Below are 144179 nucleotides of genomic sequence, written 5' to 3' on the forward strand. Positions count from 1 at the left end.
CTTTGATTATTCTCTCAAGCCCTTGATCCTTAAAAGCCCTCCATCATAATATCTTGAGAGGCACAATGAATTCTTCACTCTAGTTGTTTGCTTCAAGACTTGATCAACCTAAACCCAACACATGAGCTCACCATGATCTTGTCTTGAAACCATAACTTGAATTCTTCTCTTTGATTACTCTCTCAAGCCTTGATCCTTAGAAGCCCAAATATATCAATCTTTGAGATCCTCCAATGAACTCCATCATAAACATAATTAGATTAGGCATTGAAACCAATCTTGATGGCTTCAATAGAAGTACCTGAATACCAACTTGAAACCTCACTGGATATGGGATCTCGAGAGCAACACCTAGGCCCCGTGAGCATGGGGTATCCAGAGAGTTGACACTCGACCCCGTGCACACGGTACAAGCCCGTGTGCACGGGGTATCCAGAGAAGGATACCATGAGGACTTCTTCGGATGCTTTGATGGCAGACTTCACAAAACAACCCAATACACTTCAAGCATCACTATGGAACATATCTTCATATAAGATTCAATGCACTTGATTCTCCATAGGAATTGTCATTTAATACCAAAGCATAGGGCAAATATATCTTCATATATATGGACTTCATCCTTGATTCCATCCAATATCCTTGTGGCACCATCTATGGAAAAAACCTTCAAATATATCTCACTGAAAACATTAGTACATAGAGATTGTCATTTAATTACCAAAACCACACTTAGGGGCTACATGCCCTTTCAGAGGTCATTAGCCCACCTCCACAACCAGAGGACCCTGGCCGGGCCCCCGATCCCAGACTCGAAGAGGATCCGGACATATTCGTGGAGCTGATAGACAGGCAATTCTACCAATTGAGCTGTGATGACGCCATGGTGGCCATAACGACTGACTATCCCGGACTACTCCCTGCATCGCACGTAAGAAAAACCAAAAGTCCCAACTCCCAAAAAGGATCCCCTTTTATGCACTTCACTTACCATAAACATATGGTGTTTTATAGGGAAGGCATTCGGGACACCGTGCCGAGCCCGTAGCAACTCGCCAACAAGAGGCACCGAAGCCGGGCAGGCCAAAAAGGAAGGCAGTCAGGACGGAGATGCCGGCACAGAGGTATGACGCAAAACCTCACTCCATGGTTGTCGTCTTACTTAAAACATATGACGTCCGTGTTTCTTAGAAGAAAGAACGCTCGCCGGACTATATCCGGAGAGGCTGCCGATCACGCCTCGACCAGTCGGGCTCCAGGGCCGGACATGGAGGCGGAAGCCAATGCGGGGCAGACGACGGATGCTCCTCCTACAGAGGATGCGGACAGACTATTCGCTACAAATTCCGAAGTGGAGAGCGCCATGAATCACAGGCGTCGCCGGGCCGTACTCCGTGATGCTTGTCTCTCATCAGAGGCATTTGATGCCTTCAATTCCGGAGACGCATACATCCGTGCTGCTCAAAATGGTCTAGCCAGAGCCACAGGCCAGTATGTAAGGGATATACGGGTAAGCAAATCTGATGATTATATGTATCAGTAGCCCCTGAGACTTGAAACAGTTGACGCAACTGATTTAAGGATCATTATTTGTGCGGGTTCTTACTGAGAAGAATTCCCAATTGTCTCAAGAGCTGGATGAGTGCAAGGCCCAGCTAGGGGCCGCTGTTGCCGCGTTGAAGGAGTCCAAGAAGGGTCCCCCTAGTAACACTTGTATCTATTGCAAAGAATAGGGGTACGAGGTAGTATGCGACATGTATGCAAACATAACAATAGATGTTGCAGGTGGCCCCGGAGTGAATCCGGAGGCCATGGAGGCGGATACGGCATGTGATGATCGATAGCGAAATGCTGGCGAGCGCGTGCTGACACGAGTCAGGCAGGAGAAAAATGATCTCCAAGACGCCAATATCCGGCTGGGCGTGGAACTAAAAGATGTCCGATCCTAGCTTGTGGACTCCGTGAAGGAGAATAAACTACTTCGGCGCAGCATTTTTAGTAAGTTCTTGAACGAACTCTTAAAGGAGTTCGGCGAAGAAGCCGGCTAACAGAGTTATGTCTGCAGGTATGCTGACGGGTCATCCCACGGAGGAGATGCCCGGGTCTTCGGGTGATCTTCTACCAGAGCTCTCGCAACTGCACGAGCAAGTTCGGCGGGTGATGCATGGTATTTCCCAAGCCTTGTGGCCATCTGTGTCCCCGCCAGGAGGCATGGGGGAGCTTATAGAGAAGCTTAAGGGAGCGCGGCGGTGCTTCCGATTATGGAAGATATCAGCTTGCCGACAAGGTGCAAGGGAAGCATTGGCTATGGTGAAGACACGATATACCAAAGCGGACCCAAACCACATGGTCAAAGTCGGACCTGTGGGGACCGATGGGAAAGAGATCCCCGTCAGTTTAGTGTATGATCAAGTAGAATTAGCTGCAAAGTATTCCCAACAGGATTGTAGGCTAGACAGCCAGTTGGATGGTATAGAAGAAGAATTGAATCAGTCTTAGCGACTGTGTAATTCAAGTGACATATGTAATGTCCCTAGCCAGATTGTAAATCATTTGTCATGGTGGGCCTTTTTGCTTCAACCTCTGGACCCGACAGTCCGGAGTGTATCCGAATACCCGCTCGGTTATGTAAAAACCAGGGCATGCATGGAGACCAGGCGTAGGGGTCATAAGTGCTTGAACAGAAAAGTACCCAACTAGTTATATTATATTACATGGGTAGTAAGAAACATCTTCCAGGGAGAATAGTTCCGTTAAGGGTTCCTTTCCCTGGGTACGCATGCCCTAATGTGCATGTCCGAACTGCAAAAAGAGACGCGGGATATAAACATCTGGGGGCATGTTTGGAATTAGATAAAAGTCATGTTTTATTCACTGACTGAATATTCCCTTAAGAACGCTAGCTTTCGGCGTCACCCAGTCTGAGGTACACATCCGGCTGACCCGGTAGTAACAATTGCAGAGGTGCTCCCCTTATGCCCTAGCCGAATTAACGGGAACGTAGGGCATAAATACAAGAGCCAGGCAACCCAGCTTGGCCAAAACTTAAGTCATATCGATGCATATAATGGCGAAAAAGGTACATGCGGAAGAATAACACATGTATGGGACATAAAGCCCAGGAAAATAGTTAGATTAAGCTTCTGTATAGGAAGCCCCCAGGTATAATGAGCGTGGTTAGCGCGTCAAGATTGTGTAACCAGGACACAAGTATAGCCTTGAAGGGCCTTGAAGAGAGTAAAAGAGGGAGAAAGAGAGAAAAGACAGATATGCAAAAAATTGACAAAGGTGAGTGGACAAGCATAGAGTCCGGCGCTAGGCGTAGAATCTTCGGAGTCTGGCTGCATTCCATGGGTTTGGCTCAAGTTGATTATCCGATGCATCCCGCAGACGGTATGCTCCACCGGTGAGAACCTGGTCAATAATGAAGGGACCCTCTCATTTGGGATTGAGCTTGTTCTTTTTCTTCTTCGGCAGGCATAGAACTAGTTCGTCAACGTTATAGGTTTTGGCCCGTACTTCTCTACTTTGATACCTTCGAGCCTGTTGCTGATAGAATGCGAAACGGGCCTTTGCCACATCGCGCTCCTCCTCCAAGGCGTCCAAACTGTCCTGTCGATCGAGCTCGGCCTCTTTTTTCGTACATGCGCACTCGAGGTGAGTCATGAATTATGTCGCAAGGCAGAACCGCCTCTGCGCCATACACCATGAAGAATGGTGTGTGTCCGGTAGTGCAATTCGGCATGGTCCGCAACCCCCATAGTACGAAGTCGAGCTCCTCTACCCAGTGCGTGTTTGGCTCCTTTAAGGACCGCACTAATCTGGGTTTAATGCCGCTCATGATAAGACCATTCGCTCGCTCGACTTGACCGTTAGTTTGCGGGTGATAGACAGAAGCATAATCGAGCTTGATGCCCATGTTGCTGCACCAAAGTTTCACCTCGTTGGCTGTAAAGTTCGTGCCGTTGTCAGTGATGATGCTGTGGGGGACGCCATAACGGTGTATGACCCCGGATATGAAGTCTATCGCCGGTCTGGATTCAGCCGTTTTGATAGGTTTGGCTTCTATCCATTTGGTGAATTTATCCACCATGACCAGTAAGTATTTTTTCTTATGGGCTCCCCCTTTAAGGGGTCCAACCATATCAATCCCCCAGATCGCAAAGGGCCAAGTAGTGGGGATTGTTTAGAGGGCGGTGGGCGGCATATGGCTTTGGTTTGCAAATAGCTGGCAACCGATGCAATGTTGGACCAGATGCTGCGCATCTACCCGGACCGTCGGCCAATAGAAACCTGTACGGAAGGCCTTTCTTACAAGGGCCCGGGCTGCGACGTGATGGCCGCCGAGTCCAGCATGGATTTCTGCCAAAAGCTTCCGCCCTTCCTCTTCGGAGATATACCTTTGTAGGACTCCGGTAGTGCTTTTCTTATAAAGCTCTCCCTCGTGGACCTTGTAGGCTTTAGATTGCCGCACTATGCAGCATGCCTCATTTGGTCCTCGGGTAGTTCCTGCCTAGTTAGGTAGGCCAGGAATGGTTCTGTCCACGGGGCGATGACGGCCATTATTACGTGGGCTGAATGTGTTATTTCGATGGCAGAGCCTCCAATTGTGTCAGAGTGTTCGGTATCTGGGGTTGTGGCCGGGTCCGGACTATTGTTGCCAGTGTCCCCTTCCCATACCACGGATGGTTTAAACAGTTTTTCTAGGAAGATGTTCGGTGGGACAGGGTCGCGTTTAGCGCTGATACGGGCAAGGCCGCTTGGTTGTTTTCCCGAGCCACATGGTGGAATTCAAGCCCCTCGAACCGAGCTGGCATTTTGAGGACGGCGTTGCGATATGCCACCATTTTCGGATCCTTGGCATCGAAGTCTCCATTTATTTGGGATATTGCGAGGTTCGAGTCCCCACGCACCTCCAGGCATTGAATGCCCATGGAGACTGCCATCCGGAGACCGTGTAATAGGGCCTCGTATTCGGCTGCGTTATTGGAGTCTGTATATAGTATTTGGAGTACGTATTGCACTGTATCTCCGATGGGGGGCGTCAGGACGATGCCAGCCCCCAGACCAGCCAGCATTTTAGAGCCGTCGAAGTGCATGATCCAATTGGAGTATGCGTCGTACTCTTTAGGGAGTTCGGCTTCTGTCCATTCGGCTACGAAATCGGCCAGTACTTGCGACTTAATGGCTCGCCGTGGTTTATATGTTATGTCGAACGGGAGGAGCTCGATAGCCCATTTGGCAATCCGGCCTGTGGCATCGCGGTTGTTTATTATGTCGTTGAGTGGTACTTCGGAGGCCACCGTAATTGAACACTCTCAATGAAAGCACCAATGTCGGTGTCAAAACCGGCGGATCTCGGGTAGGGGGTCCCGAACTGTGTGTCTAAGGCGGATGGTAACAGGAGGCAGGGGACACGATGTTTACCTAGGTTTGGGCCCTCTTGATGGAGGTAATACCCTACGTCCTGCTTGATTGTTCTTGATGATATGAGTATTACAAGAGTTGATCTACCATGAGATCAGAGAGGCTAAACCCTAGAAGCTAGCCTATGGTATGATTGTATGTTGTCCTACGGACTAAACCCTCCGATTTATATAGACACCGGAGGGGGCTAGGGTTACACAAGGTCGGTTACAAGGGAGGAGATATACATATCCGTATTGCCTAGCTCGCCTTCCACGCCAAGTAGAGTCCTATCCGGACACGGGACGAAGTCTTCAATCTTGTATCTTCATAGTCCAACAATCCGGCCAAAGGATATAGTCCGGCTGTCCAGAGACCCCCTAATCCAGGACTCCCTCATCCACCGTCGACCCCCTCCATCCTCCACGGGCTACTGTTCATCCACCGTCGACCTCCTCCTGCCTCCACCTGCGACTGTTCATCCACGGGCTCCTGTTCATCCAGCCTCCACCGCGCGCTACTCCACCGGGTACTGTTCAACCAGCCCTCTCCGCGGGCTCCTGTTCAACCACCCCTCCACGGGCTACTGTTCATCCAGCCCTCCACCAACTACTGTTCATCATGCCCTCCACGGGGTGGTCCTGTTCATCCAGCCCTCCACGGGGTCCTGTTCATCCAGCCCCAACGGCTCGATCGATCGGGGTCCTGTTCATCCAGAGGCAACACCACGGGGTCCTGTTCATCCACCCCCACCGGGAACTGTTCATCCAACCCCCCCCCCCCAGCAACGCTCACTATTCATCCAAAGGCAGCATCGATCGGCTTTAGTTAGCAGCAGTAGCGAAGGAATCGCTCGTCGGGTTCAGTTCGCTCGAGTTTAGTAATGCATAGCCTGCAGTGCAATCGCTCGGGTTCAGTTAGAGCCCAACGCCTCGCACCCACATGTGTGCGTGTACGAGATAAATGTGCATCGCTCGGCCCCGAACACCCACCGTAACCAGGAACACCCCGATATTTTCCTCGCCCTCGCTTCTACCACGGTTTTTTCCATCATGGACGACCCAAAGAATTTCATGCAGCTATGTCTCCGGCCCGCCCAGGATGAAAAGCCCATTTTTTGTCATGATTTTTTGTCATAGAAGTAGGACCCCACCACATCTACGATGATACCGTGTTTTGTCACAATTATTGTCATAGAAGTGTCATAAGTATGACAAAAAAATCGTTCGGCCCAAAATGTCACAGATGTGTCTTTTTTTGTAGTGTTGCTGCTCCTTGGTGTGGAATCTGTAATCCACAACAGTCCTTCTCCTCACAACATATGGGTCAGATTGTCTCCATAGTCTGAGACCTGCATCCTTTCTGATCTTCATGTTTTCTGCCACTTAATGGCTATCATCATGGTCAGGGATCTAGGGCTTGAGCTTCCTAAGCACTTGGGCTTCAGCGTCTTCTTCAAATTCAGTTTCAGGCACTAGAGCCTTATTCTTCTCAGCGGCTGGAATATCTCTTGTGCTCCTCTTGGGTGCAGACTTGGGAGCTGGAGTAGAAGCTTTGGGGGTTGTCTTGGGCTTAGAAGGGGCAGCCCCAGACTTGATGGCATCTCCCATCAGCTTTTGAGACTTGGGTGCTGGTGCAGCATCCTCTTCCTCTTCTTCCTCATCCTCAGCTGCGTCTTCCATCATAGAGGATCTTCCAATGACTTTTGCTATGGTCTTCTTGACCCTTTCTTTCCTCTTCTTGCCTTCACCAGCAGCCTCTTCAACATTTGACTTGGAATTTTCAATAGTTGAGGCCCTGGCTTTTAAGGTTGGCACTCTCTTTGCAATGGCCTTCTTGTGCATACCAGGCTTGGTAGATGCAACTGTGCCAAACTCTTTCTTGACAACCTTTTTCTTGGAGCTCACTTCCTCCTCAGCAGCCACATAATCCTCATCTTCTGAGTCAGAATTTCTCTTCCTCCTTGTCCTTGTAGCTGCTTTGGGTAGGTTGCTTGGGGTGCTCCTACTACCCTCATCATAACTGTCAGAGGGACCAGTGCCCTCACTCAGGTTCATCTGCTCTTCTGACTTGTTCTGGCTATCACTCTGATCAGACATTCTAGCAAAGCAAACTGACAGCTGACCCTGTGAATAGTTATAGATGAGATAGAGTGGATGAGCATCACAAAGTGCAGAGATTTTGCAAAATAAATGAGTTAAAAACTTAGTCTTAGTTTTCCACAAAAAGCATTTCGGAGCTACCGATTTGTTAAACTCGGTGACACCGAAGCAACTTTTGGAGTCTGAACTAGTGAAATCGGTCAGACCGAGACACAGTTCGGTGACTCCGAGATTGCTAGGGTTTCACTGAGAGTTGAACTCGGTCACACCGATTTGCAAGTTTCGGTCAGACCGAAACAGACAAGTGCAATGGCCTGAGCCAAATCGGTGAGACCGATTTCCACAACTCGGTCGACCTGAGATGAGTTCGGCGGAAACCTAACCCTAAATTTTCAAATCAAATCTAAACTAAAGGATGTTTTTGCTGGACAGGATGATTTCATACGTCGTAAGAAACATGGCATTGACCTTGTGCTCAGAATCGGAGGTAAAAAGAATGCACAAGGGGTCAAACTCATACCCTAACTCGGCGGTGAGTTCACTACGGTGGCAACGACGGTGTTGAAATCCGTTGACGGCGACGGAGACCAACGGTGGGAGGTCACTGGCGGCGAGAGGACGATCTAGAGACACGAGTCAACGACTATCACTACTGCTTAGTGATAAAGTAAAGCATTTACATGGTGATTGCATTTCATACAATAAAATGACAACCATAAGGCTCCTGCCACTTGCCGATAATGGTTACAAAACATGTTCATCTCATACAACAATTTATATCTCATCACGTCTTGACCATATCACATTGCAACATGCCCTGCAAAAACAAGTTAGACGTCCTCTACTTTGTTGTTGCAAGTTTTACGTGGCTGCTACGGGCTTCTAGTAAGAACCGTTCTTACCTACGCATCAAAATCACAACAATTTTTCGTCAAGTGTGCTGTTTTAACCTTCAACAAGGACCGGGCGTAGTCAAACTTGATTCAACTAAAGTTGGAGAAACAGACACCCGCCAGCCACCTATGTGTGAAGCACGTCGGTAGAACCAGTCTCATGAACGTGGTCATGTAATGTCGGTCCGGGCCGCTTCATCCAACAATACCGCCGAATCAAAGTAAGATGTTGCTGGTAAGCAGTATGACTATTATCGCCCACAACTCATTGTGTTCTACTCGTGCATATAACATCTACGCATAGACCTGGCTCGGATGCCACTGTTGGGGAACGCAACATGCAATTTCAAATTTTTTCCTATGATCACGCAAGATCTATCTAGGAGATGCATAGCAATGAGAGGGGAGAGTGTGTCTACGTACCCTTATAGACCTAAAGCGGAAGCGTTAATCAACGCGGTTGATGTAGTTGTACACCTTCACGATCCGTCCTGATCAAGTACCGAACGTACGGCACCTCCGCGTTCAGCACACGTTCAGCTCGATGATGTCGTCACCTTCTTGATCCAGCAAGAGGGGCGAAGTAGTAGATGAGTTCCGGCAGCACGATGACATGGTGACGGTGTTGGTGAAAAACAATCTCCGCAGGGCTTCGCTTAAGCACTACGAAAACTATGACGGAGGATAAACTAGAGGGGACGAGGTTGCCAGCACACGGCTTGGTGTTTCTTGATGTGTCTTGGGTGCTAGCCCTGCCCCTCTATTTATATGTTGAGCGTTGGGGTCGAAATTTGGAGTAAAAGCCTCCACAAAGTCGGTTTCTCCCGAAAGGCAAGAGTCCTTCTTAGATGCCAAGGCCAGACGCCAGGGTTCCCAGTGTTTGGACCCAGACGCCAGGGACCCTGGCGTCTGGCCCCTGGACTCCGCAAAACTTCCTTTTGTGCTTTAGAAAAACCTTGTGGGATTTCCCCTTTGGCCCAAATAAAGTGTTCTCGTACCCAAACATTTCGGGAAACATCCTGAATCCCTTCCGGTGAATTCCGGAACCCTTCCGGAGACCAAACACTATTATCCCATATATCGATCTTTATCTCCGGACCATTCCGGAGTTCCTCGTAATGTCTGTGATCTTATCCGGAACTCCGACCAACATACATAACTCATATAATACTATATCGTCAATGAACGTTAAGCATGCGGACCCTACGGGTTCGAGAACTATGTAGACATGACCGAGACATTTCTCTGGTTAATAACCAATAGAGGAACCTGGATGCCCATATTGGTTCCTACATATTCTACGAAGATCTTTATCGGTCAAACCTTAATGACAACATACGTTGTTCCCTTTGTCATCAGTATGTTACTTGCCCGAGATTCGGTCGTCAGTATCTTCATACCTAGTTCAATCTCGTTACCGGCAAGTCTATTTACTCGTTCCGTAATGCATCATCCCGTAACTAACTCATTAGTCACATTGCTTGCGAGGCTTATAGTGATGTGCATTAGCGAGAGGGACCAGAGATACCTCTCTGATACACAGAGTGACAAATCCTAATCTCGATCTATGCCAACCCAACAAACACCTTCGGAGACACCTGTAGAGCATCTTTATAATCACCCAGTTACGTTGTGACGTTTGATAGCACACAAGGTGTTCCTCCGGCATTCGGGAGTTGCATAATCTCATAGTCAGAGGAACATGTATAAGTCATGAAGAAAGCAATAGCAATAAAACTTAACGATCACTATGCTAAGCTAATGGATGGGTCTTTTCCATCACATCATTCTCTAATGATGTGATCCCGTTCATCAAATGACAACACATGTCTATGGTCAGGAAACTTAACCATCTTTAATTAATGAGCTAGTCTAGTAGAGGCATACTAGGGACACTCTGTTTGTCTATGTATTCACACATGGACTAAGTTTTCGGTTAATACAATTCTAGCATGAATAATAAACATTTATCATGATATAAGGAAATATAAATAACAACTTTATTATTGCCTCTAGGGCATATTTCCTTCATCAATACCTACATGGGTTAGTCCCACAAGTAACAAACAAGGATATCGATAGACTTAGAGTGTAGTTCACACAAGATGATGTCCATGAAAGCATTAGGTTACCTTGTCCCTTCTCTTACCAACAAGAGGGTTTGTGACTCCTTGAACTAGTGCAAGATGTGGAAGTTGTTTGCACTTGTTCTCGCCAAAATGATATGAGTGAAGTATGTTGGCAGAGTCACCCTCAAAGTCAAGAACTCTCTAGTTCTTCTTCTTCAGGATCCACATCATCTTGATGGGAATCCTTGGAGTTGTAGTAGTACTTGATGAAGTAGAACTTGATGTAGTATTGGGAACCCACTTGACCAAGGCCTTGGGAGCTTCTTCAAATGCATCAATCTCCTCTTGAAGCTTTTCCTTGCCTTTTTGCTTGTGGTCTTGTGGTGGAAGATCATCTTGAGCTTGTGTCCCCTTGAAGGAAATAGGATCATACTTCTCTTGTTGAGGAACAAACTTCGTCTTTGGGTATTGATATTCTTCCCACTCAACTCCATTGGCATTGAACTTTCATTCAAAACCAACACCTTGATTCTTCCAGTGCCTTCCTTGATTGCGTACAATTTCCTCGAATTGCTCTTCCGGCAAGGCTCTTGTAAACACATTTTTCTATAATTCCCTTCAATAAGCTATTTATTGCTCAAGTGTAACTTGGCTAAGAGAATCGTTAATGGAATCAAGAGTACTACTAGAAGCAACAACATTGGATTTAACATGATTATTGTTACTACTAGAAGAAGAATCTTTCTTGTTCTTGTTGCTAGATTTTACTTATGGCATGTAAGTAGACAAGAGTAAATGCTTGGCAATGTAAGAAGAACTTTTCTTACGAAGATCATCATTGATTGCTTTTAAGAACCCATGCTCTTGCTCAAGGTTGAGTTTTTCAAAGCGTAGCTTCTCATGGGTCTTTAAAAGCTCTTGATGATCTTCCAATGTAGTTTCATGAGCTAACTTAAGAGTGTTTACTTCTTTAGTTAGACGCTCAATCTCCTTCTTATCATAAACATTCGTTTTATCTTGATTAGCATGATTAATAGCAATTTCATCATAGTTATCATCACTAGAGTTGTCAACAAGTAAATCATCATCACCTAGCAAATCATCTTCATCACTATTGAAATCAACATACTCGGGGTGTGATACCTTTGGGCCTTTAGCCATGAAGCATCTTCCAATTCCTTCATTTGGTGAGTCAAATATGTCGTAGGAGTTGGTTGACACAAGTGCTAGACCGGCAACACCTTCATCTTGAGTATATTCGGAGTCGGAGTGATAACTTCTCTCGGTGTGATGGTCGGAGTTGGAGCCGGATGCCCATTCACCAGCGTGAGCTTGATGTCTTCGTTTTGTGTAGCTCCTTGATGACTTGTCCTTCCTTTCCGAATCCTTGCTTCCGCGAGAGGTTCTTCGTTCATAACGATCATCTCTACTCCTTCTCTCTCTTGGAGGTGATTCTTCTCTTCTACTTCTCCTTTTGGGTGAATCTTCTCTCCTTTTGGAGGGAGCCATACACTTATTTGAGTAGTGTCCGGGTCTTCCACAATTGTAGCAGTTACGCTCACGACTAGAAGATCTTTTGTCATTGTAGGACCTTGACTTGGAACTTCTTTCTTTGCTTCTACTCTTGTAGAACTTGTTGAAGTTCTTCACCATTAGGCTCAATTCCTCTTTTAAGGCTTGTTTCTCACTTGATGATGTAGGAGCATCACATGAGGCTTTGTAAGCACCACTTGACTTGTTGTGAAGCTCTTCTTTATCCTTGAGTGACATCTCATGAGCAACAATTCTACCAATGACTTCAGTTGGCTTGAGATCTTTGTAATTGGGCATCATTTGGATCAATGTGCACACGGTATCATATTTTCCATCCAAGTCTCTTAGGATCTTCTTGATGATGAATCTGTCGGTCATCTCTTCACTTCCTAAGCCGGCAATATTATTTGTGATGAGAGCAAGCCTAGAGTACATTTCGGCGACACCTTCACCATCCTTCATTTTGAACTTGTCAAGCTGACTTTGAAGCACATCCAATTTGGATTCCTTGACGGAGTCGGTACCTTCATGCATATCAATCAAAGTATCCCAAATTTCCTTTGCATTCTCAAGACGGCTAATTTTGTTGAATTCTTCGGGGCACAATCCGTTGAAGAGGATATCACAAGCTTGAGCATTGTATTGCAACATTTTCAATTCTTTTACGGTAGCTTCATGGTTTGGTTCTCTCCCATCAAAGAATTCACCTTGCAAGCCAATACACACAATAGCCCAAACGACGGGGTTATGTCCAAGAATATTCATTTTCATCTTATGCTTCCAACTAGCAAAATTAGTACCATCAAAGTAAGGACCTCTACTGTGGTAATTTCCCTCGCTAGACGCCATACACTCCTAGGTTGTGAAACCAAGGCTATGATCACCAGAGCTATGGAAATCAAGGCAAATGGAGACCAAAGCTCTGATACCACTTGTAGGATCGAAAGTATGTCTAGAGGGGGGTGATTAGACTAGTTGACCAAATAAAAATCTAGCCTTTTCCAAATTTTAAGTCTTGGCAGATTTTTAGCAACTTAGCAGAAGTCAAGCAATCAACCTACACATGCAATTATATAGAGCATAGTAGCGGAATGTAAATCATTGCACATGAAGGTAAAGGGAGGAGTTTAGAGGGAGCAAACGCAATGTATACACGGAGATTTTTGGCGTGGTTCCGATAGGTGATGCTATCGTACATCCACGTTGATGGAGACTTTAACCCACGAAGGGTAACGGTTGCGCGAGTCCACAGAGGGCTCCACCCAGGAAGGGTCCACGAAGAAGCAACCTTGTTTATCCCACCATGGCCATCGCCCACGAAGGACTTGCCTCACTTGGGTAGATCTTCACGAAGTAGGCGATCTCCTTGCCCTTACAAACTCCTTGGTTCAACTCCACAATCTTGTCGGAGGCTCCCAAGTGACACCTAACCAATCTAGGAGACACCACTCTCCAAAAGGTAATAGATGGTGTGTTGATGATGAACTCCTTGCTCTTGTGCTTCAAATGATAGTCTTCCCAACACTCAACTCTCTCTCACTGATTTGGATTTGGTGGAAAGATGATTTGAGTGGAAAGCAACTTGGGGAAGGCTAGAGATCAAGATTCTTGTGGTTGGAATGAAATATCTTGGTCTCGACACATGAGTAGGTGGTTCTCTCTCAGAAAATGAATGGTGGAAGTGTATGCACGTTTTGATGGCTCTCTCCACGAATGAAGAGTGGGTGGAGGGGTATATATAGCCTCCACACAAAATCTAACCGTTACACACAATTTACCAAACTCGGTGGGACCGAATCATGAAACCCGGTCAGACCGATTTAGTTCAAAATGTGAATGCTAGGATTTTCGGTGGGACCGACATGTCAACTCGGTGGAACTGATTTCATTAGGGTTAGGGCATAACGTAATCTCGGTGAGACCGATCACATGAACTCGGTGAGACCGATTTTTGTATTAGGCAAACAGAGAGTTGGTCGGGCAAACTCGGTGGGACCGATCGCTCATTTCGGTGAAACCAAAACGTTACGAAAAGGAAACAAAGAGTTTGCATTGCAAACTCGGTGGGACCGATCGCTCATCTCGGTTAGACCGAAACGTTACGAAGGGAAACAGAGAGTTTGCAATCCCATCTCGGTGAGACCGAGATCCCTATCGGTGAGACCGAATTGATTAGGGTTTCTGGCTATGGCTATGTCAAATGAACTCGGTGGCGCCAGATAGATCAAATCGGTGGGGTCGAGTTTGACTTTTGGTTTGGGACATATGTGGATATGAGAAAGTGGTTGAGGGCTTTTGGAGCAAATCACTAAGCATTTTGAGCAAGCAAGCCATTAAGCAACACATCATCCCCTTTTAATAGCATTGGCTTTTCCTGTGGACTCAATGTGATCTTGGATCACTAAAATGAAAAGGTAGAGTCTTGAGCTTGAGCCAATATGTGTCCTTAGCATTTTGAGGGGTCCACATTCCTAGTCCATGCCATGCCAATCATTGAACTTTCTAAAATGATCATCTTGAAAAAGCATTAGTTCAATGAGCTATATGTTGTTAGGAATTATCAAAACCACCCAGGGATAGTTGCACTTTCAGGAGGTTACTTTTTCTCAATAAAATAAACATGTTTCATAGTGTCCACAATTCTTTTTCATGTAGTTCAAATAAAGATTCACGCAAACATAAGAAAATTTAAATTTTGTATGGGTTTTTAATCTTGTCACACGTATCCACTAAAAAGAGTTACATGCACACCATTTATGAAAAAGAATGTTTCAAAAAATGTATTAGAGATTCACACACATCCCAAAAATGGTTCTGCATGGAAGAACATGTGTAATGACATATGATCCACTGTATATGAAAATATGCTCATGTCTTTAGGGGTATACTTAGTAGCATGGTTAGTGAAATGTTAGTCAGAGTGTGTACAACGGTCTTATAACGAAGTCCATCGTACAACAACGACACAAAAATATTTTTAAATAGGTTCAGTTGCCTCGTTGGAGTGTGACCTACATCCCATGAGGGGAATCGTTGACAATGGTTCTTGGCGCACTCAACATTTAGAACATTGCTGCTTCCGAAGTTCCACTACCCTGGGCGGTCTGATCCTTACTAGATCCCCCAGACTCCGATTCCCACCATGCAAACCTTGGTCCTATGGAGGGGTGGTGGATCTCCCCTTGAGTTTTTTTAGGTGGGGGTTAATGAGTTACATGCCCATGCATAACCTAGGGGTCCTTGAAAAATGGCGAAAGCTACCCTTAAAATGAGGAGGTTGGAGGGTAGGCAATCTTTAGTTCATGTGTATATGGGCTCCTAGTTGGGCTAGGAGGAGGATTGTGGCCCATACGAGGGGGGATTCCCTACACTACATGAAGGTTTTCTCCTTAGGCTTAGGTTTCTTTACTCTCTTGCCTCTATCTTTTGACTTGTTCTTTTGTTTGCTCTTCTTCATTTGACCCGTTGACCGTGAAAACTTGTTTGGACTTTTGTTGACTGGGGCCGCTTGCTTACTTGGACCTGTGTTGATATCTTTGGTTTGTGTTCACTTTTGTTGACCGACCATGCGAATTTCTATGTGGGTCCCAAGGTATAATTTTAGCTATTTTCTCAACGCATGCACGACACATTATGAACTCATTTTTATTAATTTTATCGATACATATCAATCTTCATGAATTTGTGGAGGATAAATAGTAATGAGATCCAGCAAAACATGTCAAATGTGATAGTCTTCAGGAACAAACTCAATATAACAGATGTTTTATAATAGTATTCCACTACATGAATTTGTGGAGGATAAATAGTAATGAGATCCGGCAAAACATGTCAAATGTGATAGTCTTCAGGAACAAACTCAATATAACACAAGGAGAAAATATAACTATGTTGGGGGATCCATCTCCTCGAGAGGAGGCATTGTATATATCCACGTAGAGGGAGCCTTGGATACATCTCCCAAAAAGAGAGGGGGTGTATGCTCAACAATTATTTTCATATAAACCGACCAATAATTGAACCTAAAAGGAGACCAATATACATATATAAAGAATTCATGCAACTATAACAACAACACCAGAAATTATTTATCAATCACATATTTAAGGGTCCACCACAATAATTATATATAATTGTTACAGTCATGCATGTAGGACCTATTGTGTGGTCTAAATACGATCTTGCTACACAACTAGCACTATGAGCTTTCAGACCATCCCTAGTTACAACATATCATCCAAAGCTTTGAATCCTTCACCAATGGCAGGAGAGCTTGCTAATCAACCTCGCTTAGTTTCTCCTTAACATAATTTTATGAAAATATTGAAAAATTAGACATCAGATTTTTAAGCATGACAAATCTAATGCTTGGGATGACAAATTATGTTGTCGCGTTGCGAGCATGACATTTTTTTCAGCAAACATGAGAAATACTGGCCATCCCGAGCGTCAGATTCTCCATGCTTAAAATCCTGACGTCAGATTAGCGAATACCCAATTTTAAGATCTTGTTTCAAGTGATAGCAATTCAGCATTCAGTTTCAGTTCAGGGACATTATAGACATTTCAACACACAACTTATCCTATAATCTTACACCATAATCTCAGAAAAGAACTCAACGGCTGATTCTGGCTGATTCTGTGGGAAGTTTCTCAAAAGCTTTTCTTTTTTGACAAGTAAGGGCGTGTTCGGCAACCATCTAGCTTCACAAAACTTCACATATCTAGCTTTTCTTCTCAGCTTCCCACTCCACGCGGCGAGAGAAATCTGTTCGGTAGCTTCGCTGGCTTCTTGCATCTCTAGGGCCTATTTTAGCGCCATAATGGGCTGGCTGGGCCGGCTGGAACCAGCCCAGGTCGGCCAGTCTGTGTACGAGAGAGGGGAAACTGTACCGATTCAAGGGGAAGACGGTCGTGTTGTTCTGTTTTGAATGAAACATTTTCTTTGGCGATGGAAACTCTCTGTAAATATGGCGAACTCCACGACGAATGGATGGATGAACCGATGAATGGATGCCATGGTAACTAGTTATTCTCTGTACATGTTCGTCTTGTTTCAAGTGATAGCAATTCAGCATTCAGTTTCAGTTCAGGGACATTATAGACATTTCAACACACAACTTATCCTATAATCTTACACCATAATCTTAGAAAAGAACTCAACGGCTGATTCTGGCTGATTTTGTGGGAAGTTTCTCAAAAGCTTTTCTTTTTTGACAACTAAGAGCATGTTCGGCAACCATCTAGCTTCACAAAACTTCACGTATTTAGCTTTTCTTCCCAGCTTCCCACTCCACGCGGCGAGAGAAATCTGTTCGGTAGCTTCGCTGGCTTCTTGCATCGCTAGGGGCCTATTTTAGCGCCATAATGGGCTAGCTGGCCCGGCTGGAACCAGCCCAGGTCGGCCAGTCTGTGTATGAGAGAGGGAAAACTGTACCGATTCGAGGGAGAGACGGTCGTGTAGTTCTATTTCGAACGAAACATTTTCTTTGGCGGTGGCAACTCTCTGAAAATATGGCGAACTCCACGCTTCTTGGTTTGGTGGAGCTGGGCTTTTCCAGCTTCGCTTTTTTGCACTACCGGCTACTCCAGCCTCGCATATTCCACTTCTGACAGATAAAACATTCGGCTCGCCTCCACTCCAGCAATTTGTGAAGCGTAGAGCAGGAGGAGATCAGAACACGCCCTAAGTTTCTCAAAAGCTGATTCTGGAGAATCAAAAAGCTGAAAAGAGCTCGACCAGAGCTGTTTCTAAAATGGGCGTGTCTACCAAGCGGCTGGGGGCTCGATAGGAGTCCGTGGCGGCCTCTCCATTTTTAGTATGTTTTTGTCTTAATCAAACAAATTAGGAATTATTTTGTCCTCCTAGCCAGAAAAAGACAAAGACTACACGACATGTTTAACCAGAATTGCAAAAGCACACACACGAACATGTGTGAACGCATTTAATTCAGATTTAAAAAATTTAGAAAAGCCATAACTTTTGAACGAAAAGTCGAAATTAAGATCCGCTTTCACTGCTGAAATCCTCGCGATGTGCTCTTCGAAACTAGATCCCACATGGATATGTTTCGATAAACTTTTTTTTGTGCAATTTTGTCCCTGTTTTGTGCAACTGGCTAGTTGTTGATGTGCAACTACCTAATAGTCGATGTGCAACTTTTTCTTTATCCATGGATGTGCAGTTTTCAATGATGACACCTCACCTCAAACTACCCACTATCAAGTGAGATGTGCAACTATGTCTGCTGCCCCCAGCCAACCGCTTAGTAGTTGATGTGCAACTTTTCTCCTCTAGTTGGAAGTGCAATTTTCACTGTTTGCTACCTCGGCCAACTGCCAAGCAGTGGATGTGCAACTTCGAAAACTGTCCTCCCAGCCAACTACCTAACGGTTGATGTGCATGTGTAACTTTCCTCATACCCGTGGATGTGTAGTTTTCATTGCTAGCACCCCTTTCCATCCAACCCAGCTAGTGAGATGTGCATCTTGAGGGTCTCACATGTAAACATTAATGTGTGTGTAACTAGACTACATTACCACGCCAACTGAGTATATGTGTGTAACTAGTCCTGCCAACTAAATACCAATGTGTGTGCAACAAGACTACATTGTCACGCCAACTAAGCATATGTGTGTGCTAATAGTTTTGCCAACTAAACATCAATGTGTGTGCAACTAGACTACATTGCCGCGCCAACTGAGTATATGTGTGTGTAACTAGTCCTGCCAACTAAACATCAATGTGTGTGCAACTAGACTACATTACAAGTCAACCGAGCATTTGTGTGTGCAACTAGTTTTCCTGCCAACTAAACATTATTGTGTGTGCAAGTAGACTGCATTACAAGCCAACAAACATCATCGTGTGTGCAATTAGTTCTCCTGCCAACTGAACATCAATGTGTGTGTAACTAAACTAAATTATAAACCAACTAAACATCAATGTGTGTGTAACTAGTCTTCCTGCCAACTAATAAACTACTCCTAGTAATTTGTACTAGTGCAAATTATTGGAATCATTATCGGGGCTTTCGGCTGTTGTTAACACATATACTTGGACGAACGGGTATTCGTTTGACGAATTCGAGCCTGCAGCGCTGTTGCTCTGGCTCCACGGCCGTCGTCTCCCGAGCGACCTACTAGCCACGCTGCTCCGGCTCCATGGCCGGTGTCTCCATTCTCTAGCAGCCGTCGTCTTGCTCCAGATCGAGGACAAGCTCATTTCCCCCTCCTGTATCCGTGCCTCCTCCGGCCACTCCTGCTACATCCAAGCCCATTCTTCCTCCTCTCCCAACCGCTGCAGCACGCCTAGAACTCACGACGCCCGCTGCTCCCTTCCCCCTTCCTTCGTCCAGAGCAACCTTTGCCCTCCACCCAGCCTCAACAAATCTGATATGAGTGGGTACGCGGCCACCAGATCCCGTGTGTACGCGAGCGGCGGCGCTCGTCCCCTAGTTGCGGCGGCCGGCGCGAGAGGATTGGAAGGCTTATATGGGAGTTGGGAAGAAAGTTTTTCAGGATGTTGTACAAGTACGGCTTATATGGGAGTGCTTTAGGCTTATACTCCCCGGAGACCTCAATTCTATTTCCTCAAGCTGAGCAGCGAGAGTGCTTTAGGCATATGTGGCATAATTTTCAGAAATATTTTCATGGTGATGTGTTTGGAAGGTTGTGGCCTACTGCTAGGGCAGATAGCGACAATACTCCACGGGTTTGTCGCTATCTATCCCTTCCGCAACCTTCGTCCCCGTCCCCCTTGCGTCGGCCGCCACCACACGGGAGAATCGATTTTAACCCCCCCAGCTCATGCGCCTTTGATCTTAAGCCCCTCTGTTCGTTTGCCTTTCTCTCAAGCCCCCGACGTGGCCTAATTTTGGCTCGCTTGCCCCTCGAGCGCTGTTATCTATTCATTTAGCGCATAAGGAAAGAATCTGGACTTAACAAATTTGGAAATGCCAAATCTGCCCTCGTCCAGTTTTCCTCAAACGCACGAGACAAAGGCCCGAGGCCTGGCCCGTTCTTCATTCTATCTCCCCTCCCCGACTTGACCTAGCCGCCAGCCGCCAGTCGCTAGAGTCCCTACGCCCGCCGTCCGCCGCCCTGCTCCGCCGTGTTCCCCCCCCCCATCCGCCGCCTCCCATCGCTGGCCCAAGGTAAGGCAACCTCTTCCCCTTTGTATTTTTCACAGATTTTGTGCTCTTCTTCTGGTACAGTTTCTAAATCGTGGAACCCTAGGTTTTGTGTGTGATTTGCATGGGATTTGAGTGGGAGGGGCTGGATTGACTAAGGGGTGTGATGGATCTGAAAAGGTAACATCATATTCCCCTGTTCTAATTGATGTATGCATGAGTTTTGGTGTGTGCATTTTCTGATTTTTTCTGTCTATATTGAATAGGATCGATGCAATGTCTGTGCATGATTCTAACCAATCCAGTGTGATAAACCTAACCACGGGGGCGACCTCAGGCAATGAAGTAGAAAATGGTAGTGCTACTATTGATTGGTCAAGCTTTGTGATTGAACCAGAAAACGATGGGGATGAAAAACCGCCGGACGAGAAAGCCATGTTTGCTCTGTTTGGTTTAAAAACAGAGCCGGATGAGAGAGCAACTGAGCTTCCTACTCCTGATGTGGAGTCTGACTTACATGATATCAAAGATGCAGATATTGTTGTTGATGATAAGGCTCCAGAGGAGCCACTTATTGCCTGGGATGAACGAAACCCAGCCATGGATATAGGGACACCTTATCCAAACATGGTTGAATTTAGAAAGGCTTTAAAATAGTGGGTTGTCAATGGAGAGTTTGAATATGGCACCAAAAAAAATGAGCCGGGGAGGTTTTGGGCTTTTTGCAAAGGTCAATCCATAATAGGTGAACCTTGCAAATGGGCTATAACTGCTAGTTGGCGAAGGGATCTGGGAGTCGTCCTAGCCACTCAGTTCTGCCCCGAGCCAAGTCTATTTAGTGTCAGCGGCTTTTGAGCTCCATTATGTGGACTTCACCAATTTGTGAATTATGGACTTGGCGGCTCAGAGCTCCACGGAGAAAGCGGAGGTTGTGGTGGCGCCACGCAATACGGGGAGGCGGTGGCAATCTCGCCAGGAAGGCGGTGGAAGAGGGAGCGCGGCGTGGCTGAGATCTCAGCAGGGAGGGAGGCAGCAGCCGGCGAGAGGCTTCTCTCTCACACGGACTGAGGTTGTGTTTGGTTGAGCTGCAAATTCTGAAAAAGCTGCTATGAGATCTGAGCTTTGAGAAAGCTACTGTGAACTTCTAGCTGTGGAAAAGCAGGAAGCTGTTTGGTTGAAACAACTGTGAAATTGTAGATTTGGCTATGGATTGTCTGTAATGCCCCTGGGCCATGAGTGAATATGGTTATATGCTAATTGACTGTAAAGCAGTGATCTGTACATTGGTAGGCGGAACGACCCTTTTGCAAAGAAAATTTGTGACAATGAAAATGATTCATAGCTAACACATATGCAATTCAAAGACTATACTTTGATGTTGCATATTACATATAAATAGATATTGACCCCATAATAATATTACAAAAGGCATGCACCATCGAAAATACATATTGTTCACATGATGATGACCTCCATCAACATAGCTAACCTATGTTGCTATCGCAAGACAAGCATCTGCTATCCTACTATGAATAGTGTTCATGGTATCTTCGTTCTCTTCCTCTTCAGCTTTCCATGACGTCTCATTCTGTGTGTTTTTGTTTAATTTCTCTTCTTCCATGACACGGCCAAGACATTCACTTAAGCTGAAACCCAGGCAATTTTGGAAATGTTTTCGGCAAGAAATCTATCCAGCGGGATAAACCACTGATGCACCATACTGTCATTTATCAAGCAATTGTTCAAACCTATCTAAAAATAAAAAATGTACGACTCCCTTCAGCTGGGCTTGAGGATGTTAATCAAAGGTTAGCTTGACAATTGATGAAACATGTCAATTACGCTGCAGTTTATAGTCAGGAAAAATATGACATGATTTTGCTTTTGCTTGTTCATTCAGGAGAGGAAAATGGGGTCTTCCAAAGATTGGATGACATAACGAAACAAGCATACAGATTAGCAAAGGCTTTGCTTGCAAGTTGCCAGGCAGCGACTCATGGCTTTGCTAAATCTACAAGCCGAAAGATAATCAATCTCGGTAGAAATGCAACAAGCAAGTGATATCAATAGAAAGAAGCTGCCCAGAACCGTTACTGACAAAGTCACCAGTGAATAATGAACACTGGTGACAAAATACAGCAAATGCAATGTTTCACAATAACACCAATACGTTCAGTACAGAGGGCTGCAAGGAATTTCAGATACTTCAGTTGCAGTAGTTGTCAAACAAAACTATCAGTCCACTAGCCTTCAAAGTATACTACTCCCTCCGTTCCTAAATATAAGTCTTTGTAGAGATTTCACTATGTGGACTACATACGGAGCAAAATGAGTGAATCTACACTCTAAAATGCATCTATATACATCCGAATGTGATCCATAGTGGAATCTCTACAAAAACTTATATTTAGGAACGGAGGGAGTAGTTGTGACATTAGCGTGACAGGGGAGCAACCGAGGCATGATATTAGATGAAACAGACTGAATTTTTGGTTGGGACTTTGAGCTTAAATTCCAAGGAAATACTGAGCAACACCATGGATGAAGAAAAGAAACCATTCGTTGGTTTTTGAGGTTCACAAACAATAACAGCACAAAATGGAGACCTAATAGCATTGCTGATGGCAACAAGATGGTGACATCAGACACTGCACTGGTAGGAACGTAACACAACCAACATAGCACGAACGAGGACCGCCGTGATGAGGGGAGGAACGGGCAAGAGGGAAGATGGAGGAGGAAGGAAGTACTAGGAGGGAGGAGGTCCGGTGCGCCGGAGCCGGAGCCGGCGGCCGGCCGGCCGGCCGGACCAGGGCCGCCGGGAACAGGAGAAGCAAGAGGAAGAGGGAGGAAGCTGTACCTGGGTGGAGGGTGGAGGTTCGCTGGCGCGGGCGGCGGCGGCCAACCCTAGCCTGCGTTTCCTGCCTTCCTGGGAGGCTCGATTCCTGTCGGTCGTGCGCGAGGGCGAAGCAGCTCGTTCGTTTCTAGTGAAAAGACGGCGAACGGGTATTCACTTGCTAGTGGCATCCGGGGTAAATACTTCTCAATTTTAGAACCTGAAATCTAAAAAGCGCCCGGCCACTAAATAGACAGAACGAGCGGCCGGCTCCTGGCCGCTCGATCCTGACCCGAATCGCCACACGCGTGGACCAGGTGCTACCTGGTCGGGCGCTCTCAACCGCACAATGACTAGGGTTTGTCGGGAGAATCGATTTTAACCCCCCAGCTCACGCGCCTTTGATCTTAAGCCCCTCTGTTCGTTTGCCTTTCTCTGAACCCCCCCCCCCCTAGTTCTGTCTACTTGTTGCTGGTACCCCCCTTTGGCACTGTTAACAACTTTGTTAGTATATAACTAACATATAGAAATAGGAATAGACAAAAGTACCCCTCTGTTTGAAAGGCACATCTCTGTACCTTGTCCGAATTTTCAAACATGCTCCACAAAATATTTTGGCCAAATAAGAAATGACATGATTTTCTAAAGCTGTGTGCTATGTTTCAGAAAAAAAAGTGACATGATTTTGCTGTAATCAATAGGCTTCCACACAAACAGACTGGAAATAATATAGGGTCACAATGATTCAATGATAGCATAGAGAATAATTCAGCCATGTTCTATAGGACTTCATGACAGCAAAATAAGTGAGTCTTTACCTCACATACATAGGAAATAAAAGTGAGTCTCTACCTCACTTACAGAGCAAATAAAAGTGAGTTTGCATCTCACATACACAACAATAAAAGTGAGTCTCCACTAACAGCCAAGTTCATCACAGCCACAAACAAGCTCAGAGGTCGCTTAATTTCTTCCTCTTAGGTGTCATTTTCTTCTTCTTTCCTTTTGCTGGAGGTTTTGGTGGTGGGGTAGCAGCTTGGCTCCTTGTGACAGGTCCAGGACTAGCTTGAGCTGCAGCTTGGCTTCTTGTGACAGCTCCAGGACTGCTACAAGTGGCATCATTCTTGCTCTTGGTTGGTGTAGATGGAACGGCATTGCTAACGGAAACATCAAACCATGGAGATGGATTCTTTTTCCCCCTACTTTTCCTACAAAAAGAAGCAATTAGAACTATTTTCATGTAAAAGAACCATGGTATTATAGATAGAAAACAGCAACAAGTACTACTATGTACCTTTTCTTTGTTCCATTTTGAGGACAACCAGCTTCTCTATGTCCTATCTCCCCACATTTTTTGCATTTGTTCAAGGATCCTTTCCTTGATCCACCTTCCCACCAACTCTTTATCCTCTGTTTTCTTGTTCTTCCAGCACCTTTCTTCTTGCCTATTGGAATTGGTGGACGCAACACAAAGCCTGTGTCCACGTGTGGCCATTGATTCTTGTCCGTAAGGGGCTCAATTACACCTTCATATGCTGCCCTAAATCTGCTAACTGAGTAGTACTCATGTACATAGTCCTCCATGTTAACAAAGTTGCGAGCTTGCAAGACATTTATGAAGGCTAGTGCATGGTCGCAAGGCTTGCCCGTGTGCTGCCATTGCAAACATGTACACTCATGTGTGAGAGTTTTGACCACATGTCTTTCATCCTCTTTGTTAGCATTTTTCACTTCCCCACTCCAATCAGCTGATGCTTTAGCCTTGAGATGACCTAGTCCTCGAGTCTTTGCATTTAGTTGGTGTATGACAAATGGAAGTATTATCCAAGTTAGACGTCCTCTACTTTGCTCTTGCAAGTTTTATGTGGCTGCTACGGGCTTCTAGTAAGAACCGTTCTTACCTACGCATGAAAACCACAACGTTGTTTCGTCAAGTTTGTTGTTTTAACCTTCAACAAGGACCGGCCCTAGTCAAATTCGATTCAACTAAAGTTGGAGAAACAGACACCCGCCAGCCACCTTTATGCAAAACAAGTTGCATGTCTGTCGGTGGAACCAGTCTCATGAACGTGGTCATGTAAGGTTGGTCTGGGCCGCTTCATCCAACAATACCGCTGAATCAAAGTAAGACGTTGGTGGTAAGCAGTATTACTATCATCGTCCACAACTCTTTGTGTTCTACTTGTGCATATCATCTACGCATAGACCTGGCTCGGATGCCATTGTTGGGGAATGTAGCATGCAATTTCAAAAAAATTCCTACGATCATGCAAGATCTATCTAGGAGATGCATAGCAACGAGAGGGGGAGAGTGTGTCCACGTACCATCGTAGATCGAAAGCGGAAGCATTAGCTTAACGTGGTTGATGTAGTCGAACGTCTTCTCGATCCAACCGATCATGCACCGAACGTACGGCACCTCCGAGTTTAGCACACGTTCAACTCGATGACGTCCCTCGAACTCTTGATCCAACAAAGTGTCAAGGGAGAGTTTCGTCAGCATGACGGCGTGGTGACGGTGATGATGAAGTGATCCGCGCAGGGCTTCGCCTAAGCACTACGACAATATGACCGGAGGAGTAAACGGTGGAGGGGGCGCCGCACACGGCTAAGAACAATTTGTGTGTCTTAGAGGCTCCCCCCATCCCCGTATATAAAGGAGGGAGAGGGGAGGAGGCCGCCCTAGGGGCGCCCCAAGTGGGAGGAGTTCCACTTGGGCTCCTAGTCCAATTCGCCCCCCTCCTTTTATCGGAGGGGGAAAGGGGGAAGGAGAGGGAGAAGGAGAAGGAAGGGGGGGCGCCGCCCCCTCCCCTAGTCCAATTCAGACTCCTCCCTTGGGGGGGGCACCCCTTGCGGGCTGCCTTGCCTCCCTCCTATGGCCCATATCTTCCCCCGGGGGGTTCCGGTAATCCCCCCGGTACTCCGATACGTACCCGATACATTCCGAAACACTTCCGGTGTCCGAATACTATCATCCAATATATCAATCTTTACCTCTCGACCATTTCGAGACTCCTCGTCATGTCCGTGATCTCATCCAGGACTCCGAACAATCTTCCGTTACCAAAACACATAACTCATAATATAAATCGTCATCGAACGTTACACATGCGGATCCTACGGGTTTGAGAACTATGTAGACATGACCGAGACACATCTTCGGTCAATAACCAACAGCGGAACTTGGATGCTCATATTGGTTCCTACATATTCTATGAAGATCTTTGTCGGTCAAACCGTAATGACAACATACGTCATTCCCTTTGTCATCGTTATGTTACTTGACCGAGATTCGATCATCGGTATCTTCATACCTAGTTAAATATCGTTACCGGCAAGTCTCTTTACTCATTCCGTAATGCATCATCCCGTAACTAACTCATTAGTCACATTGCTTGCAAGGCTTATCATGATGTGCATTACCGAGAGGGCCCAAAGATACCTCTCCGATACTCTGAGTGACAAATCCTAATCTCGATCTATGCCAACCCAACAAACACCTTCAGTGACACCTGTAGAGCATCTTTATAATCACCCGGTTACGTTGTGACGTTTGATAGCACACAAGGTGTTCCTCCGGTATTCGGGAGTTGCATAATCTCATAGTCAAAGGAATATGTATAAGTCATCAAGAAAGCAATAGCAGTAAAACTTAACGATCATTATGCTAAGTTAGCGGATGGGTCTTGTCCATCACATCATTCTCCTAATGACGTGATCCCGTTCATCAAATGACAACACATGTCTATGGTTAGGAAACTTAACCATCTTTTATTAACGAGCTAGTCTAGTAGAGGCATACTAGGGACAGAGTGTTTTGTCTATGTATTCACACATGTATCAAGTTTCCATTTAATACAATTCTAGCATGAATAATGAACATTTATCATGATATAAGGAAATATAAAATAACAACTTTATTATTGCCTCTAGGGCATATTTCCTTCACACATGATTGCAACATCAAACCACCGCCGAACAAAAAGAATATAATAAAATACTAAAAAAGATTACCGAACAAAGAAACTGTAATCTAGATTATACATAAAGAAAGATAAAATAATAATGATGATGATGATGATGATGATGGTGATGATATATTTTAACATAAGGAAGGAATAATTCTAGATGTGGTTTTTCCTCATATGAGAAATGAAAAAGTTGGAAACATACAAGATCAAGTTTCTTATACAATGAAAATAAATCATTGGATTTGTGTTGTCCAAAAGCAGAAAAAGGACAGACCCAAGCCTCTGTATAATCCTTCCCTAGTCCCCATATGACATGGGATCTTCTAGCATTGTTGCAGAAAGAAGAAATGCACAAAATATAAATATAAATGACAACAAAATTGAATGCAAGGAAGAAAAAAGAATCTAGGAGCAGGGTAACCATAAGAAAGAATGAAGAAAAATAGAAGAGAGAAGAAAAATCCCTTCCAAGAAAGAAATATTCTAGTAGTGGAGTTACCTGATAGAAGAAATAAAAAAATCATAGAAGGATACAATTAGTTTTAAGAAAGAGAGTAGTTTGGCCTAAAAGAAAGAACAAGGACTTTAGGGAGGGAAAAGAGCAAACAAACTTTAGAAGTGGCAGTTGATATTATACAACTATGCCTCACAGTTGAACTATCTGGAAGATTAGAAACGGGTTAAGAAGGGCATTTGAGTGGAATTTGTGGATCCCAAGCAAACCCCAAGTGTTCTTCCAGCAAACCCCAAGTGTTTATCATCTGAGTGGAATTTGTGGATCCAATTGTCAAGAAGGGCATCAATATTATCATGGATATCAAGGATATCAAAGGCACATTTGAGATGATGTTCTAAAGCATTCTAGCTAGAGAGCATTTCATAAGCAAATGATCAATGGACTCATCCATTCCATAAAAGGGGCGATGAAGTCAAATCCAGCAGATCTCAGGAAGGGGGCCCTGAGCTGGTAGCCTTGGCACGATTATATCAATGACACATGATTTACCCAGGTTCGGGCTCACTCGAAGAGATAATACGCTACGTCCTGCTTTGATTGTATTGATTTGAAGGGTGTACAAGTTACTAGTTAATCTACCAAGAGACCGTGTATGTATAAATATTGTCATCTACGTTCCTCACCCATCGGCTTATATAGATACCGGGGGTGCCTGAGGTTTACACATATATATGTCAGTTACATCTAGACATGACGAAGACAAACCTCTAAGTCTTGGAGTACACGCCAAGTCTTTGGAATCTTCCATCTTGGCTCTCCTTGGCCTGACGAATGTAGCCCACTGGTTGATAATCTTAGGGGTCCTCGGCCTGGCCCACATGGTCGGGAGCTGACGTGGCCAATATTTCAAATTCCCCACCGTCGGCTTGTTCTTCGGTCCCACCTATCGGTCTCTTTAGCTTGTTGGTTCAATCCTCACCGTCCGTCCGGGTGGTCCCAAGAAACGGTTTTATGTGAATACATCTTCACGTTGGGTGGGAGATGATGAGGTGGTCGCTAGGTTTTATGGGCAGTTGTGGTCGGTTCCTCCCACTCCCCGTCGTTGTCTTCGTCCCACCTATTTCTCTTGCGCCATCTACCATAGTCTGGATTGGGAAGGTTCTCTTTCGTATGTTGCAACGTCACAAGGAGTGTTACAGGATTCCGGAGTAAACAATGAGTCACCACACATGTCACACGATCTGCATTACCTGTTGAACATAACATCTACATTGATCTTCATCGTGCCCCACGATGGCTTATACAATCGATATCTGCTAGCTATCGAGGATCTTCCCTCGGCTCCGAGTTTGCCGATGATGCTCTTTCTTGATCTTGTTTTACACAGAGGGACATGCATAGGTTTGATATGAATTGGCCTATTACTTTTCACCATAGGTGCCAACTCCCAGCAATGCACATCTCTGATAACAAACACGGTCAACTAAGAAAGTTATATGAGCATTTCCCACCAGATTCAACGCTTGCCATATTCGAACACACACTAGACAATGTGATAGGAGTCCACATATTTATTTTCGTTGTCTTTCAATAATATACCGTGCACAGCTCGCGATGCAATGGCCTCTGCCGTTCGAGAAATTCTCGTATTCCATACACATTTCCAAACCGGGTTGACACACGATCTACCTTCCCATTCGGTCTTTTATATATCATTTTTCCTAACTGATAGTTTCAGTCCGTATGGCACGCGGATTTCACCGAAAACACATCCATTCTGCGCCAAGTGCCATGCCAAGCAATCGGGCCCTCTGGCAAAAAAAGGGGCAGAACAGTTTTCAATACCCGATTGATTGGCAAATTATCAGCCATTGCAGCAACTCACCTCGAATTAAAATCATTCCCCAAGCCACGGGTCAACTAAGACCCCAACTCCATTCAACACCAAGCTCCCCGGACGAGGGAGTAGCCTTGCAGTTCGCAGTTGAAAGGCAGAGGGGATCCAGCAGAGATCCCGGCAGGCACGCCGCGCCGATCGCTCGGCGGTTGCCGCTTTGCCAGTGAGTGAAACCGGAGACTCCAATTCAGTTCTAGCTTCGCTTTCCTTCCAGTTTTCAGTGCTGTGTGTGCTAAAGACTGACCGTCTCGTGGTCGTACTTACTCCGACGTACACGGGGCGTCGCAACGTTCGACTGAGGGTGGACTTGTCCTCTGCCCCTTCAAGTGTGCCAGTGCTGGGTGCGGAGCCGAGAAAAAAAAATACTCCTAGAAGAGAGAAGCATCGTCCATCTCTTTCCCTTGCCTTTGTTCCCTCTTCCTCCCTCCTCCTGCTGACCCGACCCGACCTACCAACCCGCCTTCCCCACCGCAGCAGCTCGGAATCTCCCCTCGCCGTCCGCCCGCCCCACGGCCGCCGCCGCGCCGTGCCTCGCCGCCGACGCCCCCGTCCCGTGCCGCCTCCTCCAAGCACCCCCGGCCCGGCCCCTCACGGCGCGTCCCCGCCGTCCCCCCCTTTCGCTCGTCGGGGCGCCGCGTTCCTGCTGCCTCCGCCCCGTCAGCGGTCCCCGGCCGCCGGTTTCCGAGGTACGAGCTTGTTTCCGCCCAGTGATTAGCTGAGCCCCGCCGAGCCTCCGCGATTTCCGGGCGTGCCGGTGCGCGCCATCTAGATCCGCCCCTAAACTGTCAGTTGTCGCCCCGACAGCCTCTCCACCTAAACGAGGTGGGAACCCGTGTTTCCCCCGCTTTCCATATAGCATTCTGCCGATCGATCGATCGAAGCGTGCGCACTCAGTCTCGTTCCACTTCGAGCGGGGTATTCATGGCAAATGAGGTCACATGCTTGAGCAAGTGTCCGTCCGATGATGGCAACTAATTAAGAATTTGGTTGGTTCCAAGTAAATGAAAACCAAGCGCACGTGATGCCGTAGCTCATCGTATTCTTGTTCTGCTGTTGAATCACGCAAGCCAACCTAGGAGAACCTGAATGAAATACAACATATTTTTTATCTTGACACTTTGTTTTTCATCCTTCTTTTGCCCGTGAGAATCGATTTTAACCCCCCCAGCTCACGCGCCTTTGATCTTAAGCCCCTCTGTTCGTTTGCCTTTCTCTGACCCCCCCCCCCCCCCCCCCCCCCCCAGTTCTGTCTACTTGTTGCTGGTACCCCCCTTTGGCATTGTTAACAACTTTGTTAGTATATAACTAACATATAGAAATAGGAATAGACAAAAGTACCCCTCTGTTTGAAAGGCACATCTCTGTACCTTGTCCGAATTTTCAAACATGCTCCACAAAATATTTTGGCCAAATAAGAAATGACATGATTTTCTAAAGCTGTGTGCTATGTTTCAGAAAAAAAAGTGACATGATTTTGCTGTAATCAATAGGCTTCCACACAAACAGACTGGAAATAATATAGGGTCACAATGATTCAATGATAGCATAGAGAATAATTCAGCCATGTTCTATAGGACTTCATGACAGCAAAATAAGTGAGTCTTTACCTCACATACATAGGAAATAAAAGTGAGTCTCTACCTCACTTACAGAGCAAATAAAAGTGAGTTTGCATCTCACATACACAACAATAAAAGTGAGTCTCCACTAACAGCCAAGTTCATCACAGCCACAAACAAGCTCAGAGGTCGCTTAATTTCTTCCTCTTAGGTGTCATTTTCTTCTTCTTTCCTTTTGCTGGAGGTTTTGGTGGTGGGGTAGCAGCTTGGCTCCTTGTGACAGGTCCAGGACTAGCTTGAGCTGCAGCTTGGCTTCTTGTGACAGCTCCAGGACTGCTACAAGTGGCATCATTCTTGCTCTTGGTTGGTGTAGATGGAACGGCATTGCTAACGGAAACATCAAACCATGGAGATGGATTCTTTTTCCCCCTACTTTTCCTACAAAAAGAAGCAATTAGAACTATTTTCATGTAAAAGAACCATGGTATTATAGATAGAAAACAGCAACAAGTACTACTATGTACCTTTTCTTTGTTCCATTTTGAGGACAACCAGTTTCTCTATGTCCTATCTCCCCACATTTTTTGCATTTGTTCAAGGATCCTTTCCTTGATCCACCTTCCCACCAACTCTTTATCCTCTGTTTTCTTGTTCTTCCAGCACCTTTCTTCTTGCCTATTGGAATTGGTGGACGCAACACAAAGCCTGTGTCCACGTGTGGCCATTGATTCTTGTCCGTAAGGGGCTCAATTACACCTTCATATGCTGCCCTAAATCTGCTAACTGAGTAGTACTCATGTACATAGTCCTCCATGTTAACAAAGTTGCGAGCTTGCAAGACATTTATGAAGGCTAGTGCATGGTCGCAAGGCTTGCCCGTGTGCTGCCATTGCAGACATGTACACTCATGTGTGAGAGTTTTGACCACATGTCTTTCATCCTCTTTGTTAGCATTTTTCACTTCCCCACTCCAATCAGCTGATGCTTTAGCCTTGAGATGACCTAGTCCTCGAGTCTTTGCATTTAGTTGGTGTATGACAAATGGAAGTATTATCCCTGTAAATCTTTCTCCAATCATTCTTCTTTTTCTAAATAGTTCCATAATCATCTCTCTAATCTTGTCAGCTAGCTGAACAATCGGCAAGTCCTTGATATCTCGCACCCAAGCGTTGAAGCACTCGGCGAGATTGTTATTTATGTAGTCACACTTGATGGCAGGGTTGAACATACACCTCATCCATAACAGATTATGGTAATCCCTAAGGTAAGGATATACTTTCTCAGATGCATCAAATACCTTTGACATGTGATGTTGATATTCTTCCGGCCTATATGCCCTAGCAGCAGGCCACAACCTTCCAAACACATCACCATGAAAATATTTCTGAAAATTATGCCACATATGCCTAAAGCACTCTCGCTGCTCAGCTTGAGGAAAAACCTTCTTAACAGCATTTTCAAGACCCTTGCAAGCATCAGTACAAACAGCCAATACCGGAGGGTCCCCTATTGCCTTCTTCACTTGATTCATGAACCAAGCCCAATTATCTCCATTTTCAGACTCAATAAAGCCATACGCCACCAGGAACATCCAATTGTGACCATCCAATGCAGTGACTACAGCTAGCTGACCATTCCACTTTCCATTTAAATGAGTTGAATCTATGCTAATATATGGCCTACATCCATTCACAAAACCATCTATGCAAGGCTTGAAAGCGATAAATAGCTTTCTGAAATGCACTTCACCTTCATGTGTGGTCGTATCAATCTCAACAATACTCCCCGGAGACCTCAATTCTATTTCAGCCTTGTACTTGTACAACATCCTGAAACTTTCTTCCCAACTCCCATATAAGCCGTCTGCTGCCTTTTGTTTGCCTTTCCACACTGTGTGATAGTTAAGTGTGACATGATGCTCATCTTGCAAGTCTTTAAGTATCTTCACAGCACCAACGGTTGGATCCTTCTTCAACATAGCTACTGCCTTGTCGGCAACCCATGATTGAGATGTCATTCTTGTCACTTTTCCACTCGTTGAACTACAAATATGCTCCATTTGGTGCTTCACAACCTACAACAAAAAATGGTACAGATCTGAAGGTTATTACTATGACAAAAAAATGAAGCAAGAAACATATGAAGCAAGAAACATATAAAGCACAAAAAGGCAGTTACCATCACACAATTTTCATCCCTTCGCCAACTAGCAGTTATAGCCCATTTGCAAGGTTCACCTATTATGGATTGACCTTTGCAAAAAGCCCGAAACCTCCCCGGCTCATTTTTTTTGGTGCCATATTCAAACTCTCCATTGACAGCCCACTGTTTTAAAGCCTTTCTAAATTCAACCATGTTAGGATAAGGTGTCCCTATATCCATGGCTGGGTTTCGTTCATCCCAGGCAATAAGTGGCTCCTCTGGAGCCTTATCATCAACAACAATATCTGCATCTTTGATATCATGTAAGTCAGACTCCACATCAGGAGTAGGAAGCTCAGTTGCTCTCTCATCCGGCTCTGTTTTTAAACCAAACAGAGCAAACATGGCTTTCTCGTCCGGCGGTTTTTCATCCCCATCGTTTTCTGGTTCAATCACAAAGCTTGACCAATCAATAGTAGCACTACCATTTTCTACTTCATTGCCTGAGATCGCCCCCGTGGTTAGGTTTATCACACTGGATTGGTTAGAATCATGCACAGACATTGCATCGATCCTATTCAATATAGACAGAAAAAATCAGAAAATGCACACACAAAACCTAGGGTTCCACGATTTAGAAACTGTACCAGAAGAAGAGCACAAAATCTGTGAAAAATACAAAGGGGAAGAGGTTGCCTTACCTTGGGCCAGCGATGGGAGGCGGCGGATGGGGGGGGGGGGGGGGGGGGGGGGAACACGGCGGAGCAGGGCGGCGGACGGCGGGCGCAGGGACTCTGGTGACTGGCGGCTGGCGGCTAGGTCAAGTCGGGGAGGGGAGATAGAATGAAGAACGGGCCAGGCCTCGGGCCTTTGTCTCGTGCGTTTGAGGAAAACTGGACGAGGGCAGATTTTGCATTTCCAAATTTGTTAAGTCCAGATTCTTTCCTTGTGCGCTAAATGAATAGATAACAGTGCTCGAGGGGCAAGCGAGCCAAAATTAGGCCACGTCGGGGGCTTGAGAGAAAGGCAAACGAACAGAGGGGCTTAAGATCAAAGGCGCGTGAGCTGGGGGGGTTAAAATCGATTCTCCCCTTTTGCCCTAAGGAGTGCTGTTGGCGCATGGTTAATACTGTTTCGAACTGAATTGCTGGTTTCTTAATACCTGGATATGTGTTAGACTTTAATGTGTATGGAACTGGAAAAAAGTGCTAGCTGGAATCTTACTCCATCTTGGGTTCTTGGTTTTGCAGATATTGTTCCATTGTCGGTCCGTCGTGAAAGCCGAGGGTGTTGCATGCCATAACGAGAAAAGCCCGTGCTTATGCTCTTCTGACTGGCAGAATATGGTAATTGATCAGTTTTGGTAACATTGTGGTGACTGCACAGCCGGTTAGATATACCACAGATCCTTTCATATTCGATATGCCATCATGGTGGGGGAAGTCTTCCTCAAAAGATGCAAAGAAAACCACCAAAGAGAACCTCATGGATACATTTCATCGGTTTATAAGTCCAAATGAGCAAAAAGGAAGCACAAAATCAAAACGGAGGTACAGACGTGGCGATGATACAACTGTTGAAAAGGTCTGCCAGTCTACCACAGTATCGCGCGCAACTTCACCCTCAAAAGAAGTTTCTCGCTGTCAAAGCTTTTCAGCTGATAGGGTACATTCCCAACCGCTTCCTGTTCCTGGATCACGTCCTGCAGTGACACGCACTGCTTCTGATGTCACCGAATCAAGGCCCATATTAGAAAAACGTGGCAAACCACCACTGCTTCTGCCACTTCCTAAACCTAACAGGCCTCAGAGAAGGTCAGAAATAGTGATTGCTTCACTTTCTAGCAACTGCTCTGTTGATAGTGATGACCATGGAGATTCTCAGCTTCCGAGCCCTGTTGGAAATGATGCTGAAAACACAACAAATACTACTTCCAAGAGCAAGTCAAGGTATGCTCCTTATTGTAGTGCATTAATTTTGTGCCTCTTCGTTCAAACTTGCTCTTACATATATTTTTATTCTGCTTGAACCCTGAAGTAATGTGCGCAAAGAGCGTCCTGGTGCTATCACCACCAAGAATACGAAGGAGATGGCAAAGACAGCTAATCAATTCCTCAGTAACCATACATTGTCCACATCACCGAGAGGTATTGCAGCTGACAATCACCAACCTAATCCACAAAATCCTCGGCCGGTAGTCTTGGAGAGTGCTCCGAATAGTTTGATGTCAAGTCCTTCTAGAAGTCCGAGAAGAATATGTCCAGACCATATTCCAACTTCAGCCTTTTGGGCAGTGAAGCCTCATACAGATGTTACTTTCCTTGGCTCTGGTCAGTGCTCCAGTCCAGGTTCAGGGCAAACATCTGGCCATAACTCTGTGGGTGGTGATATGCTAGCCCAGCTTTTCTGGCAGCCCAGCAGAGGTAGTCCAGAGTGTTCACCGATTCCTAGCCCAAGAATGACAAGTCCTGGCCCTAGTTCCAGGGTGCACAGTGGAAGTGTTTCTCCATTGCATCCGAGGTCTGGAGGGATGGCACCTGAATCTCCAACAGGTCGGAATGATGGTGGGAAGAAGAAGCAAACCCACAGATTGCCTCTTCCACCACTGAGCATCTCTAATAGTTCATTTTTTCCAAACAAGTCCACGCCAGCTAGTCCTATTTCAGCGCCTCGTAGTCCTGGCCGAACAGAGAATCCACCAAGTCCTGGATCACGATGGAAGAAGGGGAAGCTGATTGGTCGTGGGACATTTGGCCATGTATATGTTGGCTTTAACAGGTATATGTTTTCCTACATATGGAACTTCAAAATTTCATTGTATGACTTACTGTACATATACTTTAAGCATGCTTAAGAGTTTTCCTGAGGTGCTTGTGTAACTTGTTCTATTCTGGTTATCTTGATTTTCAGCAAGTTTTTCGTGTGTATGGACTCTCATAATATCTTGTTTTATTTCATATTGTCTCGTACAACTTTATTGTTATTTCAGAGGTATAGTCATATTTTATGTGACAGTCACTGTAGCAGCTTGCTATCTTTTCACTTTTAAGACTAGATGTCTAGGGCGTTTACATATATGGTGTGACATGCACTGTTTCTAGCGAGGAGCTAAAAACTACTACTTCTGTTTGTCAAAGGAGGGCATGACATTTGTTCCGCTAAGACCAAGGAGGGCTTGGGAGAAGCAGTTTTGGACCCTTTTACCCCTGGTAAAGCACACGTTTGAGCAGTTATTAGCCCACAACACGAACACCCTTAATCGTCTCTCTAGCCATGCCACAGTTACTCGGTTCCCTCACGCCCTTGAACTGGCTGCTCCGCGCATGCTCACCCACCCACGCGCTTTGCAAACAGAATGTGTCAGCCAATGTGAGCGCATTTGCTTCGTTTGGCACATGCAAGGCCATGGAATTTTCCATTTATGCATGCATGCGGGATTTACTATGAGAGAAACAAACCGCAATAAAGGCTGGCACAGAAGCCGGAGAATTCAGCCGCAGCTTATTTAATTTGGCGTGTCAATGCATGGGCGTGTGACTTGGGGGTATTTTTGGCAGGTTTAACGCAAAATTAGTCCACTTCTTTCAGGGAATTTTGGCAAATAAAACTCAATGCCCACCTTAAAGGAACGGAGGTAGTAGTAAATAAAATTCATTCAAATCATGACCATATCTAACTTGCATAAAGTCCGCGCCTAGTGGATATGATTCTTACTTTCTTAGGATTGGACATCCCTAGCACTGAAAGTTACCGTTTGCAGAAGAGCAGATGATATTGCTATCTTATGTTAATGGTAGACTTGCTTGTATTCAGACTCATAAGTCACTGAATTCTAGTTACCATATTGGCGTGTTAAAGCATGATATGGTAAGGATAAGAGAAGTTAATATCCTTTTTGGGTTACTGAACACAATTGTGACAATTATATAGTTTATGCGGCTTAAATCTTCATCTCTACTGCTATAAAGAAACCAGTTGGTGGGCGATGGTCCTTTCAACTTAGGGTTGTACCAAGTACCAACGGTCCAATTTGCTACCAACGCCTAAGATTAAAATGGAATCGCTCACCACCCACTTAAGTCTGTTTTGCAGAAACACCTCGATCTACAATGAATTTCATAGATACTCCAAGCAACGCCCCACCTTAATAAATCAACTAGCCTCAGAAACATGTTGTATGTCTTTTTTTATTCAGTGGCATCACATAGTTCCCTTGCTAGTACTATATGATGACCGTTTGATTATTTTCAAATCATGTCTTGATTCCTCACAGTCCTTTCCCCCTGTTTTGGTTTCACTATCTATACCAGTGATAGCGGTGAAATGTGTGCTATGAAAGAGGTGACCCTATTCTCGGATGATCCTAAATCAAAGGAAAGTGCAAAGCAGTTGGGGCAGGTATGGTTTTTAAAATGTGCTTCCACCTATACTATGTCACTACCACAGCAGCAAAAGGATCAGTTTATTTATTATTATTTTCCATTCAGTGTATCATTTATTCTTTTCTTTCTCAGGAAATATCGCTCTTGAGCCGCTTACAACACCCAAATATCGTACGATACTATGGCACAGAAACGGTATAAACTGTTGCCTTCAATTGTTATTTACTTGGTATTCTTTGATTTCTGGTTGGGCTGCTATCTTTCCCTGTAAGTTCAGAGGATTATACCTATAACTGTGTTGTTATCATGTTTGTACCTTTCTCCCTTTTTCATGGGTGGCAAGAGAGTTTATGATAGCTTCTTGGGATTTCATTGAAGGCTACTTTATGCGACACGTTTCATTTTTGGGCATGACTTTATACATTATTTATGCCCCAAAACAGGTTGATGACAAACTGTATATATACTTGGAGTTTGTGTCTGGTGGATCTATCCATAAACTTCTACAAGAGTATGGACAGCTTGGTGAACCAGCAATACGCAGCTACACTCAGCAGATACTCTCAGGCTTAGCTTATTTGCATGCGAAGAATACAGTCCATAGGTAGCATTTGGTTTGTTTTGGTTGCATATATATGGAATTCTGGTGTACTGAAGTCATGCTTACACAACATGCAGGGATATCAAAGGTGCAAACATACTAGTAGATCCTAGCGGTCGTGTTAAGCTTGCAGACTTTGGAATGGCTAAACATGTAAGTTTTCTGGTCACTAATGGCCTCTCTTATACGGTAATAAATGTATTTTACTAATTATGTTGTATTAACTGTGTCTTATTGTTCACCTTTTGGGGTACCTTCTGTCAGATCAATGGGCAGCAATGTCCTTTCTCATTTAAGGGTAGTCCATATTGGATGGCTCCAGAGGTACTCTTGAAAATATTATGCTCCTACATTACTTTGTATATTTTCTTTTATTTTGGTTACAAATTTATACTTAACGCACATGCAGGTTATAAAGAGTTCGAATGGTGGTTGCAATCTTGCGGTTGACATATGGAGTTTAGGATGCACTGTCCTGGAGATGGCTACCGCAAAACCCCCATGGAGCCAGTACGAAGGGGTCAGTATTCTACCACAAAGATGCACTTTATATTTGTTCTATAATATCAGATGGCCAATGTGTGTCGCTAGCTGCATTTCTTACTTCATCTGTGTTCCACACATGCTGTTAAACTTCAAAAATACCTTTCAAGTCGATTAAACTTTGAGTTCAGCTTCAGATTGACTTTCTGCTTCCTGCTATTTGTTTCGGATGACTGCTATTTTGGATTTTTTGAATTTGACCGTGTCCTTGAAGCATATTTTCAATTTACCTTAGAATGAGCAAGCTGTCTGGAGTGATGTGCATACATGTCAGTGAAATAACCTTCCTCAAATAAACTACCAAATACTAGTACTGTGACAGGTGTAGTATGTTAACCATTTCCTGCACATATTGTCTGGTTTTCGCACCTTCTGCCAGATAACAAGCCGTTTCTGTAAAATTATATATAAAACATGGAAAATTGCTGCAGACTGCTTCCTTCCTGAAACTCTGCCAGTTACCAACACAAGTGAACCAGCTACCCGTTTCTGTTACACTGATACTAGGAGATAGGCAAAGAGCTCAGCCTTCAGAGTTTTACCCAACATAACTAATCCTTTAAACTGGGAACATATGACAAAAGATGCTGAAAAAGAAAATAAACTGGGCAGATAAATATAATTTTGTCCACAACAGATGAATGGATATGACACCTTTATTTTCCTTGGTTGTTTAAGAACTTATGACTATCTTGATGTGGAAACTCCAAAAACACATTTACTTGCATGCAATTTTATGGAACATTGAGATGGTAAGGCTTCCATTTTTGGTTGGTCATGATAAGTAAGTAATCATCAAATATTTCCCCGCTTTTCTCACCAACAGATTGCTGCAATGTTCAAGATTGGAAATAGCAAGGAACTTCCACCAATACCAGATCACCTATCAGAGCAGTGCAAGGACTTCATCAGAAAGTGTCTGCAGCGTGATCCTTCTCAACGGCCGACAGCAATGGAGCTTTTGCAACACCCGTTCATACAATATAAAGTCCGACTTGAGAAATCCGTTATGTCTGATCCTTTGGAACATTTGCCCGTGATATCTTGTAGACCGAATTCTAAGGTAACAGTACTTCTTTGTAACTGACATATCGGGGATGACTCGGTGTCTACTTTTGTCATTCTCGTGGTCTTCTCACTTTGCTAGGCTTCTACTGATCTTTTAGGTGGCTGGACATACAACAAATATCTCGTCATTGGGATTGGAGGGTCAGACAATTTACCAGAGGAGGGGTGCAAAATATTCTTCGAAGCATAGGTACAACATTTCCCAAGTTCTGCTTATTTACTTCAGAAACACACACTGTCGTCCAAACATTTTTGCAGTAAGCCAGTAACCCATAACTAAAGCGTTAGCTATGCAAATTAAAGCCATCCTACCTGGAACTTCTTTGTACCACCAGACATCATACAGTTTTCTACTGCCTATATCCTAAAAGGTTATAGGTGGCAGGGTCGCACCCTAAATGTCAAAAAACCACTTTGGTGCACGTGCTCCAGTGAGCGCTATATTTTGAATAGTTCCAAAATGGTATTTTGATTAAAAAAACCTGGAAAAAGTTTTACATGTTCATATGGATGTACACATGTGCAAATTTATGTGTTGAAATAAGTAACCATGCTAGCCACACAAAAATGACAATTGCGACTTTGGAAAGATGAACAGGGCATATACTGTTCACTATTTAGAAATCACCATTTTGACATTCTGTGTACATGCTTACTTATTTCATCACCAAAATTTACACATATGTAGTATACATCCATATGAACATGTAGATTGTTTTCGGAAAATTTTGTAACTTTAAAATGTAATTTTTGAACTATTCAAAATAAAGTGCTCCAATGCACCCGTCCTCCAAAAATCCGCTTTCCCTACATGTGGACTATTCATTAAGCAGGCGCCTAGGTGTGCTGGACAGACAGGAGGGGAGTGCCTAGTGCCTAGGTGCCCTCCTTTTAGTGCAGTTTTCTACAGCTAACCTCATGCTTACTAGGAAATTGATTTCTGGTGAACTTTGTTTATCTTTTGCATGGAACCTCATATTGTTGTTTACTTTGCAGCGATATCCATATACGGAGCAATATATCCTGTCCAGTTTCTCCATGTGGAAGTCCTCTGCTAAGGTCAAGGTCTCCCCAACATACAAATGGCCGAATGTCACCATCTCCAATTTCAAGCCCCAGAACCCTTTCAGGCGCTTCTACTCCCCTGTCTGGTGGTAATGGTGCTATTCCCTTTAATCATTCAAAGCAACCAACCTACAACAATGAAGGATTTGCAATCGCATCAAGAGGCCCAGATGATCACTTCCCCAACCGGCCTACAGATCGTAACCTTGGGCAGTTTGGTCGAGTGCATCAAGTCTCACAGGGGAATCAGGAGAGGATAGTATCTGAAGCTAACATTCTGAGCCCTCAATTTGGAAAGAGGCTTGGAAACGTTTTTGATTTGCGTGATAGACTGTCCCCTTCTGAACATTTCACTCGTCCTGCCTTGGTGGATCATGTGAAGCCAAATCCTTCACTAGACTTAACAACTGGTTCTCCCCACCATGGACTCAAGCGTGATAACTAACTATCAAGGATAGGCCAAGCGAATTTTTTTGGAGCTTGGCAGGGTAACTAAGTGGTTTTCAGCTGCTTTGGCCAGTCAGTGGCTTGAATTGTATCATAATATAATATGACTATGGGAAATATCATTGATTTATTTTGAAGCTAACAACTGTAGATGGATGGAGTCTTTGTTGTCATCCCCACAGATAGACAAAGGTATGTCACGATCTTACAGTTTTTAGTTGACCGCCTGCGTTCAATTACATGAAGCCAGGATCTTTTGCACCTTCAATGTTGTGTGCCGCATTTTCTAGCACTCACAACTAAATGCACAACTGGTTTATTACCATGCTAGCGGCTAACTGAACATGGCTCAAAATGTTCTCCTGAGCTTGTGGAACTATAGAGTTAGGATGCACGATGAAGACATAAATACACAATTTCCTCTCTAATATTCTTACTTATGAGATGCCAGCCCCTAATGATTAATGACTTGTTTTAGTGCCCCGTCATTTCCCAGCGTTATGTGGTAAGTCATGAGCATCCGTAAATATATGAACTGGAAAATCCACACTTGAGCCTTTACTTCTTCAAGCATCGCACTTACTTTCGGGACACTGAAGCTTGTCTTGATTCTTACTAATTTTGCTCTTTATATCGCAGGCCATCCATCCATCCCTGTTAGGCGGAACAACTGGGTGTTTGCATACTACTACTACTGGCGTGCTAACAACATGCGTCGAAATGACAAGACTGTATACTAGGAGACTGAAGAAGCCAGAGCAGTTGGCCACCTCCCTGCCTCTACATGTTAATTGCCCTTCTTGGCGTCCTGATGCCATTTGTACAGAAGTAATCTCAAGTAAAAGCCAACCAATATTTTGCACAGGAGAAACAGTTGAGCCAAATTCTTTTAACAGCTACCCGAGGTTGTGAAGCGACGGCTGCAAGTTACCATGGAAACTCGTACAAAGAGCATGGTCCCTAATTAAATTAGCTCTCCCGATATGTATAATTTCTCATTCAGATGTACCATGCCCGTCCAGTTGTTCATATTGAATCGGTATATATACAACTTGTCTGCGTTACTGCCGGTAGCCGTATGTATTCCTCCAAGTTCCATATGCATTCTGCCTGCATGTTGCCATGTAGTGAGCCACACCAACCGCATCAATTCACCCGTATGCCGTGCGAAAGGTGGTGCGCTGGGTTGGGTGCTTGCATCGTTGCGTCTGCTTGTCGCCAGGATTCGGTGTGCTCCTAGTCAGCTCAGTTTGGCAGTATGCAACTATGCATTATTATGTCTTGGCATGCCATCCGTCCATGTCCAGTTGCCTCCCTCGCACGGTAACAAAGGCCACCGTCTGTCCTGGCGATCTACCGTTGCTCAGATCGGCCCGACAACGTCAGCACCTTTCGAGCTGGCGTGGTGTCCATCAGGGCTCATAGAGGTGAGCGCCGAGTTTTCACCATCGCCAGTCTGTCTGGTGTTTCTAAAAAAAAGTACAGACCGGTAAACTTGCTGTTTTGACCTTTTTGGTTTTTGCGAAGGGTCTATCTAGGACACATCAGATGTAACATAGTTATGTCATATCTAACCTGATCTTCACTATGTTTGTGGTCTATTTTTTTGTCTTAGCTTTTTTTTTTGTTCCTTCTTGCTGCCTTATTTGTGAGAGGTTAGATGTGACATCCTTAAAAAACATCTAGATGTGAATTAGACAAACTATTTTGCGAAAGTTGAGCAAGATATGGCCCTGGTTTGATAAAATTTGGAGATCTAACCCCTTTTCCTACCGTCGGGGTCGATGGCGGTAGAGTGTAACAACCTACCGTTAGGGACCCTGGCGCTAGGAATTGTATCCACGCCTGTGCAGCTAAACGCCTGCCGTCTATGCCGTCACCCCCGCCGCAGACGCGGTAGGGTTTGAACCAGATCCTGTAATTTTTATATTAAACATGGTCAGATCCCGCTAAAATTTTCAAAAAGGGTCAAAACAACACTGAATTTGGCCACAATTCACCACCCTTTCCCGTACGTTTTCCTTTGCTTCGTGTACCCGCATCTTCCACTTGGTTGCACCGGCTGGCAACCCCTGTGTACCGTTCGCGGCTAGACAGCAGAGAAACAAACGGCCAGAGCACGGCAACTGCCACGGTGTAGAGCTTGTCTGTTTGCAGTGTAGCGTTACCAGTACGTACTTATACTACAGGACCAGAGCGGCAGCCACGCCACGCCCCACGCCGCTAGTTGCCAACCGGCGGTGGCTCCGCTCATCATTGTCCTTTGCCCCCATCACTCTAGCCTGTGACCAAAGCCGTAGCTTCAGCCACGGCCTGACAGGTAGCATATGCTGCATCTGCATGCACAGCGTAGCACGCAGCAGCAGCCAGCTGAGCAACGGCTCGGACAGCAAACTCCTCATCTTGTACTACTGAATTGCAGAAAGATAGCAGCTGAGCTGAGCTCTAACAAGAGGGCACGTAAACAACTTGGCTCGATTTGACAATAACGGGCAGCACACACAACTGAGTACTGATGAGATTACATACAAGTCTTGGTCCAGGTTCAGGTGAATACAGAGTACATCAAACTTGGAAGACAAATTGGAATTCCACAGTAACACGGATGACGGGAAGAGATATATAGCCGCCTCATCAGAAATTCAGAACACGCAGCTTGCTCTTCGGGTTGGGTTGGCATCTTCTTTGTAGCAGGAAGAACAGCTGCTTAGGACTTGGTCTTGAACGGGATCGCTCTGATGACCACCTGGTGGTAGACGGCGGCCAGCGCGGCGCCGATGAAGGGGCCGACCCAGAAGATCCACTGCAAACGCGAAAATTTGATGGATATGTCAGCCCTTATTACTACTATAAGCACAGCAATGCCAAACAATTTCCCAGATAATAATCTATAATGGACACTCAAGTCACTGTCCTACTACCAGAAGGCAGCGGTTGCGTGCTACACCGAGGCAAGTCTCTCGGCATTTCCCTTGAGATCAGGGTAGGCTTTCCACATTTGAATAACTAGCAGATGATACACTACTATCATCAGCTATAACTGCTCAATTATTGCAGCTACTGCCACATCAGTTCACCAGATTAATAAGCTTTCCAATTTCACATCGGTTAATTAGGTGTGCAATAGAGAGTAGCTATGCGTCTGCATCAGCTTTAAGTTACTGAATACTACTGCTACCACATGCCTGCAGGCTGCAGTTACTACTGCTGCAGAAAACAAGCATGCAAGTGCCCATGCTTTCAAGTTCAGACAAAGGAAAGGAGGGGTGTTAGGTTTCAGTTTGGGTTCACTCACGTGGTCTGACCAGGCGTGCTCCCTGTTGTAGATGATGGCCGCGCCGAGGCTCCTCGCCGGGTTGATGCCGGTGCCGGTGATGGGGATGGTGGCCAGGTGCACCAGGAACACGGCGAACCCGATGGGCAGCGGGGCGAGGATCTGTCGACGTTGCACACACCATTAAGTTTTAAGTAAGCACGGTAAGGAAATTCAACAGGGGGAAGAACAGAGCGGCGGTGATGGTAGGCACTCACGGGAACGTGGGAGTCCCTGGCGTTCCTCTTGGCGTCGGTGGCGGAGAAGACGGTGTAGACGAGGACGAAGGTGCCGATGATCTCGGCGCCGAGGCCGGAGCCCTTGGTGTAGCCGGGCGCCACCACGTTGGCGCCGCCGCCGTTGCCCATGTACAGGCCCTGCTGGAACCCCTTCACCACGCCGGCGCCGCAGATGGCGCCCAGGCACTGCATGATGATGTAGAACACCGCCCGGGTCAGCGACAGCTTCCTCGCCAGGAACAGCCCGAAGGTCACCGCCGGGTTGATGTGCCCGCCTGCACCCATCCATCCCTTACCAGTTAGCACCACATACCGTAGGAAGCTACAAGAACGAAGCGGAGAGCAAGGAAGAAGCGGTACCGGAGATGCCGGCGGTGCAGTAGACGAGGGCGAAGATCATGCCGCCGAAGGACCAGGCGATGCCCTGGATGCCGACGCTGGCGCACTTGGAGGTGGCGCCGCTGTAGCCCATCACGGTGAGGATGGTGACGTAGAGGAAGAGGAAGGTGGCCATGAACTCGGCGATGCCGGCGCGGTAGAAGGACCAGGACTTGAGCTCGCCGGGCTCGAACAGCGGCGCCGGCGGGGGCTCCTTGTAGTCCTTGTCCTCGGACCCCTGCGCCGCCGTGCCGATGGGCTGCCGCTCCGAGTACTTGTTCGCCCCGAGCCGCACGTCCTCCTCCTTGCCCTCCATCGCTGCTGCCCTCGCCGGAAGGTGGTCGCTGCTCGCCTGAGCTGGAACTGAGCAAGATGGGCGGCTTCTGTGAGCTTGTGGTGAGGGCCGCACTGGGAGTGAAGAGTCTTATAGGGCCAACCGGCGGTTCTGGAAGGACGACGGGTGACGAGGACGGCGGGTGGTGGCCCGGCGTGACAGCGAGGAGGAGCGGGCTGGCTTGCTGTTTAGCCTGTTTGTTGTCTAGCTTGCCGCTGGTGTTTGTTTGTTTATCCGCTTGTGTTTAACGTTTGAATAAAGAAATGGATCTGTTTAGGACACATCTCTGATTCTGGTTTATTTATTTTTGTCCTAAATTGTTTTGTTTTCTGTTGCTCATTATATATTTGTAGAAGGTTAGATGTGATATTTTTAAAAAACATCTAGATGTGAATTAGACAAATTGTAAAGAAATATTCTTTTTGATGCTATAAGAAACAAATAATTATTTTTTCAAGCGCAGAGAATTGGTGCGACTGCTGCGTGATCAATCAGTGGCCTGCACATTGCTATTGCTATTGCATCAACTCTCTGAGAACAGCAATTCGGCATCACGTAGACAAATGCTTCTCATATAATTCGCAAGACCTTACAAACACATTCATAAAAATCTAAATAAAACCAAAATCAAAGCTTTGGGGGTGCTGAAGCCTTCTTCCTCCTGCACCCGTCGACAATGTGCCATGAACATACCTCGATGCCCTCCCTCCCCCGAGCATCGGAACCCAAAAGGCTAGAAAGTCATTGATGCAGATCGGGAGACGGCGGCGACCGCAACTTGTCGTAAAAGAGAACCGCTGGTGCTAAAAAGAAATCATCTTGCTCCCGGGATGCACCCCGTGCTCTCGTCACGGTAGCCCTTGCTTCGCCGCCAACCCTCAACTCCTCCTCGCCGTCGCCGGAGGGCGCCCGTTGGGCGAAGCCAGTGCGGCACTGGCGGGGGCAGGGCTTTGGTCTCCCTCCCCTGCTTGAGATTTAGGCGGCGCGAGAAAGCTGCTCAGGGGAGGGGGGGGGGTGATGGGGCTCCTGGTGGCGGGGGTGCGTGGATCCGGCGGCTACAGGGCTGGGAGGCGACAATGGCTAGGATGGGCTCGCTAGGATATGGAACCCGGCGTGCTGCGGGTGGCGCATGCGAAGGTGCTCGGCGACGAGGCATTCCTGCGGCACATTGCTTCATGTCTTTCATAAATAAATGCAAAGCGGCTCCTGTCAGGAGTTCCAAAAATCACATCTTACATAGTATAAGAGCCAAAAGGTTTTAAGTTCAAGACCGACTGGCGTAATTTAAAAAAAAATTGCAGTCCACTTTTGATCAAGTTTAGGTCTGAGAGAGCCATACGTGAGGGGGGAGGGGGAGGGGGTGTTAAAGTATGAATGCATAGCCCACCTTTCTCCATCAACCAGAGCTTTTGTGTGAAAGGTAGGCTATGCTTTTATACTTCAACACGGTGTAGGGTCGTGGTAGCAATCCTTCTTCTCCTAGGTCCGGGCATCGGCTGGCGGTAGCTTGGATATAAGGCTTGTGCCTGGGCAGACCAGATATGGGTCTGTGACCGGTCGAGGTTGTTGCTCCGAGTAGGAGTGATTGGGCGTGGTTCGGGTGGTAAGTTCCTCTCAGTGCTCGATGGTGGAGGTTGAGACAACGCTATCCCGGTAGAAGGATCAACACCATAGGCCAAGCACGTGGCGTCGAGTGAGCTCGTCTTGGCCAAGGCTTACCCGACGGTGGTTATCGCAAGTTACTAGGTCATGCCCCTCCGATCCATCGGGACTGGTTGGGGATGCAGGTATGGGCGCCTCCTACCATGGAGGTGCTGACCTGGACCTAGTAGCTGATGCCAGCCTAGGAGTAGTTGGTGATGCCATTGCTCTTCCTACCGTGGTTTGGAAGATGTGAAGTGGGCGAGAGGCAATGTCTCGGACCATAGACACTAGGGCGTGGCCCCGGATGGCAGTCTACATGGTCGGCTCTCGGGGAGCGCCTTTGTTGTGGCGGTGGCTATGCCTCTTGGTTGCATGGATGGCGAGAGGTGTACTAGTGGGTGGCCTAAGCTCGTTCGTTGCCGCTGGCGGTGGCGATGCTCAGATCCGGATCTAGAGGCTTGTGCTTGTTGCGATTGTCCTAGATGCCTCGTGGTGACACGTGTGAGCTGTCAAGTGAAAACTCCGTGCCTTGGCACGCGACGACGATGATGTTTGCGGGTGCCAGTCTCCTCTTGAAGACGTCGTTGTGGTTCTTCTCTCTAGGTGAGGGTTCCGAGCGAAGACTCTTGTCCATCTTGGACTCGGCAGTATCGACGCTTAGCGTCATTTTCCTTCCCAAAGGCGCTGTCATGTAACTTAGGTGTCTTAGGGCGTGTAGTGATGATGTATTCAAGTTGTGTGCATTTATATTGCTTGATTGTCCTGGGATCTTCTTTGTGAGAGGGTTTTTTTACTACCTTGTGTCGTTCGGCTGTATTATGTTATGTGCTTTATATATAAAGCGAGGCAAGAGTCTGTTTGAGAGACCCGCTGGTGGCCTAGCGTCGTTGTTTCACCGAGGATCCTAACGGTGAAAACAGTTTTGTTACAAGACCGTTTACGACAGTGAAGTAGACGGATGATTAGGCATGTGAACTGAGCGGGTGATTCTTGTGTTGTTGCTGAAAGGCAAGTGAAAGCCTCATCTTTGTCTGTTGACAGACTTCGTGATCCTCCCGCTCGCCCACTTTCTCGTCCTTGGTCCCGACGATTGCCGTCTCTCACTGTTCTCTTGTTGATGGACGCATGATTCCCTTGTGTGATTTCACTCGTGTTGTTTTCAACCCAGGGGTGGTGAGGTGAGGTGATGCGATGTGATGTGGCTGCGCACGCCGCGGCACGGCATCTCCATCCCTGTCGCCAACGGTCGGCCAAACTGGCCGTATCTTCTCGTATCTCCCGCCACCACCGGCCATCTCATCCGTGCCACAAGTTGCGGGATTTTCACAAAATAATTCACAAACCTGTCCCTCCTCCATGCCGCCCTCGTCCTCCCTCACACCAGAAATTCCAACGCCATGATGGTTCACGTACTACTAGACGCACCTGCCAACCTTTCCAGGGACGGCGCGCGCGTCCTGCGTGTGTGGCGGGGGTCGTCCGGGCTGCCGCCGTTCTGCGCCCCGGCCGTTCCCAGCGTCACGAGCTAATCAATCAATAGTTGTCGCAGTATTTGATTAAGCTCGTGGTTTGAAGGTACCTCGAGCTTAATGATTAGTTGAACTGAACTGGTGGTTCCAGGGACAGGGAGGACCTGACGTGATTAAGACTGGAGACCGTAAATAAACAAATTTAAGCCATGACGAGCATCGCTCAACCACCGCCTGTTGGGAACCTCGAGCCTGCCTTGCTTTCGGTGTACTCGTCGTGGCAGATGATTATTTTGCTGGAGAGGGCAACGTACTCCTACTTCAGCATGCGGGTTCAAATGACGCACTGTGGCTCATCTGCATGCAGACTAGCAGCGTGAGGTCAAACTCCTATCGCATGACCTCAAACGGATGTCCGTTTTATTCGGATTTTGTTCATTTGAGGTGGTAATGGGTGCAAAAATGGACATGTGTGTCCGGCATTCGTTGGAGGCGCCCAACGCGACAGACGACTCCAAATTGTCTATCTGCACCACGCTTGCAACGCCCCGCCCCCCAGCCCCGCGCCTGCCGCTCCCAGAGCCTGCGCCGCCTCGCCGCTCGCTACCGCTAGCCGCCGCCTCGCCGGCAGCAGCAGCAGCCAACCCTCGCCGCGGCCCGGCCACCCTCGCCCACACCATCCCCGCCCCGCCGCGGCGCGCCCCGAGCCCGGCCGGGCCCTGCTCCGGGCGCGCCCCGGCCGCCGTGAGCTCGGCCGCGCGCCCGTTCACTTCGTAGTCTTAAAGATCATTGATAACACTTTATAGCTGGCGTTACCAGTAATGCCCTATCTTAATGTACATTGATCCCCTGCAACGGAGGGCGGCTGGGGTCCTGGCGCACTCTATATAAACCACCCCCTCCTCTGGGACAAGGATTCACACCCCTTGTAACACACAACCATATTCTAGTCGACCGCCTCAGGGCACCGAGACGTAGGGCTTTTACCTCCTCCGAGAGGGGCCTGAACTCGTAAACTCGTGTGTACAACCTCGCCGTAGCTAGGGCCTCGCCTCCTTATACGTACCCCCTGCTCTTAGTGTCAGACTTAGTACCACGACAGTTGGCGCCCACCGTGGGGCAAAGCGTCTTAGCAACTTCCGGCGAGGTTGCATTTTTTCCGATCTTCATCAACATGGTTTCCGGCGGCGGTTTAGTCATGGGCCGCGAGTTCCGACTCGGTGCGCTCACTTTCATCGCCGACGACTCCGCCTGGCTCCAAGAAGCCCCCCTCGATGTCGAGGCTCTCCCGATCCGCAGATCGTCGCACTTCCGCATGAGTGCATGCGGCGTCCTCCTACGGCAGCCATCGACTCCGTATCGGTCGGTCCTCGCATCGCCTTCTCACTCCGCTGGACGCCGCCGCAAGCGATCCGGTCGGTCGCGGCTCCAGCGGTGGGTGAAGCATGCGGTGGCTCGCCAGACGACCACCCCCAAGTCGCGGCAATCGAGCCCGACGAATTTCTCTGCGGTCCAGTCGACCTGTCGACTGGTTCTGCAGGTACGCTTTCCGAGAGCGGGAGCCGTGACCCCGCGACAGAAGTTCTCATGGTCGACTCCTGTCGCAACCCACTTGGGTTTCACCGCAGCGGCGAAAACGGTGGCGGCTATGGCCCGTCATTCGGCCACGAGGAGTATGAGCCTCAACCTCTCAACTCGCAGCAGAGGGAAGAGCTGCACCACCGCAATGTGGAGGCCCTCCAGACCCCCACCATAGGGGAAACCACCGAGGCTCAGGCCTTGGAGGCTGTGCGCCTGGCCACGCTGGCTGCGCGCACTCGTTTGGAGAATCTCCAACATTCTCTCGACGAACGTGCCCGTCGACTGATCCCCGAATCCAGTCTGCGTTAGTTGTTTCCGCCTGAACCTCAGGTATTCCGCACTCCGATCCAGAATCTTGTAGCGGCTGCGCCTATAGCAGAGTCTATTTAGCCATCCCGTTCAGAGGCTGGAAGGGGCTTGGAACAGATCAGAATGCTTCTCCGAGCAGCAGGAGAGCTGAACTCCATTGTTTCTCAGTCGCGGAATAGGATCCACAGCAGGCCAGTAAGGGCAGATACAGTTTAGTCGGCACACAGTCCTGGGTCGCCTTTGCGATGTGAAGATCATGATCACCGCCGAGATCGGCACCTGGGAAGAGCTCATGGAGAGTTTGATCGTGAGTACGTCCGTGACAACCACCGTCGAGTGCCTTCGCCCCTTTTGAGGAACGGGTCGTACGCGCCCCGGCGGTATGACGACAGGCGCTCGTATGGTAATGACCGCAGAGTCCCAGTCAACCCAAGATAACCTGGGTTCGACGCAAGGCCAGTCCTTGTCCAAGGCTTGGTTGACCGGAACAGAGCATACAGAGAGGGGTTGGATAGAGACAGACCAGGTGGAAGCAGGGTCCACGTTTCTGGCCCCGAGTGTTTCGGAAGGGCCATCCGAGCCACTGAGATCCCTCACAACTTCAGATTGGCGACTGACATCAGTAAGTTCACAAGAGAGTCGAAGCCTGACACTTGGTTGGAAGACTACCAAGTGGCTATGCATATTGGTGGCGGCTGTGATGAGGTGGCCATGAAGCACCTCCCTTTGATGCTTGAAGGTTCTGCCAGAGCTTGGTTGAATCAGTTGGCCCCTGGAAGCATTTTCAGTTGGGATGAGCTGGCCCAAGTGTTTACCAAAACATTTGAGGGCACCTGCAAGAGACCTGTTGGTTTGTCGGAATTGCAGCATTGCGTGCAGAAACAGAATGAGACCTTGAGAGATTATATCCAGAGATGGATCACTCTTCACCACACGGTGGAGAACGTATCGGATCACCAAGCAGTTTGTACCTTTAAAGAAGGCATTCGCTATAGAGAGCTCAATCTGAAGTTCGGTCGGACCGAAGACATGTCTCTGGCTCGGATGATGGAGATTGCCACCAAGTACACTAACGGCGAAGAAGAGGACCGACTCCGGAGCGGTAAGAACAAACCAGTCGCCCAGGACACCGGAGGAGGAAACTCCAGTCGGAAGCATAAGCGAAAGGCTGAAGCAGCGGGCCCTGTCGAAGCATCAGTTTTGAACCAAGGAAAGTTCAAAGGGAAGCCCAAGGGGCCTTGGACCCCTAAAAAAGTGAAAGATCAAGCAAGAAATGATGTACTTGATTTGCAGTGTCATATACACATCAAAAAGGATGAAGAGGGGAATCTGATTCTCCCCAAGCATACCACTCGACAATGTCGACTCCTGATCCAGAGCTTTCGAGAAAGCCAACCAAGTGAAAAGGAAAAAGAGTCCGATAAGGAGGAAGACAAAGAGGATGATGGTGGTTACCCCAATGTTAATGCCACCTTGGTGACTTTTGCGGACCTAGAGAGCAAAAGTCGACTGAAAGTTATTAACAGAGAGGTGAACATGGTTGCTCCGGCAACACCAAGATATTTGAAGTGGTCAAAACCCCTATTACATTCGACCAGTTAGACCACCCGCCGCACGTTGCTACCCTGGGCGGCAAGCATTGGTGGTCGACCCAGTCGGTGGGGGCACCCGACTGACCAAGGTTTTGATGGATGGTGGCAGTGGACTGAATATATTGTACGCTGAGGCCCTCCAGGGGATGGGCATTCCAATGTCCAAACTCAGTGAGAGCAACATGAGATTCCATGGTATCATCCCAGGAAAGAAAGCCGATTCACTCGGTTAGATCACTCTTGATGTGGTTTTCAGTGATTCCTTGAATTATCGCAAGGAAAAGTTGACGTTTGAGGTAGTGGATTTTGACAGTGCCTATCATGCCATTCTAGGCAGACCTGCTTATGCTAGTTTCATGGCTCGATCGTGCTATGTGTACCTCAAGTTGAAGATGCCTGGCCCCAAAGGCGTGATCACGGTCACTTGAAATCGACAGAGAGCAGAGGATTGTCTCCAGAATGGTTCGAAGATCGCCGATGAGCAGATGGCAGCAGTAGAGTTTCAAGAGTACCAGAAGACTGCAGATCCGAGTGATTTGCTGCGTGCCAAGAGGCCTGCCTCGGAGTCTGCTTTTTAGTCGGCCAGCGAGACAAAGCCGGTTCACATTCACCCGACCGACCCCAATGCTGCTCCGACCCATACCTCAAGGACACTCGACAGCAAATAGGAAGAAGCGCTCATCCAGTTCGTCCGTGAGAACTGGGACATCTTTGCATGGAAGCCATCTAACATGCCAGGTGTACCCAGGGGACTGGCCGAGCACCGTTTGCGAGTTGACTCAAAGGAAAAACCTGTTAAAGAGCATCTCCGTCGGTCCGCCGCGGAGAAGAGAAAGGCGATTGGTGAGGAGGTGGCTTGGCTTCTGGCTGCCGAGTTCATCCGCGAGATATACCACTCCGAGTGGCTCGCCAATGTCATCACGGTCCCCAAGAAAGATAAGCACTTCGAATGTGTATTGATTTCAAGCATATCAATCGGGCCTACCCAAAAGATCATTTTCCTCTGCCCTGCATCGACCAGATAGTCGACTCAACTGCGGGATGTAGCGATTGTCCTTTTTGGACGCTTATTCTAGGTACCATCAGATCCGACTGTATGGACCCGACGAGATAAAGACAGCTTTCATCATCCTGTTCGGGTGTTTTTGCTATGTTACTATGCCCTTTGGCCTCAAGAATGCTGGTGCCATATTCATGCGCATGATTCAGAAGTGCCTGCTCACTCAAATCAGTCGGAATGTGGAAGCGTACATGGATGACATAGTGGTTAAGTCACGCAAAGGTTCCGACCTGCTGACTGACCTTGCTAAAAGCTTTGCCAACTTAAGAAGATATGATATCAAGCTCAATCCATCAAAGTGCACATTCGGGGTTCCAGGCGGAAAGTTACTCGGTTTTCTCGTTTCCGAACGGGGGATCGACACAAATCCAGAGAAGATGGGCACTATCCTCCGAATGAAGCGCTCTGTGCCTGTGCATGATGTTCAAAAGCTTACTGGTTATTTGGCTGCATTGGGTCGATTCATCTCATGCCTCGGTGAAAAGGCACTGCCTCTTTACCGACTAATGAAAAAGTCTGACAAGTTCGAGTGGAATGATGAAGCTGAAGCAGTGTTTGAAGATCTCAGAGCCCTGCTTTACACCCAACCGGTGCTTTCCACTCCAGTCAGCAAGGAGCCTTTACTGCTTTACATCGCAGCCACTAGACAAGTTGTCAGCACTGTGCTCACGGTCGAGCGGGAAGAAGAAGGCAAAGCCTTCAAAGTTCAGCGCCCTATGTATTACATTTCAGAAGTCTTGACCCCGTCCAAGCAGAGATACCCTCATTATCAGAAGCTTGTTTATGGGATTTACCTGACCACGAAGAAAGTTGCACTACTTCTCAGACCACTCGGTTTTAGTCGTCAACGACGCCCCTTTGTCAGAAATTCTGAATAACAGAGATGCTACTGGTCGAGTGGCAAAAGGGGTGATTGAACTCCTTCCTTTAGATATCAAGTTTGAGGCAAAGAAAGCCGTCAAGTCTCAAGCAATAGCAGATTTCCTCGCAGAGTGGATTGAACAGCAACAACCGACTCAGATTCAGTCAGAACATTGGACTATGTTCTTTGATGGATCCAAGATGTTGAATGGCTCTGGTGCAGAAGTGGTTTTAGTGTCCCCAAGAGGAGACAAGCTCAGTTATGTCCTCCAGATTCACTTTGATTCTTCAAACAATGAAGTTGAGTATGAGGCACTATTGTATGGGTTGCGTATGGCCATTTCACTCGGCTTTCGGCGCTTGATGGTCTACGGCGACTCAGACTTAGTGGTTAATCAAGTAATGAAGGAATGGGATGTCAGGAGTCCAGCAATGACCGGTTATTGCAATGCAGTGAGAAAGCTGGAGAAGAAGTTCGAGGGGTTAGAGCTCCACCACATGCCCCGAATCAAGAATCAAGCCATGGATTTTCTGGCGAAGATAGGTTCCACTCGGAAGCCTATCCCCAACAATGTGTTCTTAGAGCATCTCCACACTCCATCAGTACAAGAAGATCCCTTCAAGGAGGAGCCCCCGCAACCGATAAGTTCAACCAATCCGACTGAGATTGAAGTCCCATCTGTGGTTGACTTGATCATGGAAGTCTTAGTGATCACGCCTGACTGGACGGTGCCGCACATCGCATACCTGATCAGGCATGAACTCCTAGAGGATGAGGACGAGGCCCGCCAGATAGTTCGTAGAACAAAAGCTTTCACCATGATAAAAGGGCAGCTTTACAGACAAAGTGTCACAGGAGTGGCTCAATGCTGCATCACCCCAGAAGAAGGTCGAATGATCCTAAACAATATCCACTCGGGGACCTATGGTCACCATGCGTCCTCTCGGACCATCATGGCCAAAGCATACCGAGCGGGATTCTATTGGCCTCGTGCGAATGATATGGCAAAGGATATAGTCGACAAGTGCGCAGGTTGTCAATTCTACTCCAACATGTCTCACAAGCCCGCGTCTGCCTTGAAGACTATTCCACTCGTCTGGCCATTTGTAGTCTGGGGTTGGATATGGTTGGACCCTTCAAGAATGGCAGAAGTGGTTTCACTCATTTGCTCGTGGCAGTCGACAAGTTCACCAAATGGATCGAAGCCAAGCCTATCAAAAACCTTGACTCAAGCATTGCCGTCAGTTTCGTCGGGGAGTTGATATTCAGATATGGAGTCCCTCACAGCATTATCACAGATAACGGCTCCAACTTTGATTCCGATGAGTTTAAGGCGTTCTGTGCTTCCCAGGGCACTCGGGTCGACTACGCGTCTGTTGCACACCCGCAGTCGAATGGGCAAGCAGAAAGGGCGAATGGTTTGATCCTTCAAGGGCTGAAACCCTGACTGATGCGTGGCCTCAAGCACGCTGCCGGAGCTTGGGTGACTGATTTACCATCCGTCCTATGGGGGCTGAGAACAACGCCGAACTGATCAACTGACCGAACCCCTTTCTTCTTGGTGTACGGCGCTGAGGCTGTGCTTCCGAGTGACTTGGTGCACAATGCTCCTCGAGTGGAACTCTTCTCAGAAGCTGAAGCAGAACATGCACGCCAAGACGCAGTCGATCTCCTGGAAGAAGAACGGGAGATGGCTCTGATCCGGACCATCTATCAGCAAGAACTGCGTCGATTCCATGCCCGTAATGTCAGAGGTCGAGCGTTCCAGGAAGGAGACCTTGTGCTCCGAGTGGATCAGAAACGGCCTCACAAGCTCGCCCCGGCCTGGGAAGGTCCCTTCATCATCACCAAGGTGCTTCACAACGGAGCGTACCACATCTACAACGTAGCCAAGAACATGGACGAGCCACACGCGTGGAACGCAGAGCTGCTTCGCCGTTTCTATACCTAAACCACTTGGATTGACGAGTTGTAATAAGAGTCCTTCAGTTTGCTTACTAAAGACAAGATTTGTGCAGTATCTTAATGATTGATTTCCCTTAATCATTTGTGTCTAAATCCCCCAGTGGGTGCCTTAGTCGCGAACCTGATTCATGTAAGTTAAAAAACACTTCGAGTGAAGAGCGATCCTTCCACTCGGGGGCTTAGCTGCGACCCCGTACTCGCCTAAGTTAAAAAACGCTCCGAGTGGAGAGCAACCCTCCCACCCGGCGGCTTACCTGCGACCCCATACTCGCCTAAGTTAAAAAACGCTCCGAGTGGAGAACAATCCTCCCACTCGGGGCTTAGCTGCGACCGCATACTCGCCTAAGTTTAAAAAAACGCTCCGAGTGGAGAGCAATCCTCCCACTCGGGGGCTTAGCTGCGACCCCGTACTTGCCTAAGTTAAAAAACACTCCGAGTGGAGAACAATCCTCCCACTCGGGGGCTTAGCTACAACCCCGTACTCGCCTATGTTAAAAAATGCTCTGAGTGGAGAGCAATCCTCCCACTCGGGGCTTAGCTGCGACCCCGTACTCGCCTAAGTTAAAAAGCGCTTCGAGTGGAGAGCAACCCTCCCCACTCGGGAGCTTACCCGCGACCCCGTACTCGCCTAAGTCACAAAGATCCTATGAGCTACGTCACAAGTACAACGTACGCTCCATCCTGATCCGTAAGGACGACGAGGCGTCGACTGAACACATCGTCAGAGCTGCGTCACAAGTACAACGTACGCTCCATCCCGATCTGCAAGGACGACGAGGTGTCGACTGAACACATCGTCAGAGATGCGTCATGAGTACAATGTGCGCTCCATCCTGATCCACAAGGATGACGAGGTGTCGATCGATCACATCATCAGAGCCACTCGACGAAGAGTGAGAGGGTCAAGTTCCACTCAGAATCGAAAAACATCTGAAAGCGATAAAGGCAAAGCCATCATATTCAAAGAAAACCAAGTTTAGATAAATCCCGCAAAGGTTCAGTACCACAGCAGGCAGAAGTACTCAGGCATCAGGCCTGAAAGAGTTTGACAGTTACAAAACCACTCGGCATTCCGAGGCAAATAAAGGTGGGGCATAATGTTTGTTCACTCGGCAGGAGGAGGACTTGCTGGCTCGACAAAGCTGTCAAGGTCGATGCTGTCTGCGATACGAGTGGCGGCATCGATGAAGGTGTCCATGAAGGAAGGGAAGTTGAGCTTCTTGGTGTTAGCAACCTTGAGAGCCGCCAGCTTGTCTTCTCTAACATCCTTGCAGTGGAATCGGACCAACGACAGAGCAACATCGGCGCCACAGCGAGCAGACGACTTCTTCCACTCTTGCACTCGACCAGGGATTTCATTCAGTCGAGTCATCAGAGACTCGAGATCGTTCTGGAGTTCCGCTCGGGGCCAGAGTTCATTGTAAATCCGCAACATCGCCACCTTCAGACGAGCAAGATAATCCACAGCACTGTCTAGTCGACACTCCAATCGCAACATGTTCATCACGACATCATCTTTGACAGGAGAGTTTATGGGGTCAAGACCTGTCTCGATCCACCCAGTCTCCGCTTCAAAGTCTTGACAGAGTTCTGCACGGTCGGAAAAGCGGTGAGTCGACAGTTCAATAATGAGTCGACAATGGCAAATCGGTCAGATGAGAGGAAGTACCTTCAAGCTTCAGGATCAGTTTCTCAGCAAGCCGTCCTAGATAAGCCTCCAGTTCGCCCTTCTTCATCATGATATTTCCAACCTTGTCAGTCAAGGTATCCTTGTCCTTCTTTAGCCTCGCAACCTCCTTGTTGGCTTCAGCAACAACAATCTTCAACTTGGAGTTCTCCTCTTCCAACTTATTGAATGACGCCAACTTCTTATCAGCAAGTGCTGTTTTCTCTCACGCCTCCTTTTGTGCTGCAGCAAGGTCTGGATCCTTCTTCTCCAAAGCCTGCTTCATTTTCTCTAAAGAAATAACATTCTTCATATGAGCTTGGAGTTGGCGGTTTTCACTACGCACATCTGTTCGAGTGGAGTCACTCGGTTCGAGGGACTAAAAAGGTCATAAGGTGGACAGTCGACGAATTATTCTTGGCCAGCTCCAGGTCGAGGTTGAGGCTGATTTGCTTCTTCTCCAATTCAGCAAATTGGGCCCCAAGATCACAAGATTTCTGTGGTCAGCAAATAAGATATGTCAGTCGACAGAAACAAAGGTCAATCATAGCGAAAATTTCTCTAATACTACCGCCGAATCAAACATTCAACAGTAGTCTTGGGGACTACACCCAGTGGGTGCACTTGGCGTGCCCTCACTGGTCCGGTTTTCCACTCAACATGGTTTACCCAATGAGTATGAAAAAAAGATTCTTATACCCCAGTCGACTGCCAGTAGTCGACCGCGGTCTCGGTGACTACACCTAGTGGCACTACAAAAAAAAGACACATCCGTAACATTTTGGGCCGAACGGAATTTTTTTCTGTCATACATATGACACTTCTATGACGATAATTGTGACAAAACCCGGTATCATCATAGATGTGGTGGGCTCCTACTTCTATGACAAAAAATCATGACAGAAAATGGGCTTTTCGTCCTGGGCGGGCCGGAGACGCAGCTGCATGACATTCTTTGGGCCGTCCTTGACGGAAAAAACCGTGGTAGAAGCGAGGGCAAGGAAAATTTTGGGGAGTTTCCGGTTACGGTGGGAGGTCGGGGGCCGAGCGATGCGCGTTTCTCTCGTACACGTACGCGCGTGTGTGCGAGGCGTTGGCTCTAACTGAACCCGAGCGAGGCGTTGGGCTCTAACTGAACCCGAGCGATTGCACTACAGGCTACGCGTTACTGAACCCGAGTGATCGATCGATGGCTGTTAACTGAACCCGATCGAGCGATTCCTTCGCTACTGCTGCTAACTGAAGCCGATCGATTGGATGAACAGTGAGCGTTGCGGGGGGGGGGGGGGGGTTGGATGAACAGTGAGCGGTGGCGTTGCCTCTGGATGAACAGGATCCCGTGGTGTGGTGGAGGGCTGGATGAACAGTAGATGGTGGAGGGGTGCCCGTGGAGGGGTGGTTGAACAGGACCCCGTGGTGTGGAGGGCTGGATGAACAGTAGACGGTGGAGGGGTGACCGTGGAGGGGTGGTTGAACAGGACCCCGTGGTGTGGAGGGCTGGATGAACAGTAGACGGTGGAGGGGTGGTTGAACAGCAGCCGGTGGAGTAGCGCGCAGTGGAGGCTGGATGAATAGGAGCCCGTGGAGGCTGGATGAACAGGAGCCCGTGGAGGCTGGAGGAGGTCGACGGTGGAGATGAACAGTATCCAGTGGAGTCCCGTTTTGTGGTACGCCACACCCCTCCTGATGAACAGGACCCCCGTTTCGACCGTAGTGCTCCAACACAAGTCCGTTTCGTCTGTTTTGCGGTACGCCACACCCCTCCCGATTAATAGGACCCCCGTTTCGACCGTAGGAGGTCTGTTTCGTCCGTTTTGCGATAAGCCACACCCCTCCCGATCAACAGGACCCCCGTTTCGACCGTAGGAGGTCCGTTTCCTCCCTTTTGCGGTACACCACACCCCTCCTGATCAACAGGACCCCCGTTTCGACCGTAGGAGGTCCGTTTCCTCCGTTGTGCGGTACGCCAGGCCTCGTTTCCATCGCCTGTTCCGTCCAAGCCCTCCCGATGAACACAACCATGCATTCCGTTTCGACCCAGCCGGTTGGCTCGTTTCGTTGCCTCCCGATGAACACCACGCATTCTGTTGCCTCCCCATGAACACAATGCATTCTGTTGCCTCCCCATGAACACGACAACGCTGTTTCTCCGTTCCGACCCAGCCATGTACACGAGCCCTCGCCGTACGTATGCGCGAGTAGGCGTTCGAGACCCCGCCCGTATGTACACATATGTGGCCGTATTTGTTTTCCTCCACCCTGGTCGATGTACGTACGTGTACATGCTATGTGCGTGCCTCTACTACGACACGTGCGCGCCTCTACATCCACGAGTATATATGTTCGTACATGTTCGCGACCAGAATGACAACGCTACGTACGCTTCGACCAGGTGGGTCCCGACTGTTAGGCACTTCCTTGCGTGTGAAGATGTAGCTGGTGGGTCCCAGCAGTCAGGGGGGCGAATCGTTTTTTTGCCCGGACGCACTTCCTTGCGTGCGAAGATGTAGCTGGTGGGTCCCAGCAGTCAGGGGGGCGAATCGTTTTTTGCCCGGACGCACTTCCTTGCGTGCGAAGATGTAGCTGGTGGGTCCCAGCAGTCAGGGGGAAACGTTTTTTCACGAAATACGGTGGCCTGTCCGGTGGGTCCTCGCTGTCAGGTGGAGGAATCATTATTTTGCGTGTAATAAGGAGGCACTTTCTTGCTGCGGCCGTGGACCCAGCTGTCAGCCTCTCCACATACAGTCCACGTCCGATGGAAGTCGTTCCTTGAGCACGTTGACCACGTCGCGCCGAGAGCACCATGGCGGTGGACGACGACAAGGACTAGGAAGGGGACGACTCGGAGCCGGGGAAGACGCAGCAGTGGATGCCCACGCGATGAGGAGTACGAGGGTTCACTGGTTCGGCTGTGGTGTGAGGCTGCTGTCGCTGCAGAATAACAGGAGGTGTGGGTGAGTAGAGGGATGGCCTGGCCAGCGGTGGGAGTAGTAGGGGGCGGTGAGGCCTCCGCGACATCACAGCTCGCCATGGGAGGCAGGAGCACGCGGCATGACCGGCGCTGGTTTGGGCGGCTGGAGCAAGAAGACCAGAGGTTGAAGAAGCACTACGGCCGTTGGATGAACATCGTATGGTAACAGGAGCTAGAATCATTCATATTGACTAAGTTGACAAAGCCCTCCGTCCCCGTCAACTTGGTAGGCCCACAAGTCAGCCTCCCACTATGCTGTGTTCTAGCTGGCAGGGGGAGTATTCATTTTTTTGTGCGTAATAAGGAGGCACTTCCTTGCGTGCGAAGATAGCTGCTGGGTTCGACATGTCAGTGGGGGGCACGTTATTTTCGTGAAATACAGAGGCCCTTCCGATGGGTCCTAGATGTCAGGTGAAGGAATCATTATTTTGCACGTAATAAGGAGGCATTTCCTTGTGTGTGGCCGTGGACCCAGCTGTCAGCCTCTCCACAGACAGTCTACTTCCGATGGTGTCGTTCGTTGACCATGCCGCGGCGAGCGCATCCAAGGTGGTGGACGACGGCGAGGCCCCGGACAGCAACGAGCCGGAGATGGGAAGACGCGGGAGTAGAGTCACAGACGGAGAGGTGTATGAGGGTTAACTGGTTCTAGTGCGGTGTGGTTCGATAGTTGGTGGAGGAGAACATGAGGTGTGGAGGGGTGAAGGGATGGCCTGGCCAACGGTGGAGTAGCGCTTCATAGCGAAGCGTGCTAAGCAGAGCTGCTAGCAGCAGGAGGCGGGAGGTGGTCCCGGCGGCGCTGGAGGAAGAAGACGAGAGATTGAAGATGGATGTCGGTCGTTGGATGTAAATCCAACGGCTAACATGTCAGAATCATTTGTTGACTAAATTGACAACGACTTGCGTTGGCTTCGACCTATTGGCCCACATTTCAGCCTCCAAAAATGTGGCACGTATTCAACTCATTTTTTCAGAATTTACAGTTTTTTTTTCGCGGTAGAATTTACAGTTAATTTGATCTTTTTTTGAATTACAACCATTAGCTGGGCTGGGTGAACAAATAATGTAGCGTCCATGCGGCCCATTTATTTTATTTCCTAAAAAATTACAGGCCATTTGCACTTTCGCAAAATACACGATTTTGTTGCGCTGATTCTAATTATAATGTTGGGTTGGGCCAGCAATGTTATCAAAAAATAAAAAGGGGCTGAGCATTTTGTTATAAATATATTTAAATAATAAGTGATATTATTACATTCGTCCTTAAATCTTACCAAGCTTTTGTACGCAATCACTAAGATTTTCGTGCCAAAACAATGTAGGATTTTATTTGTTAAGAAATTATTTTTATAAGTTAATAAGATGTGGGATATTGTTTTCTTACATATGTAAGTATCTGTTAAATATATGATGACAATAAAAATAATATACAAAATAATTTAAATATATATAATATAGTTAGAAGGGAAACATAAGTTGGACCTGGCGTTCCTATTCTTATATAGAAAATAGAACAGACCTCTGCGTTTTCTTCAAAAAAATACATAAATTGGGCTGCCAAAAATAAAACCTCGGATGGGAGGTCCATAGGTCGGTCGATACATGACGGGCCTAAGAAAATAAAAACAGGCCTATGGACCTCCCATCCGAGGTCGTGGGCTGCGCATGTTAAAAATGAAAGCCTAGACGGGGCAGCCCAAAACCACGTCCAACACTTGTCAAAACTTCGTTCCACGTTTTCTCTGTGTTTCTCACACTCGACATTGTGTGGGCATATTGACTGTGCATCATATGAAGATGTGCTATGCATGAATGTTGATCAGCATGATGTTAACTGGCTGGTAGTTCCATTTTCGACCATGAATAAAACTTTCAACATGATGTTAACCCTGTTTGAAAAGGCCGTGTTAATATAAATGCTCTGCCTCTGAAAGTTGCAGTTTCTTATCTGAAACCGAACTTTCAGTTTCTTATCTGAAACTGAAACTTGCAGTTTCTTCTCTGAGAATCACATTGTCTGCACTTTTATACTCCTATGAAACTACATTTTTTAAGTGCTAAAAATAGATCTCTAGAATTCATAAAATACTTCATATGCTCAATACTGCAAATCTGAAATTCAAAAGACATTCATATCTGAAAGTACTCTCAAAATACACAACACAAAACACAATTCACAACCTGTAAATACTGACAACCCTAAGCTCCTCCTGACAATTCACAACCTGCCTGACTATTGGGCTGGGGGGGAGCCCCCTCCTATTCCTCGGCAACAGACAACCGCCACGTGATACGATGTGAACGGCGAGGGAGACGATGGCGGGGAAGCGTCGTCGAGCCAACTGATTTTCTCCTCTTGCAGTTGGGTTCGGTCGATGAAGACTCCACCGGCTCGCTCTGGCAGGACACCCTCACAAACGGCACCCTATAGATGCTCGATCCTTCAATCTCCGGTGGATGCTCCATCTGGGATCGATACTCCCACCACCGCTCCCTCACGATCGGATTCGGTGAATCTGTTTGCTCCATGGCCCAGAGGAGCAGCTCTATGTACTCCGGCGCGACTCCCCCCAGGAGTATCACCGCCTTTTCACTCTGTTGCAGATATTTGGCCATGGATGTCGCCGTCGCCGCTAGTTGGTCCTTGTTGTCAAACCAAGATTGTATCTCCAACATCCTAGCTAGCTTCACAGGGTCGCCGTCTGCGATCGTCATGTATCGGTTGTACTCCTCCATCGATCTACTTCTCCACAGCACCTTCACTCACCGGCGGTGGTTTTTGAATGGAAGAGGAGAGGAGCAGCGCTGGTTTTGGATTTGAACGGGAGAGGAGCGATGCTGGTTTTGGACTGGAACAGGAGAGGAGGGGCGGTGGTTTTGAAATGGAAGAGGAGAGGAGCGGCGCTGCATTTAGATTGGAACAGGAGAGGAGCGGAGGTAGTTTAAGAGGAGAAGAGCGGAAGAGCGGCGCTGGTCTTGGAAGTATTTTTTTGTTGTATTTTGGGTCAAAGTTTGACCACGTACTGTATTTGACAAGAAAAATGTGAATGCATGTCACCAAAAATTGTATCGTTTGGTTCGTATCTGAATGTACTTTCAAATTATATTATTTTTGCAACGTATAACATATATTTTATGTGCGAAAATCATGGTCAATTATGACCCAGAATAAAAGGGAGACTAGTTAATGTGGGGTCGCTTTCTTAATTGAAGGGTAAATTGATTTTGATTTTGATCCAGTCATAGCGCGCCGGCCCTCTCGTCCAATCCTAAATCGCTGCCGCACGCTCCTCTCCCTCTTCTCCATTGCAAAACCACCTCCTCTCCTCTCCATCATCTCCATTCCAAAACCACCGTCTCGCCTCTCCCTCTTCTGATCTTCTCCATTGCAAAACCACCTCCTCTCCTCTCCTTCATCTCCATTCCAAAACCATCGTCCCGCCTCTCCCTCTTCTGGTCTTCTCCATTGCAAAACCACCTCCTCTCCTCTCCATCATCTCCATTCCAAAACCACCGTCTATCCTCTCCCTCTTCTCTATTGCAAGACCACCATCTCTCCTCCCATCTTCCAAAGCTAGCACCGGACCACTCAGAAGGACATCTATGGAGAGGATGCAACAGCGAATCAGGCAGATCGCCGGCGGCGACCAGGCAAAGTTAGCCAGGTTGAAGGAGATCCTTAGTTGGTTTGACAATGAGTGGGAGATTTCAAGGACGGTGCGGGCCATGTGGCAATGTATGCGAAAGAGCGAGACGGCGGCGATGTACATGTACTCCTCGGCGGCAGTCACGCCGCAGTCCTCTGAGTTCATTGAGTATCTCCTCTGGGCGATGGAGCAGACAAATTCGCCCGAGGCGATAGTTAGGCGGAGGTGGTGGGCATACAGGTCGAAGGTCGAGCACCCAGAGGATAACGAATCGATCGAGTATGGTGTGCCGTTCGTGAGGGTGCAGAGCCAGCCGGAGCCACAGGAGTATTCGTTCTCCCACCGCAAGAGGAGGCCGGATGGCGCGACGTCGCTTTCCCACCGTTCTTCACGGTTCCCTCGACGCTCGCCTCGTTTCAACGGTGGTGGTAGGGTTTAAGGTAAGCTTCGCACTAACCTAATCTTCCACCTGCTCATGCTTACAATCAGTGTGACAGCTAATGAAAATCATGCTTACAATCAGTCTCCGAGTACTACGCCAATCACCCTAAAATAGCTCTGGACCTTTGGGTCAAAGTTGTGACACAGTGTACAAATAAAGAAAAATAGATTGGTGCTTCTTTCAGAAAAGAGTACTCCCTAGAAAACTTCCAATATAAGCTACTAGTATTTGGTTAGATGATTTGCTGCCGAGAAAGATCTATCCACAGAGAGCGCCACACATCCCACTGGTGGTTGTGGATGCCAATGCGTGCATGCAGCATGGTTGGTGTCGGTAATTTTTACTTGGCACACCTCGCACTCTGCATATATGCCGGTTCCATACGTACATTTGTGCAGTTCCACCAAAATGCAGCTGAATAACCCTGTTTGCACAGATAATGAAAAAGCGTGATTACATTATAGTGGCACTAGTTGATGAAACACACAAAATAAATAGAAGAAAATATTGCGATAGTATCATAGTATGCCATGCTGCGAGGGCGAGATGGGCCCTGCGACGCCTCATACGGTACGCCTCATACTGGACATCGTCCCAAGTCTCCCAGATACACCTTCTGCCAGTGATGAACATCAGTGTACAGCGGTAGTACAAGGAGGCACCTTGAGACATTCAAATCTCCATTTTTGTACATATCAACTAAAATTAAGCACCCCAGTTTGCATAAACGCTTAAACATTAACAATGGGACTAGTTGATGAAACATACATTAACAAAGGGAAGCACTTTCTTTATCTACATTGGAAATGAAATGATAGAGATGACACTCGCTCTATTTTAACTGTATTATTACTTCATTTTATCAGTGACACTAGGGTCGAGCAGGTGGCAAACGAGGTGTACCGTGCGTCGCAAGGATGGAGGCCAGGGGTGCTTAGACTGGGATGCTGAAGCTGGCTCTTTCAGTCACCAACATGGATGATTCAATTCATGGGACCTTTTGGTGCAGTTCACCTAAAATGAAGCAATGCCCCGTGAGCTAGCAGCTTCTTCTTCAAATTTTTTTAAGAAAAGGGCTCCAGCCCCGGTTCCATTTCCATCAGAAAACGAAACCCATAGAGCTTCTTCTTAATTAGTTGCAATAAAATTGAGCAACATCAAGGTTGGTTGTGAAGCTCCTGGAATGCTCAACTATAATTTGGATATCATTTGTGCAGTTCAACTAAGATCAAGCGTGAAATGTATATCTCTATTTGCACAAAAAAGGTGGAAAGGAGGGTGACTAAAAAGTGATGAAACATGCATCAAATGAAAAGAAGCATGTTCCTTATCTGAATGGCAATCCTACAAGGATAGTAGCAATTTCTAAAGCACTGGCATTGCTAGATATTAGTGTGGGCATTAGGATTAACTATGACAACTGTTAAATACGACATTACTTTGGGCACGGGAGAGTAGGTGGACCAGGACAGTTGCATTTCTCACGAAAAGAACCAACTTATCTTAATGGGAAATTTTAGCAGGACATGTAAAGAAGTGCCATTGATTCATATTACTGGAGGCATTACATTGAAAACAACATTGGTTTAACGTGTCCTTACTTTTAACAGTGCGACTGCTACATTTTATCAGTGGCATTACATAAGAGTGGCTTGGGGCAACAAACATCAGAACATGATATCTGGGTTGGTCCCATTTTTGTTCGGTATAGCCACCTTATACTGTGTGAGGCTAGCAAATCTAGTGCTGGACTTACTCTGTTGACTTGTCCCCCAGTCCCCACTTTCTTTCCTTTTTCAACCAATAGATCGGGTTTATATTGAGTTTGTACTGTGCTTCCCTTTATTTCCCTAGAGACCAGTTGGATAGCCAGTCTCTGCTACTTTTCGCCCCCATTATTTCCTCTTTCGACCAAGTCCTAGATTCAGGTAACAAATCCTCCCCACCCCCACCCCCTTTCTTCCTTGTTTGAACCAAGTAGTACTAGATTCAAGTGCATGAACTAGTTTTACCTCTTGAACGTAAAAAAATTAGGTGGTTTTTGAACAGCCGATCGATTCTATCTACGAGGGGGCCTGAGAAATAGTAAAAGATACAAATGCAGCGACGTCAGGAGCTCGAGAAGTAGAGCAAGACCGGTTTCAAAGGAAGTTATACCTGATGGTCGCCGGGATGTCGCTAGGTGGGCGGCGGGAGGCCAGATCTGCCCACACTACGACAGCGAGGAAGAAGGGGTCAGAGGCCCTCCCTCGCCAACGGTGCTTGGGAGAGAATGGCAAGGCAGGCTGATCGGGACGCGCCCAGCAGTGGGTAAGAGCCGTCGCCGAGGACGACCGCGTGAACGTTGCACCTTCTCACCTTCCCCGGTGGAGAGGATCCGGCTGGATCTGTGACCAGTGGTGAGCAGAGAGAGAGAGAGAATGTGTGGCCACCGCTGTCGTGTTTAGATCTGGAGAGGCCGAGACAGTGTGAAGAGAGCAACACTAGCAAGCAAGCGCGGATGTGTTGGGTTTCGTAGTAATTTCAAAATTTTTCCTACGCACACGCAAGATCATGTGATGCATAGCAACGAGAGGGGAGAGTGTTGTCTACGTACCCACGCAGACCGACTGTGGAAGCGTTGACGCAACGTAGAGGAAGTAGTCGTTCGTCTTCATGATCCAACCGATCAAGTACCGAAACTACGGCACCTCCGAGTTCGAGCACACGTTCAGCTCGATGACGATCCCCGGACTCCGATCCAGCAAAGTGTCGGGGAAGAGTTCCGTCAGCACGACGGCGTGGTGACGATCTTGATGTACTACAGCAGCAGGGCTTCGCCTAAACTCCGCTACAGTATTATCGAGGAATATGGTGGCTGGGGCACCGCACACGGCTAAGGAATAGATCACGTGGATCAACTTGTTGTCTCTTTGGTGCTAGCCCTGCCCCTCTATTTATATGTTGAGCCCCGGGGTCGAAACTTGGAGCAAAAGCCTCCTCAAAGTCGGTTTTGCCCGAAAGGCAAGAGTCTCACTCGGACTCCAGGACCAAACGCCACAATCCTTGGTGTCTGGCCCAGACGCCATGGGCCTCGGCGTCTGGCCCAGGGCCAGACGCCAGGGTCTCCGGCGTTTGGCCCCCTGGCCTCCGCAAAAATCCTTTTGCACCGACCTAAAGCCTCATGGGCTTGACCCCTTGGCCTAACCATATCATCCAATATATGAATCTTTACGTCTCGACCATTTCGAGACTCCTCGTCATGTCCCCGATCTCATCCGGGACTCCGAACTCCTTCGGTACATCAAAACATGTAAACTCATAATATAACTGTCATCGTAACCTTAAGCGTGCGGACCCTACGGGTTCGAGAACAATGTAGACATGACCGAGACACGTCTCCGGTCAATAACCAATAGCGGGACCTGGATGCCCATATTGGCTCCTACATATTCTACGAAGATCTTTATCGGTCAGACCGCATAACAACATACGTTGTTCCCTTTGTCATCGGTATGTTACTTGCCCGAGATTCGATCGTCGGTATCCAATACCTAGTTCAATATCGTTACCGGCAAGTCTCTTTACTCGTTCTGTAATACATCATCCCGCAACTAACTCATTAGTTGCAATGCTTGCAAGGCTTATGTGATGTGCATTACCGAGAGGGCCCAGAGATACCTCTCCGACAATCGGAGTGACAAAACCTAATCTCGAAATACGCCAACCCAACATGTACCTTTGGAGACACCTGTAGTACTCCTTTATAATCACCCAGTTACGTTGTGACGTTTGGTAGTACCCAAAGTGTTCCTCCGGTAAACTGGAGTTGCATAATCTCATAGTTATAGGAACATGTATAAGTCATGAAGAAAGCAATAGCAACATACTAAACGATCGGGTGCTAAGCTAATGGAATGGGTCATGTCAATCAGATCATTCTCTTAATGATGTGATCCCGTTAATCAAATAACAACTCATTGTTCATGGTTAGGAAACATAACCATCTTTGATTAACGAGCTAGTCAAGTAGAGGCATACTAGTGACACTTTGTTTGTCTATGTATTCACACATGTATTATGTTTCCGGTTAATACAATTCTAGCATGAATAATAAACATTTATCATGATATAAGGAAATAAATAATAACTTTATTATTGCCTCTAGGGCATATTTCCTTCAGTCTCCCACTTGCACTAGAGTCAATAATCTAGTTCACATTGCCATGTGATTTAATAGCAATAGTTCACATCACCATGTGATTAACACCCATAGTCCACATCGATATGTGACCAACACCCAAAGGGTTTACTAGAGTCAATAATCTAGTTCACATTGTATTATGTGATTAACACCCAAAGAGTACTAAGGTGTGATCATGTTTTGCTTGTGAGATAATATTAGTCAACGGGTCTGTCACATACAGATCCGTAAGTATTTTGCGAATTCTATGTCTACAATGCTCTGCATGGAGCTACTCTAGCTAATTGCTCCCACTTTCAATATGTATCTAGATCGAGACTTAGAGTCATCCAGATCTGTGTCAAAGCTTGCATTGACGTAACTTTTTACGACGAACCTTTTTGTCACGTCCATAATCGAGAAACATATCCTTATTTTACTAAGGATAATTCTGACCGCTGTCCAGTGATCTACTCCTAGATCACTATCGTATTCCCTTGCTAAATTAGTGCAGGGTATACAATAGATCTGGTATACAGCATGACATACTTTATAGAACCTATGGCCAAGGCATAGGGAATGACTTTCATTCTCTTTCTATCTTCTGCCGTGCAATACGTCCGCTGCGTCGAGGTGTGAAATCCAACGGGACGGCGTTGCGTCGGCGGCGCGGTGTTGGGGGCGGGAGAATAGGCGCGTTGGGGCACTGAAGCGAGGAGACGAATCGCTCCAAGCGCCCCCCACCCCGCAATCGTGGTCGTCGACGGCTGGGATCCCCTCCGTGGCACGTGGGCCAATAATTATGGCCTGGCAGGTGTTGGGCCCGCCAACCACTTCCTGCGCCAGGGTTGGCTGCTGCGTCACGGGGCCATGCAAAGCACTGCCCGGCACCGCGGGGGCCTCAGCCTGTAGCACGCGGGCGGGGGGTGGGGCTGGCTTTGTCTGTGCCGCGGTGGATCCGGGCTGCATCGCCTGCGGGCCGCAGGCCGGTGTTGAGATGGGGTTGGTGCAGAGGGTTTCAGGAATCTCCGGCCTGTCGGCGGCAGGATGGCCAGAGGCAGCACTGTCGGGGCAGCGTGGGGTATCGGGCTCAGAGGCTGGCCCCCGTGATGGGCTCAGCGGGGCCTGGCCGGGCGCAGAAGGCTGACAAGTGGCAAGCCCGTGCCTGCCAGGGCTGACCTGGGGAGGCAGCTCTTCGGTGTCGCGTGGCGGGGACCGCGTCAACCCGTTGACTGGAGCGCCCGTGGTCGACTAGCAACCGACAGGCAAGGGCCCGGTCGTGGTAGCAGCAATCCGTTGGCGAAGTGCGGGCCCGCTAGCAGGGACGGGGCCGTGGACGGGTGGGGCCCAGAATGCCTCGCCACCCACGGTACGGAGGACGCGTACCATGGCGGCGACGTTGGCCTTGGTCGGCGGTCCCAGCTTGCCGGGTGCCAGGCGGTGACGCCCGAGAGGAGCGCGGCGGGAACTCGTGTCGCCGGGGCCAGCGTGGAGGGAGCGGGGGGGACGGGTGGTTCGCGTCACCGTCATCGGCACCGTCCGGCGAGCGCGGCCGTGCTGGCGGAGGCGCCGGCAGACGGAGATCTTCCGAGGCAGTGACCAGGATCTACACTGGCTTGCGGAGTGTGCGTCGGACAAGGCGCTCGGCGCGGTTGGGGTCGGCGTCGGCGTCGACGGCGTCTGGCTCCGGGAGCAGCAGGTCGGTAGACCGCGGGATGGCGTCGGGGTTCGCAGTCCATGCCGAGAACCTGAACCTGGACATGTCGCTGCCATCACGGGTGGAGGGGAGGAGGTGCTCGATCTCGAGAAACGGGGAGAGCATGGACTCGACGGAGGAGCAGTGCCACGCCTGGTCGGGGAGGCCGACGAGCTCAACCTCCACCCGAAAACGCAGTTGCACCGGCTCGCAGCCGGCCGAGTGACTCCATGGGTCTGAACCGCGGCGAGCGCACCGGGCGCAGGGCCACCCTGGCGCGGGCCTCGGTCGAGGAGAACTTGAGGAGGAACTCGTTGTGGCCGCGACTGTGGACGGAGAACTCGTCGTCGGCGAGACCGAATCGTTCGCGCAGCAGCCCAGCAACCTCCTCGCGGCCAATGCCTGAGCGGTTCCCAGCGACGGTGGCCGTGAGGGCGCGCTCCCGCAGCTCCGTCTCGGCGGCGACCAGCCTGGCCGTGCGCGGCAGGTAGCACACGGCAAACGTGGGGCGGAGGATGGCCGGAGAGCACGACCGGCGTCCTGCTCGAGGTGTTGGAGGAGTTGCTTTGAGAGGAGCTCGACGGCGAAGTCGAGGCGGGCGAGGACCGGCCCCCACACCCGGAGAGCGCGGGGTGGCTTGGGCCGGCGACACTCGCGTCCGGGCTCGAGGGAGAGGGCGAAGCTGGGGGGAGGCGAGGCCGCGGAGGGGAGCCGCAGCGGCGCTTGGATGGCGGCTCACCAGAGGGGGCCGGGGAGCGCGGGTTGGGGCAGTCGCGAGCAACGTGGCCCGGGAACCTGCAGCGGCGGCAGCAGATGGCCTGGCGGCACTCCGAGCGGGGGTGGCCGGTGCTGTAGCAGCGGGGGCACTCGCCGGGCGCCGCCGCGTGAGGGGAGCGCCGCGGAGAGGTTGGGTCCGCCAGCGGCGACGAGGGGAGCGGCGGCGAGGACGCTTGCGGCCGCGCGCGGCCTCCCAGTGGGCCTCGGAGCTGACGCGGTGAACCTCAGATCTCAGCCCGGGGCGTGGCAGGGGCTGCGAGTCCCCCTCGGATGACGCGAGGGGCCCCTCGCAGAGTACGGCCCGGAAGGAGCGAGGCGCGGCCGGGCTAGCAGATCTGATGGTGGAAGGGCTGGAGTCCAGCCACTGGAGCCCGCGGCCGCGGCCGCCGGCGGAAGAGGACGAAGCCATGCCAAGGGAGGAGGTGGGCGGCGGGGCCGGGGTAGCCGCCGTCGAGAGCGGTGGACGCCGGGGCCGGAGTGGCCGGCGGCGGAGTGCGCGGAGCGGGAGCGGGCTGCACTGGCTGGCGTTGTGCCTAATACCAATCCTAATCGCTAGCTGCTCTGGCTGGCGTTGCGCCTACACATCCGAAGGTCGCTAGTTCGAATCCAGCCAGCGGCTTTAACTTTTAGTTTGTTGCATTTTTTGGGTACGTTCGCTCCTTTCCTGGCAATGGGCCCGCCTGTTTGCGACGTACGTTCTCTCGTTTCCTGGCACAGGGCCGGCCCGTTTGCGTGAGCCCTACGCGGCAAAAGAGTGACAAAAAATAAAGACAGTTTTTTGAGCACAAAAATATATGGTCTGGCCCAACGCGGAGGACGGGTGCTCCTTGGCCCACTAACTAGACAAATCCTGGCCCGTTTGCTCAAAAAAATTGTCTTTATTTTTTTGTCACTCTTTTGCCGCGTAGGGCTCACGCAAATGGGCCGGCCCATTGCCAGGAAACGAGAGAACGTACGTCGCAAATAGGCCGGCCCATTGCCAGGAAAGGAGCGAACATACCAAAAAAAAGCAACAAACTAAAAGTTGTGCCGGTCTAAATCAAACCCTGACAAAGGTCAACCGGGATTTGTCTAGCTAGTGGGCCAAGGAGCACCCGTCCTCCGCGCTGGGCCAGCCCATCTATTTTTTTTGTTTGCTCAAAAAAATTTGTCTTTATTTTTTTGTCACTCTTTTGCCGCATAGGGCTCGCGCAAACGGGTGCTCCTTGGCCCACTAGCTAGAGAAATCCCGGTTGATCTTTGTCAGGGTTTGATTTAGACCGGAATTACATAATTTATGGTGCAATTGACCGGGATTTCGATTTAGGGTTCATTTCACCAAACGTCTACAAGTTCAGGGTTTAAAATGGACTTTTTCCTAATTCAACGGTCCACCCACCGAGACTCCAACGCCCTCGAATACCCGAATGCATGTCGGAGTACGTGAACGTGAGCATGTACACGTAGCCCTTTCCAGAAAGTACGTACACGTGAAAAGTTGGACCGGCAATGCCGGGGCCGGCCGACCGAGACAAAATCATACTACGAGTACTCGGGCGCGGAGGAGAAAGGTGTAGGGCCGCCGGCATAGATCAATAATCCGCGCGCGCGCCATAACACGGAACAAAAATGTGGAATCAAGTTGGGGCACGGAGTATCGGCAGCCTGATTACATGTCCTGGGTCGTCCTTTTCCGGATGGGATTGGATGGGATGGGATGGTACGAACGGCGAGGCATGTGAGGGACAGCTCAGCTCACCGCTGCCTCTCTCTATACCTGTCTGTCACACACGACACGAGAGACACGGTCCCAACCACCGGTCAGATCGGGGCCGGGCTCCGGCGCGCGCGACGGAGCGAGTTCTCCGGATCGGCGGGTTCGGGTCAGGTACCGGATCGCCGTGTCGCGCTGGCTGTTTGCCTGCTGTGCGCCTGCATGATTGGATGGATGGAGAATCAAGACGGGAATGGGCCGGGTCGGCCCGCTGGGTCACTTACTGTAAGGCCAACTCCACCGCGCGACCTTATCTTGTCCGGCCCCGTCCGTTTGGGGTAAAAGGAACATATCAGACGACCCAGCGCGCGACCCCATTCTAAAAAGACGCCCGTTTTCTGTCCGCTTCACCCCATCCTGGGATCAAAGTTGGGCTGGTTTTGGGTCTGAAACGAACACGAGCTCTCTAGGTCGTCCTCGTCCGGGGCATGTCCTTTTGCATGTGACCCTGGCCCGCCTGTCATTGGCCCACACACCCACCCACCCATCCCTTTCTCTCTCCTATTTTTTGTCTTCCTGGCCTACCACGCCCTGCACACCACGGCGAGGCAAAACAGCCGTGGCCGCCGAGAAGCACGCGGCGCGGTGGCGCCCCATCGGCCGGCCGCCTCGCCGTCGTTGAGGCCCTGCCGCCGCGGCCGGCGAGCATGTGCAGGGCGCGGGCAAGCGCGCAGGCGAGCGGGCACGGGCGGCGCGCGGGGCAGCGGGCGGCGAGCACGCAGGGCAGAGGGCGAGCGGGCGCGCGTACACGGGCGGCGGCGAGCGGGCGCGCGTGCGCGGGCGGCGCTAGCGAGCGCGTGGGGCAGAGGGCGCGTAGGCGCGGGGCGGAGGGCGCGGGCGGCGGCGAGTTGCAACGGAGGGTGCGGGGGCACGGGCCGGAGGGCGCGGGCGCGCGGTTGGCCGAGCTCGCAGCCACCGGTGCCGGGGCGCAGCAGTGCGAGGCGAAGGGCGCGGTGCAAGCTGCTGCAGGCGGGGCGAGGCGGAGCGCTGCGGGCGGGGCTGGGGCGCGGCGGTGCAAGGCGGCGGGCGCGGGTGCGGCCGAGCGACGCGCGCAGGGGGCGACGGGCGGCGGGGCGGCCAGGTCGTGGGCGCGCACGCAGGGGGCGACGGGGCAGGCTGGGCAGTGCGCGGGCGCTGGAGCTCGCGAGCGCTGCGGGCGCGCGGGGCGAGCGCGCGGCGGCCGGTTCCGGGGCGCGGCGGAGGGCGCGGGCGCGCGGGGCGAGCGCGCTGCGGCCGGTGCCGGGGCACGGCGCGGCGAGCGGGCAGTGTTGGCTGCTGCTGTTGCCGGTGAGACGGCGTTAGCGGCGGCGACCGGCGAGGCGGCGCAGGCTCTGGAGCGGCAGGCGCGTGGCCAGGGCCCGGGGCGTGGCGAGCGTACTCGAGACGGACAAGTTGGGGTCTCTCTGCCGCGGTGGGTACCTCGAACCCAAACCGGACACACATGTCTGTTCTCATCCCCATTGCCACCCCAAGCGGACGAAATCCGGACAAAACGGACGTCCGTTTGGGGTCGTGCGGTGGAGTTGGCCTAAGCAACCCACTGGTATATTACTCGATCTAACTCTCAGCTCACGAATTCAGGTAGCAATTTAGGGTTACAATCTCTGGATACACGAACTGGGGAAGGAAGGGGAAAGGGGAAGGAGCCGCCGCCGAGTTCGTGCCGTGATCCACTGGATGGATGGCTTTGCTGGGTGATGACATGCTAAGTAGCTGGCAGCGTCACACCCACTCAGGGCCGTTGATATTGCGGTTGGGCCGCCTCTGTCTGGTGGGCTGAGCTGGTGGCGAGGCCGGTTTGTTTCTGGGCGCTGGTGCTGGGCTGCTTGTGGCCTTGACACCCCCTTCTTCTTGTGATGAGGCTTGTCCCCAAGCCTCTGCAGCAGGAAATCAAGCTTGTAGTTCTTCCTTGTCTTCCCAAGTGTCGCCGACTGACGCGGGATCGGACCACCGCACGAGGACCTCTTCAATCATGCTGCCATGCTTGCGACGCCATCGCGAAGCCAAAACCTGGACTGGAACTACAGGTATATCAGTAGCAGTGGGAAGTTGTTGTTGAACTGGCGTACCTGGCAGCAAGGCCTTTCTCAGCAGTGATACATGGAAAACCGGGTGAACTGTTGCATTCGTCGGTAGCTCTAGTTTGTAAGCCACCGGATTGATCTTGTCGATGATGGAGTATGGCCTATAAGTACCGAAAAGAGAGCTTGTGGTTAGCTCGCTTGGCCACTGATGTTTGCGCGTACGGCTGTAGCTTCAGGTAAACTTCGTCGCCGATCTCAAACACAGCTCTGAGCGTTTCTTGTCTGCTTGCTGTTTCATACGCAAGCGAGCTCGCTGAAGGTGCTGTTGTAGCAGATCTTGAATGGTGGCGCGCTCGTCGAGCCAGGTTTTGCAGAGCAGGAACAAAGCAAGAAGAGGCCGCCGTGATGCCCCAATGACGAGGTTCGTGACCAAACATAGCCATGAATGGTGTCATGCCAATGGCTGAATATGGCGCAGCATTGTACCAGAATTGTGCAAGAGGAATCCAATGGCGCTCCATCGCTTGGGACAAGAATGAGTGAAACAGCGAAGGAAAGTTTCAAGGCATTGGTTCACACGCTCTGATTGCCCAGCGGTTTACGGATGGTTGGACGTGCTCATGCGGAGATCGGTACCAGCATGGCGAAAGAGTTCTTGCCAAAAGTGGCTCGTGAAAACAGGATCACGATCGGAGACAATAGATTGAGGAAAACCATGGATGGGGTAAATGCGTTGCATGTAAAGGAGGGCAACGCGGGAAGCAGTGTAAGGATGGGCAAGCGACAAGAAATGAGCGAACTTGGTCATCTTATCGACCAAAACCGAGATGCAATTGTACTGACCTGATTGTGGAAGACCATCCATGAAGTCCATCGTGATCATATCCCAGGATGTGGTGGGGATAGGAAGTGGGTGGAGCAGCCCTGGCGAAGCCACCCGCTCCGCTTTAGCTTGTTGACAGATTTCGCAGCACTGAACATACTGAAGAATGTGAGCCTTCATTTTTGACCAAGCGAATAAACGCCTGACTCGCTTGTAGGTGGCTGGAAAGCCTGAATGCCCTCCCACCGGGCTGTCATGGAACACCGACATGATCTACTGCTGCAGTGCGGTGCTGCCTCCAAGCCAAATACGGTCTCTGAAATGCAGAAGCCCTTGTGACAAGCTGAAACGCCCTTTTGGGTCTGGTCTGACTGCCAACTGTTCCAAGAGACGCTATGCTTGAGGGTTGGAGTTGTAGCTTGACACGATATCGTCGAGCCATGCTGGCTGGCAGCTTGAGATCGCCATGGCGTGCTCTGAGTGGTGTAGGCGAGATAGTGCATCTGCTGCTCCATTTTTCACCCCTTTCTTATACATGATCTTGTATTGCAAGCCCAATAACTTGGTGAAAGCTCGCTGTTGCCATGGGGTCGTGAGCCTCTGCTCCTGCAAATAGACCAAGCTGCATTGGTCTATCTTGATGATGAATTCTGCAGACTGTAAGTACGGTCGCCATTGGTCAACTGCAGTGATCACTGCAAAGTACTCTTTCTCATACGTGGATAGGCCCTGGTACTTGGGGCAGAGTGCTTTTCTCATAAAGGCGACGGGGTGCCCTTCTTGCTGCAAAATTGCTCCAATGCCTGTACCACATGCATCAGTTTCGATCGTGAATTGTTTCTGAAAGTTTGGCAGGGCAAGCACCGGCGGTGTGCCCAAACTCTGTTTGAGAACTTGGAAACTTTTTTCAGTGTTATCTGTCCAAATGAACGGTGTTCCCTTCTTGAGGAGGTTGAAGAGGGGTCGGGCTAGGATCCCAAATTGCCAGACAAAGCGTCTGTAATATCCTGCTAGTCCCAAAAACTGTCTGACCTCTTTCACATTTGTACGTGTGGGCCAAGCTGTCACTGCCTCGATCTTAGTGGGGTCTGTTGCCACACAGTCAGCGCTGGTGACATGCCCCAGGTATGTTATTCTTTGCAGCCCAAAACTGCATTTGCTTCTTTTCACTTTCCATTGGTCACGACGAAGTAGATCAAACACCTGTCGGAGGTGCTCTGCATGATCTTGCAGTGTTTTGTTGAACACCAGTATGTCGTCGAAGAAAGACAGAACACACTCACGCATCAGCGGTTGAAGTGTGCCGGTGACAGCACCGTTGAACGTAGCGGGTCCGCCAACAAGGCCGTACGACAGGACTTTGAACTCAAAGTGCCCGGAATGAGTTTGAAAAGCAGTCTTGAATTCCTCTCCTTCAACTAGTCTGATTTGATGGTAACCTGCCCTCAAGTCCAGCTTGGAGAACCACTTAGCCCCGTGCAGCTCGTCTAACAACTCCTCAATTACAGGCACCGGGTACTTGGCCACTATGGTCATAGCATTGAGCTGTCTGTAATCTATGCAGAGTCGCCACGTGCCATTTTTTTCTTGACTAGGATCACAGGTGAAGAGAAAGGACTGTGGCTGTGCTGAATGACACCAGATCGCAACATCTCTTGCACTTGCTTTTCATCTCATCCTTGTGCTCAGGTTTATGTCTATATAGCCTCAAATTCACTGGTTGTGCTCCTGCCATAAGCGGTATCCTGTGATCACAATCTCGACGTGGGGGCAGCCTAGTTGGTTCGCCGAAGACATCTTCAAACTGATCAACGACCTTCTGTATGTTGTCTGGTGTGGGTGTGTATACTTCATCTTCTTCAGTAATCTCTACTCTTAATGGAGCAGTTGGTGAATAGTCTCCACGGTTTATTTTCGCTAGTTTTTTTTCGTCTCTCCTCCCACCACCCCCTCCCATCCTGGTCCATCGGTTTATTTTTCTCTCCACTCTTTATTACAACCAGGACTTTCCTAACGTATAACAAATCACGGATCTAACTTCCTTAAATTATTCATATCAATCGATTCCTTTTATTGGTTCAATTTGTCTTAGGAAACAAATAACAAATTTTTAAGAAACAAATAATAGATTTGAATCTAACTTTCCTAACTTATCTAAATCAATCGATTTCTTTCATTAGTGAAACTTGTCTTAGGAAACAAATAACAGACACATCACAAACTTTCCTCCCAATAAATAGTTTCTTAACATTTGCAAACTTTCCTAATCACACACGTCACAAACGGGCAGGTACTGATATCATGTTATCAAACAATAAAACCCTATTTGCATAGAAATCAGTTCAAAATCCTAACTTTCCTAAATTTTTACCTTTCCTTGATAACATTCAATATTTCCTACGTTTTCCACCTATTGAAGGAAATCACCCCTCCATCGATATTAGCATTTTTTTGGAATGAGATCTCCGGGTTATGATTTTTTTGCGATTCTTTCCAATTGTGACCTCTCCTTCCGCTCCGGCTCCTTCTCGCATAATCACCTCCACCACAGCCAGCTGACGCCACCCTAGACCTCTTGCCTCTCCACACCTTCTCCGCCACCTCCTCCTCGTACTCCATTGACAATCCCTTCACCACGTTTGTCCACGGTAGTGTCGAGGGCATGGCGCAATAGCGTACCACTGGTAGAGCAGCGCATAGCAGCAGGAAGAAGCACACAACAGGCGAGGCGAGCGGCCGACAATGGAGGGCAGAGATGCGGCCGGCGTGGCTAAGGGGGCGGCCGGCAGAAGATGGCCGCGACAAGAGGTGGCGCGATAGTGGGGCGAGCGAAGGGATAGGCGGCAGCAGACGGGGCGAGCGCAGCCAGCGAGAGTGTGACGCGCGACCAGGGTGCGCGTCGCGTGGGGCACAGTGGTGCGGCTGCTGTGGCGAGCGTGATGGCAACGGCGGGCGCGACGGACGCGGTGTGGCACGTGCGTGGGCATGGAGAGCCAGAGAGGGAGTGGCCCCGCGGGCGCGGAAGAAGAGCTGAAGGCTCGGGCATGGGCGCGAATAGGAGAGGGCATGTGCCACGGGGTCAATCCAAGGAGCTCAGTGGCTACCCCTGCAATGGCCATGGCGGACGACGGTTCTCGGCCACGGCGAAATACCTAACGAGAGCAAATGAGAGGGGAAACTGGGGAAAGGCAAGAGGATATCACGGTGGTGTCAATGGCACCCTAGGGGAAGACAGGGGAGCTCGGGGCGGCGCGGATCGAACGGCAATGTCGCGGTGGCCGAAGTTTGAGGAAGACGGCAATGACGTCGATCTGGGGGTGCTGGACTTGATCTCGTTGGCGCAAACGAAGTAGAGGAGGTATTTGGAGCTCCTCGACAAGCTCCTAGCCAGCAGGGAGAAGGGAAGTGGCCGTGTGGACAGGGTCAGTCATGGTGGCCGTGGCATCTGACTTCGTCCAGATCATCGGGATTGAGCGAGCGAGGAGGAGAAGTGGATCTGGGAGGGGCGTCGAGGAGGAGTGAGGCCATGGGGCAGGGGAGGCAGGGCGTCACCCTTATCCATTCCCCTTCGATGCCGGCGAGGTGGTCGGGCGGGAGCCCGGCTCTGTAGTGACGGGCTCGGGGAACAGGAGAAGACGACCGTGCGGGGACTGGACCACTGGGCCGGTTCGGTGGCAAGGCCCGGGGGTAGGTGGAATCCCCTTTTTCATCGTCCTTTTGGTTTTTAATGTATTCTAATCCGTTTCTCCTTTTTTAACACCGTTTTCTATTTATTCTTATATCAACTAAATGGATTTTGTTAATTGTGAAACTATGCACACAATTCGAGCACAATATTTTTAGGTGGCACAAAAGTTTTGGGGCCAAAAGGAAATACATAAAATTAGGTTTATATTTAATTGGTTATTTTAACTGATGTTGGACCTCTTATTAATTTGACAAGATTTAATTTTTGGGTCAAATAATGTTGGGATCAACATGTCAAAGATCAGTGGAATTTATAGAATATGGTGAACAGTTTAGTTTTACTGTTTGACGAAATAATTTATTTGACTTTATTTTAAATTTGAATTGGGCTTTGATTTTTATCAAGTGGCAGTTTGGCTTAGCAAGCCTGATGACATGGCACCATTAGGGGAAGGTCACTGTAGCTAACGACTTGAGGTGTTACATAATCTTCCCATTTCTGAAATTTCATTATTAAATGATTGGGGAATATATCACACTATCCATTAGTTCAGTCAAGCTCACCACAAGTCCACACATTATTGCCAATTGAGTAAGTCTTATTGGCGGGGAGAATAGGCTATGTGTGTGTGTGTTAGAGAGAGAGAGAGAGGGAGAGACAGTGAGGAAGAGGGAGGGGGGAGAGTGTGTGTGTGAGGATTTGATGGTAAAAAAGGTCGCCAATGTCGTAATATTGAACTCTTAAAGTTAATGTGGCCCCGTTGCAATGCACGGGCATTCTTCTAGTCTGATATGGCTACACAATTTACGCTAGCGAGCCCTGTTTGTGCAAGGATTGCAGCTGCAAGGCGTTGATCTCAGGGCAGGATTCAACACGCTCTTGATGGCCTCACAGTTGCGCTGGTCCAGTTGGAGTTGTAATCAGCAAGTGTTTGGCGTGCCAGTCCACACTCATTGGACTGTGTTCTTCAAGCCAGTCCATGTTGAGGATGGCGTCATATGCACCCAATGGCAGCACCTTCATGTCTGTGCTGAATTCATGCATCTGAGACACCCAGCTGCAGTGTGGTATGTGAGAGAAACAACAGAGCTCGCCTCCATATGCAACCTTGACGCGGCAGGGTCGAAGGAGAGGTATGACGTCCGTCAGAACTGATGCGAGTCGTGCGTCGATGAAGGATGTGGAACTTCCAGAATCCACCAGCAGCAACACCTTGTGGCCTTGCAACCACGCGTGAAGACGAATCGCCTTCAGTGACGTGCCACCAGTGAGGGCATGGCGTGAGATCGCCATTGCTATTTCGGCTAGCGCATCGCCGAGCGGTGGGCTCGGGGAATCACCGTCGGAGTCGAGGCTGAACAGCTCGAGTAGCTCCTCGAGAACATGGAGTTGAACGCTGGTGGGGCAGCTGTGGTCCTGCCCCCAGCGCTCCCCGCACTTGAAACAGAGGCCCTCCGCACGACGGTACTCCCGCGGTGCCTTGAGCTTGGTGTCGTCCGCGCGGCTGGCTTCTACGGCGCGCCGATCAGTGGCCATCGGTGTCGTTGGTGGCTATCCTTGGGGTGGTGGAGGGGGAAGTGCCATGGGCACGCTCGTGCCATTGTGGTGGTTCCAATCCGGAGCGGTGGCATGCACTACGCTGGGACGCGTACGCTCTCGCGCGGCGCCATCCGCCACTTCCTCCTGAAGTAATGCCAGAGTGCACGCCGTGTCGAGGTCGGGTGGCCGTTGCACTAGGACCACCGCGTGAATGTCGGGCCGCAGTCCCTCAACAAAACGGGTAAGATAGTAGTAAGGATGAATGGATTCAGAATATGCAGATAAGTGACTAATGATCAGTTCAAATTGCTCAATGTAATCAGCTACGGTTGTTTTCTGCGATAGAGAGTAAAACTGGAAAATCAAGAGCTGATGACGGTCACGATCGAATCGCGTACACAACAGATTCGAGAAGGATTCCCAATCGAACTCGGTCAATCTCCTCTGCACCGATTGCAACCACACCGATGCAGAGCCAGAGAAATTCAGTGATGCCATCAGGACCCAGAATTTCTCGTGGATGTCAAACATTTGGAAGTACTGCTCGCAAAGTGTCTTCCACAGATGCGGATTCTCGCCCGTGAATTGGGGGAACCCGATCGATGGATGAGCCTGGCCAATTCCAGCGAGGATCTGACTGGCGTGCGCGTATGGAGATGCGATGGTAGATGGGACGGGGAGTTTTGACTGACCGTTGGCCGGGGTGACCACCGATGCGAACATCGGCGCCAGTCCCCGTGGAAGAATGATGAGGACATCAATACCATTGTTACACCCACAGCCCCTACTACTACATATACTGGACCAATTACTAGAGCTCGCGCACGCCAATTAAATTATCATGTACTTTCGTTTCTTGGTAATGAGTCTAATGTTCATGAGAATACGATGCTGCCTAAATTGGATACATTTGTTTTGCTTACAAATGAAGGGCCTGTCATGGATAAGAGGGATGAACATTGGAGCAAGAACAAGCATGGAGTTGATGGCATGCGCAAGGGGAACAAGAACGGAGTTACAAGTGATGATTTCAGGACATTGAAGCCACCATAATGAGTGCATGAAGCCTTGGACGAAATATACAAGATGCCACTTCATAAACTTCGTCCAGAGGCTATTCTAGGTGCTGCGTCACCTTATTATTGGGCCAGGCCCATGTAATTTCGAAATACATAAGTATAGGCTGTTTTTAGAGTCCGTATGTGTGGGGAAACAAGAGATGGGGTTGGTTTCGGACCCCTTTCCCAAGGGCCACGAAATTCCCCCCTCTTCCTCCATATATACAGCCCTTAGGGCACCGTTTAGACTTTGGGGTTTTGTTTAGATCAAAAGTTCACCATAGTTGCAACTTCGCGTACTTCGTTTGTGTTCAACGACCAGACCAACGCGTCACAGAACCCCACGTTCATTAATAAAGCTTTCCTCTTATATTCGCAATATCCAGATTGCAATCTTAGTTTCTTGCGTGTTCTTTGCTTGCTCGCAGGAAACAGACCCTCATGGTCAGGTTGATCGTGCTCCGGCGTGGTCAATAACCCTCGGAAGTTGGTTTAGCGGTTGCTAAGGCGCGACATCTCGCACGTTCGTAGTCGGATCGTCAAGGTCAACTCCCACAGAAAACGATAGCCACCATCTCATCGAAATATCGAGACACCTTTGCCTCTATCAAGTGGTATCAGATTTCCAGGTTGCTCGGTGAGATTTTACAGTTTTTCATAGTTTAGATCGAGTCTGTTTTTCATACCTACAGTCCACGAAAAAGCCAAAAAAATTAGGGTTAGTTCATCATATCCAAACCAATCTGAGCCTTTGCATAATCTTTTCTGTATTTGCTTTGTTGAATTCGCGGTTGCATCGTCGTGTCAAGTTGCTGGTCTTAGCATCTAGTCCTTTAGAGTTTCGAGTTCTGTTCACAGGTTGTCACGTCGCCGCTGCCATATATCACCACCGCATCATCATCATCGCTGCTGCCATATATCACCACCGCATCATCATCGCTGCTGCCATATATCACCACATATTCACCGCCAATCCGAGTCCATATACGCCACCACATATCCGTCGCCATCACGCCAATCCGAGTCCACCTACAACATATATCCGCCACCAGTCCAAGTTCCACCAGATTCATCTCCGCCACCAGTCCGAGTTCCACCAGATTCATCTCCGCCACCAGTCCTATTCCGAGTCCAGTATTTTGTTACTCTGTTTTGGATTTCCAGATCACGCCATACTCCGAGTCGTGACAAAGAAGGACTCCCCAACATCCGCGCTACCCGCAGTAGAAAACTAGATCCAAACTAAAAAAACTAAGTTTGGAAAATTTTGTCTAGGCAGTTTTTAGACCATTTGTAGACTTTTTCGAAAAAAACATTTTGCGGAGCAAAAAAAAGAGGAAAAAAGTGCAAAAAAAAGAAAAAACAAGAGAAAAAAATTCAGAGTGTGCTCCTCCCTTGTTTAAGTGCAGCGCCGTGATTTTGTTAGTGTTCTAGGCTCGCGTCTCTAGCACAGTCTAGCCTAGGACCAGCACAGTACCCTCGTTGAGCATTTATTCAACTTTGCATCTCTGAATTGATTATTGCTGATCCTTTTTGCTACCATACTATAAGCCTTCCCAGCTCCACATACATCCACATCGTGTGTTTGACTCTCCCTGGCAATCGCTCTATCCAAGCTTTTGAGAGTTTTGACTACAACAGTTGCCGATCACCGCCTGCTGCTGGGTAAGAACTGGTAAGAATTTGAGATTTGCTTGACGGATTTGTGACACCCACCACCACCTCTTGTTAGTAGTCTGTAGGATCATACTTGTGTGTTTCTATTGCTGCTAACCATGCCAGGATCACAAGCCGACCAGACTGACTGGGAGAACATGACGAATAAGGAGTTGCATGATAAATTTCAGCAAATGATGAGTGGACAAATGCAAGATGTGCTAAACAGATTTGAAGAGGTCATGGAGAAGATAGATGGCATGGAGAAGACGTTCGAAACAAAGCTCGATAACAATTTTAATGAATTGCTCGCGCGTCTTCCACCACCACCACCGGCTGCACCTAACGCACTTCTACAACAACAACAACAACAACAACGACGACGACTACCTCCACGTCGCGAAACAGCCCTCCGCCGAGCGAGTCGTGTTCCTCTTGTGCTTGGCCAAACTGTTCGTGCTACTGTTGATACTTTTGTGGCTCCTGCTGCTGATGCGGAGGATGATGATTATGTGGGAGATTACGAGGATGAAGTTGATCAAAATCAGAACTTGCAACCACCAGCACCACAACCACCAGGTCGTCCACATGCAAATAATGGCAATGTTAGAGCTCCCCCTCAAGTACGAGATCATGACCATCTCCCTAAACTGAAATTGAATATTCCACCATTTGAGGATAGATATGTTCCTGATATATATCTTACTTGGGAGTTAGAAACTGAACAACGATTTACATGTTTACAATATCCTGAGGAGAGACGTGTTCCTGCTGCTGTTTGTGCTTTCACTAGCTTTGCATGTGTTTGGTGGTCTGAACATTGTAGATTATATCCTGTTCCAGCTACTTGGGCTGCTTTGAAAACTGCTATGCGTACTCGTTGGGTTCCACCATATTATCAACGTGAATTACTTCAAAAATTGCAGCGCTTAAGACAAGGAAAAAATTATGTAGAACAATATTATCAGGAATTACAAACTGGCTTGATTAGATGTGGTATTGTTGAGGAGAATGAAGCTATGCTTGCACATTTTATGGGTGGATTAAATAGAGAGATTCAGACCATTCTAGAGTATAAGGATTATAATAATATCACTCGTTTATTCCATCTTGCTTGTAAAGCTGAACGTGAAGTGCAGGATCGACAGGCATTGGCGTGAACTAACTTTTCTGCAGGTCGACCTTCATCATGGACACCACGTGCATCATCTACTTCCACAACACCATCACCTCCTTCAGGTGCCACCTCCAACTGTGATACAAGAAAGCAGGCACAACCACCACTATCTGCCAAGAGCACACCTGCCGGGCCTGCACAGAGCTCTTCTTCTTCCATGGCGTCAACAGGGCACACAAGTGATATTATTTGTCGTCGTTGTAAGGGAAGAGGACATTTTGCGAGAGAATGCAAATCTCAGCGTGTGATGATTGCTACTGAGGATGGTGGGTATGAGTCCGCTAGTGACTATGATGAGGAGACTTTGGCTCTTATTACACATGAAGAACACGGTGGAGATGATTCTGATCATGAGACGCAGTACATGGCTGCTGAAGATGCTGACAGGTATGAATGTTTAGTTGCTCAACGTGTTTTGAGTGTGCAGGTTACACAAGCTGAGCAAAATCAGAGGCATAATTTGTTCCATACAAAGGGAGTTGTGAAGGAACGTTCTATTCGCGTCATCATAGATGGAGGGAGCTACAAGAACTTGGCTAGCATGGAGATGGTGGAGAATCTATCTCTCACCACAAGATCACATCCACATCCTTACTACATCCAATGGTTCAACAACAGCGGCAAGGTTAAGGTAACACATACCGTTCGTGTGCATTTTAGTATCTCTACATATGCTGATTATGTTGATTGTGATGTGGTACCTATGCAAGCATGTTCCTTATTACTTGGTAGACCATGGCAATTTGATAAAAATTCTGTACACCATGGTAGAAACAATCAGTATACTCTTGTTCATAAGGATAAAAATATTACTTTGCTTCCTATGACTCCTGATTCCATTTTGAAAGATGATATTAATAGAGCTAATAAAGCAAAACAGGAGAAGAATAAAAGTGAAAATCAGATTGTGGCAAAAGAATTTGAGCAACAAATGAAGCCTAATAATAAACCATCTAGTGTTGCTTCAGAAATTTAATTGAAAAGTGCATGTTTACTTGCCACAAAATCTGATATTGATGAGCTAGATTTTAGCAAATCTGTTTGCTATGCTTTTGTGTGCAAAGAGGCATTATTTTCATTCGAGGATGTGCCTTCCTCTTTGCCCCCTGCTGTCACTAACATTTTGCAGGAGTTTGCTGACGTCTTCCCACAAGACGTGCCACCGGGATTACCACCTATTCGAGGGATTGAGCATCAAATTGACTTAATTCCCGGTGCATCGCTACCCAACCGTGCACCATACCGTACTAATCCAGAGGAGACGAAGGAGATTATGCATCAAGTACAGGAGCTGCTCGACAAAGATTATATTCGCGAATCCCTTAGTCCTTGTGTTGTTCCTATTATTCTAGTGCCAAAAAAGGATGGTACGTCGCGTATGTGTGTTGATTGTAGAGGCATTAATAATATTACTATTCGTTATCGTCATCCTATTCCTAGGCTCGATGATATGCTTGATGAATTGAGTGGCTCTACAATATTCTCCAAAGTTGATTTGCGTAGTGGATACCATCAAATTCGTATGAAATTAGGAGATGAATGGAAAACAGCATTTAAAACTAAGTTTGGTTTATATGAGTGGTTAGTCATGCCTTTTGGGTTAACTAATGCACCTAGTACTTTCATGAGACTAATGAACGAAGTTTTACGTTCTTTCATTGGACGATTTGTGGTAGTCTATTTTGATGATATACTAATTTATAGCAAATCTTTGGAAGAACATTTGGAACATTTACGTGCTGTTTTTATTGCTCTACGTGATGCACGTTTGTTTGGTAACCTTGGGAAGTGCACCTTTTGCACCGACCAAGTATCTTTTCTTGGCTATGTTGTTACTCCACAGGGAATTGAAGTTGATAAAGCCAAGATTGAAGCTATTGAGAGTTGGCCGCAACCCAAGACGGTCACACAAGTGCGGAGTTTTCTTGGACTCGCTGGTTTCTATAGGCGTTTTGTGAGAGATTTTAGCACCATTGCTGCACCTCTCAACGAGCTTACAAAGAAGGATGTGCCTTTTGTTTGGGGTACCGCACAGGAAGAAGCCTTCACGGTATTGAAAGATAAGTTGACACATGCTCCTTTACTCCAACTTCCTGACTTTAATAAGACTTTTGAGCTTGAATGTGATGCTAGTGGAATTGGATTAGGAGGTGTGTTATTACAAGATGGCAAACCTGTTGCATACTTTTCTGAAAAATTGAGTGGGCCTAGTCTGAACTATTCTACTTATGATAAAGAATTATATGCTCTTGTTCGGACTTTAGAGACATGGCAACATTATTCGTGGCCCAAAGAATTTGTTATACATTCTGATCATGAATCTTTGAAACATATTAGAAGTCAAGCTAAACTGAATCGTAGACATGCTAAATGGGTTGAATTCATTGAGACTTTCCCTTATGTCATTAAACACAAGAAGGGTAAAGAAAATGTTATTGCTGATGCTTTGTCTCGTCGCTATACTATGCTTTCACTACTTGACTTCAAAATATTTGGGTTGGAGACCATCAAAGATCAATATGTGCATGATGCTGATTTTAAAGATGTAATGCAGAATTGTAAATTAGGAAGAACATGGAACAAGTTCGTTATTAATGATGGCTTTGTGTTCCGTGCTAACAAGCTATGCATTCCTGCTAGCTCTGTTCGTCTTTTGTTGTTGCAGGAGGCGCATGGAGGAGGATTAATGGGACACTTTGGCGTGAAGAAGACGGAGGACATACTTGCTACACATTTCTTTTGGCCAAAGATGAGACGGGATGTTGAGTGTTTTGTTGCTCGCTGCACTACATGTCAAAAAGCTAAGTCACGACTCAATCCTCATGGTTTATATATGCCTTTGCCTGTACACAGTGTTCCTTGGGAGGATATATATATGGACTTTGTTTTAGGTTTACCTCGAACAAAGAAGGGGAGGGATAGCATATTTGTTGTCGTGGATAGATTCTCGAAAATGGCACACTTTATACCATGTCATAAAAGCGATGATGCTGTTAATGTTGCTGATTTGTTCTTTCGTGAAATTATTCGCTTGCATGGTGTGCCAAATACTATTGTTTCAGATCGTGATACTAAATTTCTTAGCCACTTTTGGAGATGTTTATGGGCTAAGTTGGGGACTAAACTGCTTTTTAGTACTACTTGTCACCCCCAAACTGATGGACAAACTGAAGTAGTCAATAGAACATTGTCTACTATGCTTAGGGCTGTTTTGAAGAATAATAAGAAAATGTGGGAAGAATGCTTGCCTCATATTGAATTTGCTTATAATCGTTCATTGCATTCTACTACTAAGATGTTCCCTTTTGAAATTGTGTATGGTTTCCTACCTCGTGCACCCATTGATTTGTTGCCTCTTCCATCTTCGGAGAAGGTTAATTTTGATGCTAAACAACATGTTGAATTGATCTTAAAAATGCATGAGTTAACTAAGGACAACATTGAGCATATGAATGCTAAATATAAACTTGCTGGAGATAAGGGTAGAAAACATGTTGTCTTTGCACCTGGAGATCTTGTTTGGTTAGATTTGCGTAAGGATAGGTTTCCTAATTTGCGCAAATCAAAGCTAATGCCACATGCTGATTGTCCTTTTAAGGTGTTAGAGAAAATAAATGATAATTCATATAAACTTGAGCTGCCTGCAGATTATGGGGTTAGTCCCACTTTTAACATTGTAGATTTGAAGCCTTATTTGGGTGAGGAAGATGAGCTTCCGTCGAGGATGACTTCATTTCAAGAAGGGGAGGATGATGAGGACATCAATACCATTGTTACACCCACAACCCCTACTACTACATATATATACTGGACCAATTACTAGAGCTCGCGCACGCCAATTAAATTATCAGGTACTTTCGTTTCTTGGTAATGATTCTAATGTTCATGAGAATGTGATGATGCCTAAACTAGATACATTTGTTTTGCTTACAAATGAAGGGCCTGGCATGGATAAGAGGGATGAACATTGGAGCAAGAACAAGCATGGAGTTGATGGCATGCGCAAGGGGAACAAGAACGGAGTTACAAGTGATGATTTCAGGACATTGAAGCCACCATAATGAGTGCATGAAGCCTTGGACGAAATATACAAGATGCCACTTCATAAACTTCGTCCAGAGGCTATTCTAGGTGTTGCGTCACCTTATTATTGGGCCAGGCCCATGTAATTTCGAAATACATAAGTATAGGCTGTTTTTAGAGTCCCTATGTGTGGGGAAACAAGAGATAGGGTTGGTTTCGGACCCCTTCCCCAAGGGCCACGAAATTCCCCCCTCTTCCTCCATATATACAGCCCTTAGGGCACCGTTTAGACTTTGGGGTTTTGTTTAGATCAAAAGTTCGCCATAGTTGCAACTTCATGTACTTCGTTTGTGTTCAACGACCAGACCAAGGCGTCACAGAACCCCACCTTCATTAATAAAGCTTTCCTCTTATATTCGCAATATCCAGATTGCAATCTTAGTTTCTTGCTTGTTCTTCACTTGCTCGCAGGAAACAGGCCCTCGTGGTCAGGTTGATCGTGCTCCGGCGTGGTCAATAACCCTCGGAAGTTGGTTTAGCGGTTGCTAAGGCACGACATCTCGCACGTTCATAGTCGGATCATCAAGGTCGACTCCCACAGAAAACGGTAGCCACCATCTCATCGAAACATCGGGACACCCCTCTATCAAAGAACGTCGATGTCGTGGTCATTTGACCCGATGGCGTCGCCCTCCGCACGCTTGCTAGTGCCGACATGGTCACGCAGCGGCGCTGGTGGTGCGGGTGGTGGTGGCGCTGGTGCCCCCACCGGCCGATCTTCCGCAGCGGTCGCAGGCCGCGCTTGGAGTTCCGCTACCGCCGCCGAGAGCTGATCCACGTGCCGTTCCAGATCGGGCCGCCACTGGCCCAGATCGTCCATCTTGGCGATGTGGGCGTGGATGTCGGAGTGGATCGCGTCGAGGGAGTTGGTGAGCTTGTTGAAGTAATCCTTAAAGGAAGGATCTGTGGCGCTGAGTCGATCCTTGATCGATTTTTGCAGCCTCGTCTTGATCAGATGCGCCAGGGTGTGGATCTATGGCTCGAATACCAGATGTAAGCAACCCACTGGTATATTACTCGATCTAACTCTCAGCTCACGAATTCAGGTAGCGATTTAGGGTTACAATCTCTGGATACACGAATTGGGGAAGGAAGGGGAAAGGGGAAGGAGCCGCCGTCGGGTTCGTGTCGTGATCCACTTGATGGATGGCTCTGGTGGGTGAGGACGCGTTAAGTAGCTGGCAGCGTCACACCCACTCAGGGCCGCTGATATTGCGGTTGGGCCGCCTCTGTCTGGTGGGCCGAGCTGGTGGCGAGGCCGGTTCGTTTCTGGGCGCTGGTGCTGGGCTACTTGTGGCCTTGACACTGACCCAGACCAAAAATGTCGAGGCCAATGCGCCAGGTGGGTTGGCCTTGAATCATAAACGGGTCAGTGCAGCCCGCACCAAAAATCCTAGACCTACGTAAGCTTTTACGTGTTCCTACGTAACTTCCTTACCCTAAAACTAAACGCCTCGGCGCCTTCACTAACACTACAAGAAATATGTCAACTTGTGACCCTCACTATTGGCCGCTGAAAGGTCATAGTTTTTCATTTGCGACCTTTTTGTGAACAAAAAAAGAAGGTCAAAAGTTGGCGGTCGTAAACTGAAATTAACGACCTTCTCTGTGATATGTAAAAGGTCGTTGGTTCTTCGACCAAAATTTTGGTCACTAGCAGCCTCCCCAAGCCACGTAGGATTCCAGCATGGCAAGCTGACGTGGATAAGAATGAGCCCGGTCCAATTAGGTGTCTATATGGGCCAAGCCCATTAATTCAGCCTATTTATTATTTTTTTCCTTTCATTTTTTGTCGGCTACATGGGCCAAGCCCAACAACCATTTTTTTGGGCCAGTCTTTTACAGTATACTTTTGGGCCTCAACGTTTTCCAGCCCACTTGTCATTTTTCTTTTATTTCTTTTTCATTTTAAAGTAGGTTGCCAGGATCACTCTTTCTGTAACACACGTTAGTTCTATATTTGTGCATAATATTTGATTCAAAAAGAGCCAATAAGGCATAATATTTCATACAACAGCCAAGCAAAGAAATTACAATGATACAGATAACTAGTACAAATCTGGTTTTCAGGTAAAATACAAATCTGGTTTTCAGGTAAAATACAAATCTGGTAACAGTGAGATAATAGTACAAATCTGGTATTTAGCTAAAATACAACTAGATAAACAGATGAGTAGTCCAGTGAGCTAAAACGCATTGCTGGGTGTGGGTTTTCTTCAGGATTCTTCTTCCTAGAGCTCCAACTTCTGAAGACTGAAGGCCAGCATCTGCAAATAATAAATTATGATAAGTTAGAAACATAATCAAGTGAATCCATGAATATAAAATTCTCATAACGATGAAAAATTGCTGCAAAACTTTAGATTTAACAGGAAACAATGCATATAATATTCTCATAATAGCGAAAACAGAGATATATTTTGCAAATGATAAGTACCAGCACAGTGCAAGTTAACACAACAGATGGACAGTACAAGCTACAAGCAAATGATTTTCCACTTTAGAACAGGGCACATGCATCAATGTTTATAGTCAGGAACAAAGAAGACAATGCTGAATTAATCATTTAATCCCAACATCTAGGTACCACAGTACATAACATCACACAATTAAAGAAGAATGTTCAACAGTTCAAGACATTCAGGAAAATAAATAAGAACGGGATTGCACATGCGACCTTGTACTATGCATAAATGGCAATCTAACTCGAAACAAGGAACAATTTTTCCCCATGCATATCCCTGTACAGCCTATACAACAATTCTACATATGCTTCAAGAGGGCGGACAAACCCAGCTTGATTTGGTACATCAACCCATATAGACACATATCATGTTGAATAAGAAAAGCATGCATGGTACACTCATCCTAATCAACGTGGTAGTAGCACATTCTCATATGAATGGAACAAGCAGTCCCACAGCTTGATGAATGGATTAAAACTGAGACGTTTAATTATTTGCAGAACTGAAATTGTTCAAAACATGCAGTTGTACTATCGGAAGTGTATCTGCATCAGACCTTAGCAATCACAAATGATAAATGCAGAAGTAAAACGAAAGTAATATTCTTGATCTACATATATAGCTAGAAGGAGTACCTGAAATGCAAGTCATGTTAGCCCTATATATACAAATAAATACAATGACACCAGTAATACAAGTACAGAACTTTGTGTGTTCCCGTTGGCTTGTTACTAATGTGTTGTTATACTACTGTGTTGTTAGTTCATATGTACAGAGGGCTAACATGAAATTCCAGAATGGGATATACATCCCATATACTGGATGGCCAGTGCTGCCTGCATTAGAGTCACCATGTGGCCTGTAATTCCATCAAGAAAAAGACCATCAGTATCATGATCAGAGTTTCAGAGCAAGAATAGTGAAGGCGATTATGCTATAAACAACAAGGAGATGATGCAAACTCTAACGAAGTAGGCATAGAGTAACAACAGCTCCATTACACTTAAGATGCTGCTACCTGCATATACTAAATGGAACTAGAAGTATGTCGACTACTAGACAACCATGAATGATGCCCAGGAGTATTGATTTGGAAACAATCACTCCTCCAATACTGATAAATTTTGGAGCATTAATTCGAAAAATGACCTATTATTGCTCTCTGACCTAGTATTATACTTGCTGTCTGACACAAGTAGGGCCATGAACAAGTTTCTGTTTCAAAAAACTTCCTTCACAATGCAATATTTTGGGAATGGCGTAATCATACAACTTGTAAGAGATGGACTCAGGGATGGTAAGGAAACATCAGATGAGGGGAGGGGAAGGTGCAGACGCTTGTACTCCTTGCCAAGCAGAACGATCAGCTTCGCTATGACAGGTTTGAGGACCCCCGTCGCCACGCTGACGAGAGTCGCCTCCATGGCCATGCTAGCTCAGAGCTCGGCCAGTCAACCGTGCGTGGAGCCGTGGAGGTCAGGTTGCTGAATGCACGGACAGTAAATAGCTAGCTCCAAATTGACAACCTGAAAAGAGGATTGGTTAGTACACTGAAAAGAGTAAATAGCCAGCTCCAAAGTTTAGGTACTGGAATATAAAGACACATTGGAATATATATCTAATTTGCCCATAAATAGGCATGAATAATAAGCTCTACAGGCACTCCCCAAGATAAGTACACGCAGTAGGTTTTGTTTTATAGTTATCTACATTACAGTTATCAGTTTGCAACATACTATTTATATCTAGAACCAGAATAGTTATCTACATTACAATAATCCTTAGTAATGCATAAATAATGCAGATATCTCTGTATAAATTAGCTTTATGTAACCTCTTCTTGTACATATACAAACATCCCCAAAGATAGGAAGGTCTAATGCTTTCCCTCAAAAAAAACTCTGTACTAGTTATGATGAATGAACATAGATTCATCTCTTTTTGCAGCTCTTGAGTAGTAGAAAGTATTTCACAACATAATGTTTGCATTGCTTGGACGAATACAATATGATTTCAGATAAGCACAACTAATGGTCTCAAACAAGCACAATTGATGATTTTCAAACAAGAATTACACAATACTGATTGATCTTGAACCATGCCAATAGACACAGGAATGGTACCACCAGGTCAGAAAGCATTCTACATTTACCAATTATAAAGCAATACAAGCAGAGATAAATAGGTCTACAGGTGCTTAGCCATAGATTTCCCCAACAGCCCTTTAGTCTGTAGCGGGAGCAGAAATAATATGTTGACAAGCTCCGATTTTAGTCTAATTTGACCCACAAGAACAAATTGTTCTAACCAACATACAAATCTAACCTAATACACCACAGAATCGTAGATTCTAAGACCATGCCAATGCTAATCGAATCTGCCAGTGCAACGGGATCTCAAGGAAGCCATTTCTACAGAGTCGTGCCCCGAATCGAAAAATGCGAGATGGGAGCGCAATCTCACCTCTGACCTTGTTGCGGAAGGGGCACGCCTGGTACTGGTAGAGCATGATGTTCCAGGGCAGCAGATCGTGGGCAGCCGCTCCTTGGCCTGCACCTCGGCCACCGCCACCGTGGCGAACGTGCACCGCGGCCCCGCATGACCTCCCACGCCTTCATCCCGTCCGCCACCGCCGCCACTAGCGTCACCTCCCGAGAAGGAACAGAAACAGAGCCTAGTTCAGCAGTAGGAAAATCGACTGGCTAATCTAGGAGAAGGAAGTTGGTTCACTTGCGGAGGAGCGCGGTGACGACCTGGCGGGTGGAGTCGTCGTGCCCGGCGACGGCCGCCTCCATCCGAATCCGCCTGCGTGGGGAGATAGCGGACGAGTGGTGCGGCGATGGGAGGGGAAGCCGAGACCCCTCGCTTCCCCCACCGCGGCCTCCATCGGGTGGGAGACGGAGGGAGACGAAGGCGGGGCGGCGGGGTGCCTCGATCTGGATCGAGGAGAGGGAGGCCGCGCGCTGGATCTTGCCGGAGGGTAGGGAGGGAGGAGCAGAGCATGGGGATCTTGGAGCACGCTGGATCTTGCTGGAGGGGGGGAGGGAGGGAGGAGAGCGAGGGGAGGGGTGGGTGGCGGCGAGGGAAGGGGAGGTGGGAGGGATCGGGGAGCGCTAGGGTTCGCGGGGGAGGAGTGCACGCTGTCGCCAATGGGTTGTTGGGCTAGGTGGCGTGAGAAACGTGAGGAGGGAGCGCTGTCGTTGGATCCAGGTGGATCGGACGGTGCTCGATCCATGATCCGCGTGACATGCCTCTGAATCAATCAAAACAGAGTACATGTGCGCGACGTCCATGACCATTTAAGTAGGTCGTAACCGGCTGGAAATAAAGTGCACATCTCTTTGGCTAAGAGAACTGACTCTTTTTGTGCCGTCTTTCGGCGGTTCCCCTCCGCCGGTGACTTCTTGGTCGTCGGCGGTGAGGAGGGTCGTCGGATCCCGCGCGTGTGGATCATTTTAGCTTTAGGTTTTAGGGTCCTAGTAGCTTAGGTTTTTGGATCATTCAATGTATCGACTTCAGGGGCGGAGGCGGCAATACTGAATAAAGAAGCTCTGGATTTTTATCCGGCATGGCCGCCAGCAAGGACCTCGGCACGTAGAAGAGTAGGGCATCGAGGTGGTGGTCGTGAACGGTCATTCCTGCCGTTTTTACCGCATTTTGAAACGGGCATAAAAAATTCAAAAAAATCAAAAAATTGGGAAACCTTCTCATTGTGTCATTATATGTGGCCAAGTTCCCAGGAAAAATAACAAACTTGTAATACGGCAATTATTTTAAAAAAGTGTTCTCAGAAACGAGCTATCACGTGTGGAGATCAATGGCTTTCAAGCCAAATGATCAGTCTTATGGCCACATTCATGGCATAGTTTGTTCAAATGATCTCATATTGTTCACAAGGGTGCATATTAGAATGGCAAACAATGTTGCCTAAGGAAGTTTTCATTTCTTTGGACAAAAAACCATTTTCCATTTTTCGAGAGCCCAAAAGGAGGTTTTTTTGTGAAGGACCTCCAAAATAATTGTTGCAAAATTGGACCAAATCATTTTTATAAAATACTAGGACATATTTAATGCACAATAGACAAAATGGTTGGGTGTAAAAAGTTATGATCCAACTCTCGTTAAAAAGACAAATTTCCGTCGATTCAGTTGGAAGCGGGTCAAATTTGAACTGCAGCTGCCTCATAGTTTGCTATTTATTTTTTCCAAAAATCATTTCTAGGTACATAAGTATCTATTTAATCAGAGAAACACCAAAAAATTCCAAGATTCAACCACTAGCTAGGAACGGTCATTCCCGCCGTTTTGACCGCATTTTGAAACGGGTATAAAAAATTCAAAAAAATAAAAAAAATGGGAAACCTTCGCATTGTGTCATTATATGTGGCCAAGTTCCCAGGAAAAACAACAAACTTGTAATACGGCAATTATTTTAAAAAAGTGTTCTCAGAAACGAGCTATCACGTGTGGAGATCAATGGCTTTCAAGCCAAATGATCAATCTTATGGCCACATTCATGGCTTAGTTTGTTCAAATGATCTCATATTGTGCACAAGGGTGCATATTGGAATGGCAAACAATGTTGCCTAAGGAAGTTTTCATTTTCTTTGGACGAAAAAACCATTTTCCATTTTTCGAGTGCCCAAAAGGAGGTTTTTTTGTGAAGGACCTCCAAAATAATTGCTGCAAAATTGGACCAAATCATTTTTCTAAAATACTAGGACATATTTAATGCACAATTGACAAAATGGTTGGGTGTAAAAAGTTTTGATCCACCTCTCATGAAAAAGACAAATTTCCACCGATTTAGCTGGAAGCGGGTCAAATTTGAACTGCAGCTGCCTCATAGTTTGCTATTTATTTTTTCAAAAAATCATTTCTAGGTACATAAGTATCTATTTAATCAGAGAAACACCAAAAAAAATTCCAAGATTCAACCACTAGCTAGGAACGGTCATTCCCGCCGTTTTGACTGCATTTTGAAACGGGCATAAAAAATAAAGAAAAATCAAAAAATTGGGAAACCTTCGCATTGTGTCATTATATGTGGCCAAGTTCCCAGGAAAAATAACAAACTTGTAATACGGCAATTATTTTAAAAAAATGTTCTCAGAAACGAGCTATCACGTGTGGAGATCAATGGCTTTCAAGCCAAATGATTAGTCTTATGGCTACATTCATGGCATAGTTTGTTCAAATGATCTCATATTGTTCACAAGGGTGCATATTGGAATGGCAAACAATGTTGCCTAAGGAAGTTTTCATTTCTTTGGACGAAAAAACCATTTTCCATTTTTCGAGAGCCCAAAAGGAGGTTTTTTTGTGAAGGACCTCCAAAATAATTGTTGCAAAATTGGACCTAATCATTTTTCTAAAATACTAGGACATATTTAATGCACAATTGACAAAATGTTTGGGTGTAAAAAGTTATGATCCAACTCTCGTGAAAAAGACAAATTTCCGTCGATTCAGGTGGAAGCGGGTCAAATTTGTACTGCAGCTGCCTCATAGTTTGCTATTTATTTTTTCCAAAAATCATTTATAGGTACATAAGTATCTATTTAATCAGAGAAACACCAAAAAAAATTCAGGATTCAACCACTAGCTAGGAACGGTCATTCCCGCCGGTTTGACCGCATTTTGAAACGGGCATAAAAAAATTCAAAAAAAATCAAAAAATTGGGAAACCTTCGCATTGTATCATTATATGTGGCCAAGTTTCCAGGAAAAATAACAAACTTGTAATACGGCAATTATTTTAAAAAGTGTTCTCAGAAAGAAGCTATCCCGTGTGGAGATCAATGGCTTTCAAGCCAAATGATCAGTCTTATGGCCACATTCATGGCATAGTTTGTTCAAATGATCTCATATTGTTCACAAGAGTGCATATTGGAATGGCAAACAATGTTGCCAAAGGAAGTTTTCATTTCTTTGGATGAAAAAACCATTTTCCATTTTTTGAGAGCCCAAAAGGAGGTTTTTTTGTGAAGGACCTCCAAAATAATTGTTGCAAAATTGGACCAAATAATTTTTATAAAATACTAGGACATATTTGATGCACAATTGACAAAATGGTTGGGTGTAAAAAGTTATGATCCAACTCTCGTGAAAAAGACAAATTTCCGTCGATTCAGTTGGAAGCGGGTCAAATTTGAACTGCAGCTGCCTCATAGTTTGCTATTTATTTTTTCCAAAAATCATTTCTAGGTACATAAGTATCTATTTAATCAGAGAAACACCAAAAAATTCTAAGATTCAACCACTAGCTAGGAACGGTCATTCCCACCGTTTTGACCGCATTTTGAAACGGGCATAAAAATTTCACAAAAAATCAAAAAATGGGAAACCTTCGCATGGTGTCATTATATGTGGCCAAGTTCCCAGGAAAATAACAAACTTGTAATACGGCAATTATTTTAAAAAAGTGTTCTGAGAAACGAGCTATCACGTGTGGAGATCAATGGCTTTCAAGCCAAATGATCAATCTTATGGCCACATTCTTGGCATAGTTTGTTGAAATGATCTCATATTGTGCACAAGGGTGCATATTGGAATGGCAAACAATGTTGCCTAAGGAAGTTTTAATTTTCTTTGGACGAAAAAACCATTTTCCATTTTTCGAGTGCCCAAAAGGAGGTTTTTTTGTGAAGGACCTCCAAAATAATTGTTGCAAAATTGGACCAAATCATTTTTCTAAAATACTAGGACATATTTAATGCACAATTGACAAAATGGTTGGGTGTAAAAAGTTTTGATCCACCTCTCGTGAAAAAGACAAATTTCCGCCGATTTAGGTGTAAGCGGGTCAAATTTGAATTACAACTGCCTGATAGTTTGCTATTTATTTTTTCAAAAATAATTTCTAGTTACATAAGTACCTATTTAGTCAGAAATACATGGTTTGGTGGCGATAGGTCGAGGTTTGGGCAGTTGCCGAGGGCCCCAATTCTAGAGCGCGTAAACTCGCATGCCCGCCATGTGGTCACCGCGTGAATGTGGTGTTGCCATGTGTTCTGGGCGGCCTAGGCATGTCTAGTGGGTTGGGAACTCCCCATGTAGGTGTTAGGAAGAAAATTACAACATAAGATTCTCACGAGGAGACCGATCGATGCTCAAACATGAATTAGCAGCCAAGTGGTTGATTAGCGGTACAGGAAATGTACATGGCTAACGGGCGTGTGTTTTGGCTGAGGATGATCAGTTACTAAGAAGGCCGTCTTCACAAATTTTCAGCTCAAAAGGAGGAGCCTAGGTGGTACTTGCTTTGCAAAGTACCACACTAGACATAAATACGAATGTTGAAGCTGGGCTCAAAATAATGAATGGATTGAGCTGGCATTTGGTGGAGGATGGTTATTTGGGTATAGGAAAGCACTGTAGAAAATGAATACTATTTGGACATGCCAAAGTGATACTTCCTTCACAAACTGTTGTTCTGAACAGAATAGGAAAATGAATATTTTTGGATTATTTTTGAACTAGGCAAGGAAGGTTTTTTACATATTTGACAAATATATGACCCAAAGAATTTATGAGATTTCTTTGGGAATTTTGGGGATGACAGAAATATAGGTTGCTTCACAACCTAGGGCAAAAACTGCCACATGCACATGACACATAGGCAAAACTGATGAGGTGGCGCCTAGTCATAGCAACCCACCACAATTTACAAGGCTATGACCATCTATATTGGTCGTTAACAACTAGAAATAAGGCAACGGACTAGCGTTGTTTGCTTTATGACCATTTCGTGTAAGCAAATTACGACCTTTCTGACCAAAATGGTCGCAATAGTTTAGGGTTTGGAGCCCCCCGAACAGTTTTTGACCAATTGGTCTCAAATGGTCATAGATCTACGACCAATTCTTCCAGGGTCATTGACAGAAGGTCACTAGTTGACATATTTCTTGTAGTGTAATATCCAATTAACTGCTGCCAAATCATCTTTTACGTAAGATACGTAACAATCTGTGCGACCCGATGGGTCACACGCAGGGCCGTGCCGGCAAAATCTGGGGCCCTATGCGAAACTAAAAAATGGGCCCTATCTCATAAAAAATAAACTAACAAATAATTATAATGCATATAATATAATGTCTTACATAACAATTGGACATATAAAAAAGTCATACCTATCCAACTCTCGGTTGCTATTTATTTAAACATCATCGTTCTTTTAGTATTCTTTGAAATAAAATCTTCAATTATATCATCGTAATCAATCTTCTTCAACACTTCACTCTCAAGTGCTATGGTGGCCAAATCATTGAGTCTTTGTTGTGTCATAGTAGTATGCGTATAGGACTTCAATAGCTTCAAGGTAGAACTGTTATACCGTGATCTTTAATCAAGGAGGTAAGAACCGGTCTCTAACAAAGTAACGATACCTGCCAATAGTTAATTAAAAAATTAAGAATTAGGAATAGGAACCGAAGCTAATCGTAAAGGACTTGCTAGTCGTCAGTAAGCACCTGGAGGCTGCTGCAGTCGGTCACCGATCAATCCGATAGGAGGACGAGTCTGAAATTTGAGAGAGTAGGCGAGGAAGGCAACGGCCTAAATTCGATCACAGGCCTATCCGATCGATCCAAGAAGGCGACGAGACATTTCCTGTAGCAACATTGTCCGGTGACGCGACTGCGGTTTCTCGTTTCCCGATCGAGAGTTCGAGAGTCGAGACGATTCCCGTTCCCAGATCCCGATCGGCTGTTGTAGGCTACGATCCTGTTGTTTTTTTAGACCGACGAGGGCTCGAGGCGACGATCCCGTTTCCATCTAGTACAATGTAGATCGAGTAGTTTTTTTGAGGAGAAATATTTTTTTGAGGGGTAAAAGCATGCTTTATTCATCAAAATCCACATGAAGTGGGATATACACTTGGTCATGAGGAACACCATACCAGACATGGTGGCCCGGACCTCTAGAAAGCGCAAATTTAGCTAAGCGATGCGCTTCATAGTTTGCAGCACGACTTTCAAAAGAAAATTTACAGGAAAAAGTAGAAGCTTTTATGTTGATCTCGTTGATGACAGCGCCATAATGCCCGCGTGCCCTTCTGTCGATGTCTAGCACGAACTGTCGACAATCGGATGCTACGATGAAATGATGAATGCCCAGATCCTCTGCCAGGGCCAAAGCTTCATGGCATGCTATTGCCTCCAAAGTTGGGGGATCACAAACTCCTTCAACTACCAAGGCCGAGCTTCCAATATAGTTGCCATCTTCATCTCTACAGACAGCTACCGTTGATCCACCTCTCCTCACTCGAACACCCGCATCAACATGGATTTTATGGTGTCCCGGAGGAGGTTTTTTTGGTTTTGGATGAACTGGTCGTGGCATGGCGACATTTGTGCTCTGATTCTGGCATGTATCTTGAATGATCGCCAAGTCCTGCAGGTACCTCTCGATGAAGCCATGGGTTACTTGAGGGCTCTGGAATATTGCTTCATGTATAGCTTTTCGCCGGGCATGCCATATGGACCAAAGAGTGACTGCCATTGTGATAAATTGGTCATGTGTCAGCAGTCCCATAACTGTAAAAAGCCAGCTCTTCGCCTTTGGTTCGGTATTAGACGTGATTTTATGTGTGATCTCCTCTTACGCTAGTGCCCAAACGCTTCTCGAAGATGTGCATTCAAGGAGAGAGTGCCGCAAGGAGTCCTGAACCCCACAAAGGCCGCAGGTGCTTGAATTGGCCATATGACGGTGTGCTCGAACATCATTGGTTGGTAGTGAGTGTTTAGATAACCTCCATAGGAACATACGGATCTTCCCAGGGACTGCTGTTTTCCAGAGATATTTCCACTCACCTTTTTCTGCCCTTGCGTTGGATGGACCAGCTTCTCCATTTAACCACGCCTCCCTTCTATGTTTGGTCGCCACAAGCATCTTGTATGCCGATTTAACCGTGAAGGAACCATGCCTTTCATGATGCCAAGACCAGAAATCCTCTAGGTTGCGCGTGCAGAGTGGTATTCCGAGAATGATCTCTGCGTCCATTTGCAAGAAGGTTGCTTGGACTAGTTCTCGATTCCAAGAAGCTGTAGCCCTAACGATCAGCTCAGAAACCCTTGTGGGTGGGTTGTGAACATGACAACCAAGGGGACGAAGAAACTCCTCCCGAGGCAGCCAGTTTTGTTCCCATATGAGAGTGGCTTCGCCATTGCCTATCCGTTTGACAAGGCCCTGCTTTAGAACATCCCTTCCCTCGATCATAGCTCGCCACACTTGGCTCGGATGTCCTCCAAGTTCCGCTCCCAGGATGTCACTCGCAGGATAGTATATGCTTTTCAGGATTCGGCCACAAAGAGAATCTGGATATTGAAGCAAACACCATGCTTGCCTGGCTAGCATTGTAAGGTTGAAGAGCTTAAAATCCTTAAAACCCAAGTCGCCCATATCCTTAGGTTGAGTCATGGTCTCCCAGGACACCCAATGAGGCCTCCTTTTGCCCTCTTTACTCCCCCACCAAATTTTTTTGATTAGCATATTGAAGTGTTCACAAAGTCCCCTCGGTAGCTTAAAACATGACATTGAAAATACAGGCACCGCTTGTGCTACAGATTTAACCAAAACCTCCTTCCCTGTAGTGGACATTGTTCTATCTATCTAGCCTTGTACCTTACTCCAAATCCTATCTTTTACATACTTGAACGCGCCGTTCTTGGAGCTGCCAATGTCAGAAGGCATACCCAAATACTTCTCGTTCAGAGTTTCATTGGGTACCCGTAAAGTATCTTTTATCTCCCGTCTGACCGCATCTGGCACACCTTTACTGAAGTATATAGATGACTTGGCGTAGTTAATACGTTGGCCGGTTGCCTGACAATAGGTATTCAAAGCATGGTACACCTCATTAGACTCCGCATTATTTGCCTTAAAAAACAGCAGACTGTCATTTGCGAATAGAAGATGGTTCATCGAAGGCGCCGTAGCAGCCACCTGTAGACCAGTCACTTTGGATGACTCACTTTTTGATTTGAGGAGGCACGAAAGGCCCTCTGCTGCTATCAAGAACAAATACGGAGAAATTGGATCTTCTTGTCTGATTCCTCTAGATGGCACGAACTGTTGAAGTTTCTTGCCGTTGAACAACACTGAGAATTTGACAGTTTAGGACGAGGAGACGATCCCGACTCAAGCCCAACTCCACCGCCCAGCGGCCCAGTGCGCTAGCGCTTAGTATTTTTAAGACTAGACCAATATAAATAATTTGGGGCCCCCTAAATTATGGGCCCTGTGCGGGCCGCACATTTGGTACCACTATGGGCCCGGCCCTCGTCACACGGGTCGACCGAACCATCTGATTGCGCTTCTCCCGACGATCTCTGTCTGCCGCCAGGGGTTGCCCCCGACCATTTCTGCCGGTCTGCTGCCGCCGCCGGCTGCCCCAGACCATCTCTACTGGCCTGTTGCCGCCGGCGTTCGTCATCTCGGTCGCCGTCGAGCTCGCCGACCTGCGGTCCCGTTCGTTGTTGACCTTGCCATTCCGGTCGCAGGTGAGACTAGCTAGATTCCTCCCCTTCCCAGCGCAGATGTTCAGCTGGAAGCCAATCCTGGTTTCGTTCTTGGTCAATGCTGTGTGGTAGCTCAACCTACAATGTGTTTGGTCAGTGCTGTGTTCTTGGTCAATCCCGATAATTCAACTCGGTTGGTGCAGCCACCTACAGTGTGTGTGTGTGTGTGTTCCTACATGTGAAGCCAACCATCAGGATGGCCTTGGAGTTTTCTCGTATAGTAGTAACTTCTTGGTGTTGGTTCTGCAGTAGTTTCAGGAATGGTGTTGGTTCTGCTTGGAGTTTCCTACATGTGACTTCTTTCATTCTACTATGAATCTGCAGTAGTTCTTTCGTCAATGAATGTAGATTGTCGTGTGCTTGATGTGAAAAGAGTTGAAATTGGACTTGTGCTTCTTTTGTAACCTCTATTTATTTCATATTATAGCTGAATTTCGGGTCGGCCCCGGGTACCCAATGGGCCAGCAAGGCCACAGGATTTTGTCAGAATGGGTCGACCCGTGGCCCCTCAAATTGGTCTTGAGGCCACGGGGCCAGGTCTGGGCCGGCCCATTCCCATCTTGAATGGAGAGTCAAGTCGATCCCTTGTGCATAATCCGCCGGCAATTTCTTTCTCACTCGCAAGTTGCCAAGACAGCCCGTCGGCAATCTGCTACTCTTCTACTGTGCCGCGCTACTGTTCGTGTTCGGTGAAACTGATCATGCACTACCCCGGCGTCAGAGCATTTTTAGATCACGCGCTATATACGTGTCGCGCTGAAAAATTAGTGTGTTTTGCGCGCGCTACCGCTCTGGGCGCTTCATCAGAGGCGTAAAACCCCCGCGCGCAACACAACTAGTTCAGCGCGCGGGCCGAAACGCCATTGCGCGCCGTTTATTTGATGTACCCGCTCCCGCGCGCTAGACACTCGAGCGCCCGCTCGCAACAACACCTACCCCGTCCAGCCGCCGCCGCCCGCGCCACTCCATTACTTCCGGCGACCGTTCTGGCGCTTCCCCGGCCTATCCCCGCGCCACCGCTACTTCCTCCGTCCCCCTCTAGTCACCGCCGCCCCTTGCGCGCGGCAGTCCTCCGACGAACAGCGCCCGGCCGCCCACTGCCGCTTGGCGCCCGCAAGGTGTTCGACAAAACGCCTGCAAGGTATGTATTGCTTCAACTTCACATTTTTTACATGAATGTGGTGCATGTTGTTTGTAGTTTTTATAGCATAGTTTAAATTAAGCATTGTAGATGAGTTCGTCATATGATTCTTTCGAAGAAGAATTTGATATGAAAGAGGAGGAGGATCTTGCAATGATCCTAGCTATGCACATCAATAAAAAACCGAAGCACGGTGGTTCGGTTATGTGTCGGTAGAAAATTTGGAGGGATAGGTTCATTGCCCACAACAGATTGACCAGGCACTATTTTGCGGATAATCCCGTGTGCCCCGAGTCGTACTTCCGGCGCCGGTTTAGGATGAGCGCCGAGTTGTTCAGGCGCATTGCAGAGAAACTAGTGAGCCATGACCGGTTTTTTCAGCAAAGGAGGAATGCCGCCGGAGAGCTCGGGCATAGCACCTTTCAGAAGGTGACAGCCGCGTCGCGTATGTTGGCGTACGGTATCCCCGCTGATCTAGTTGATGATCACTTGGCCATGGATGAGAGTCAAGCCATCATGTGTGTCAAGCGCTTCGCAGTCGGAATTGTGCAAGTGTTTGGCCAGGAGTATTTGAGATCTCCCAATGCTGAAGACGCCACATGGCTATTGGAGATGAACACAGCTCACGGCTTCCTAGGTATGCTTGGCTCAATAGATTGCATGCATTGGAGTTGGAAGAATCGTCCTAAGGCATGGCATGGGAAATTCCACGGCCAAAAAAGGGTTTCACTATAATCCTTGAAGCGGTGGCCGATCAAGAGACCTGGATTTGGTATGCTTTTTTGGAATACATGGATCTTGAATGACATCAACGTTGTCAAGCGGCCACCACTGATGAATAAGATTGCAAATGATGAATTGCCACCGGTGCAGTTTGTAGCAAATCGCCATACATACAACTATGGCTACTATTTCGGATGGCATCTACCCAAAATGGCAAACATTTGTGAAGCCGTTGAGAAAACCGGAATGTAAGAAATATATTGATTTCCACAATGCTCATGCGGCTGCTAGAAAAGATGTGGAGAGGGCTTTTGGGATTTTGCAAGCCCAATTTGTTATTGTGAAAGGACCGGCTAAATTTTGAGATCAAAAAATACTTTGGTACATCATGCACGCTTATGTGATCATGTATAACATGATCATCAAGAATGAGCATGACCAAAATGTAGACTACTCTCATTATGACCTCTTGGAACATCCCGTGCGAGTGCGGCGGAGGGCTGAAAGAGTGACCCGTTTTGTTGCTTCATATCATGCCATTCGACGTGCCGAAACGCATGATAATCTTCAGAAGGATCTCATTGAGGAGTGGTGGGTATGGAATGGCCGACAAAGAGCATCATGATTTGTGCATTTGATGTTGTATTATTGAACTATTTGTTGTATTGAAAGATAAACTATTTGTTTGAGTTGTAATAATGAAATTAAACTATTTATTGTTGATTTATTTTGTTTATGTTTGATCCTTTTGCTTGTATTTGGAGCGCATATGTTGTTTCTGCAAGAGCACACGCGTTGCATTTTAGTGCACCTGCTGGAGCTATGCGCGCGCTACAGTTTACAGCGGCCGCTGAAACCAGCGCTCCTAGCCGCGTCAAAACAGGCGATTAGCATACTCTCACGTAACGTAGCCTCGACGCGAAGTGCCATATCGCAGCCATCCATTCACCAACGAATGTACTCGTACGGCCTTAATCAGCAAAGGAGCAGTACTACCATCACTGTTGGTTAATGTTGTCTCTTTCTGTTTTGGAGGGTCGCTGATGGACATGCAACTACCCCTTTACCATGACAAAATATCGCAGAGTTGCAGTCCGAATATATTTACGATTGCATTGTGATAACCCGTATTTTTGGGTTATTAATTTAAATTAAGATGAGTAATTAAATATCTATTATCTGTTTAACATAAAATAATTGGGCAAAAAAGAGTTATGCTAGATTCTTGTTTCAAAGAATTAAAATAGAGTTGTAATTTTTGCATGCATTAAATATTAGAAAATTACATACCAAGTAAGAGTATGTGTATGTACACATAGACTTGCATCCATGCACTCACGTTGAGGTATAGGCATGGGAAATTGGGAAGTACTACTAGCTAGTTGGCAGTATAAGCTTTATAGGAGAGTTAACGTGGCATTTGAATAGATGGTACTGGACCAGGTACAAGTGATAGATCGGTAGATATTTCCTAGTACTAGAGCTCCAAGTCAACTAGGTGCATGTATGTAATCATGAGAATGTACACGTGTGTAGGGATTCTTCCAAGCTAGGTAAAACATCTGTGTACGTGGATGTTGTGTTGGCACTTGCTAGTGGCTTGGACATTCTAGTCCTATACGTAGACACTTCCCATAATGGCCAGGTTGATTAGGCCTTTGCACTAGCTGTAGGGGCAGCAGCCAAATCATTTTTACCCAGCTTCAAGGGCCAAGGCCAAGCGGCAAGAGTCACTGCGGCTGAGATATTTTAGCTAGCGACCGACCGTCAGCTCCTATAAATAGGACGCTTCTACGGCTGCTTGAAAGCACAACTCCAAGAGAAAGAAAATGAGGACAGACTAGAAAAGAGAAGAGGTGCGCTAGTGGGGATGTTGATATGCATCCATGCAAGGAAATAAGAGGAGAGACACTGCCTTGACGCAGACGAGAACCAAGCTGAATATGTAGATTATACAACATCGTTGTACGACATTTATTCGAGGGCAAGCTTGTGGGGACAATATTGATTGAAAGGTTCTACCGAGGCAAGTGGCTACTTTGCTAACTCCTGAATCCTATCTTATTGTTGTTTCCTTTGATCATCGACCTGATTATGTTGCTGGCCCTTGATCTTGTTCATTGCTTCATCGATGCCTATGCTATTCAGAGACATATTGTCCTTGATAATCCATTTGTTGAAGGGCATGTTGTCTTTGATAATCCATTTGTTAATGGAACCAGTGTTGATGGAATCAGTCTGATATGAGAGGAACTCATCTAAAGGCATGTGTTTATTGTCTTGACTAATAATCCAGTGATCCTATCTTTTATCTAACCACACATTCTTGCTATATTGGTGTTAGGACGGCAAACTTATTGTACCAGTCACAGTTTAGGTATGTGACTGTCTGGGCTCTCCGCTAAGGACGGACCTTGTTCAGGAACGTGTCGGTGATGGATCCGTAGGAGCGACCCACATAAGTAGGTTCAGGTGTCCGGGTCTTAGTGGGTACAAGAGCTCTGCTCTTCTGGAACCTGTGTGGTTCTAGTCGAGGCTGTTGACGTCGGAATACCCCTCTTAAGAGTGTAAAAATGTAAAATTTCACCCCTGTAACTCCCGGGTTGGGAAGCTTGCGGTCATGTGTGATGCCAATAACTTCCTTGTTTGTCTCCGATTATGCTGTTCATTTTACACATCTCCACTGAAATATGTCCCAATGGTTATTACCTTGTTTATTCTCTGGATTCAGTTTGTCTATATATCTACATCATCATACTATTCTTTTTGTTGAATAGTGAAGTATCTGCTTATTGAGTATGCTTATTGAGTATGATTTATCGTACTCACCCTTATTTCCTCTGTTTTTTAGATGTGGTCGTCGATTAAAGTAAATATGTCTGGAAGACGTCGTCATCCAAGAATAGGCTGGACCAAAGGGTGGGAAACAACTAGAGAATTTAAATGTATTTTGGCTATTTGTAAATGTAAAGGAATTTGTGTATAGCATATATATGAGGTTTTATGATCCACTGCTAGTTTATGCCTGCTTAATCACGCCTTGCGTAGCTATAGGCCTCTGGTCAATAGGCGCGCGACGGCTGTCTCGCCTAGGCCCGGTCTCGGTGCATGACGGCACATGCAACTGGTCCCCTCTCCCCGTACGACAAAATGAAAGTCGAGTTGAGACCATGCTGGAAAGACATGTAGTTGTGTGACTACAGTTGAGCATGCAACTGCCCCTCTCTCTCTGGGTGCCGCCCCCTCCGACAAAATAAAGCCTCCAATTGCGACCAAGTTAGAAGACATACAATTGTGTGCCTAGTGTGGGACATGCAACTGGCCCCTTTCCCCATACGGAAAAATGAAAGTCGAGTTGCGGCCATGCTGGAAGACATGCAATTGCGTGACTACAGTTGAGCATGCAACTGGCCCCCTCTCTCTCTTAGCGTCGCCCCTTCCGACAAAACAAAGGCCCCCAATTGCAATCAAGTTAGAAGATATGCAGTTGCGCAGCTTGTGTGGGACATGCAACTGGCCCCTCTCCCTGTACGATAAAACAAAAACTGAGTTGCAACCAAGTTAGAATACTTGCAGTTGCGAGCATCTTGGAAAAACATCTAGTTGCATGACTACAGTTGAGCATGCAACTGGCCCCCTCTCTCTTGCGGCCGACCCCTCCGACAATACAAAGACCCCAGTTAGAACACAAGTTACGAAGACATGCAGTTGCAACCATGCTAGAAAGCATGTGGTTGCGTGACTACATTTAAGCATGCAACTGGCCCCCTCTCTCTCACCGCTGCCCCTCTGACAAAACAAAGACCCCAGTTAGAAAACAAGTTAGAATACATGCAGTTGCGACCATGCTGAAAACACAACCAGTTTCGTGACTATAGTTGAGCAAGAAAAAAACGGCCTCTCTCTCTTGCTGCCACTCCCTCCGACAAAACAAAGTCCCCAGTTGCAATAAAGTTAGGAAGATATGTAAGTTACATGCCTAGTGTGGGACATGCAACTGGCCCCTCTCCTCATTTGACAAAACTAAAGTTGAGTTGCAACCAAGTTAGAAAAGAACATGATATTGCGACCATGTTGGAAGTGATGCAGTTGCATTCGCCTCCCTCTCCGATAAAACAAAGCCCCCAGTTGTAACCAAGTTAGAGGACATGCAGTTGCATGCCTAGTGTGGGACATGCAACTGGCCCTCTCATCATCCAACAAAACAAAAAGGCCAAGTTGCAACCAAGTTAGAAGACATGCAATCGCGACCATGTTTAAAGACATGCAACTGCCCTCTTCCTATGACAATAGACCATCGAGTTGCAATCGCGTAGAAGACATGCAATTGCATTCCGGGGCGACACTTGCAGTTGCATGCCTATCGAAAGACATGCAATTGCCCTCTTCTCGTGACAATAGACCGCCGAGTTGCAGTCACATAGAAGACATGCAGTTGCATGCCTATCGGTAGACATGAACTGCCTTCTTCCCGTGACAATAGACCATCGACTTGCAGTCACGTAGAAGACATGCAGTTGCATTCGAGGGTGACACTTGAAATTGCATGTCTAGTGATAATGCAATTGCCCCTCCCCTATGCACACACATGAACTCCCGACAAAAAAATGACCGAGTTGTAGTCGCATTGAAGACATGTAGTTGTAGTCGGGGGCGACATATGCAATTGTGTCCCTAATGAGGAAATGAGCCCCCCCTCGCCCAATAAAATACTCCCAAGTTGAAGGCACGCAATTGCAGTAGGGGGTGACACTTGTAGTTGCATATCTAGTGAAAGACATACAATCCCCCCCCACCCCAACAGAATATATCACGGAATCACAGTCGCGTTGACTACGAGTGTGACTTGTGTCATTAGCAAGAAAATTTAAAAGTTAGCTAGAAAAATTAGTTTGTGTGCAAGACGACAATATAGTTTTTTGTCGAGTAATTTTTTTTAAAAAGGTAGCATGAGTCGTGTCATTAACATGAAAAAATGTAAAAATACAATAAAAACAAAAAAGTGTACATAAAAATTAAGGAAAAACCAAAATAAGTTATTAGGTGAAAATACAATTATTTTTGCGCTTGAGGTGAAAATTCAACCTGACAAGGAGAAAATGATAAACTAGATACAGTGAAACAACATCACAAACTAACTGATAGAACAGTAGCAAGCAAAACGTATTCCGATGGCACCATGCAAAAAGGCAACGTAACTGCTACAGTAAGAAAAAAATCACCAAAAAATAATTAGGACCTTCTCTCACAAGCAACACACACGTTACACACGCACATTGCACATGCACACATGAAACAACAAGCAAGCTGAAAACAAAATGCGGCCACCAATGTACATACCATCCATCACAAATTTTAAGTCTATTATATACGACAAAAAGAAGTAGGAAAAACTTCTACCGATACTAGACTAGATGGCCCAGGCCCACACGAATCTATAAACACACACAGTCGGCCGGACAAACAAAACTTCACCATCTCTAATTTTCAAAATAAATTTCTCTTTTGTGTGCTCGTACCGCCCGCGAGGCGGTGAAGGGTGACCGATATTTTCCATGCTAGATGTGTTATTCTCATGACGAGTGTTTATTCACTTGTCATTGCATGAGAATACAACAAAGGTATTAGGGATGCCCAGTCCCGAAATGAAAATGAATTTACTTTATGTTGTCAAATAATAAATTTCTTGGAAAGTGTTGGTATGGAGGGCACCCGTGGATACGGTTAGCCATGGAAAGTGAAAGTATGGTGGAAAAAAGAATAAACTTTATTTTCTGTTTGGGAACCGCCTATGATGTATCTAGCATGGAAAGTGTTGAGAACTCTAAGTCGTTTTCGTTGGTGGGAAAAGTATGCCTCCCAAAATGTTTTTATCTCTCAATTTTCGCTTTAAGCTCTAGCACCTCTACAAATCCCTACTTCCCTCTGCGAAGGGCCTTTCTTTTACTTTATGCAGTTTTTATTTTTGAACTTGAATCTCCATCTTCTCTTATAAAGCACCAACTAAGGGGCACTATGATCGTACTTGAGCATTGGGTATAGCTAGTATTCGAGTGTGTTTCATGAATGGATCAATGATTGAGCATAATGGGCTAGGGATAACTTGCTTTAGTGTTGATATTTTGAAAGACATGGTTGCTTGTTGATATGCTTGAGTATTAAAGTCTTCATGTCAAAACTAGACTATTGCTTTGAACCATACAGAAGTCCAAATGTCCATGCTACAAAGAAAAGAATATGTGATGAACATGTTAGGCAACATTCGACATCAAAAATTTTGTTTTTATCATTTACCTACTCGAGGACGAGCAGGAATTAAGCTTGGGAATGCAGATATGTCTCCAGTGTATCTATAATTTTTGATTGTTCCATGCTGTTATATCATCATTCTTGGATGTTTTACAATCATTTTATAGTCATTTTTATATCATTTTTTGGTACTAACCTATTGACATAGTGCCCAGTGACAGTTGTTGTTTTCTGCTTGTTTTTTTACATCGCAGAAAATCAATACCAAACGGAGTCCAAAGGCAATGAAACTTTTTGTGGATTTTTTCTGGACCAGAAGACACAAGATGGGCCGAAGAAGTACCAGAGGGGTGCCCTGAGGGGGCACAACCCACCAGGGCGCGCCTAGGTGGGTTATGCCCATCTCGGTGGCCTCCTGCATCGCCTATTTGCTCTATAAATACCCCAATATTCCAGAAACCCTAGGGGAGTCGACGAAAATCAATTTCAGCCGCCGCAAGTTCTAGAAACACCAGATCCAATCTAGACACCATCACGGAGGGGTTCATCATGTCCATTGGTGCCTCTCCGATGATGCATGAGTAGTTCTTTGTAGACCTACAGGTCGTAGTTATTAACTAGATGGCTTCCTCTCTCTCTCTTGATTCTCAATTCAATGGTCTCTTGGAGATCCATATGATGTAAGACTTTTTGCGGTGTGTTTGTTGGGATCCGATGAACTTTGAGTTTATGATCAGATCTATGTTTTCATCCATGAAAGTTATTTGAGTCTTCTTTGATCTCTTATATGCATGATTGATTATAGCTTCGTATTTCTTCTCCGATATTTGGGTTTTGTTTGGCCAACTTGATCTATTTATCTTGCAATGGGAAGAGGTGCTTTGTGATGGGTTCGATCTTATGGTGCTTGATCCCAGTGGCAGAAGGGGAAATGACACGCGCCTGGTCTCGATCGTCATGGCTTGTGTCACCTCAGCCTCATGAGGTGAGTGCTTGCATAGAAATCTCCGCTCCTCAGGAGGCCGCCTGGGGAGGCCACTCCCTTCCGGAGGCCTTGATGTTGTCCGCCTCGCGAGGGCCTTGACTTGTCGATGCTGAAGATGGGTCGTACCAGGCCATCGATGGAGTCACGCCATGGGCCACAGGCAGGCAGGTCTGGGTACCCTGGTTCCCAGAACGCCGACAGAATTATAATATGATCCCTTCACTAAATTTCAAGGTAAAAGTGTTCTCCGTGAGTATGCACCATTGCTACAATTCGTCATTTTGAGACACCACGTGATGATTGGGTGTGATAGACTCTACGTGCACATACAACGGGTGTAAGACAGTTTTGCACATGCGGAAAACTTGGGTTAAACTTGACGAGCCTAGCATGTACAGACATGGTCTCGGAACACTGGAGACCAAAAGGCCGAACATGAGTCATATATTAGATATGATCAACACACAGATGTTCATCATTGATGACTATCCCATCTCACGTGATGATCGGACATGGGTTAGTTGATTTGGATCATGTATCACTTAGATAAACTTGAGGGATGTTTATTTATGTGGGAGTTCTTTAGTAATTTGATTAATTGAACTTAAATTTATCATGACGCCACCAATTGTGCCTCCGGGTCAGGAATAGCCACATCTTCCTCTGTAGGCAATTTGACAGAAGGGTTATGCAGAATATCCAAGAACGTGTTAGGTGGCACCGGCTTACATTGAGACCCCAACCGGCTTAAGGCATCGACCGCCTCATTTTTCTTGTGATCAATGCGTTCCACTTGATAACCCTTGAAGTGCCCAGCAATGGCGTCAACCTCGCGGCGATAAGCTGCCATGAGTGGATCCTTAGAATCCCATGTGCCAGAAACATGCTGAGCCACCAAGTTTGAGTCGCCGAAACATCTCACCCGGCTTAAGTTCATCTCCTTAGCCATCCGAAGACCATGGAGCAAGGCTTCATACTCAGCTGCATTGTTAGTATAGGGAAACATCAACCTTAGAACGTAACAAAATTTGTCACCTCGAGGGGAAGCTAAGACGACTCCAGCCCCCGAGCCCTCCAATTTCCTGGACCAATCAAAGTGAATAGTCCAGTATCTGTTATCTGGCTTCTCTTCAGGCATCTGCAGTTCTGTCCAGTCATTGATGAAATCAACAAGTGCTTGAGACTTGATGGCAGTGCGAGGCATATACTTCAAACCATGAGGTCCAAGCTCAATGGCCCACTTGGCTACCCGCCATGTGGCTTCTCTGTTTTGAATAATATCCCCTAAGGGAGCAGAACTGACCATAGTGATGGGATGACCCAGAAAATATTGCTTAAGCTTCCGGCTGGCCATGAACACTGTCGGATTTCGGGTTCCGGCAGACCCTTGAGGTTCGAACACTGGGGTGCACACGGAGATCTCCCCCCTACCGATCTACGTCCGATCCTCTCGTGCAAACTGAGATGAAAACGATGGACAACACAAAGGACACGAGGTTTATACTGGTTCGGGCCACCGTTGTGGTGTAATACCCTACTCTAGTGTGTGGTGTGGTGGATTGCCTCAAGGGTTGATGATGAACAGTACAAAGGAAGAATAGCCTTGTGAGAGGTGTTCTTGAGCTAGTGCGGTTGTTCTACTTAGCCTATACTGGGTTTCACCTTGCTCTTCTATCCATGCCTCTACTCTGGGGTGGCTAGCTCTATTTATAGAGGCCCTGGGCCTCTCCCCGGAATAATTGAGCGGGAAGGGCGCCAACAATTGGCCATTTTGAAGGGGAACATCTAGTACAAGTTATCCTGACCAAAGGTGGTCTTCGGCTGCCAAAAGCTCTGGTGGTGACGCCGTCTTGGGCTCCACGGTGACCTCCGTCCGGCTGCCTGGCTGGTCTTGGTCTCGTTGCACTGGAATGGTAACCTTTGCCTGATACCTTGGCCTGAGCTTGCCTCCTTTGCACCAAAGGGGAAACAAGGACTCTGCACAGGCCGGCGCCCGCCTGGCACCCGCCTGGCCTTGATCGTCATGGCTTGCGTCACTGGATCCTCGCGAGGTACCCTTGCATTGATCTCTCCGCCTCCTCGCGAGCCTGCCTGATGAGGCCGCTCCTGAGGAAGCTCTCTGTCGTCCGCCCCATGAGGCTTGGCCCCTCGCGAGGGTCTTGAGCTTGTGTTGATGAAGATGGGCCACGCTGGGCCCCCACTTGAGCCACGTCGCAGGCCGCAGGCAGGCAAGTCTGGGGACCCCCGTTCCCAGAACGCCGACAGTAGTCCCCGGGCCCAAGGCGCGCGCGGGCTTGGCTTAGCAAAGAAGCGAAGGGGCAAGCGCGAAGCGCCGCGGGCCCTAATAGCCTGCGGCCTTGGGCGCCGTGTGGCGGTTGATTGGACGTGGGCGTCTGCGCTTCCCCACGACGCCTCGTCATACGCCCGGCTAAGCGGACCTGTAGTTGCACACACAGTTGTTCCTCCTTTGTCTTCCCACTCGCCTCCTACCTTTCCTTCTTCTCCGAGCTCCAACCTTCGCCGCCAATCCGGCCCGAGCTCCTCCCCCTCCCCAACGCCATGGCGCCGGCGAAGAAAGGAAAGGGGAAGAAGCCCGCGCCTTCACCCTACGCGCCTCCAGCGGCGGCTCCCGCCGTCGACCGGTCAATCATACTCAGCCTGGAAGCCTTGGACAAGGTCCACTCTGCCCTTGCTTCCATCTTCAACGAGTGTGGCCGAACCACAGTTTGGCCCGCATCCCGCACCTTTCTCGCTAGGACCGTCACGGAGGTCTGATTCTTCGTCGATGCCCTGTGGGCGGATCTGGTTCCCCCCTTTTCTGCTTTCTTCAATGATGTGCTCTCCCATTATCAGATCCACATGATGCATCTCAGGCCGGAGTCCATTACCCTTTTGGCTGTCTTTGCTTTCGTGTGCGAGGCGATGGTAGGCATCCCTCCTTCCGTTGCCCTGTTGCGCCACTTCTTTTCTTTGCGCCTGAGCGATCCTACTCAATGCTCAGGGTGCGTAAGCTTCTTCGCCGTGCCTGAGACGGCTGCTTCAGGGATTGACTTTGGCCTTCCGCCTTCTCAGGCCGGGTTCAGAGAGCGATGGCTGTATGTGGACGTCGGGGTGCCCAGCCCCCTGCTCTCGCACCCGACCTTGCCTGTTGTTCCCAACCCAGGCTGGGGTCACGAACCGCTCGCGAGCCCCCGGCTCGCTTTCGTCTGGAGTCGCTTCGAAGGTTTGACGACGCACAATGTGACAGCGCCCAAGGTGGTGAGGGAGTTCCTTCTGTGCCGCGTTGCTCCTCTCCAGCGCCACTCTCGCCGGATGTGGGACTTTGCTAGGCGCGGAGACCGCATGCGGCTTCAGGAGGAGGACTTGGCGCCCGAAGTGCTTCGGATGGTGCTCCGGGTCTTGGCTGGTGATCCTTCCCCAGGCAGCCTACGGAGCGGTGGCGTCCTTCTGTACCTTTGTTCTGGCAGGGCTGATTTCGTGAGGCAGATGCCCAGCTTCGACGAGTGGGGGCTGCGGCCAGCTGGCCTCACGGGGCCACGCGAGAACCCAGTTGTCGTGGTTGTTCCCCCCGTCACCCACAGCGGTTCTTCCTCAGGTGACCGGGCGGGGAGAGAGCCAACTAGAGCTGAGGTGGCTGATGTCGAGGTGGTGGCGCCGCGTGACGCTTCGGAGGCGACGCCTCCCGAGGCCCGCCCCGGGGCGGCGGTTGATGCAGGGTCCAGGTCTTCGGCTCTCGAGGCTGGGACTTCCGAGCCCCCCGCTGTTCCTCGTGAGGCGAGGCTCCAAGATGCCCCCAAAGCTGACTCCTCCGGCACCGACAATCCCGAGGCTTCTCCTTTGCCCCGGGCCGACCCCCGCCCCAGGCGCTTGGGTCGGTTTCGCATAGACTTCGAGGCCCTTCGCAAGAGGAAGGAGGCCTCAGGTGGCAGCGACCGCCCTTGTCGCTTGTTGAAGCGTAGGAAGTACTTTGCCATGGATGAGTAAGCCTCCTTCTTTCCCTGCTCGTTTACTCTGTTGCCCTTGTTGCTGATTGTGGCTCTTCAGGTCCCATCTTGCTCAATCCGACGAGTCGACCCGGGAGCCAGCCCCCACAGCTTCTCCCCCTTTGCTCGCTCCGGGCCTGCCGAGCTCGGGTCGCACTCTGGCCACTCGACCGGTTGGGGGAGTGATCCGCTGCATAGGACACTCCGAGCATGCTCGTCCGATGCCCTCTCTTTACGAGCCTTCTTGGGGTACGTCGAGTTTGCCCCACGCTCCTCCTCTGATCATAGACGGTGAGTGGTTGAAGTCCGCCCTTGGCTCCTCCTCCACGGACGAACTGACACCAGGCCGGACTCTCAGAGGGGTTTGTTCTGCGATGGCTGGGGCGGCAGCCCCCAGCCCCACACCGGGAGGGGGCTCGCCACCTCGGGGTCCTTCGCATGCTTCGGTGGAAGAAGGCGATGCAGAAGATGTGCTCAGGCTCGCTCGGGAGTGTCGCGCCCTTCGTGAGGGGATCCTCCATGGGGCAGCGGATGCGATGAACCGAGTCGGGGCAGAGCTTGCCGCCGAAGATGCGCGCCTTGAGGCCGAAGGCCTGCGCCTCGCTAAGGAGAGGCACAAGTTGAAGGTTGCCATCGCCCTCGCGCGCCACCAACGTGATCGTGACAACACGGAGGACGAAGTGTTTCTAGCGGCATTGCGGGAGGCCTCCTCCCAGGCCGTCGAGGAGGCTCGGGAGTTAGACCGGTGGCGCAGGGATGCGGAGGAGCGCGTATGGGAGCTTCAAGCCCGGGGGAACTCCCTGGAGCAGCAAGTGGAGCTATGCCACGTGGCCCTTGGGTCGATGCAGGAGGCCGCCGTCGACCGGGCGGAGCTCCAGAGGCGCGAGGAGGCGCTAACGCTCGAGGCCGCCGAGCGCAGCCTTGACTTGGAGCGGTTGGAGACGAGGGAGCGCCTGGCGGCCCAAGCGGAGGATGACGTGGCGGCGCGCGAGGCCCGGATCCAGGAAGAGGTCGACCGCCGTGTGGCGGGTGCTCGCTCGGCCCTCGAGCGTGAACACGAGGCGAAGTTGATGCTGATCAGGGCCGAGGCCGAGGGCAGGACAGCGGCCATCAAGGCCAAGTTGGTTGAAGAGACACAGCGTGCAGATTCCTCCGCAGCCGCCCTTGACGCGGCATGGGCGGAGCTGTCCTCTTCCCGGGCTGAGCTGCTTCTTCTTCGACAGAGGGTTGGTGATGCCGAAGCCACCGCACGGCAAAATGAGGACGAGATCTACCAGCGGAGGCTCCTGGAGCACGAGCACACTCCCATGCTTCAGACGCTCAGGAAGAAGGCCAACTCAGCCTTAGGTGAGATTTGCGAGGCCTCCGCTAAGGAACCGCATGAGACCAAGTATGCCGGCAACCTTCAGTTCTTCACTGACGTGGTGACGCTTTTGGAGAACCGCTCCGAGAGGGCCCGTTGGCTCGTCGAAGAGAGGAGCCGAGCCTTGCTTAAGCGCGCCTTCTCCCGTGTCTTCAGCTATCTCCAGGAAAGGGACCCCCACTTCGACTTCGATGCCGCCATAGCACCCGTGCCCATAGCTGTCCGGGGCAACCTGGCGCAAAGGGTGGAGAACAACGTGGATGCCCTTGTCCGGGCCTTCACGTCTGACGACGACGGTGTAGTCGTGGGTGCTGACGAAGGCGGCGTTGTAGACGAGCCTGGTGCTGACGGGAACGCAGGTGGCGGGGGTGACGGCGTCAGCGATGCCAATGACGCTTCCAGGAATGCCCCAGAAGATGCGGTGAGCGATATGTCCGACTGACTGCATGTCTCCGCGGTTTATCCTGCACAGAGAAGACTCGGGCTTGGCCCTGAAGAGTGTAAGAGCATTTTGGGAGGGGAGGCCCCTCATGTAAATATTTGTAATCAGTACCCTGGCGAGTACAACGTTGCGCGTGAGTTTAGTCGCTAGCCTGGCGACGGTTCTGTTGATTTGTTTACCTTTCAGCCCTGGCGAGCCCTGAACGGGCCTGCAAGGAGACGCCGCACCTTGGGTGCCTTTCGATTAACCCTCCGATCCTGTGATGAGAACCTCCGGAGAGGGAGCGGGGACAGTGGTCCTGGTTGTGGGCGTGCCCGGCCTGGCCCAGCTCACCAGGGGCTCGTGAGGGGGGGAGGCAGCCGACACTAGCTTGGGGCGTAAAGCCAAAATCAGAACGCGAGAGATTGCTCGAACGAGACTAAACACCCCTTCCCCAACGCACGCAAGCTTCGAATTCAAATCCAACTTAAATCCAAACTGAAGGAACTCGTCAACTAGGAAGAAGCAAAAAAGCAAAAGGCGGCGTCCGGCACCTAGTCTAGTCTTCGACGTCTTCTCACCAGCGCGGAGCTAAGTGCTGCCACTGGGCGTGGGCGGGAGCCCCAGGGCCCGAGGCCGGCACCCCTGAGACTTCGGGGTGTGTACAGCCCCACTCGTTATTACGTGAGAGTGTCACGGGGCGGCGAGCTTCACAGGCACTAGGCCTTCTTCACAGGTACCGGCCTTGCTTCATATCGCCAGACGAGGGCCCCACCTTGCGCCACACTCTGCCACCATTGGCGGCGACCGGAAACCAAGGACGACGCCAACGGGGTAGAGCGGTCGCCAGCGGTTCCCCCGACGACCATGGGTCCTCTGCCGGGGGCAGGCCACGGGGCACCTCCCCGGCAGAGGGCCTATCGCCTGAGAACACCTTGCTCCGACCGCCGCGAGGGCGAGCCCTGATCTCGGCCCCTCTCCTGCAGCCCCCTGCGCCCTCCTCCTGAGGGATAGGAGGCTGCAGCATTGGAGCAGCCATCTGCTGCGGCGACCTGTACCTCCTGCGACCCATGGTTAACGTAAGTTTGCTCCTGAGGGATGAGTGGTACCCGATAGTTGCTGCTGTCAGCGTGGTTGTTGAGGCTCTCCTGGGGTCCCTGAAAGAGTTCAGCTTCCGGTGCCTCCTTGTCCCAGCCGGGCCCGAGGAACGAGCCGTGATCTTCTTCCAGTGTGCGTCCCTGATCCACCATGCGGGCGACATAAGCCTCCGGGGCTACCACCTCATGGACCTCGCTGTAGCGCCCTGCATGCCACGCAGTCTGGTTTGGAGCGTCGCCTTAGGGGCGATGGCGCGGTGGTCCGCTGAGGCCGAAGGCTGCGGCGCGCATCCCTTCGCCGGCCTGAGGAGGGACCGGCGCGACCTGCCGCCCGGTGCTGATGGTGGTGTTGGCGCTGGACTGGCCCGGGAGCCCGCTTGAAGTGGTATGAGCACGCACAACGCCGCGGTCCGACCCGTCCTGAACCTGGGGCGGCAGCTGGATGCAGAAAGGGGGTGCTCCTGAGGCGGTGGCGTCCAGGAGCTCGGCCACTCGCTCCAGCAACACGTCGCGGCCGCCTTCCAGCAAACGGCACCGTGGCCATCGTGAGCGCGGCCCTAGAGTTCGCCTGCTCCCGTCGGGTGTACGGCGCTGTGGAAGCGCCATGGTTTGAGGCCCTTGCTGCGGCCCGCACCTGCCGTGGCGTGAGGGCAGGCGGCGTCTGGCCGCCTCGCTCGCACCCCGCAGCGCCCTGTGGAGCGCGAGCTGCCTAAGGCGCAAGGTTGAGGTCGCCCTGAGACGGCGACACGACGTGGGTGGGCCATGCCGCCCAGCGGTCAGGGTTGGCAGCCGGGTTGCTTGACATCTGGGTGGTGAAGCGGCGGAATGCGATGCGGAGGAGGAAGGATTCCGGCACACCCCTACCTGGCGCGCCAAATGTCGGATTTCGGGTTCCGGCAGACCCTTGAGGTTCGAAAACTGGGGTGCGCGCTGAGATCTCTCCCCTACCGATCTACGTCCGATCCTCTCATGCAAACTGAGATGAAAATGATGAACAACACAAGGGACACGAGGTTTATACTGGTTCGGGCCACCGTTGTGGTGTAATACCCTACTCGAGTGTGTGGTGTGGTGGATTGCCTCAGGGGCTGATGACGAACAGTACAAAGGAAGAACAGCCTCGCGAGAGGTGTTCTTGAGCTGGTGCGGTTGTTCTACTTAGCCTATACTGGGTTTCACCTTGCTCTTCTATCCATGCCTCTACTCTAGGGTGGCTAGCTCTATTTATAGAGGCCCTGGGCCTCTCCCCGAAATAATTGAGCGGGAAGGGCGCCAATAATTGGCCATTTTGAAGGGGAACATCTAGTACAAGTTATCCTGACCAAAGGTGGACTTCGGCTGCCAAAAGCTCTGGTGGTGACGCCGTCTTGGGCTCCATGGTGACCTCTGTCCGGCTGCCTGGCTGGTCTTGGTCTCATTGCACTAGAATGGTAACCTTTGCCTGATACCTTGGCCTGAGCTTGCCTCCTTTGCACCAAAGGGGAAACAAGGACTCTACGCAGGCCGGCGCCCGCCTGGCCTTGATCGTCATGGCTTGCGTCACTGGATCTGTTGGGTAACGTAGTAATTTCAAAAAATTTCCTACGCACACGCAAGATCATGTGATGCATAGCAACGAGAGGGGGGAGTGTGATCTACATACCTAGTAGATCGACAACGGAAGCGTTTGGTTGATGTAGTCGTACGTCTTCACGATCCGACCGATCAAGCACCGAAACTACAGCACCTCCGAGTTCTAGCACACGTTCAGCTCGATGACGATCCCCGGACTCCGATCCAGCAAAGTGTCGGGAAGAGTTCCGTCAGCACGACGGCGTGGTGACGATCTTGATGCACTACTGCAGCAGGGCTTCGCCTAAACTCCGCTACAGTATTATCGAGGACTATGGTGGCTGGGGGCGCCGCACACGGCTAAGGAAAAGATCACGTGGATCAACTTGTGTGTCTCTAGGGTGCCTCTGCCTCAGTATATAAAGGAACAAAGGGGGGGGGGGAGGCTGGCCGGCCACATAGGGCGCGCCAGGAGAGTCCTACTCCTTCTGGGAGTAGGATTCCCCCCCCCCAATCCTAGTTGGAATAGGACTTGTGGAGGGGGGAAAAGAGAGAGAGGGGCCGGCCCCCTCTCCTTGTCCAATTCGGACCAAGGGACGGGAGGGGCGCGCGTCCCATGTAGGGCTGCCTCTTCTCCTTTCCACTAAGGCCCATCATGGCCCATTTAGCTCCCGGGGGGTTCCGGTAACCTCCCGGTACTCCGGTAAAATCCCGATTTCACCCGGAACACTTCCGATATCCAAACATAGGCTTCCAATATATCAATCTTTATGTCTCGACCATTTCGAGACTCCTCGTCATGTCCGTGATCACATCTGGGACTCCAAACAACCTTCGGTACATCAAAATGCATAAACTCATAATATAACTGTCATCGTAACCTTAAGCGTGTGGACCCTACGGGTTCGAGAACAATGTAGACATGACCGAGATATGTCTCCAGTCAATAACCAATAGCGGGACCTGGATGCCCATATTGGCACCTACATATTCTACGAAGATCTTTATCGGTCAGATGACATAACAACATACGTCGTTCCCTTTGTCATCGGTATGTTACTTGCCCGAGATTCGATCGTCGGTATTCCAATACCTAGTTCAATCTCGTTGCCGGCAAGTCTCTTTACTCGTTCTGTAATACATCATCCCGCAACTAACTCATTTAGTTGCAATGCTTGCAAGGCTTAAGTGATGTGCATTACCGAGAGGGCCCAGAGATACCTCTCCGACAATCGGAGTGACAAAACCTAATCTCGAAATACGCCAACCCAACATGTACCTTTGGAGACACCTGTAGTACTCCTTTATAATCACCCAGTTACGTTGTGACGTTTGGTAGTACCCAAAGTGTTCCTCCGGTAAACGGGAGTTGCATAATCTCATAGTTATAGGAACATGTATAAGTCATGAAGAAAGCAATAGAAACATACTAAACGATCGGGTGCTAAGCTAATGGAATGGGTCATGTCAATCAGATCATTCTCTTAATGATGTGATCCCGTTTATCAAATAACAACTCATTGTTCATGGTTAGGAAACATAACCATCTTTGATTAACGAGCTAGTCAAGTAGAGGCATACTAGTGACACTTTGTTTGTCTATGTATTCACACATGTATTATGTTTCCGGTTAATACAATTCTAGCATGAATAATAAACATTTATCATGATTATAAGGAAATAAATAATAACTTTATTATTGCCTCTAGGGCATATTTCCTTCAGTCTCCCACTTGCACTAGAGTCAATAATCTAGATTACACAGTAATGATTCTAACACCCATGGAGCCTTGGTGCTGATCATGTTTTGCTCGTGGAAGAGGCTTAGTCAACGGGTCTGCAATATTCAGATCCGTATGTATCTTGCAAATCTCTATGTCTCCCACCTGGACTAGATCCCGGATGGAATTGAAGCGTCTCTTGATGTGCTTGGTTCTCTTGTGAAATCTGGATTCCTTTGCCAAGGCAATTGCACCAGTATTGTCACAAAAGATTTTCATTGGACCCGATGCACTAGGTATGATACCTAGATCGGATATGAACTCCTTCATCCAGACTCCTTCATTTGCTGCTTCCGAAGCAGCTATGTACTCCGCTTCACATGTAGATCCCGCTACAACGCTTTATTTAGAACTGCACCAACTTACAGCCCCACCGTTTAATGTAAACACGTATCCGGTTTGCGATTTAGAATCGTCCGGATCAGTCTCAAAGCTTGCATCAACGTAACCTTTTATGATGAGCTCTTTGTCACCTCCATATACGAGAAGCATATCCTTAGTCCTTTTCAGGTATTTTTGGATGTTCTTGACCGCTGTCCAGTGATCCACTCCTGGATTACTTTGGTACCTCCCTGCTAGACTTATAGCAAGGCACACATCAGGTCTGGTACACAGCATTGCATACATGATAGATCCTATGGCTGATGCATAGGGAACATGTTTCATATTCTCTCTATCTTCTGCAGTGGTCGGGCATTGAGTCTTACTCAACTTCACACCTTGTAATACAGGCAAGAACCCTTTCTTTGCTTGATCCATTTTGAACTTCTTCAAAATTTTGTCAAGGTATGTGGTTTGTGAAAATCCAATTAAGCGTCTTGATCTATCTCTATATATCTTAATGCCTAATATGTAAGCAGCTTCACCGAGGTCTTTCATAGAAAAACTTTTATTCAAGTATCCCTTTATGCTATCCAGAAATTCTACATCATTTCCAATTAGTAATATGTCATCCACATATAATATCAGAAATGCTACAGAGCTCCCACTCACTTTCTTGTAAATACAGGCTTCTCCAAAAGTCTGTATAAAACCAAATGCTTTGATCACACTATCAAAACATTTATTCCAACTCCGAGAGGCTTGCACCAGTCCATAAATGGATTGCTGGAGCTTGCACACTTTGTTAGCTCCTTTTGGATCGACAAAACCTTCTGGTTGCATCATATACAACTCTTCTTCCAGAAATCCATTCAGGAATGCAGTTTTGACATCCATCTGCCAAATTTCATAATCATAAAATGCGGCAATTGCTAACATGATTCGGACAGACTTAAGCATCGCTATGGGTGAGAAGGTCTCATCATAGTCAATCCCTTGAACTTGCCGAAAACCTTTTGCGACAAGTCGAGCTTTGTAGACAGTAATATTACCGTCAGCGTCAGTCTTCTTCTTGAAGATCCATTTATTCTCAATTGCTTGCCGATCATCGGGCAAGTCAACCAAAGTCCACACTTTGTTCTCATACATGGATCCCATCTCAGATTTCACGGCTTCAAGCCACTTTGCGGAATCTGGGCTCACCATCGCTTCTTCATAGTTCGTAGGTTCATCATGATCTAGTAGCATGACTTCCAGAACAGGATTATCGTACCACTCTGGCGCGGATCTTACTCTGGTTGATCTACGAGGTTCAGTAGTATCTTGTTCTGAAGTTTCATGATCATCATCATTAGCTTCCTCGCTAACTGGTGTAGGTGTCGCAGAAATAGTTTTCTGTGATGTACTACTTTCCAATAAGGGAGTAGGTACAGTTACCTCGTCAAGTTCTACTTTCCTCCCACTCACTTCTTTCGAGAGAAACTCCTTCTCCAGAAAGTTTCCGAATTTAGCAACAAAAGTCTTGCCTTCGGATCTGTGATAGAAGGTGTATCCAATAGTTTCCTTTGGATATCCTATGAAGACACATTTCTCCGATTTTGGTTCGAGCTTATCAGGTTGAAGCTTTTTCACATAAGAAGCGCAGCTCCAAACTTTTAGAAACGACAACTTTGGTTTCTTGCCAAACCACAGTTCATAAGGCGTCGTCTCAACGGATTTTGATGGTGCCCTATTTAACGTGAATGCAGTTGTCTCTAGAGCGTATCCCCAAAACGATAGCGGTAAATCAGTAAGAGACATCATAGATCGCACCATATCTAGTAAAGTACGATTACGACGTTCGGACACACCATTACGCTGTGGTGTTCCGGGTGGCGTGAGTTGCGAAACTATTCCACAATTTTTCAAATGTACACCAAACTCGTAACTCAAATATTCTCCTCCACGATCAGATCGTAGAAACTTTATTTTCTTGTTACGATGATTTTCAACTTCACTCTGAAATTCTTTGAACTTTTCAAACGTTTCAGACTTATGTTTCATTAAGTAGATATGCCCATATCTGCTTAAGTCATCTGTGAAGGTGAGAAAATAACGATATCCACCACGAGCCTCAATATTCGTCGGACGACATACATCGGTATGTATGATTTCCAAAAAATCTGTTGCTCTCTCCATAGTACCGGAGAACGGTGTTTTAGTCATCTTGCCCATGAGGCACGGTTCGCAAGTACCAAGTGATTCATAATCAAGTGGTTCCAAAAGTCCATCAGTATGGAGTTTCTTCATGCGCTTTACACCGATATGACCTAAACGACAGTGCCACAAATATGTTGCACTATCATTATCAACTCTGCATCTTTTGGTTTCAACATTATGAATATGTGTGTTACTACTATCGAGATTCAACAAGAATAGACCACTCTTCAAGGGTGCATGACCATAAAAGATATTACTCATATAAATAGAACAACCATTATTCTCTGATTTAAATGAATAACCGTCTCGCATCAAACAAGATCCAGATATAATGTTCATGCTTAATGCTGGCACCAAATAACAATTATTTAGGTCTAATATTAATCTCGAAGGTAGATGTAGAGGTAGCGTGCCGACTGCGATCACATCGACTTTGGAACCGTTTCCCACACGCATTGTCACCTCGTCCTTAACCAATCTTCGCTTGATCCGTAGTCCCTGTTTCGAGTTGCAAATATTAGCAACAGAACCAGTATCAAATACCCAGGTGCTACTGCGAGCATTAGTAAGGTACACATCAATAACATGTATATCACATATACCTTTGTTCACCTTGCCATCCTTCTTATCCGCCAAATACTTGGGGCAGTTCCGCTTCCAGTGACCAGTCTGCTTGCAATAGAAGCACTCAGTTTCAGGCTTAGGTCCAGGTTTGGGTTTCTTCTCTTGAGTAGCTACTTGCTTGCCGTTCTTTTTGAAGTTCCCCTTCTTCTTCCCTTTGCCCTTTTTCTTGAAACTAGTGGTCTTGTTGACCATCAACACTTGATGCTCCTTCTTGATTTCTACCTCCGCAGCTTTTAGCATCGCGAAGAGCTCGGGAATAGTCTTGTTCATCCCTTGCATATTATAGTTCATCACGAAGCTCTTGTAGCTTGGTGGCAGTGATTGGAGAATTCTGTCAATGACGCAATCATCTGGAAGATTAACTCCCAATTGAATCAAGTGGTTATTATACCCAGACATTTTGAGTATATGCTCACTGACAGAACTGTTCTCCTCCATCTTGCAGCTATAGAACTTATTGGAGACTTCATATCTCTCAATCCGGGCATTTGCTTGAAATATTAACTTCAACTCTTGGAACATCTCATATGCTCCATGACGTTCAAAACGTCGTTGAAGTCCCAATTCTAAGCCGTAGAGCATGGCACACTGAACTATCGAGTAGTCATCAGCTTTGCTCTGCCAGACGTTCATAACATCCGGCGTTGCTCCTGCAGCAGGCCTGGCACCCAGCGGTGCTTCCAGGACGTAATTCTTCTGTGCAGCGATGAGGATAATCCTCAAGTTATGGACCCAGTCCGTGTAATTGCTACCATCATCTTTCAACTTTGCTTTCTCCAGGAACGCATTAAAATTCAATGGAACAACCGCACGAGCCATCTATCTACAAACAAGCATACTTATCAGGTACTAAATTTCATGATAAATTTAGGTTTAGTTAATTTACTTAAAGAACTCCCACTTAGATAGACATCCCTCTAATCCTCTAAGTGATTACGTGATCCAAATAAACTAAACCATGTCCGATCATCACGTGAGATGGAGTAGTTTCATTGGTGAACATCATTATGTTGATCATATCTACTATATGATTCACGCTCGACCTTTCGGTCTCCGTGTTCCGAGGCCATATCTGTATATGCTTGGCTCGTCAAGTATAACCTGAGTATTCCGCGTGTGCAACTATTTTTCACCCGTTGTATTTGAACGTAGAACATATCACACCCGATCATCACGTGGTGTCTCAGCACGAAGAACTTTCTCAACGGTGCATACTCAGGGAGAACACTTCTTGATAATTAGTGAGAGATCATCTTATAATGCTACCGTCAATCAAAGCAAGATAAGATGCATAAAAGATAAACATCACATGCAATCAATATAAGTGATATGATATGGCCATCATCATCTTGTGCTTGTGATCTCCATCTCCGAAGCACCGTCGTGATCACCATCGTCACCGGCGTGACACCTTGATCTCCATCGTAGCATCGTTGTCGTCTCGCCAAGCTTGTGCTTCCACGACTATCGCTACCGTTTAGTTATAAAGTAAAGCATTACATCGCGATTGCATTGCATACAATAAAGCGACAACCATATGGCTCTTGCCGGTTGCCGATAACTCGGTTACAAAACATGATCATCTCATACAATAAAATTCAGCATCATGTCTTGACCATATCACATCACAACATGCCCTGCAAAAACAAGTTAGACGTCCTCTACTTTGTTGTTGCAAGTTTTACGTGGCTGCTACGGGCTTAAGTAAGAACCAATCTCACCTACGCATCAAAACCACAACGATAGTTTGTCAATTTGACTCCGTTTTAACCTTCGCAAGGACCGGGCGTAGCCACACTTGGTTCGACTAAAGTTGAAGAAACTGTCACCCACAAGCCACCTCTGTGCAAAGCACGTCGGGAGAACCGGTCTCGCGTAAGCGTACGCGTAATGTCGGTCTGGGCCGCTTCATCCAACAATACCGCCGAACCAAAGTATGACATGCTGGTAGGCAGTATGACTTATATCGCCCACAACTCACTTGTGTTCTACTCGTGCATATAACATCAACATATAAAACCTAGGCTCCGATGCCACTGTTGGGTAACGTAGTAATTTCAAAAAATTTCCTACGCACACGCAAGATCATGTGATGCATAGCAACGAGAGGGGGGAGTGTGATCTACATACCTAGTAGATCGACAACGGAAGCGTTTGGTTGATGTAGTCGTACGTCTTCACGATCCGACCGATCAAGCACCGAAACTACAGCACCTCCGAGTTCTAGCACACGTTCAGCTCGATGACGATCCCCGGACTCCGATCCAGCAAAGTGTCGGGGAAGAGTTCCGTCAGCACGATGGCGTGGTGACGATCTTGATGCACTACTGCAGCAGGGCTTCGCCTAAACTCCGCTACAGTATTATCGAGGACTATGGTGGCTGGGGGCGCCGCACACGGCTATGGAAAAGATCACGTGGATCAACTTGTGTGTCTCTAGGGTGCCTCTGCCTCAGTATATAAAGGAACAAAGGGGGGGAGGCTGGCCGGCCACATAGGGTGCGCCAGGAGAGTCCTACTCCTTCTGGGAGTAGGATTCCCCCCCCCCAATCCTAGTTGGAATAGGACTTGTGGAGGGGGGAAAAGAGAGAGAGGGGCCGACCCCCTCTCCTTGTCCAATTCGGACCAAGGGAGGGGAGGGGCGCGCGGCCCATGTAGGGCTGCCTCTTCTCTTTTCCACTAAGGCCCATCATGGCCCATTTAGCTCCCGGGGGGTTCCGGTAACCTCCCGGTACTCTGGTAAAATCCCGATTTCACCCGGAACACTTTCGATATCCAAACATAGGCTTCCAATATATCAATCTTTATGTCTCGACCATTTCAAGACTCCTCGTCATGTCCGTGATCACATCCGGGACTCCGAACAACCTTCGGTACATCAAAATGCATAAACTCATAATATAACTGTCATCGTAACCTTAAGCGTGCGGACCCTACGGGTTCGAGAACAATGTAGACATGACTGAGATATGTCTCCAGTCAATAACCAATAGCGGGACCTGGATGCCCATATTGGCTCCTACATATTCTACGAAGATCTTTATCGGTCAGACGGCATAACAACATACGTCGTTCCCTTTGTCATCGGTATGTTACTTGCCCGAGATTCGATCGTCGGTATTCCAATACCTAGTTCAATCTCGTTGCCGGCAAGTCTCTTTACTCGTTCTGTAATACATCATCCCGCAACTAACTCATTTAGTTGCAATGCTTGCAAGGCTTAAGTGATGTGCATTACCGAGAGGGCCCAGAGATACCTCTCCGACAATCGGAGTGACAAAACCTAATCTCGAAATACGCCAACCCAACATGTACCTTTGGAGACACCTCTAGTACTCCTTTATAATCACCCAGTTACGTTGTGACGTTTGGTAGTACCCAAAGTGTTCCTCCGGTAAACGGGAGTTGCATAATCTCATAGTTATAGGAACATGTATAAGTCATGAAGAAAGCAATAGCAACATACTAAACGATCGGGTGCTAAGCTAATGGAATGGGTCATGTCAATCAGATCATTCTCTTAATGATGTGATCCCGTTTGTCAAATAACAACTCATAGTTCATGGTTAGGAAACATAACCATCTTTGATTAACGAGCTAGTCAAGTAGAGGCATACTAGTGACACTTTGTTTGTCTATGTATTCACACATGTATTATGTTTCCGGTTAATACAATTCTAGCATGAATAATAAACATTTATCATGATTATAAGGAAATAAATAATAACTTTATTATTGCCTCTAGGGCATATTTCCTTCAGGATCCTCGCGAGGTACTCTTGCATTGATCTCTCTGCCTCCTCGCGAGCCTGCCTGATGAGGCCGCTCCTGAGGAAGCTCTCTGTCGTCCGCCCCGTGAGGGTCTTGAGCTTGTGTTGATGAAGATGGGCCACGCTGGGCCCCCACTTGAGCCACGCCACAGGCCGCAGGCAGGCAAGTCTGGGGACCCCCGTTCCCAGAACGCCGACAAACACCCCATAAACGAGCTTCTGCCAGTGTGGATACCTCTGCTTGGACTCAATAGGCACTTCACTGATATAGTAAACCGGCCGTTGAACTGGATATTCCTTGCTTGCTTCCTTCCGTTCCACCACAACAGCTACGCTGACAGCCCTGGCGTTAGCAGCCACATATAACAACAATGGATCCTTATCAATGGGAGCAGCAAGGACTGGCGGCTCAGCTAGTTGTTTCTTCAAAGCTTCAAACGCGTCGTTAGCAGCATCACTCTAGACGAAGTTATCTGTTTTCTTCATCATCTGGTATAGTGGTATGGCCTTCTCACCCAATCGGCTTATGAACCGGCTTAAGGCAGCAATACGACCCGCCAGACGCTGCACATCATTGATACACGCCGGCTTTGCCAGGGAGGTAATGGCCTTGGTCTTCTCCGGGTTAGCCTTAATGCCTCTGTTAGAAACTAGAAAACCCAAAAGCTTGCCTGCTGGCACACCAAAAATGCACTTGCCCAGGTTAAGCATCATCTTGTAGACCCGGAGATTGTCGAAGGTTTCCTTCAAATCATCTATCAAAGTTTCCTTCTCTCTGGATTTCACCACAATATCATCCACATAAGCATGAACATTGCGCCCAATCTGATTGTGAAGACAATTCTGCACACATCGCTGGTAAGTCGCCTGGGCACTCTTGAGTCTGAAAGGCATAGACACATAGCAGAAGGCTCCAAAGGGAGTGATGAAAGCTGTCTTCTCCTGGTCCTTAACTGTCATCTTGATCTGATGATAACTAGAATAAGCATCCAAAAACTCAAACGCTCACAACCCGTCGTAGCATCAATGATTTGATCAATATGAGGGAGAGCAAAAGGATCAGCCGGACAAGCCTTGTTTAAGTCCGTGTAATCCACACACATACGCCAAGTGCCATTCTTTTTAAGCACCAACACTAGATTAGCCAACCATTCAGGATGAAAAACTTCCACAATGAACCCAGCCGCCAAGAGCCAGGCCACTTCTTCACCAATGGCCTTACGCCTCTCCTCATTGAAGCGACGAAGGAATTGCTTGACCGGCTTAAACTTCGGATCGATATTAACAGTGTGCTCAGCGAGCTCCCTTGGTACACCGGCATGTCAGAAGGTTTCCATGCAAAGATGTCCCGGTTCTCACGGATGAACTCGATGAGCGCGCTTTCCTATTTTGAATCCAGGTTAGCACTGATACTGAACTGCTTGGATGAGTCGCCAGGAACAAAGTCAACTAGCTTAGTATCATCCGCCGACTTAAACTTCAAGACCGGGTCATGCTCCGTAGTTGGCTTTTTCAAAGATATCATATCCGCCAGGTCAACATTACCCTTGTAAAATTTTGATTCCTCTGTTGCACAGACAGACTCAGCATAGGCAGCATCACCTTCTTCACACTCCAGAGCTATCTTTCGACTTACATGCACTGTGATGGTCCCCTTGTAACCCAGCATCTTGAGCTATAAATAAACATAAAACAGTCGTGCCATGAACTTGGCATAAGCCGGCCGTCCAAACAGAGCGTGGTACGGGCTCCTGATCTTGACTACCTCAAAGGTTAACTTTTCAGCCCTGGAACCGTGCTCATCTCCGAAGGTCACTTCCAGCTCAATCTTGCGTCGGGTATGCCGACTTACCATGCACCACTCCATGAAAGACAGTATTGGATTGCTTAAGATTTTTATCGGTTAACCCCATGCGACGGAAAGTTTCATAATAAAGGATATTAATGCTGCTACCTCCATCCATGAGTACCTTAGTGAACTTGTATCCACCAACTTGAGGCGCCACCACCAAAGCCAAGTGACTCGGGTTATTAACCCGGGGCGGGTGATTCGCTCGACTCCACATAATGCGCTGCTCAAGCCATCGCTAGTAATGGGGAACTGCCGGCTCAACAGCGTTCACAGCCCTCTTGTGGAGCTTTTGGTCCTGCTTGCATAAACTTGTGGTAAAAACGTGATACTGCCCACTATTCAACTGCTTTGGATGACTTTGATATCCAGATTGCTGCTGCTGACCCCCTGGCCGGATTGTTGATTGTAACTGCCTTGATTGCCTTGATGATTTTGATGACCCTGGAAGCCGGAATTAGAGCCGCCACCTCCGTAACCCGGTTCATGAGAACTGCCGCCACCAGAACCTGAGCCGCCGCCCGGCCCATGGTGGTTTTGGAATGAATTAGAATTTTTAAAAGCCCTCATGATCGTACAATCTTTTCAAAGGTGAGTGGATGGCCTCTCCTATGTACCATGCTTTGGGTAGGGCTCGTTCAGCAACTGCTCAAGAGTGGGACCTGATCCACCTGTCTGAGGAGGCGGCCTCACCCTACGACGCTGATTATTGTTCTGCGTATTGGTATTAGCTACAAAATCTGAGTTACCATCAGCCTTGCGCTTACCGTTGCACCCCTGATTCGCCGGGTTATGTTGCGGCCCCTTGGCGTTGCCACTCTTCTTTCCCTTTCCCGTCTTTTCATCATCAGACTCAGGGTCCTTGGTACCATCAGAGTCGGCATATTTAATTAGAGCCGCCATTAGCTGCCCCATATCATTGCAACCGCGCTTGAGCCGCCCCAGCTTCTGCTTAAGAGGCAAAAAACGGCAATTTTTCTCCAACATTAAGACTGCAGAGCTGGCATTGATGTTATCAGATGAATGTATGATAGCCTTGACCTGGCGCACCCAATGGGTTGTTGACTCGCCCTCCTCTTGGGCGCAAGCAGATAAGTCCACAATCGACATGGGTTGCTTGCATGTGTCTTTAAAGTTCTGGATAAATCGGGCCTTTAGCTCAGCCCATGACCCGATGGAATTAGCTGGCAGCCCCTTTAACCAACTACGGGCCAACCCATCCAGCATCATGGTGAAGTATTTAGCACACGCAGCATCACTGACCTCTAGCAATTTCATGGCCATCTCATAACTCTCAACCCACGCCTCAGGTGATAAGTCGGCTGTGTAGTTAGGCACCTTGTGAGGTCCTTTGAAATCCTTGGGCAAACACTCATTACGCAAAGCCGGCACCAAACAGGGTACACCTATAGTCTTAGAGGTCATGCCTGCCTCTAGTGAAGCCGTTGGATAAACCGGAAGGGGCTGGTGAGCCGCCTGCTCAGCCTCCTGATGCACTCTGTCCTGACCGACCAAGTCATGAGCTCCATCACACGCCGGATCATGCCCACGTGGCTAGTTACGGCGATGTTCATTGCTTGAAACGGCCGGCGAGTCCATGTGTCTGCTATAACTCCGGCTTGGGCGAGGGGTCGAATGAATCCTATTCCGACTGTAAGAATATGCATCCTGCTGCACCAATGCAGTTTGAAGAAGCTCCCTAGCCCTTTGTGTCTCAATCGCCGCAGGAGAGTCGCCATCGACTGGGAGAGCCGCTAGTCGTGTTGCCGCAGCGATCATGTTATCCAAAGGGTTGGAATAATGACCCGGTGGTATTGGCACATACTGAGGCGGAATATTATTTAAACGGGGTGGCTCCGTCACACGTGGCTGAACCGGCGTTCCGGCCCTAGGTGCTACAACCCGGTTTGTCTGCGGAGGGTTACTGGTCCCTGCTCCAGGTGTGCAAAAGAGGTTTCTCGCCTCGTAAACCGGAGGTAGACGAGACTTGTGTCTTCTCCTCATGATTTCATTTGAAGCATTCTGATCCATCCTAAGCCGGAAAGCCTCTGACTGAATCCGCTGGGCCAGAGCATCCAGAGCCGCCCGCTGTGCGGCTATCCTGACGTTCTCTGCTGCCAGGTCTTCCTTGGCTAGTGCTACCTTATCACGTAACTTTGCAATCTCCACATTATGCTGAGCTTTATTCGCCGGGTTGACTTCTGTTGTCAACAGATCCGTCAGTTTATCCATTAAATCCGTCAAAACCTGAGTCGGCAGGCTCACAGGGCCTCCTACCCCGGTTGTCGTCGCTGCTGCTGACCCGGAGATCATTGCCACTACGGTTGAAGAGTTCTAACTAGGTTGTGTACCGGCCATGAAGATCCCGACCCTGTTCGGCGGCTTATAGGGATCAAATACTGTCGCAATTGGAATAGCCCCCAAGCCTGTTATCTTGCAGTTGATACAATGAAGTAGTCTCGCCCGTGGACGACTCACCATTAGTATAAATGGCCGTCTCACCGCCAGACATAGATCCTTCATCAAATTCCGCTCCATGGATGAATCCCACGATGGCACGTTTCACGGCGGGCTGAGATCGGGCGGGTCTCTCACGCTGAGTTGCCTCGGTGATGTCGGTGCAGATGTCCGGCTAAGGGCCCGGCTCGCCGATCTTGCCGATGAAGACGTGGATTCGCTGAAGGGGACCAGTACCCATACTCAATTGAGCCGGCCTCAGGGCCCCAGCCTGCATCGTCGATGTAGAGCTTGCCGCGACGGCTCTTGGTCATCTGGCCCATAGCGTATCCCTTGATCCCTTCGAAGCTGCCCTTTAAGAACTCGAAACCACTATGCGCTGGCCTCACGGTGGGCGCCAACTGTCGTGGAATAGTCGCGGCAAATGTCCTGGTGTGAGGACTTAGTCATGGAGCCATCGCAACTTGGTTAGCTTAAAGGGGTTAAACGGGACAAAGAACACAGGAGTTTATACTAGTTCGGCCCCTTGCGGTGAAGGTAAAGGCCTAATCCAGTTTGAGGTGGTATTGCTTATGTCTCGATTACCAGGGAGTGAATCCGCTTGACCTAGCTTTCGATCTGTTTTCTCTTGCCCTGAACCGCCGCCAGGTCGGCCCTTTATATACACAGGTTGACGCCCAGCGGCTCACAGAGTCTTGGCCGGCTCATAGACAACGTGTCCGGCTCGGTGACTATCTATACATGCCTTACAATACAAGTCTTTACATATGTGGTGGTTTACTCCTACGGGCCTTAAGTCGCCCTTGGGCCTTGGGCCCTTATCTCTGAACCGCCATCTTTAGTATCTTCGTGGGCTTCATATCATGAATCGCTATAGGTATAACCCGGCCCCTCCTTGGCGGGTCATACTTAATAGTTATATCCCCAACAACCACGCTGCTGGCCCTTCCCACCGCGCCGCTGGGCTCCACCACTGGCACCTCCACCGAGTCAGTCGCCGCCACCCTCCACCGCGCCGACCGACACCGTCTACTCCCCGGCGAAAATCACCGGAGTCCTCAACGACCTCGTCACCGCAGTCCAGGGAATACGGCTGTTCCTGGCCAGCCCGTACGAGCTGCCGCCACCCCTGTCGCCTCTTCTGGGCCGGCTACCCTGCCGTGGTACTCGGCGCCCGCGACGATCGCCGGGTCTCTCCAACCCCAACTTCCACTCCAGCCGCCGCCCCACAGTGGTCGCAGTGGCCGGAGCCGACCCTCGCAGCACCACCCGCGCCAGTCCAGCAGCAGCCGCCGCTGTCGGCGGCTCCGCCGCCTAGCACCGGGTCTGGGCTGACCTCGCCGGGAGGCCACCCGATCCAGCATGTCCGCTTTTCGCCGTCACCGTCCCCAATTCCGGCCTGGCTGACTGGGTCGTCACCACCGCCAGTCTACACAGAGGCCGGGGAACCGCCGGTGCCACTCTGTAGTACGGCGACCTGTCCGGCTCCGTGGGCCCCTACGCCGGCCGCACCACCACCGACCGGGCGCCACCCTCATCGCTGCTCCGCACATCAGAGTCAGTCGGCCATGCCGCTCATAGTAAGACGCCGCCATGATTCGCCAAGATTGACTTCGCCACTTATGATGGTACAAGGACCCCCTCAACTGGCTCAACCAATGCGAGCAGTTCTTCCGCGGGCAGCGCACACTTGCATCAGATCGCACCTGGCTCACCTCTTACCACCTCTGAGGCGCGGCATAGACATGGTATTACGCCCTCGAGCAGTATGAGGGCGGCATGCCCCCGTGGGAGCGCTTTCGCGAGCTTTGCCTCCTTCATTTTGGGCCACCGATCCGCGGGAGCCGCCTGGCGAAGCTGGGCTGCCTTCCCTTCACCTCCACAGTGCAGGATTTCGCTGACCGCTTCCAGGCCCTGGCCTGCCACGCGCTAGGTGTGACGTCACTTCAGCGGGCCGAGCTGTTCGTCGGCGGCCTTCCAGACCACATCCACATCGACATGGAGCTGCGGGGACACCAGGGCCTCCAGACGGCCATGTACTATGCTCGGGCTTTCGAGCATCGCGCCCAGGCCTTGCAGGAGGCGACACCGGCTCGAGTGGGCCGGCACCCCCCCCGACCGCCTCTGGCAGCACCTGTGCAGGGACGGTTGCCTCCGGCCGCTTCAGCGGCGGCTGCTCCGGCCACGACGCGGCCTTTTCATCGGCTCTCCCAGGCTGAGCTGCTCGAGCGCCGACGCCTGGGGCTTTTCTTTAACTGCGATGAGCCCTACGCGCCGAGACATGTCTGCCCGCGCGTCTTCTACTTGGAGACGACTGACTATGTCGAGGAGGACACACCCGTCGACGGGCTCGGCGACTTCCCACCCCCGGCTACGGCGGAGGCCGCCCCTACGCCCGCTCCGGCGACGACACTCATCGTCTCGCTCCATGCGCTTGCCGGCATCCGTGACGAGCAGACTATGCTATTACCGGTGATGATTCACGGCGAGCGCCTGGTGGCACTCCTGGATACGGGCTCCACGCATAACTTCTTGTTGGAAATATGCCCTAGAGGCAATAATAAAAGGATTATTATTATATTTCCTTGTTCATGATAATTGTCTTTTATTCATGCTATAATTGTGTTATCCGGAAATCGTAATACATGTGTGAATACATAGACACCAACATGTCCCTAGTAAGCCTCTAGTTGACTAGCTCGTTGATCAATAGATAGTCATGGTTTCCTGACTATGGACATTGGATGTCATTGATAATGAGATCACATCATTAGGAGAATGATGTGATGGACAAGACCCAATCCTAAACTTAGCACAAGATCGTATAGTTCGTTTGCTAGAGTTTTTCCAATGTCAAGTATCTTTTCCTTAGACCATGAGATCGTGTAACTCCCGGATGCCGTAGGAGTGCTTTGGGTGTACCAAACGTCACAACGTAACTGGGTGACTATAAAGGTATACTACGGGTATCTCCGAAAGTATCTGTTGGGTTGACACGGATCAAGACTGGGATTTGTCACTCCGTATAACGGAGAGGTATCTCTGGGCCCACTCGGTAATGCATCATCACAATGAGCTCAAAGTGACCAAGTGTCTCGTCATGGGATCATGCATTATGGTACGAGTAAAGTGACTTGCCGGTAACGAGATTGAACGAGGTATTGGGATACCGACGATCGAATCTCGGGCAAGTAACATACCGATTGACAAAGGGAATTGTATACGGGGTTGCTTGAATCCTCGACATCGTGGTTCATCCGATGAGATCATCGAGGAGCATGTGGGAGCCAACATGGGTATCCAGATCCCACTGTTGGTTATTAACCGGAGAGCCATCTCGGTCATGTCTACATGTCTCCCGAACCCGTAGGGTCTACATACTTAAGGTTCGGTGACGCTAGGGTTGTAGAGATATAATATGCAGTAACCCGAAAGTTGTTCGGAGTCCAGGATAAGATCCCGGACGTCACGAGGAGTTCCGGAATGGTCCGGAGGTGAAGAATTATATATAGGAAGTGCAGTTTCGGCCATCGGGAGAGTTTCGGGGGTCATCGGTATTGTACCGGGACCACCGGAAGGGTCCCGGGGGTCCACCGGGTGAGGCCACCCATCCCGGAGGGCCCCATGGGCCAAAGTGGGGAGGGGAACCAGCCCATAGTGGGCTGGTGTGCCCCCCTTGGCCCATGCCATGCGCCTAGGGTTGGGAACCCTAGGATGGGGGGCACCCCACTTGCCTTGGGGGCTACTCCACCCTTGGCCGCCGCCCCCCTAGGAGATCCCATCTCCTAGGGCCGGCGCCCCCCCTAGGGGAGCCTATATAAAGGGGGGAGGGAGGGGCAGCCACACCCTTGAGTCTTGGCGCCTCCTTCTCCCCTGCTACACCTCTCCCTCTCGCAGTAGAACGGTGAAGCCCTGCTGCGGTGACCCCTGCATCCACCACCACGCCGTCGTGCTGCTGGATCTTCATCAACCTCTCCTCCCCCCTTGTTGGATCAAGAAGGAGGAGACGTCACGCTGACCGTACGTGTGTTGAACACGGAGGTGCCGTCCGTTCGGCGCTAGGATATCTGGTGATTTGGATCACGTCGAGTATGACTTCCTCATCCCCGTTCTTTGAACGCTTCCGCGCGTGATCTACAAAGGTATGTAGATGCAATCCGATCACTCGTTGCTAGATGAACTCATAGATGGATCTTGGTGAAACCGTAGGAAAATTTTTGTTTTCTGCAACGTTCCCCAACAGTGGCATCATGAGCTAGGTCTATGCGTAGTTCTCTTTGCACGAGTAGAACACAATTTGTTGTGGGCGTAGATGTTGTCAACTTTCTTGCCGCTACTAGTCTTATTTTGCTTCAGCAGTATTGTGGGATGAAGCGGCCCGGACCAACCTTACACGTACGCTTACGTGAGACCGGTTCCACCGACTGACATGCACTAGTTGCATAAGGTGGCTGGCGGGTGTCTGTCTCTCCCACTTTAGTTGGAGCGGATTCGATGAAAAGGGTCCTTATGAAGGGTAAATAGAAGTTGACAAATCACGTTGTTGCTTTCACGTAGGTAAGAAAACGTTCTTGCTAGAACCCTATTGCAGCCACGTAAAACTTGCAACAACAATTAGAGGACGTCTAACTTGTTTTTGTAGCAAATGTTTTGTGATGTGATATGGCCAAAGTTGTGATGAATGATGAATGATATATATGTGATGTATGAGATCATGTTCTTGTAATAGGAATCACGACTTGCATGTCGATGAGTATGACAACCGGCAGGAGCCATAGGAGTTGTCTTTATTTTTTGTATGACCTGCGTGTCATTGAGAAACGCCATGTAAATTACTTTACTTTATTGCTAAACGTGTTAGCCATAGTAGTAGAAGTAATAGTTGGCGAGCAACTTCATGGAGACACGATGATGGAGATCATGATGATGGAGATCATGGTGTCATGCCGGTGACAAGATGATCATGGAGCCCCAAGATGGAGATCAAAGGAGCTATGTGATATTGGCCATATCATGTCACTATTATTATTTGATTGCATGTGATGTTTATCATGTTTTTGCATCTTGTTTACTTAGAACGACAGTAGTAAATAAGATGATCCCTCATAATAATTTCAAGAAAGTGTTCCCCCTAACTGTGCACCGTTGCGACAGTTTGTTGTTTTGAAGCACCACGTGATGATCGGGTGTGATAGATTCCAACGTTCACATACAACGGGTGTAAGACAGATTTACACATGCAAACACTTAGGTTGACTTGACGAGCCTAGCATGTACAGACATGGCCTCGGAACACAGAAGACCGAAAGGTCGAGCATGAGTCGTATAGAAGATACGATCAACATGAAGATGTTCACCGATGTTGGCTGGTCCGTCTCACGTGATGATCGGACACGGCCTAGTTAACTCGGATCATGTTATACTTAGATGACTGGAGGGATGTCTATCTGAGTGGGAGTTCATTGAATAATTTGATTTAGATGAACTTAATTATCATGAACTTAGTCTAAAATCTTTACAAACATGTATTGTAGATCAAATGGCCAATGTTGTCCTCAACTTCAACGCGTTCCTAGAGAAAACCAAGCTGAAAGACGATGGCAGCAACTACACAGACTGGGTCCGAAACCTGAGGATCATCCTCATAGCTGCCAAGAAAGATTATGTCCTACAAGCACCGCTAGGTGACACACCTGTTCTCCCTGCAGAACAAGATGTTATGAACGCTTGGCAGACACGTACCGATGATTACTCCCTCGTTCAGTGCGGCATGCTTTACAGCTTAGAACCGGGGCTCCAAAAGCGTTTTGAGAGACACGGAGCATATGAGATGTTCGAAGAGCTGAAAATGGTTTTTCAAGCTCATGCCCGGGTCGAGAGATATGAAGTCTCCGACAAGTTCTTCAGCTGTAAGATGGAGGAAAATAGTTCTGTCAGTGAGCACATACTCACTATGTCTGGGTTACATAACCGCTTGACTCAGCTGGGAGTTAATCTCCCGGATGACGCGGTCATTGACAGAATCCTTCAGTCGCTTCCACCGAGCTACAAGAGCTTTGTGATGAACTTCAATATGCAGGGGATGGAAAAGACCATTCCTGAAGTATTTGCAATGCTGAAATCAGCAGAGGTAGAAGTCAAAAAGGAACATCAAGTGTTGATGGTGAATAAAACCACTAAGTTCAAGAAAGGCAAGGGTAAGAAGAACTTCAAGAAGGACGGCAAGGGAGTTGCCGCGCCCGGCAAGCAAGCTGCCGGGAAGAAGCCAAAGAATGGACCCAAGCCCGAGACTGAGTGCTTTTATTGCAAGGAAAGTGGTCACTGGAAATGGAACTGCCCCAAATACTTAGCGGACAAGAAGGCCGGCAAAACGAAAGGTATATGTGATATACATGTAATTGATGTGTACCTTACGAGTACTCGTAGTAGCTCCTGGGTATTTGATACCGGTGCAGTTGCTCACATTTGTAACTCAAAGCAGGAGCTGCGGAATAAGCTGAGACTGGCGAAGGACGAGGTGACGATGCGCGTCGGGAATGGTTCCAAGGTCGATGTGATCGCCGCCACGCTACCTCTACATTTACCTACGGGATTAGTTTTGAACCTCAATAATTGTTATTTAGTGCCAAGTTTGAGCATGAACATTGTATTAGGATCTCGTTTAATACGAGATGGCTACTCATTTAAATCCGAGAATAATGGTTGTTCTATTTATATGAGAGATATGTTTTATGGTCATGCTCCGATGGTGAATGGTTTATTCTTAATGAATCTCGAGCATAATGCTACACATATTCATAGTGTGAGTACCAAAAGATGTAAGGTTGATAATGATAGTCCCACATACTTGTGCACTGCCGCCTTGGTCACATAGGTGTCAAACGCATGAAGAAGCTCCATGCAGATGGACTTTTAGAGTCTCTTGATTACGAATCATTTGACACATGCGAACCATGCCTCATGGGTAAAATGACCAAGACTCCGTTCTCAGGAACAATGGAGCGAGCAACCAACTTATTGGAAATCATACATACTTATGTGTGCGGTCCAATGAGTGTTGAGGCTCGCGGTGGTTATCATTATGTTCTCACCCTCACTGATGACTTGAGTAGATATGGGTATGTCTACTTAATGAAACACAAGTCTGAGACCTTTGAATGTGGAATAGTTTCACAACTCACGCCGCCTGGAACACCTCAGCGTAATGGTGTGTCCGAACGTCGTAATCGCACTCTATTAGATATGGTGCGATCTATGATGTCTCTTACCGATTTACCGCTATCATTTTGGGGCTATGCTTTAGAGACTGCGGCATTCACTTTAAATAGGGCTCCGTCAAAATCCGTTGAGACGACATTGTATGAGTTATGGTTTGGGAAGAAACCTAAGCTGTCGTTTCTAAAAGTTTGGGGATGCGATGCTTATGTCAAGAAACTTCAACCTGAAAAGCTCGAACCCAAGTCGGAAAAATGTGTCTTCATAGGATACCCTAAAGAAACTATTGGGTATACCTTCTACCTCAGATCCGAAGGCAAGATCTTTGTTGCCAAGAATGGATCCTTTCTAGAGAAGGAGTTTCTCTCGAAAGAAGTAAGTGGGAGGAAAGTAGAACTTGATGAAGTATTACCTCTTGAACCGGAAAATGGCGCAACTCAAGAAAATGTTCCTGAGGTGCCTGCACCGACTAGAGAGGAAGTTAATGATGATGATCATGAAACTTCAGATCAAGTTGCTACTGAACTTCGTAGGTCCACAAGGACACGTTCCGCACCAGAGTGGTATGACAACCCTGTCTTGGAAATCATGTTGTTAGACAACGGTGAACCTTCGATCTATGAAGAAGCAATGGCGGGCCCGGATTCCGACAAATGGCTGGAAGCCATGAAATCCGAGATAGGATCCATGTATGAAAACGAAGTATGGACTTTGACTGACTTGCCCGTTGAGCGGCGAGCCATAGAAAATAAATGGATCTTTAAGAAGAAGACAGACGCGGATGGTAATGTGACCATCTATAAAGCTCGGCTTGTCGCTAAGGGTTATCGACAAGTTCAAGGGGTTGACTACAATGAGACTTTCTCCCCCCTGCATCCACCACCACGCCGTCGTGCTGCTGGATCTTCATCAACCTCTCCTCCCCCCTTGTTGGATCAAGAAGGAGGAGACGTCACGCTAACCGTATGTGTGTTGAACACGGAGGTGCCGTCCATTCGGCGCTAGGATCTCCGGTGATTTGGATCACGTCGAGTACGACTTCCTCATCCCCGTTCTTTGAATGCTTTCGCGCGTGATCTACAAAGGTATGTAGATGCAATCCAATCACTCGTTGCTAGATGAACTCATAGATGGATCTTGGTGAAACCGTAGGAAAATTTTTGTTTTCTGCAACGTTCCCCAACACTTCCTGCTTGAGGCTACCATGCGGCGCTTAGCGCTTCAGCCGACGGGCGGGGAGCAACTTCGGGTCACCGTGGCTAACGGCGACCGCCTCCGGTGCCATGGGCTGGCACGGAACGTGCCCATCACCATCGGCGACGAGCACTTCACCATCACGTATGTCGGCATCGACTTGGGCTGCTTCAACTTCATACTCGACATCAAATTTTTGCGGACTTTCGGCCCCATCCGCTTGGACTTCGACGCCTTGACGATGACCTTCTGGCGTCTCAGCCACCATGTCCGGTGGGAGGGCGTTGGGGGCACCTCACAAGCGACGCCCCAGCTCCAGATGGCCGCGACCACCACCGAGGCGGAGCATCCCCTGTTGGATCACCTCCTACAGCAGCACAGGGACTTCTTCGATGAGCTGCAGGGCCTTCTGCCAGCCCGGGTCTACGACCACCGTATTCATCTTCTGCCGGGCTCGGCACCGGTGGCAGTATGACCCTACTGGTATCCTCAGCTGCAGAAGGACGAGCTGGAGTGGCATTGCGCACTCATGCTCGCCTTGGGCATCACTCAGAGCTCCACATCACCGTTCTCCGTGCCGGTCCTCCTCGTCCGCAAGTCGGACGGCACGTGGCGTTTCTACATTGACTACCGCACCCTTAATGCCCTGACTCTTAAGGACAAGTTTCCTATCCCGGTGGTCGATGAGCTCCTCGACGAGCTACATGGGGCGCGCTTCTTCACCAAGCTCAATCTCCGGTCGGGCTACTAGCAGGTGCGCATGCACCCGGATGATATTGCCGAGACGGCGTTTCGGACTCACCAAGGCCACTTCGTGTTCTTGGTCATGCCGTTTGGTCTCTCCAACGCACCGGCGACTTTTCATCTCTGATGAACGACGCCCTCCGCCCCTACTTGCGTCGGTTTGTGCTCGTTTTCTTTGATGATATTCTTATCTACAACACCTCGTGGGCGGAGCATCTTCAGCACGTCGCCATCGTTTTTAACGAGCTTCGAGCGCACCATCTTCATCTTAAGAACTCAAAGTGCTTGTTCGGGACGCCTTTAGTCGCCTACCTCGGTCATGTCATCTCGGCCGAGGGAGTGGCCATGAACGCTGACAAGGTGGCGGCCGTCGCCGCCTGGCCAATCCCGCATTCACCGCGGGCTCTTCGCGGGTTTCTGGGTCTCGCGGGGTACTACCGAAAATTTATCCAGGAGTTCGGCCTGATCGCACCACCGCTCACGCACCTGCTCCGTCGCGACGCCTTTGCCTGGGATGAGGAGGTGACCGTGGCGTTCGAGGCCCTCAAGGGGGCCCTCACGACGGGCCCCGTCCTTCAGATGCCTGACTTCGACCGCCTGTTTGTTGTCGACTGCGACGCCTCCAGTGCGGGGTTTGGCACCGTCCTTCAGGGCGATGGACCCCTCGCTTTATTCAGCAGGCCCTTTGTCGCACGCCATTTTAAGCTCACGGCCTATGAGCGCGAGCTCATTGGATTGGTGCAGGCGGTGCATCATTGGCAACCCTATCTATGGGGTCGGTCTTTCCGGATTCGCACAGACCAATACAGCCTCAAGTTCTTGTCGGACCAGAGGTTGTCGACCATACTACAACACCAGTAGATCAGTAAGCTCTTCGGGTTCGACTTCACCGTCGAGTATCGTCTGGGCCGCCTTAACACCGTCGCCGACGCCCTATCTCGTCGTGACGCCGACACCGCCATTGGTGACTCTGAGGGGGCGGCGCTCTGCATCCGCTCGGGGCCCTCTTTTTCCCTCTTCGCCGACATCTGTCGGGCGACTGCGGCTGCGCCAGACGTGCTCCTCCTTCAGCACCAGCTGGCTGCGGGTGAGCTGGAGGAGCCATGGTACCTCGCCGACGGGTTGCTCCTACATGGGCGACGGGTCTTCGTGCCGGCGCACGAAGATCTCCGTTACGAGGTGCTGCTGTTGGCCCACTCGGCGGGCCATGAGGGTGTGCAGAAAACCCTCCATCGTCTCCGCGTCGACTTCTACATTCTAGGTGATCGGGCCCTGGTCCGTGACTTGGTGTGGTCTTGTGTGACGTGCCAGCATAATAAGACGGAGACACTGTGGCCGGCTGGTCTGCTCCAGCCCTTGGAGGTGTCGTCTCAGGTCTGGGTGGATATTTCCATGGACTTCATTGAGGGCCTCCACAAGGTGGGCGGCAAATCGGTCATTCTCACGATGGTCGATCGCTTCTCCAAGTATGCTCACTTCATCGCGCTCAGTCATCCCTACACTGCGGCATCCGTGGC

At 48.3% G+C, this 144179-nt stretch overlaps 4 protein-coding genes and 1 pseudogene across 6 annotated transcripts; 2 read left to right on the top strand and 3 right to left on the bottom strand.

Annotated features, from left to right (window-relative positions):
• Positions 1-19846: 19846 nt before the first annotated feature.
• LOC147986370 (uncharacterized) lies at positions 19847-21771 on the top strand (annotated as a pseudogene). Its single transcript, XR_015615197.1, has 3 exons — positions 19847-20159; positions 20242-20315; positions 20402-21771. The product of XR_015615197.1 is annotated as an uncharacterized LOC147986370 (transcript).
• Positions 21772-23923: 2152 nt separating this feature from the next.
• On the bottom strand, positions 23924-30155 carry LOC147986371 (uncharacterized). The gene is made up of 3 exons (XM_087541979.1): positions 29753-30155; positions 24266-24821; positions 23924-24179 (listed from the first exon to the last, which is right to left on the bottom strand). The coding sequence occupies exons 1-3, from the start codon at positions 30153-30155 to the stop codon at positions 23924-23926; spliced, it is 1215 nt and encodes a 404-aa protein (XP_087398105.1).
• LOC125539447 (mitogen-activated protein kinase kinase kinase YODA) lies at positions 29654-42176 on the top strand. 2 transcript variants are annotated; one of them, XM_048702900.2, is made up of 13 exons: positions 29654-29982; positions 34248-34946; positions 35035-35775; positions 37308-37395; positions 37512-37574; positions 37823-37983; positions 38058-38133; positions 38245-38304; positions 38390-38500; positions 39350-39586; positions 39690-39781; positions 40588-41295; positions 41743-42176. In XM_048702900.2, the coding sequence occupies exons 2-12, from the start codon at positions 34420-34422 to the stop codon at positions 41099-41101; spliced, it is 2670 nt and encodes an 889-aa protein (XP_048558857.1). In that variant the 5' UTR covers positions 29654-29982; positions 34248-34419; the 3' UTR covers positions 41102-41295; positions 41743-42176. The 2 variants fall into 2 exon arrangements, with proteins under 2 accessions (XP_048558857.1, XP_087400819.1); XM_087544693.1 differs by lacking the exon at positions 29654-29982 and adding an exon at positions 31984-32119.
• On the bottom strand, positions 31038-33725 carry LOC147986372 (uncharacterized). The gene is made up of 4 exons (XM_087544694.1): positions 33699-33725; positions 33034-33571; positions 31380-32929; positions 31038-31293 (listed from the first exon to the last, which is right to left on the bottom strand). The coding sequence occupies exons 2-4, from the start codon at positions 33559-33561 to the stop codon at positions 31038-31040; spliced, it is 2334 nt and encodes a 777-aa protein (XP_087400820.1). The 5' UTR covers positions 33562-33571; positions 33699-33725.
• Positions 42177-43564: 1388 nt separating the features above from the next.
• On the bottom strand, positions 43565-45448 carry LOC125539448 (aquaporin PIP1-3/PIP1-4). Its single transcript, XM_048702903.2, has 4 exons — positions 45016-45448; positions 44635-44930; positions 44399-44539; positions 43565-43906 (listed from the first exon to the last, which is right to left on the bottom strand). Exons 1-4 carry the CDS (start codon positions 45347-45349, stop codon positions 43811-43813), a joined length of 867 nt encoding a protein of 288 aa, XP_048558860.1. The 5' UTR covers positions 45350-45448; the 3' UTR covers positions 43565-43810.
• Between the last annotated feature and the right edge of the window lie 98731 nt (positions 45449-144179).

Source organism: Triticum urartu, chromosome 2A (assembly GCF_056163025.1).
Source record: "Triticum urartu cultivar PI428250 chromosome 2A, HENAU_Tu73, whole genome shotgun sequence".
NCBI classification, from domain to species: Eukaryota; Viridiplantae; Streptophyta; class Magnoliopsida; order Poales; family Poaceae; genus Triticum; species Triticum urartu.

What these genes read in the sequence shown, in the direction of transcription:
- LOC147986371 (XM_087541979.1), bottom strand. Translation starts at nt 30,155, where the DNA reads ATGCTATATGGAAAGCGGGGGAAACACGGGTTCCCACCTCGTTTAGGT. An exon ending in TGCTGCGGTGGGGAAGGCGG is followed by an intron (nt 24,822 to 29,752) that starts GTTGGTAGGTCG and finishes AAAACTTGCAAG; the next exon opens with AGCAAAGTAGAGGACGTCTA. An exon ending in CAAAATGGAACAAAGAAAAG is followed by an intron (nt 24,180 to 24,265) that starts GTACATAGTAGT and finishes TTCTTTTTGTAG; the next exon opens with GAAAAGTAGGGGGAAAAAGA.
- LOC147986372 (XM_087544694.1), bottom strand. Translation starts at nt 33,561, where the DNA reads ATGTCTGTGCATGATTCTAACCAATCCAGTGTGATAAACCTAACCACG. An exon ending in GGGATGAAAATTGTGTGATG is followed by an intron (nt 32,930 to 33,033) that starts GTAACTGCCTTT and finishes TTTTTGTTGTAG; the next exon opens with GTTGTGAAGCACCAAATGGA. An exon ending in CAAAATGGAACAAAGAAAAG is followed by an intron (nt 31,294 to 31,379) that starts GTACATAGTAGT and finishes TTCTTTTTGTAG; the next exon opens with GAAAAGTAGGGGGAAAAAGA.
- LOC125539447 (XM_048702900.2), top strand. Translation starts at nt 34,420, where the DNA reads ATGCCATCATGGTGGGGGAAGTCTTCCTCAAAAGATGCAAAGAAAACC. An exon ending in GCGAAGAATACAGTCCATAG is followed by an intron (nt 37,984 to 38,057) that starts GTAGCATTTGGT and finishes CACAACATGCAG; the next exon opens with GGATATCAAAGGTGCAAACA. An exon ending in CATATTGGATGGCTCCAGAG is followed by an intron (nt 38,305 to 38,389) that starts GTACTCTTGAAA and finishes ACGCACATGCAG; the next exon opens with GTTATAAAGAGTTCGAATGG.
- LOC125539448 (XM_048702903.2), bottom strand. Translation starts at nt 45,349, where the DNA reads ATGGAGGGCAAGGAGGAGGACGTGCGGCTCGGGGCGAACAAGTACTCG. An exon ending in CTGCACCGCCGGCATCTCCG is followed by an intron (nt 44,931 to 45,015) that starts GTACCGCTTCTT and finishes GGATGGGTGCAG; the next exon opens with GCGGGCACATCAACCCGGCG. An exon ending in CCAGGGACTCCCACGTTCCC is followed by an intron (nt 44,540 to 44,634) that starts GTGAGTGCCTAC and finishes CAACGTCGACAG; the next exon opens with ATCCTCGCCCCGCTGCCCAT.